The sequence below is a fragment of the Acomys russatus genome, chromosome 7, assembly GCF_903995435.1.
Source record: "Acomys russatus chromosome 7, mAcoRus1.1, whole genome shotgun sequence".
NCBI lineage: Eukaryota > Metazoa > Chordata > Mammalia > Rodentia > Muridae > Acomys > Acomys russatus.
Window position 1 is genome coordinate 67,700,327 of NC_067143.1, and position 134,071 is coordinate 67,834,397.

At 42.0% G+C, this 134,071-nt stretch overlaps 2 protein-coding genes across 4 annotated transcripts; both read right to left on the reverse strand.

The window, feature by feature from the left end:
* Positions 1–4,328: 4,328 nt before the first annotated feature.
* Arl6ip1 (ADP ribosylation factor like GTPase 6 interacting protein 1) lies at positions 4,329–13,703 on the reverse strand. The gene is made up of 6 exons (XM_051149279.1): positions 13,604–13,703; positions 11,506–11,639; positions 10,982–11,101; positions 6,277–6,394; positions 5,397–5,481; positions 4,329–4,625 (listed from the first exon to the last, which is right to left on the reverse strand). The coding sequence occupies exons 1-6, from the start codon at positions 13,637–13,639 to the stop codon at positions 4,507–4,509; spliced, it is 612 nt and encodes a 203-aa protein (XP_051005236.1). The 5' UTR covers positions 13,640–13,703; the 3' UTR covers positions 4,329–4,506.
* Positions 13,704–17,861: 4,158 nt separating this feature from the next.
* On the reverse strand, positions 17,862–120,624 carry Smg1 (SMG1 nonsense mediated mRNA decay associated PI3K related kinase). Of its 3 annotated transcripts, XM_051149281.1 has the most exons (64): positions 120,181–120,623; positions 98,865–98,922; positions 94,568–94,731; positions 93,544–93,699; positions 89,957–90,093; positions 88,807–88,865; positions 87,560–87,773; positions 83,257–83,382; positions 82,798–82,870; positions 81,894–81,991; positions 80,223–80,396; positions 77,653–77,877; positions 76,734–76,835; positions 75,674–75,943; positions 72,948–73,078; positions 72,680–72,841; positions 71,974–72,092; positions 71,204–71,291; positions 71,017–71,118; positions 69,307–69,447; positions 68,649–68,848; positions 68,101–68,297; positions 67,746–67,910; positions 67,081–67,235; positions 65,966–66,108; positions 65,621–65,822; positions 63,860–63,969; positions 62,020–62,167; positions 61,603–61,762; positions 59,128–59,248; positions 55,188–55,436; positions 53,683–53,967; positions 51,946–52,090; positions 51,695–51,833; positions 50,032–50,262; positions 49,774–49,951; positions 49,106–49,267; positions 48,238–48,455; positions 47,870–48,024; positions 45,625–45,847; positions 42,933–43,179; positions 42,360–42,589; positions 40,723–40,971; positions 39,701–39,839; positions 39,506–39,615; positions 39,176–39,394; positions 38,610–38,800; positions 37,429–37,601; positions 37,030–37,309; positions 34,868–35,140; positions 34,456–34,690; positions 32,894–33,120; positions 32,047–32,197; positions 31,767–31,956; positions 31,141–31,610; positions 28,971–29,105; positions 26,522–26,674; positions 26,102–26,281; positions 25,222–25,449; positions 24,312–24,523; positions 24,050–24,156; positions 21,368–21,547; positions 21,180–21,286; positions 17,862–20,024 (listed from the first exon to the last, which is right to left on the reverse strand). In XM_051149281.1, exons 2-64 carry the CDS (start codon positions 98,876–98,878, stop codon positions 19,947–19,949), a joined length of 10,905 nt encoding a protein of 3,634 aa, XP_051005238.1. In that variant the 5' UTR covers positions 98,879–98,922; positions 120,181–120,623; the 3' UTR covers positions 17,862–19,946. The 3 variants fall into 3 exon arrangements, with proteins under 3 accessions (XP_051005238.1, XP_051005237.1, XP_051005239.1); XM_051149280.1 differs by lacking the exon at positions 98,865–98,922 and having other exon boundaries at positions 120,181–120,624; XM_051149282.1 differs by lacking the exons at positions 81,894–81,991; positions 82,798–82,870; positions 83,257–83,382; ... (5 more) ...; positions 98,865–98,922; positions 120,181–120,623 and having other exon boundaries at positions 77,653–77,773; positions 80,223–80,371.
* Between the last annotated feature and the right edge of the window lie 13,447 nt (positions 120,625–134,071).

A 134,071-nucleotide genomic window follows, 5' to 3' on the forward strand; every position in this document is an offset into this window, starting at 1 on the left:
AGCCCTGGATGTCCTGGACTTGCTTTGTAGACCAGGCTGGCCTTGAACTCACATCGATCCACCTGCCTCTGCTTCTGCCTGAGCCACCACAACCGGCTGAATCATAACAATCTTGAGCGACCCTCTCAAGTGGGGATCACTGCTGTGGTCTACGTTGTTTTCTCCTCCCCCACTCCAGACAGTCTTTGGTTATTTACCAGCTCTAACAGGCTGGCCTCGGATTACTGATCCTTCTGCCTCACTTGCCGGGGAACTGAGGTCTCCTACCATGGACTATTAAGCTTCAAGCAACAGAGGCTTAGTAAACTTTGTTCATTGCTGTACCCACAAGGCCTAGAGAAGCACCTGCCTCATAGTAGGCTTTCGATACACAGCTGAAGAATAAATGAATGGGCAAATTGGTTTCCCCATCTCTAAAATAGAGATGATACCACCAACACTTGGAGTTGCTCTGAGAATGAGAGACCACACAGATCCAGCAATGGCATTCAGTGTAGTGCGCGTTGCCTCCTCCGTGCTCCAGTCATCCCTTCTGAAGGGACTGGTGTTCGGCACAAGATACCCCAAGTTTTTTGTTTTGGTTTGGCTTTTTGAGACAGGGTCTCTCTGTGTAGCCTTGCCTGTCCCAGATTCACTTTGTAGACCAGGCTGGCCTTGAACTCACAGTGATCTGCCTTCCTCTGCCTGGGATTAAAGGTGTGTGCCACCACACCTGGCCCAGATACCCCAAGTTTTAATAAAAAATAAATAAATAGTAAGATGGCAGGCAACAGATATTAGGTGGAGAAGTTTATTAAATGAGCATAGGGAGAGAAGGGGAGAGGTGTATCCCAGAGAGAAACAGAGAGACAAAGAGATGGGGGGGGGGAGAGAAGGAGGTAAGAGACAGGTAGGTGGGTTTGTCCTTTTATATAGCCCTGGGTAGGGCCACACCCAAGTGCCAGGGAGGCTGTGACATCACAGGTAGGCAGCCTGGGGCAGAATCCTAACATCCCTCCCTCTTCCAATAATTACAAAAGTGAGGACGTTGGATTGTTTTTCACGTAAAGTAAGTTAAAGCATATAAACGTAGGTAAGGGGAAAAAGAGAGTGAAAAAGCAATATCAACAAAATGTCCAGATTATATAGTGACTGGGAAGGCAAAGCTCTGCCCTGAAAGTTCAGGGTGGAGGGCAGGCTATGTCAGCCACGTCCTGCAGCAGATAGGGACTGAGGAGTGCTGTGGAAGAGCAGCCAGTGCCCTGAACAGGTGAGCCATCTCTAGTCCCAACAGCTCTTACTTTCAAGGGTTTTCCACAGGAGAGACATGAGTGTACTCCTTCTCTGTATGCTGCAGTCCTCCGCCTTTATCTGACCTCTGAGTGCCTAGCATGTGCCAACTCTTGCACCAGGTACTGGGAGTCAAGCAGCAAAGCCAGCAGCTCCAGTCCTCAGGCACTCCCCAGTGCAGCCAGTTAGCTAATCAACAGACAGGTGGCAAGATGGAGTGCTGGGTTGAGGGATGTGGGTTACCTGGGCAGTTGCTACAGCTTTCCTAGAGGAATACTTCCATAAACTTAAATACTCAGAGCTGCGATGTCTCCATTTCACATGGGCCCAATGTCAAAACTTCAGGAATTCAAAGCAAAGCAGGGGTGGGGAGGGGTGGTCGTCAACTTGACCAAGATACTGGTAGGTTTCGTGGTGGGGAGTTGGCTACCTAGTCCCAGAGTCCTGCTGTGTGTCCCTGGTGTGCCACAGCATCTAGATGGCTCTACACTGGTGAGGACCTCCTAGATGAGGGGGTAATTGTGTAGAAATCGCTAAGAAACTCAGGATGGCTGGGCTGGAACAAAGAACCCTGTAGAAACTGACTCACTGGGACTGGAGAGATGGCTTAGAGGTTAAGAGCACTTCCAGAGGACCAGAGTTCAATTCTCAGCAACCACATGATGGCTCACAACCATCTAGAATGAGATCTGGTGCCCTCTTCTGGCCTGCAGGTGCACACTATGTGCATAATAAATAAATCTTAAAAAACAAACAAAACTGACTCATATTTGTGACTTGTTAAAGGCAAACTTGGCATTTAACTACACCTTTAAACCCTTTCAAAAGGTAGGCAGCGTGAAGTGACACAGGATTGTAATCCTACCACTTGAGAGGTGAAGGCATGAAGATCAAGAGTCCAAAGCCAGGCTGAGCTTTACACGAAGCGGTCTAAACCCACCAAAACTCCCACATCCTACAGGGTACGGGAAACCGCCAGGACTCATTCTTTCCTTCTTGGCCCAGCGATTCCGAATGTCTCTGTGTGAGCCTTAGAATAATAGAACCTCAGGAGGGCACTAAGAGCAGTCTTAAAAAGGGCCTTGGCTATGGCCAGAGATAGCAGAGGATGGGATGGCTATGGTTTCAGGCCATATACGACTGACCTGAACAATTACCAACAGGTGCATGGTTAAGGGCCAGTGTTTTTTTTTTTTTTTAGGATTTTACATCTCCTGAACAAAGTCTTCCCACATAGCCACGGCTGGGCTTAAGACATTACAAGCCAACAATTTCAAAGCATCAGATAACCACAATATTTGTGATGACCTTGGCTTGAACCTTCAGATAAGGATCCATATATGCTTAAAGGAATTCTGTTCCTGATGAGATCCCAACTTGAAGTCTAATTTTATTTTTAAATTCTTTGGTTTTTTTTTTTTTTTTTTTTTTTCCAGACAGGGTTTCTGTGTGTATCCCTGGCTGTCCTGGACTCGCTTTGTAGACCAGGCTGGCCTCGAACTCACAGTGATCCACCTGCCTCTACCTCCCAAGTGCTGGGATTAAAGGCGTGGGCCACCAAGCCCAGCTTGAAGCCTAATTTTTGAAAGGCAGACAAAAGTCACCTATTCATCATTACCAACCACCTGTGTTGGGAGAAGCGCATGCTCTTGAGTCTCTACTGTCCTCTGCTGGTCCCTCCTCTCATATATTGGGGTACCCTTCTCTTCAGTGCTTCCCTTTGCAACTAGCATGATGCCTAAGTGTTTCATAAAGAGCACTTTAGAGTGCTGTAATGAGAAGTAGGCGGTCAATAATCAGACCATAAACCTGAACAGTTAACAAAGAAAGGGAGACAAAGAGGTTCCAAGTTTTTTTAATTTTTCCCCTTTTACACAAAAACAAAGTAGAAGAAATAATTAAAACTGCCAAAGTAGTTAATTGGTAGAACATGTATTATTCACACACAGAAAGACATTTCCAGGTAGAAAGGCAGGCTTATTTACAAGAAAACATGTAAAATTAAGGTGGATGCCAATGAACCATCAAACAAACAAACACATGCTACTACAACAGGAGCCACCGCTGACAGTGCTGAGGACAGAGGCAGATACACAAGACTCAGCTTCACAGCATCAGTGCAATGGACCCACAGACTATGTGACAGCTAGTCCATGGGATGAGGACTTGTTCCCATGCCTGTTCCGGCCCTCACGAGGCTCAGTCCTGCAGAGTTCAACTGCTCTAGTCTACCTACCAGAGGGCACGTGATCACAGTAAGCTTCCAGAGCTGCAACTGCTACACACCAGCCACTATCAGCAGCCCGTTTCCAGCTGCAGCCCTGCAATTTTCTGAGAATTGTCAAGGGAAAAGTCAAAACACCAGTGTAGACACTGTCTCCCAAGTGCAAACCTAGAGTGACTGAAATGCAGCCAGTACTACAAAAACAGAAAGAGAATTTCCAGGCTTGTTTTTAAAGGCTTTTTTCCTGGTCTTAACACTTAATAGATGATCTAGTTTTCTACTGAGTGAACAAAGGAGACTTTTATCCCTGGCTGGCTTTGGAGTAAAGTCACAAACGTTTAAGTCAGCTGAAAATCTGGAACAAAGACAGTGCTAAAACTCCCAGATACAAGCTTCTGGAAGCTTGTCGTTCAAAAGCTGTTAAGGATTAACCTGAAGCAGTGCAAAGGGCACGAGAGGTCAGTCTAAGCCTGGCAGACTCCTCATGTGAACGCCGGGCACAGCTTCCTGAAACTGCGATGCTTCATATGAGAGAGGAATGCACACTAGGGTGTGGGATTGGTCTTGTCCTATTCCATGGGTATTCTCCCACAGTGGAAGATCTGGAATGAATCTTAAGTGGTCCCTTCATCAGCAGTGGTAATCTCTGACCTCACCGAGACAGTTTGTTAAGCAGACAGTAGAACCAGCTGCCTGTAGCCACAGACTACAGCCTTGAATACAGCTAAGCAAACATCAACAACTGTCCAAAGTCACAGCTCACTGTACAAAACAGTAACATTCACTACTATAGTATTTTAAAGGAAGCTGTCAAACATAAAAATTCAATAAAACAAGTCATATTGATGGGACTGCACCCAGCTACACCTGGCACTACAGAGCAGGAAGCCTGGCCTGTGTGAGTCTCTATTAACAAGGGCAGAGTGAGGGAAGCAAAGAGCCGCTGTAACACTTAGTGTCCAGACAGCACTGGACAGCTGTCCCGGCGCGGGGCACGCTCCATGGCAGCCGCACTACTCGGTTTTCTTTTCTTTCTGCTTGAGAAGCTTGTTTATCTCCCTTTTGGCCATTGCAATGTACTTCAAAATGACCCCATGCTGGTTCAGTCCGGGAAGCAACAGCACGAAAATCACTTTAAAAAAAAAAAGGAAGAAGGTGAGGAGACAGTATTTAACACTCTGAGGTTATCACAGAGGAAAGCAGGCAGATCTGGAGGAGGCAGCATGATACCCACTGCTCCGTCAGGACTCCGCCCCACAGACTCCAGCGGGGAGCCTTCCCCTGACTGGGCGGCGGCCACTGAGTGCCTGTCTTACTACTCTTCCTTCACTTCCGACAAGGCTTTAATAATCTGAAAACAAGGACCAGTCTTTTTTTTTTCCCGTTAAAAATTTTATTTTATGTGCATACACAAGTGTTTTGCCTAACTGTATGTATGTGTACTAGGTGTGTGTCCAGTGCCTGCAAATGCCGGAAAAGGCTATCAGATTCCCGGAGACTGGTGTGATAGGCCGCTGTGGGCCAGCACTTGCGTGGTTCAATTCCCAGCACTCACATGCTGGCCCTGACTTGAGTCCTTTCGCTAGAGACAGGATCTCATGTAGCCCAGGCTGGTTTTGAATGTGGTGTGTAGCACATAGCTGAGGATGACCTTGAACTTGTGTGCCTTGTGAATCTAGGTCCCAAGTACTGGAATTATAGTTTTATCAAGTACTGGGCATCAAACACAGGGCTTGGTGCACTCAGTACTCTACCGACTGAGCTATGTCCCCAAGTGGGGCTGGAGCTTCCAGTCCTCACCTTGCCACACCTTCACAGGCCCTGTGAAGACTCTGTTTACTGACTACACCACAGCTACACTTCCCTGCTAAGACACATGTGTGTTGTTTCCTCAAAGACTTACCAATCAGGTAGGTGAGAAGCAGGTTGTGGACTTGCTGTCCCACCCAAGCAACCGCAGCAAGAGAAACGATCATGGTCATGAAGTACTGGCAACGAAAAACCAAGAACTTGTCAGCTCTGAGTGACAGAGTAACATGGGCAACCCTGAAGCATCAGCACTCTACACTGTGCGGGCAACCTCCTCCTCACTCTACAGAGGGCAAAGCACCACGCTGCACCACACACACAGCTTCCCTTGTGAGTTTACAGTTTCCTTTTAAAGGAAGGAAAAATAATACCATTTTAATTACTTTTCTTTTATAGAATGTGGATACATTTCCTCTTAGAATTACTGTGTCTATATAAATAAATGCTTTAAGATATAAACCAGGCTACCTTTCCAGTTCCAACTTCCCACCAAATCAAAGACATGAGAACATGTTTTTTTTTTTAATGTGTCTTTTACTTCAGCGGGAGAAAAGAAAAAAGAATTATCTCTACTAGAATAAAAAGAGTTTATATGCAAAATATAAATTTTACCTTTCAATGGTTCAATGCTTTAGTCCACCACATATAACATTCATGAATATAAGGAAGTATTAAACCAAAGGGTAGTTACATATTGAATTTTATTTCTAAAAATGCTGTCACTAGCCGGGTGTGGTGGCAGAGGCAGGCAGATCTCTCTGAGTTCTAGGCCAGCCTGGTCTAAGAGTCCAGGACAGCCATGTTGTTACACAGAGAAACCCTCTCTTGGAAAAAAAAAAAAAAAAAAAAAAAAAAAAAAAAACCCTCAAAAAATCTCAAAAAATGCTGTCACTAGACTGAAATCACAAGGAACTCATTATTTTGCTTCACATTTAAGTAAAAATAAATATATGTACATGTATATGTATATATACCATTTTAGGCTTTTCTTCCTTTAGCGAAAAGAGGCGTTTCCACCAGCCCACAGCTCTGCGTCGAGTTTTTACTAGATTACTGCAGATTTCATGAAATCTTTGCTGTTGTTCAGTGGTCCTAGAAAAGAGATTTCCTTTTTGTTATAAGAAAATGGCTAGGGCGTGGTGGCGCACACCTTTAATCCCAGCACTCGGGAGGCAGAGGCAGGCGGATCGCTGTGAGTTCGAGGCCAGCCTGGTCTACAAAGTGAGTCCAGGATGGTCAAGGCTACACAGAGAAACCCTGTCTCGAAAAAAACCAAAAAAAAAAAAAAAAAAAAAAAAAAAAAAAAAAAAGAAAATGGCTATAGTACAGTTTATTGACTCTTTTGATGTTCCTGAGACAGAACCACTTTCTGGCTAGCCCTGAACTTGTGAGCCTTCTGCCTCAGCACTGCAACGTGCTAAGATTAGAGGCATGGGCCACAATACGCTGTGAGACTCCTGACCCTCCTGCCTCTACTTCACAAGCACGGAGAAGACAGGTGGGTGCCCCAAATGTGGCAGGAATAGCAAAATCAAGCAAATGGTGACCATTATCCTATGTAGGTAAAAAGTGGCTGTAATTCTTAAAAATTGTGTTACTTTTACTTTATGTGCCTGTCTTTGCCTATGCACCTTCTGCCTGCAGTGCCTGGTGTCTGAAGAAGAGAAGCGGGTGTTAGAGCCCCTGGCACTGGACAGCTGTGAGCACCGGGGATCAAACTCAGGGCTTCTAAGAAGGAGCTGGTACCCCAAGTGACACCCTTCACTGAACAGAAATACATGTTACATAAAGCATGCCTGTGTACTTTTTGTTTGTCTCTCTATATGTAGCCTTGGCTGTCCTGGAACCGGCTCTGTAGACTAGGTCAGTGCTGTTATTAAAGGCATGCGCCTGAGTACATATTCTTCTTTATATTTTATTTATGTGTGAGTATATATATAGGTATGTAATGCACGACATGGTACACGTGTGGAGGTCAGAGGACAACCTGTGGGAGTCAGGGCTCTCCTTTCACCATGTGGGCCCCACGTTTCAAACACAAGTGATCAAGTTTTTGTGGCATGCACCTTTAGCAGCTGACCCACCTCAGCAGCCTCTGTGTGCATACTTCTGATAGATTAATGGTGTAGCGCTAAAGCCGCAGTGCATTAACTGTAGTAACAGGAGTGACGTCTTCCATGGGCTCGTGTCCATGGTACAAATTTGGTCTTTCTTTCTTTCTTTCTTTCTCTCTTGTTTTTCGAGACAGGGTTTCTCTGTGTAGCCTTGGCTATACTGGACTCACTTTGTAGCCCAGGCTGGCCTCTAACTCACAGCCATCCGCCCGCCTCTCAGTGCTGCAAGCAGCTGCACTGAGTATCTGGAGGAGAGTAATTTCTATACCACATCAGCAAGACTCAGAAGGATGTTTGCTGCCTGGCAACCTGAGTTCAATGCCCACAACCACATGGAAGGGGAGAAACTGCTACAATTTGTAAAACTCCCCCCCCCCCCGACTTCCACATGTGAAGGGAGACAAGCATGCATGCAGGCGCGCGCACACGCGCGCGCACGCACACACACACACACGCACACACACACACACACACACACACACTTTAAAAAATGAGAGCCCAATCAAAATCCCTTATGAACTCAGTCCCAGTGAGAGAATGCAAGCACCAAAGAAAACAACAGTAAAAAAAAAAAAAAAAACTAGTAGTCCTCTTTAAAAACAAAACAAAACCTTATTTTTCTCATTTCTATTTTTTTTTTTTTTTTTTTGGTTTTTTGAGACAGGGTTTCTCTGTGTAGTCTTGGCTGTCCTGGACTCGCTTTGTAGACCAGGCTGGCCTCGAACTCACAGTGATCCGCCTGCCTCTGCCTCCCGAGTGCTGGGATTAAAGGCGTGCGCCACCACGCCCGGCTTCATTTCTATTTTTTAAAAAAGATTTATTTATTTTATATATGAGTGCTCTGCCTGCATGTACACCTGCATGCCAGAAGAGGGCATCAGATCACATTATAGCTGATTGTGAGCCACCATGTGGTTGCCAGAATTGAACTCAGGACCTCTGGAAGAATGGACAGTGTTCTTAACCTCTAAGCCATCTCTCCAGCCCCCATTTCTAATCTTTGTGGCACTGGTCCAGTACTAAAGGGGACCATGCTGCCCTTGCCCTCCGGTGTTAAGTCTGGCAAAGGGCAGCAACAGTGGGTGGATTTCTCAGATGATCTACGCTGTCCATGGTCAAGGTGAGGCTGTGGCTACAGTGTTCCTTCCTTCTTTCCCTCAGCATCATCCCGGATAACCAAAACATGATTCATGCTATTCACACAAACTACGTGTTTAGCTCTGAAAACGGTCCTCCAGGACTGAGTTAGTAGACTGCTGTCTGGCTAGAGTCAGGGCCCAACAGTATTAACTTTTCATGGCAAGGGAAAAAAAGTTTGAGTAACAAATCCTAACTCTGATTCACTATTCTTTAAAGAAATATGCTTATTTAAACTACAGTTCACAGTCAGGGCTACCCAGAGGAACCCTGTCTCAAAAAAATAAAAACAAAAACGAAAAAAAAAAACTACATTTTAACCTAACTCCCTGCAATTATGTGATTTGGGGGGGGGGGGCGGGTTAGTTTTTTGAGAGAGCATTTCTCTGTGTCACAGTCTTGACTGTCCTGAACTCATTTTGTGGCTGGCCTTGAACTCTGATGCCTCTGCCTCCTCCCAGTGCTGGCATTACAGGTGTGCACCAGCACGCCCAGCTGATTGTTTTTGTTCTTAAAGATCCAGAAGGTACACATGAAATGCTGTCATCTTTACAGATTATGTAACTTGCCATCATTTGGGTACAAGCAGAACAGTAATTAATTGAAAATGTCAGCTTCTGCTCCGTCTGTATGTTCCTGCATTCCCCCGGCTGGAACAGAACTCAGGGCACCATGTGTTCTGGGTGAGTATTCCAAGTCCTGAGCTCTACCTCCAGCTCCTGGCTAATGGTGGAGAAGTCCCACATTCCACAGGAATGCCTCAACAACACCATCTCACTCAGCCTTAAACACAACATCCTTCTTGGTTTGTTCTGGAGATGTGTAGAAGTGCACTGGGTATGGCTGTGACAGGATCTGTCAGTGTAGCCAAGACAGGCCCAGAGCTTGTTTTGTGTATGTAGCCCACTTTGGCCTTAATCTCACAACGTCTGTCACCCAGACATTGGGATTAGAGGTGTGCTACAACACACACAGCACAAAAGAGCGAGCTTAAAAGCCTAATGACATGTACATGTAGAGGGTTGTTTTTGTTTTTTTCAAGACAGGTTTTCTCTGTGTAGCCCAAGCTGTCCTGGAACTTGATCTGTAGACCAGACTGGCCTTGAACTCAAATATCTGGCTGCCTCTGCCTCCCAAATACTGGGATTAAAGGTGTACACAATGGAGGGCAAGAACTGACACCTGGGGCGCCCTTTAACCAGCTTTTAAGTTGCTGTGATGACCTAACACTGTCGTGTTCTGGGAAAGTTGGTGACTGTGTAATGTAATGCATTTAACAAGAGAACCAGCCACTGACCCTGGCATGAGGCTGTCCTCACATGCACACACTCACAAGCAAGGACTGACTCACACCCATCAAAGAGACACATTTAAACCGACTGAGTTCAAGGTCCATTGAGGGGCCTGAGCAGGCAAAGGTACATGCTGCAAAGCTTTTTGACTTGAATCCAATCCCCAAGACCCAATATGGTAAATGAGAACTAACTTTGCAAAGTCTGACCTCTACATACATGTTACGGTGCATGCAACCGCACCCCCAAATAAAGAAACGTAATTTAAAAAAAAAGTGACATGCTACAGCTTACACGATGAGATGTTTTCTATGCTTTAGGGTTTTTGTTTGCTTGTTTCAGTGTGTGCTTTTTATTTGATTTGTTGTTGTTGTTTATTTGTTTTTGGCGGGGGAGGGGTTGCAAAGGTGAGGGGCGACTACAAGTGGATAGGGAGATAAGAGGGCTGGGGCACATGATGTGAAACTCACAGGGAATCAGTAAGAAGTTTTTTAAAAAAAGTTCTATAATTCTTATTTAAAACATCACCTTTAGGGGCTGGAAATATGGCTCAGCAGTTAAAGAACACTCACTGGCTGCTCTTCCAGAGGTCCTGAGTTCAATTCCCAGCAACCACATGGTGTATCACAACCATCTATAATGGGATATGATGCCCTCTTCTTGCATGCAGGCAAAAAATAAAGCATTCATATGCATAAAATAAATAAACCTTTCTTTTTTTTTCTCTGGAGACAGGGTTTTTCTGTGTAGCCTTTGCTTTCCTGGACTCACTTAGTAGACCAGGCTGGCCTCGAACTCACAGCAATCCCTCTGCTTCCCGAGTGCTGGGAATAAAGGTGTGCGCCACCCGTGCCCAGCCCAATAAATCTTTTTTTAAAAACCTACACATTGAAAACAAACTACCTTAAAAAAAATACTCTTACTTTAAGTGCAGAAGTAACACAAATAAACAACAAAAAATCAAGTTTTTGGCCAAACTGAACTACAGGGATAAGTACTGACAATTCTTGATTGGCATTTGAAATCAGGTAAGAAATTCTTCACATAAGAGCAATGACTAACTCTCAGCAGGCACCTGATAGTTAGAAGACAGTCTTCATTCAATCACAGGACACTAATCATACACAGCCACCTACCATTTATTAGAGCCAAAGATCCTTGGTGCTAGAACGGGAACAAGGTAGTCAGCCAGGCACAGAAACATGACAAAACAGGAAACACCAGATAGCACAGATGGATCGAGATAATAGATAATCCTATTAAAAACAGAAAATTAACCAAGGTTAGAAAACCACAGAGGTCACTGCTCCTAGCCAAAGATGTTTACTCGCTAGCCCACAGCTTCTCAAAGACAGTGCTGCTTCCTTCTAATTTCCTCACAAGTGGTATGATGTTGGCACAGCTGTACCAGTTAATGTAAACAGCAACAGTCAAAACTCCGGGGTCCCCAGTATTTATTAGAATATAAAGAAGCGTGTGGAAACACAAAACTGTGTGTCTGGGATTTACTCAACTATCAGGTTCCAACTTTACATAAGAACTACAAATTCTAGCAAGTGGGCAAGCTCTTGAAAGAACAGCATTCCTTCTGGATTATGTACTACAAAGCCTCCCTACATTGTGGACCGACTGAGCACTCAGCAATCGAATCCCCACTTACAGGAACAGCAGGGAAACCACACCCATGATGGCAGGTGGGAACCAGGCTCTTTCCCAGCGAAGGACTTTGTCAGCCATGAGCATCACTTCTCCCCAGCCTTGCAGCTGCTCTTCCAGGCCTGCAGTCTCCACGGCCTACACGTGACCAACAGTTAAGGCAGTTACTTTGCCAATCTCTACGCTTTGGTGGCTCAGAGAGCAAAATCCTTCTACAGCATCAAACACACAACACTGTTATCCTAAGCAATCTGAGTCATGAAAAATTGCAATGCTGGCACCAAACACGAGAAACTGTGGGCAGGAGAGAGCCTACCTTTAATGTCACCTCAGCACTGGGCCATATGTCCATGATGTAACATAATACTCCCCAAGTGTCACAATGTGGGGATAAATATGTCAATATTCATGAAAGTGAGCTTAATGTGGGTTCACAACATCCCCCAATTCACCCCAGTCGTGAGGCAGTGCGCAGAATATTACTAAATTGGACACACTATGTTTGTTCAATTCAGGTGGTTAGCATTGATCTGCTGATTGGTCATTTTATTGATTTAAGCCCTTCTAAATCTATCAGAACCTTTCCCCTAACAGTAAGTACATATAATCTCCAAAATAGCTCTTTGTATAATGGGCTTATTCCAGTGTTGGCAGTCATTATGGAATTAAAGAAAACTATTCAAACTAAGTAATGTGAGGCCCCTAAAGTCCTCCATAATGGTTCCTCAGCATGAATGACTGGATTTCAGTTAAACTTCAAATTTCTCCAAATATTTGACAATTAGTCAAAAGTACACCTTTAGAATGAGCTATTGTGGCCTAAAGCCTCCAGGGACTTTGGTAAAGGAAGAAAGTTAAAACACAGCAGGGCCCTGGATTCCCCTCCCAGGAACCACAAACACGAGAAGCCCAGTGACATTATAAACTCTTCACAAAGAAATATGTAAACGGGTAGAAGAATCCCAGCTAATGTTAATAAAGATGAAATCTGTGACTAAGCACTTCTGATATCACCTCATACTAGAAATCCTAAACATTTCACAAGCTATACTTCAATTAATGCTCTTTAAAACTGGAAAATGTAATTTTACAATCTCTACTTTAGGCTGCAGGGGGAATTTAAGGATACAGGGCATGCACCTCTAAACACTACTCCAAAGTGACAATCTTTCACAATCAAGACCGTCCTGTAGTCACTTAACTTGTGCGCATTTAGGCTCTTAGAGTGCAAAAGCAGGAGTTAAAAGCTGGCTGCTCTTTTCATTTCTGATGTGGCCTGCCTTTCTCCGGCGAATGACAACAGAGAAAATAAAAAGATCTCTCGTTCTTGCCTAGGTGATGCAGTGAAATTTGTAAAACTAGCAGGGCCTGGCGATGCACAACTGTAATGCCTGCACTTGAAGGTGCATGGTAGGCGAATGACAAAAGCAAGGCTAACTACAAAGTGCAGGGCCAGCTTGGCCTCAAAAACAAAAACCTGCAAAGAAGCAAACGTGTCCTCCACTAATCCCACCTCATACAGACCCTTAAAATCCGTGCTAACCATAAGTTGCGTGGAGTCCTGTGAGCCCTTTGCCAGTTCCAAAACAAGTGCCCACTGTCCTCTCCGCTGAACCCATTTTCAGCTTCCTGCGGTGAACTCGCAGCCAGCTCCAACAAATTCTGTCAGCGATAAACTACTTCTCCGTAGCAGCCCTTTGAACCAGCACCCTTGCCAAAGTCTTGCGGGGGGGGGGGGGGGGGCGGAGAACCACGCATACAACAATCTAACCGAACATCGGATTAAGATCAAAGAGGGCGGAGCAGGTCTCCGGCTTGAGCAGGGAGCGCAAAGACAAGGCCCCAGGCGGCCGAGTGCCCCAACCTTCCACCCAGGTTCCTTCTTGCCATGGTCCCCCTCTCACACTTCCTCACGCGCGGCCCAAGCCTTGTCGTGCACGCCTCCCCCGGGGACGCTGGCGGGGGAGGGATCGGCAGCGGGGACCGTCACCGTAGAGATGGGCAGGGAGCCGCAGGATCAGGCCTGGCTGCTCCCCTGGAGTCCAGCGAGGCCAGAAGGCTCAGCCGGAAGCGCTGAGGACAGGCTGACGACCGAAACTCACCAGCAGGTTGCTGCTGCGGTTATCTCCCTCCGCCATCGTTCCGGACGCGCGGTCTCAAACGAGCAGGAAATAAAAGAAGAAGAAGCTGCAGCACTCCTCCGGACACCAGCACGGCGACCCGAGCGCAGGGGAACGCCCCGCAAGCGGCTTATATAGGTTGGCTGCCTTTCCCGACAGCCCTTGCGAAGCTCGCTCCTCATTGGTTAGATCGCACACCGGCTTCTGGGAAGCCAGGCCAACCGACGGCTAGCGCATGACTTGAAATCCAGGTCAAAGGAGAGAGCAAAGCTGCCCAGGGCGGAAGGACTCGGGCCAGTCAGAGAACAGGGGTGTGGCCCACTGGAGGCGGAGCGGCAGGGAAGCGGTTCAACGGTCGTCGCCCTCGCTGGTCGCTCGCCGTAACCGGGGCGGCCTGCTAAGGCGACTGGGAGGCTGGCGGACGCCGAATGAGAGCGAGCGACGCCTGTGCCCGGTGCTGCTGCCTCTCGCTAGCAGTATTGCAAGGCCTTGTTAGAACAGGGAGGACGCACGGGGCTCTTAAAGGGCTTCATTTGTAACCGGTCTTTGGGGGGATCGTTTGTGGAGCGCCTCACTTTGATTGTGATAAATCTATGGGCACTTCGGGTAGCTAGAGGAGTGCGTCAGATGCAGGAATGGATGAGTAATTCAGATGATGGAGCTCTGCAGTCCGATTAATGGGTGTGCGGAGAAGCCATGTTAAATATTGGCTTCAACTACTTTTTATTAAATTTTTTTTTTATCTTTTTGGTTTTCGAGACAGGGTCTCTGTGTTAGCTTTGGCTGCCCTGGACTCACTTTGTAGAACAGGCTGGCCTCGAACTAAGAGCGATCCGCCTGCCTCTGTCTCTTCGGATTAAAGGCGTGCGCCACCAGGCCTGGCCTTGATTAAACTTTTTTTGTTGTTTTTCGAGACAGGATTTCTCTGTGTAGCCTTGGCCATCCTGGACTCACTTTGTCGACCAGGCTGGCCTCGAACTCACAGCGATCCGCCTGCCTCTGCCTCCCGAGGGCTGGGTTTAAAGGCCTGCGCCACCACGCCCGGCTCTGATTAAACATTTTTTTAAACATTTTGTTCTTTAAGTAATTACCAGGTTCTTTAAAGGTAATTAAAGTGCTCCTAAATGTACCTGGACCTTGGTGGTTCTATGAAAGGGGCATACAATTTGTCATAGACCTTGTGGGACGTACAGACAACATAGTTTTGAAGTGCTACTTCCAGGAATAGTGTTGGTGGGGGTGGAGTGGAGTGGGGTTGATACAGAAACTTTACACTCCCCTTCACCTCCTCATTATTGAGGACAAAAGGGCCCATGCTGAGCAGCTAGGGACCCATCTTGCCGGTAGCCAAGGAGTACCCACTTCCCTAAGAGGGCAAAATCTGTCTTTTCTACCTTGGGAATTGGCTATTACTTCAGAAAGCTTCAGTTTAGTCCAAACGCCAGCTGCTGAGGCTGATTCAGAACAAGGAAGCCCAAAGGCAGTTTCTCAAAAATTTTGTTGACTGTTTCCAGCCCCAGGTCCGAATCCCGCTCTCACTAAGCTCGCATATGGCTCAGGATTAAAAAACGGCTACTCTTAACTTTCTGTACCACAAAGTGATACTTTCTGAAACATGCCAGATAATAAAGCCCTAAACACAAATCTTGAACCTTGCTCTGTATCAGAGATCCAGCTATCTTTGCCTTCCCTGGGACTAAAGCCATTGAATCTTATTTTATATGTATGAGTGCTCTGTTTTCATACACACCAGAAGAGGGAATCAGATTTCATTACAGATGGTTGTGAGCTACCATATGATTTGCTGGGAACTGAACTCATGACCTCTGGAGCGGTCCCAAGCGCTAAGCCATCTCCACCCTCAGGGTATTGATTCTATCTAAAAACTTACCCTACTGAGGTAGAACTTTTCACTGATGCTCAAAAAGGAGTAAAATAATTTTGGACAATGAAACTTTTTAATGTGGAGAGATAATAAGGGGGAAGCCACAAAACTCTATCTGTATTTCCAAACAAACTTCCTAAGGTCTACTTCAATAAATTCAGACCTTTATCTTTTAAGACTTGAACCTTTATTTTTGAAAAACAGGTATTTCATACAATCTTTACCATGTTAATGCAAAGTAGGCATGTATTGTTTTCCAAAAGATGCATTATGGACATTTTTAGAAAGCTGGTGTGATTTATTTAACTTTTAATCTTAAATACAAGCACAAAATTATATCCACCAAGAGGCATTACAACTAAAAAAAAAAGCCACTATTTGTACAATGTTACTAGGACAAGGAAGATTCAGTTCAACTCAACTTGCTCTTAAAGGTTAAAAGAAAAAGCCATGAAATGTGATGTCATTGCCCCCCAACATTCCAGGTGGAAACATAAGGGTCTTCTAACTGGAAAAACAAAGCAACACAATAATCTGAAACAGGAGCTGAAACAAACTTTCAGGAAAAGGGAAAACAACCACTGTTAATCAGCCTGTTTTGGAAAAATGAAATTTGTTTCACAACTATATCCAATGCTTTACCATCTTTGACTATCCAGCTGATTTTGAATTTTTAACATTAGCACTAGAAGTTCCTAGTGAGCCCCAATTCTCAAGGTTTCTCTACATGTTGCCTTTTTGAACCCAAACTCACCACCGTTTGCTTTTTGTAAAATAGTGAGGTTGTTTATCCAGGTCCAAAAGCAGACAAAGTGAACTGCCTCCTCTTGAATCGTTGTGATGCTCACTAGCACTTCTTAGGAGGGATCTTCCTATCCTATCCAGTGAACTGAAGATAGTCTCAGTGACTAGTGCATTATTTTTGCCTCCTTGATTTGGGGGTGGGGTGGGGGTTCTAAATTACTGGCATTTTATAAATTCAACAAGACATAAAACAATGTTGGTTTTCATCCTCATCTGAACACATGTGAAACAAAGATGTCTCAGGGTGCTAGATCTAAGGGCTAGGATGTCCATAGCTCAGTAGAGCGCTTGCCTAGCTCATGCAAGGTTCCATCCCCGCACTGCAGGAACTCCAGCTAACAGCACAGCACTGGTGTCTGCTGTGTATAAATAGGAATAGCAGGCTAGTTGTAGGTGTGTTCGTTACTAAGAAAGAATTGGGAGAAAAGAAGAACCAGCTCCTTTGATCTTAGTACTGCACAAGCCCCCAAGTAATTACAAAAAGGTGGAGGGAAATAGGCCAGGAAGACTCTGATTTAAAGTACTGCCTATAATACCCCAGATTAAAAAGGACCTAAGACTGCACACCAACTCTAATATTTGGCTGTACTTGCATTGCCCTGCTTGGCATTTATTAAATGGCTCTTTCCTTAAATTTCACACATTGGAACAACCACATTTAGAACAAAAAACAATGCAGACAACACCAAACCTTAGATGATATTAAAACTACCGAAGCTTAGGTAACAGAGGCAAGTGTTAAGGGCAAAGTGAAGGGAGTTTTTCCTTTGTATTACAAGTTCTCACCCTGAACTTGGTATGTGAGCTCTCAATCAGCTATTTAAGAAAGTAGATCAAAACCTATCAGTTTCACACAGAAATCTCACACCTCAAAAGAATTCACCACCAGTGTCAAAAGAAATCATCTAGCAAACTGTGTAATCAGGCATGACCAGAAACAGAAACAAGACACTTTGGTAAAGAAACAAACAGCTTCCTAAGTACGAGGCTTCGGCTTGTTAGGAAGCCACTTGGGGTTGGAGGGCTACCTAACTAGAGACACTAACTGCAATGCATTTCAGTTTCGAGGGTAACCTGAAACAGAAGAGGTTGCCTGCATGGTTGCTCTGCACCCCCTGGACTCTAAAGAGTGGAGCAAAGGAAGACAGAAAGAGGGAGTAGAGGAGAGTAAGGTGAGAAAGGGTTAGGGAAAAACAGAAAATATCCCTGGTTTTCCACAGGTATTTTGTCACCAAAAAAAAAGTATGACTTCAAAACTACAGCACTCTACATGATTTCATAAGACAGTCCCCCATGGGCCCTGTTTTTCCACTGGAGGCTCCTTATAAAAGTTCAGCTTGCAAGGCTAATTTGCACAGGAAGCCAAACCATACAAATGAGGGTTTTATCTAGAGTGCAGTAAGCAGCAAGCTTTGAAATCCTTGGTTGCTCTTATCTGCCCTATAATCATGCATTACTTTTTCTCTCATGACCAATTTAAAAGAAAAAAAAAAATAGGATACTTCACCAGAGGCACATTTTTATTTTTGGTTTTGGTTTTTTTTTCCTTCTTTTTTTTCTAAGTTGTCTTATTTTTGTTTGGATTAAGATGCCAGGTACTTGTGATGCCTGAAACTCCTAGAGAATAAATGTCACCTATTACCAAAGCAGAAGCCATTCTGACCACTACCACAACCTACCCACAGGGACAAAGAAGTTTCAGCTGGTTTTATCATCGTGACAAAAGTTCTTCCTGGCATGAAGAATGGCTGAAAATGACATATTACGAGAGAACAAAAGTTACCAAGTACAGTTGCCCTCCATGCCTCTAGGGAAGAAAGCAGCATGCAAAACACAGGAACAGCATTAATATTCCAACTAGGGTGTTTTGTAAAAATAAGGCTCAAAATCAAATGCAACGTGCTAGATTCCTTGTCATTGGACACGTGGAAACTGAAAACAGCATCTTCCAACACTCATAATTAAGAAAGTGCTGACTTAACAATGGCATCCATCCTGTAAGGATTAGAATTCAACTCGTAGCTTTTAGAGAAGAGCCCAGAGCCACACGGAGTGCTTCCACAGGGCCCTTGAGGCTTGTGTGTAGAGGCTAGCGAAGATAAGTAGCCACCACATTAGTTGCTAAAATGTAGGGAAATCGGACTTAAAATACTGTGTGCTACTCTGCTGATACTTGATTTTTAGCTCTATTCTAGTCTGGACGTCTGTTGAGGATCAGCAGTGAGTACTGAAAATGCTAAACTGAAGGGTGCCTTGATCGTGACTCACTAGGCTCATCACTCAACAAACAGCAAGCCATGAAAAGATGCAGAAGGCAAACAAGCCCCTCACAGACTGCCCACCGCGCTCAGAGGTGTTGGTGGGCAGCACTAGCAAACCCCCAAATGGCAGGCAAACCTTTAATTTACACCCTGAAACATAAAAGAAAATTACACTTCGTAAATTAAAAGTATCAATGAGAAAACTGAATTAAAAAACATTTCACTCTACCTCCACCAGAACATCACTTTATTGTGAACCTGTCATCAACAATGCAAACTCCAATAGGTTCTCTATCCTGGTTGTTTAAAAGGTAAAAGATTACATCAGATCAGCTACTTTCTATGAAAGAAACTACAGCAATCACAGAAGAAGGAAAATTTGAATGACCTCCAAAAAATGCACACTGTAAGCAGAGGGGAGTGCACATGAAATCAGTGTCTGTTAAGACTCATCACGTTCGGATGCACAGTGACAATTCTGAACTGTACATGATAAGAGTCACAGATATGACTGAAATAACCAGTTACATCTTGTATGTGATGATCACACCTTTAAACAATCCTTTGAATTTTCCATGTTTTCACTGGATTTGGAGAAGCTCCTGTTTCTGTCTCCAAATATGGTAACAGTGTGGAGGAGACAAAAGTTTATGAAGTGTAAGGATTGAAATAAAAGTGTGTTTGACACTGGCTAATCTACCAGAGCAGGTCAATAGGGAGCGGGGAAACAGGTAAGCGATGGGAAGGAGTGGGATTCATGGGTGCTTTTCCCTTCATTTCAGAAGTCATTTCTTCCATTGTAGTGTGTCTGTTACACTGCTCTCCATTTTCTCAGTACACTTCTAAAATTCATACAGCATAGCCTTTTGGTACTTAACTGGTCAACCCAACCAGTACTGTTGCCGAGCGGCAAACGTTTCTTGAGATTCTGAATGCATCACCTCTTCCGTGGCTGTGAATTCTTCGCGGCCCCAGTTCTCTCTGTTTCTGAGCGGGTTTGTTTTCCTGGATTGTTCACACAGGGTCAGGTGGAATGGAGTTCCAAGTCACTCTGTGCTCCGCAGCAGCCCGATTTCTTTCTCAGCTAACCTCCTGACACGTTTGCAGCTGTTCTGTGGCAGAAAGACAATCTCCGTGTGCAGGCAGTGAGCTTGCTTTCTTCACCTTTGACCCTGGCCATGGTGTTGGGCGTATCCCTGAGTGCAGCTGTCCTGCAGGATTCACTTCCTAGTACACCGAGATTTCCTAGGTTTCCTCAGAGTAAGCCCCCAGTTGCATCACCACCGACTGTGATGTGGCTCTGGATGCCTGAGGCTGAGTTGATTCTGGTGGATGTCTGACCTCGCTTAACCAGACTCATCTACTGTGTTGCCATTCACACCCAGGCTGTCCAACCTTCATACAGCTGAGCCAAGTTATCTAGATTAGTTGCTTCCTTAATGACATAGTCAACCTGTGAACATAGGTAGGACAGAATTGAAAAATCACTGAGAACTTGAAAGGTCACAGCTCATATACAAATTGCATGAGTTGTCTTAAGAGTAAATTTCTAGTCAACTGAATCACCCAAAGGAAGAGCAAGCACGCTGGTGGAAAGAAGCAGCACTCTATATGACCATCACAGGCAGGGGGTTTTAGGAAACCCAGAACCCTCAGAACCTTAGGGATCATAAGAAGCCTATCTACCCCTCACCACCATTTGCTCTCAGGGTTATGCCATGAAATGTTCCACTTAGAACAAAGCAATGATGCAAATGGGCAAGAAGTGGCTAGTTTAAGCAAAAAGTATGGCATTCCCTACAACTTTTCTGAGACATCAAACATTTCGCAAAATAAACAGCTGGGAGTCCAATAACTCAGTGGATTGGGGGGGGGGGGGGTGCCATACAGACAAAACTAATAACAGGAGGAAACTCTGGCCAAAAAAAACATACAAACAGTGTACACCTTAGCCAGGCACAGTGGCGTGCACCTGTAATCTCAGCATTTGGGAGACAGAAGCAGGTGGATCACTGTGAGTTCAAGGCCAGCCTGGTGTACAAAGTGAGTCCAGGAGAGCCAGGGCTACACAGAGAAACGGGGCGGGGGTGGGTGGTGGGTGAGGGGTTTATGCCTCCAAAACCTGTCATCCTCCCTTCATCTGAAACTTTCAGAATCTTTAAAGTGAGAATTAAGTTGAGTTTATTGGATGATTAAAGTAGTCATATAGCTTAAATTTCTATGGAAGAGGCTACCTGAAAGGAAAATACTAAGTAGTGAGCCTTTGACAACTGCAAAGCAGTCTTCCTAATAACCTTCTGACTCCTAAATGAAGGGGTAAGGGCTGATTTACCTTTTTATTAACATACATTCTGTGTGGGTGTGGGTCTATGCACACGCATATGAAAGTGAGAGGACAAATTGATTGAGTTGGCAATACTTATTCTACTAGATGAATCTGGAGATTGAACTTAGGTTGTCAGGCTTTGTGGCAAGTGCCCTTACCCACTGAGCCAATCTGCTAGGCCAAGGGCCTATGTATTTCTTGATAAAATAAGAAAATGGATAAATGATATCCTTGAACCTACCAGCAGCATTATTACATAGCTTAAGCTTAAAAAATAGTCACCTGCTCAGCAACTGACATCCTCCTATTTGGATCAACATCTCGGCCCTCTAGCTTGGCTTTCACTCTCTTCCATACACTCACTGCATAGGAGTTTCTCTCTTGCACAGCTATGAAACAACGACACATGTAAGTCAAACCAATCTTTGTGTATTATACAGTTATAAGGCATCCATACTCTAACTGATTACCTTTCCCAGTTTTAGGGTCTCTGACAGCCTTTTTGGGACTACAAGCGATGCTCTTGCCAGTCCCTGGGATGGTGCTTGGTGGAGTATCTGCTGATGTAGCCAGATTTTTCTGAATCAGTTTTTTAGCATTCTGAGACATAACATCAGGCTGAGTCTTCTGGCCAGTGTTACTCCGGACCGCTAAAGAGGGGGGAAAAAAGGTGGCCCAATTTGCACATGAATAGAAATTGGGGGTGAGGAATGGTGGCATATGGCTGGTAACAAGTATTCCACAATACTTATCCTTGAAAACGAACTTGATTTTATAATGTTAAAAGTCCTTATCCCGGGGTGGTGATTCATGCCTTTAATTCTAGTACTTGGGAGGTAGAGGCAAGCAGATCTCTGAATTTGAGGCTAGCCTCGTCTATAGAGCAAGTTCCAGGACAGCCAGAGATACACAGAAAAACCCTGTCTAGAAAAACAAAAAGTCCTTATCCCTTGACTTAACAATTATCTTTCTAAAAAAGCAAGCCTCAAGAGTGGGACTCTCAATATATGAATTTGTACAACATAAGCACCTTCACTATGCAATGATAAAATACAAACATTGATAAGCAATGCTTCAGTTAGGGAATAAAAGGCCAGGTGTACTTGTAATTACAGTGCAGAGAAGCTGTGACAAGTGGATTTTCAAGGCTCATTGGTCAGCCAATCTGTGAGCTCCAGGTGCCAGTGAGAGACCTTGTCTTGTAGGGAACTGGAGAGATGGCTCAGCAGTTAAATGCACAGGCTGCTGTTCCAGAGGACAACAGCTCAATTCCCAGCACTACATGGCAGCTCACAACTATCTGTAACTCCAGCTCCAGAGAATCCAACACTTTCTCCCTGCCTCCCTGGGCACTGCAGGAACAAACATCCGTATATACAAAAATAAATTCTTTAGGGAAAAAAAAAAGGTGAACGACATTCAAGATTGAACGTTGGAATGCACATAGGGGGTGGGGGAGACACAGAGACAGACAGACACTAACCCATCACAAAAAATGTTCCTTAAAAATTCGGGAGATAAGGCTGGGCAGTGGCAGTGCACACATTTAATCCCAGCACTTGAGAGGCAGAGGCAGGCGATCTACCCACATGATGGCTTACAAACACTGGTAAATGGAACTCCAGGATATCTGAGATGCCGTCTTCTGACCTCTGGGGGTACAAGCACCTATACGGTGCACAATGAAGGCAAAACATTCAAACATTACATTTAAATATCTTAAGGGGGGGAGGAGTTTCCTCATCACCTTTCTAAATCAATCATTTCTTCCAGACAAGCTCAATTCCTAGGCAACTCTCTGGTAACTACAGAATGGCTCCCCAGGAATGCCATAGCCTCCACACATAACAGAGACCTAGATCAATCATCACTCAACAGTAGCAGCAAAGCACTGTCTTGAAGTAAATGGTTAATTAACAGAGACCCACAATTGCCCAACACCACAGAAGGAGAAATTGAGCATTCAACACTAACTGCATCACACTCCTGCCTTCAAGACTCAGGAATCTATGATAAATAATCATATAAATATGTAGTTTTCATGCCTTAATTTGGAGTGGAAGACTGCAAAAAGATTTTTCTATTGTTACTCTAACATTCTAAAGGCCCCAACAAAAATAAAATTTTAAATTATAAAATTAAAAGTGTAAAGCTGGGCATGTGGCAGATGTCTTAAAATATAGGGAGCCAGAGGAAGGTGGATAATATCTGTATGTTCAAGGCTATCTTGGTCTACCTAGAGTGTGCAAGGACAGCCAGAGTTATGTAGAGATGTCATCTTAAAACAAACTGACAAATAAATAAATGAATAAATAAGGGAGGGAGGGAGGGAGGGTGGGAGGGAAGGGAATTTGAGATTATTTAGGCCCAACTTATAAGCCTTCTGTTTTGGCTTCCCAAGTACTAGGATTACAGGTATGCACCACCATGCTTGACATTACTTATTCTTTATAAGTGAAATTAATCCATCCATTTTAAATACAAAACAATATTAAATCTCACCCAATTTGCTGATATGGGGGGAGGGGTTGGTTTATTTTAAAGATTTTATTTCATTTTTTTCTCTTCTTCCCTCCCTCCGTGTGTGTGTGTGTGGGGGGGGGGGGTTGCCCAATGAAGGCATCAGATCTCTTGGAGGTGAAGTTAGAAACTGAATTCAGTCTTCTGCAAGACTGGCAAGCACTCTTAACCATCTCCCTGGTTCCTTTGTTTGTTTAATTTTTTGGAGACAGTCTTAACTATTAGCCCAGGCTTACCTTAAACTCACAATCCTCCTGTCTCACTCTCCCCAGTGCAGGCAGTAGCATAGGCATTAGAAGCATGCACCACCATGCCTGGCTCTTTGTTTTTCTGAGATGGGGTTTCTCTGTGTAGCCTTGGCTGTCCCAGAACTTGCTCTGTAGACCAGGCTGGCCTTGAACTCAAGAGATCCCCCTGTGTCTACCTAGGATTAAAGGTGTGCACTGCCACCACCGCCACCACCTAGCTAAGTTAAACTTTTAAAGAGTATTTAAATACAGGTATTTCTATTATCTTGCTAAGTTCTTTTAATAATGCAGTGACTATAAACACAATAAACTTTCACCCATAACTGAACTCCTAAACCTGTGTATATAAACTGTCAACACATCAAGATCCGGCCTCTTTCATACCTGCAGCAAAAGATGGCTGGTAAGGAGCAGATGATGTTGGACTTGAACACTCGTTTGCTGCGTCGGTGACTAAGGGTGATGCAAAACTCACTAAATTATTATAGATACTGAAATACAAAATTTGTGAAATATTTATTTACGGAATGTTTTACCACATAGCTATTTACAAATACATTAGCAAAACTGGAAATAAAAATCACAAGACACACACTTCTCATGCTTTGCTTCTACTTCATGGAAGTCAGCTAGAAAGCATTCTTACCTCTGGCTTTGTGTCTTCAGTTCTTTTAAGGTGGGAGTGATTTCCTGTAACATTTCAACATGTTCTTGACTTCGAACCTGACCCATGGCCTGGACTAATGTGAACAAAACCGTCTGAATGTTGTCTTGCCATGATTTATATTCAGCCAGGAACTGCCTGACACTGCTCTCATAGGGGATATCTTCAGCATCTGCTAGAGCAGCCTCTTCATCCTGTCACCAACGCATAAGCCATTAGGAACAGTCTTGTTTGTTCCAGCAATTCCTCTCAAGGCAGTCTTTTTTTTTTTTTTTTGGGGGGGGGGGGCCATCCTGGACTCACTTTGTAGACCAGGCTTGCCTCAAACTCACAGCGATCCGCCTGCCTCTGCCTCCCGAGTGCTGGGATTAAAGGCGTGCGCCACCACGCCCAGCTGGTAGTCACCTCTTGATTAAGAAGTGCTTATGATCTAACTGTCATTGTGTTTGATCTGCTGACTACAGGTCAGTTTTCTTTTTTTCTTTCTAATAAGGTCTTTGCTTACAGCACCAAATAAAAAGAAATACCAAAACTAATGCCCTAACTAAGTTATAATGAAGTAACTTAGCCTTTTCTGGGAATGGACCTCCTTATTAACCAGACTGAGTAGGGTGCGGTAGTTCACTAACTTTGGAGGCAAGCTATGTATGTTTGGAGATAAGGTGGAGAAGAAAAGACTGAAAACCAAAATACCTGCTCCACAACACTAAGTTAACCAATGTAAGCCTCAGATTCTGTATAAAAATCAGAACGTCTGCTTTAAAAATTAAGTTAATGAAAATACATTTTGATGCAGTTACAAACAAATTACAAAATGTAAATTAAGAAGTGTCACATCTTTCCATAAAGCTTATGTCTTAAGATAGGAAACCACGCCAGTGGGATGCATTACCTTAGCCATGGCTTTCAGGAGATGCTTTACATCTCCAAGCTGCCGGTTGTGACCTGTGAGCACAGTTTTTACGCTGTCTACTAGGCTCTGGATGGTCTCACAGATGGTCTCTATCTGTTGTTCCTTCTCTGTCTGAACAGCCCTTTGGGTGGACATATCTTGGGTCAACTGTTTATGAGCTGACAGAAGCCACTCAGAACTGCCAATAGGATGTTCAAGAGTTGTGTCCTAAACACAATAAGCATTAATTCAGTTAGAATAAGTGAATAAGTTCTACTGCTACCATTAGCAAGAGATACAAACTCCATTGTAGGCCCTGTGTATCAGTTGATGATATTTAGAAGGCATTATACTTAACAATTTCAGGCCTACATCAAGAATTCTCATTTTTCTGCATAATCATACAGAACATAAATGCTTGAAATGTAAAACCAGTAATACAACTGGAATGACAAGTATCTAAAACCAGGTCCTTAAACTTAGCCTAAATTCCTCTCTGAAATGAAGATAGAACTCCCCTAAAACAGTCTAAATAAAACACTCAGGGAGGACACTGAGTGCACTAACTTGGTACGTTCAGGCTGATCTTCGCCTTTCTAGCATCCACCTCAATCCAGTTCATTCCACTCTCACAGCACACGGCACACAATGCTAGGCACTTTCTCCCCTTCAGAACTTACACATAAGCCATAAGCATCTTTTTCATTCAACATATTAGTGAACAGTTAAGTTCCATGGAAGCTAAAAACAAGATTTAATTATCACTGCATCCCTGTAACAATTTGTTACATAGGTACAGCCTTCAATAACATAACTTTAATTTAGGTTTCTGGCCTACTCATTTTAAACACTAGCAGTTAGTTGCTCCCACAAGACTCACCACTCTCTGTAATAAACGAAGCTCTAGCTCAGAAACTGAACTGTTGAACTGTGATGCAAATGAACACATCTGCTGACACCGTTTGATTAGTTCAAATAAGGAAGCATCCAGGCTTAAGGCTTCTGCAGTTCTTGTTCGTAGACTTTCAAAATGAATGATATTGCTGCAGAGAAAAGTGACCTGTGAAGAGAGAACTCACAATGGGGTGGGGAAGACTAATTATGTGAAAAACACCACTGCTACACACTTCTAGAATGTGAATTAGAACTGGTCCCGAGAACATATGACTCTGAGAAAACACACCAAGTAAGGCTATAAGTGCGTATTTTAATTTTTGTCAATATTTACTAGATCTAAGATAGCCAAAAGTACCTAAAGACAAAATTCAAATGGTTTCATGATAGGAACAGGATGTAGTACCTGGTTAGCTCTCTGGCTCTCTTTGAGGACAAGATTCCTTCTTTCAGCTATTGTTGCTTCAAAATCTTGTAGTACTGGTGCCAGTGCAGGGTTTGCACCACCTGCCCACTTCAGCCGCTGCTCAATGCTTGCTTCAAGGGCTGCTAGTTTCTCCTGTAAAAGCCAGCAAGAACCTTGAGCCTTACCACACTCCCCGCTCCGTATCAGTTAAGCATTGCACGAGCAGATTCAGAAGCAGCTGGGTGGGCACGCTTCATTTAGAAAACATCTCTAACACCTTTGTTTTGGAATCCATCTTGATTTTATTTGAGTATGTAAGAGCCAAAGATGTTTGGGTAAGCAAAGATAAGACTTTTTTGTTTTGTTTTGTTTTTCAAGATAGGGTTTTCTATTTGTAGCCTTGGCTGTCTCAGACTCGCTTTGTAAACCAGGCTGTCCTCGAACTCACAGAGATCCACTTTCTTCTGCCTTCCTGAGTGTTTTTCTTTAAGCAGCTTTTTAAAAATTATATACAGACTCAGTATGTTGGTGACACACTTGTAATTCCAGCACTGCGAATGCTGATGAACACATCCAGGTTAGCCTGGGCTACAGGGTAAGACTCTGTCTTCTCTATGCCAAAGGGAGAAAAATAAATAAATAAAAATAAAAACGGGGCTGGAGAGATGGATCAAAGGTTAAATAGCACTGACTGCTCTTCCAAAGGTCCTGAGTTCAATTCCCAGCAACCACATGGTGGCGCACAACCATCTATAATGAGATCTAATGCCCTCTTCTGGTGTGCAGGTAGATATGCAGGCAGAGCACTGTATACATAACAAATAAATCTTTCAAAAAAATAAAAAAATAAAAACATTGATGGAGATGTATGTTGCTTCCATGTTCAACGTTACCACAAGAAAAATAAAGTTTAAAAACAAAGGAAAGAAGCCAGGCATGGTAGCACAGACCTTTAATCTCAGCACTTAGGAGGCAAATGCAGATGGACTTCTGTTTATTTGAAGCCAGCCTTCAAAAGTACAGGGCTACACAGAACACAGAGAAACCCTGTCTCAAAAACTTAAATGGAAGGAAGGAAGGAAGGAAGGAAGGAAGGAAGGAAGGAAGGAAGGAAACATGGTTGGAACATAGCTCAGTTGGCAGACTACAGGGCAACTTCAAAGAACTAAGATCAAAAGTTTCACTTCAAACACTGTATACGCCAAGCAACGGTGGCACACAACTTTAATACCAGCACTCAGGAGGCAGAGGCAGGCGGATTGCTGTGAGTTCGAGGCCAGCCTGATCTACAAATCGAGTCCAGGACAGTCAAGGATACACAGAAACCGTCTCGAAAAAACAAAAGTATGTATATATAATAAATAAATAAATCTTTAAAAAAATTTTTAATTTAAAAATACTGTGTTGGTATTGAAGTTCATAATGGTTTTTTGTTTTTGTTTTTATTTGGTTTTTACTGGAGGGGAGGTGGTTGAGATAGGAATTCTCTGTGTAGTCTTGGCTGTCCTGGACTCGCAGAGATCTGTCTGTCTCTGCCTCCCGAGTGTTGGGATTAAAGGCATGTGCCACCACGCTCAACCATAAAGTATTATTAAATTATATAACCACAAAAGAATGTCACCAAGTACCTGAGTTATGAAGGATACACACAAACCTACAGCTTCAAGACCAATTTCTCTTTTAAAAAATTAAATATTTAGCTTTCAATGCAGAGCAGGAAGCACACAATCAATAATAATTGTTTAGGAACATGTTCTCTAGCCTTGGACATATTTAACAGGTCAGAAGTAAAAAGCAACCAAGCTTTCAGGTAAGTCAGGTAAAACTGTCACTAAAGCAGTGCCTGGCCCTTGGAGAGTGGACAGGCTCTAGGAGGAGGTGAGGAGAGAAAACTGGGGTAAGAATATAAGGTATGAAAGGACTTTCTTCTTTCTTTCCTTCCTTTCTTTTTAAGAGAGGGTTTCTCTGTGTATCCCTGGCTGTCCTGGAACTCGCTCTGTAGACCAGGTTGGCCTCGAACTCACATAGATCCACCTGCTTCTACCTCCCAAATGCTGAGACTAAAGGTCTGAGCTACCACTGCCCAGCAGGACTTTATTTTCAATAAAAACAAACTTTTTAAAAATAAAAATGGGGCTGGAGAGATGGCTCAGAGGTTAAGAGCACTGGTTGTTCTTCCAAAGGTCCTGAGTTCAATTCCCAGCAACCACATGGTGGCTCACAACCATCTATAATGAGATTTGGTGTCCTCTTCTGGCCTGCAGGCACACATGCAGACAGAATAGTGCATAAATAATAAATAAATAGAACTTAAAAATAAAAATGGAAGTGGAAAGGGAAAGGGATTGTATTACATTCCTTTGGTTTAGAAGCCAAACATAGGCACAGATGTCACTAGTCACTTACTTCTATAAACCGAATGTGCCAGTAGGAAGTCAGTCAAACATACCTGAACAGTTCCAATTGAAGTCTCAATCTGACTGAGAGCATGCAGTTTCTTCTTCATGCTGGTCAGAATTGCAGACCGAGGGGGGGTGACTGACATGGCTTGTGGTCTGTTGATAAGGAGGTCTTCATGTTGCCACTGTTGTAAAGAAAAAATGGAATGTAGCACCAACAGGACACAACTTCAGATAAACAAGGGAAGAGCAGTATGAGGTAGGACTGGGAGAAGACAGAAAATTAAGCTGAATTAAAGGGACGATAAGTTGGGGAGAATACAAGAAATACCACACCCAACTGAAAATTTTCCTGACATGGAGGAAAGCGCTGGTAAGCTTCACAGATCACTGGTATGTGGCATTCAAATAGGAATTTTTTTTTTCCCCCAAATAGAAATTCTTAAAGGATCTGTAAAAGTCTTACACTTGGTGTACATGCCCCAGAAAACAACTGACCTTTTCAGGTCTGGTTTAAAAAAAAAAAAAAAAAAGCCTGCAACCCCAGTACTTGTTACACTGAGACAGGAGGCTAACAAGTTCCAGACCAGCTTGATTTAAAACAAAACACCACCACCAACCCCCTTAAACTTGGTGTGTGTGTGTCTGTCTGTCTAGCAAGGAGACTAAACAGAGACACAAAGGTCATTTACGCTACAATTTCTACAGGAGTCAAGGTTTAGTTTAGTGACATGCCTAACATAATGTGTAAGGCCTTGGATTCAATTCATAGTACCAGTAAATGACATTCCAATAGTTATATATTAAACTTAAGAGCTTAAAACTGTAACTAGAATTAAAAATAGAAGGATTTCTGTTAATTTAAATTGTTGGTGTTTGGTGGGGTTTTTTTTTTTTTTTTTCCTTCTTTCTTTTCTTTTTTGGTTTTTTGAGGCAGGGTTTCTCTATGTATCCTTGGCTGTCCTGGACTTACCTTGTAGACCAGGCTGGCCTTGAACTCAGAGATCCGCCTGCCTCTGCCTCCCGAGTGCTGGACTACAGGCATGCGCCAACACACCCAGCTGGTGTTTGGTTTTTCATTAATTATTATTAATATTATTTTAGACAGGGTCTCATGTAGCCCATGCTGATCTCAAGCTTGCTATATAGCCAAAGATGACCTTCATTTCTGATCTCTTGTCTAAGCAAGTGCACACTCAGCGCAGTTCATGCTGGGTACCCTGGGCCTTGTGCGTGTACTGCCAACTGCAAGTGAGCGACAGCCCCAGCCCCAACACTGATGATTTTTTAAAGGAATAAAATCCAAATGGTGTGGCATTTCAAATCATGAAGCATTTACAGAAGTCAAAGCATTACCCAGACACTCCAATCCACAGGCAAAGGGCGAGAAGTGGGACTACTAAAATTCAATTAATGTAATTAGAGTTGAATGCATTACTTTTCCTAACATGAAGAAAACAGTGATAATAAAACTGTCAATAGAAGAAGATACAGTTCCACTGACCAAATAAATAAATAATCACTGTTTATGCAAAACATATTCTACAAACTGACATTCACCAATGCCTTTAACTTTGTTGACAATGCCAGAGCCTACATTTACTAAAGAATACCTAAGAAAGCCATTCCTGAGTTTCCTCAGACTGTTGTCTGACCCTCAAAAGTCATCCTCCATAGGGACACCACCCTCAACCTACAGTCAGGATGTCAGGTTTGGTTGGAATCTAAATCTATCTTATCCCAAAGTCTGTGTTTACATGATAAAACAGGCTTCTTCTTTAAGAAGTTTCCAAAAATAAAGGCAGATTTACTTAGACCCAAAGCTACGCATTGTATGTTTAGAGCATCAGTGAAAACTATTTAGAGATAAATTTAACTATAAAATCAACAATACAGGACACAGACCTGCCTACATCCTGAATAAATACAACTGTTACAAACTATTTTCAAGAACAACACTCACTGTTACTTAATACATAAATATATAAAATGCTTATTATGCAGTCTTGCTGAAAAGTAAAAAAAAAAAACTTTAAACATGAAACAAACTCCATTCCATTAAAAAAAAAAAAAAAAGCAATAAGTAATTGCAAAGAAAACACAAAATTCTTAAAAACATTTACTTTGATTTGACACAGCTGAGACAGTTCACATCTTTTTCTTTATATTGTCATGCATAGACTATATAAGGAAAATCAAATTACACAGCCAACTGCTCACCTGGAACATGGCAATGTGCAACTGCACCCGCTGCAGGCTTGTCTTACAGGAAGAGATGCTGGTTTCCAGCCTGCGCACCAGGTCGTGCTTCTTCCAGGCCGTGTCGTAAGAGCTGGCTAGCACAGTGGCCCTGTTCATGACCAGCTGTGAGAACCTCCCGGCCTGGATGTTGTGCTCCACAGCTTTCTTACACAGATCGTCAACAGAAACTTTGCTTTCAGCACCAAAGTCCTTTGCCTCCACCTGAGCAATGATGTCTACACCCAGAGCACTGATGAAGCTACACAGTGTGAGTCCAAGGGCTTGGTTTGGGAGTCCTATCAAGAGCTGCCTTACAAAGTCGGCTGTAAAGGCCTTGATAGGCTTGGCCATTTGGTCTTCACTGAAGCAAGAGTTTCTAAAGAGGGCTTTCACGTTAACAATCTGTCCAGGTCCATTCACAGAACTCTGATCTTCAAGTGAACTTGATCCTAGAAAAAGGAAAATCTTAAAGTGCGTCCTAAACAATTAAGATCAGATAATACTGCTTATTTGAGTTCACAAACGCACAGCGAAGTTAAGCCTCCTTCCCCATGGTCTCCTCTAGAGTACCATGGGCACAGCCTCAGCCAGCGTGCCAGCATTACCTGACAATGTTTTAGAGAAGGTGCCACAGAGCCTGAAGAACTCCTTAATTGTCTGTAGTCTTTTTAAAAAGAAAATCTCTTCTAGCACCTGACGGTGATTGTCATCATCAAAAAAGTTGACTTGGGTACTTCTGGCTTCTCGAATAATGTCAATCTTCCTCCAGGCAACAGGAATTTCCATCTTGTTTAACTATGCAAATGAAAAGAAATGCTCACTTTCCTCTGTTCACATTAAATGATTACTGCACTATACTTTTCATAAAACAAAGTTAATGTTTACCTTCTCAACTAATAAGCCAAAAGCAGTTTCAACTTGGGCAAACATGCCATCAAATGCTACCAAAAGCATCTGGCCAGCTGACATTTTTGGTGTTTCATCAACTGAACCATTTCTTGGTTGGATTAATTCACCATACTGAGCATGTAGCATTCTAGAGAAAAAGAAAATGCTGTTAAAATCCTCACCTGAAGGAGAATCTGTTTGGGGAATAAAAGTCCAAGACTCAGAGCTGTTGTATAAAGGCTACAGAAATGTGTTAGCATTCTGAGAACCTCTATTAAGAAATCGGTAGTTAGTGCCAATTCCATTAGGAAGTTGACTGATTCCAGCTTAGTTAACAGTAATGTGTAGTAACTACTTATGTGATTTAAATGTTATACAAATGTAAATGACATTTAAAAAATTACTACATAATATATGAAAATTGACATGCATTCTGCATAATAGACGTGTCATAAACTGGACAGAATGCATGTACTAAGGTCAGACTAGAGATACTAAGATCAGAATAGAGATGACCTTACATAGGACTGCAGACGATTTCTAACAAATCTTTAATCATTATGAAGTAAGGACTTTTTTTTTTTTTTAAGTATAAGCATTTATCAGTAATCAGATTTGCCCTAGAAATTAAAATTAAATTTAATTAGGTTAGAGTTCCGAATCTCATTTCCTGGCTACCTCCTAGTTCCCACCACCTTTTCCTTTTTTAAGACTGGATGACTTGAACTGGCCATGTTCTTTTCTTCTTTAGTCTCCAAAGTCCTGGTATTACAGGCACTTGTCACCACTGCTAACCTGTCATCTCTTTCTGCAGAAACGGGACATGGCTGGCTAGCACATTTACCTGGCAACATCAATATAATGAGCATGAGTTTCTTCTTCAAGCCCCATGGCTGTGTTTCGTAAGTAGGCTTGAAGCGCCTCCACCAGAGTCTGCAGAGGAACGCCATCAGTCGTCTGCTCGATGAGACTGTCCAGTTCTTGGAGCATACTTTCTAAGGTGCACTCCCCCTTCATTAAACATCTAAGTGCTTCTGGGAATATTATTTGCCGGAAATTTGAATTTAATTCCTATAAAAAGAAGAATATATATTTTAATGCTTCTCCTAACTTTAAGTAAGTTATACAGTTGATAATGCGGTCTCATAAGTTAAAACCAACTCACAAAGGGCATGGTGGCACACACTTGTAATCTTAACACTCCAAAGGCAGAGCCTGAGAGATTGCTGCAAGTTTGAAGGTTGCCATAAATTTGGGAGTAGCTTGCACTACATGGCAAGTTGCAGACTAGCCAGGGCTACAAAGAGAAACCCTATCTTCCAAAAAGCCCCAAATTAAAAACAAACAAAAAACCCAAATTCTGTTTGGTTGGGCATGGTGGTACATACCTTTCTTTAATCCTAGCCCTTGGGACTAAGAGGCAGAAATTCAAGGCCAGCATAAGCAACATAGCCAGATGCAGGCCAGACAGAACGGTATATCTCAAAAGTAACAACTTATGCAAAACCAAGTCTCAGAGCCATTGTATAAAGTCTACAAAAATGTGTTAGCATTCTGAGAACCCTCTTATTTATTTATTTACTTATTTAGTTAGTTAGTTAGTTTGTTTGTTTGTTTATGAACAGGGTTTCTCTATATAACTGCCCTAGCTGTCCTGGAACTCAGTTTGTAGACCAGGCTGGCCTTGAACTACTGAGATCCTTTTTGTGCTGGGATTAAAAGGTATATGCCATCAGGCCCAGCTTCCAATCCTTACTTTAAATGACTACTTAAACAATATTCTACAGCCAAAATAACCATAAACTTCACCCCAGACTCTGCTTTATGCACACCATGTAGCCATGGCAACATTTTAAATGACTGCTTAAGTAACATTCAAGTATCACATTGCTCTTCAGATTTAAGAACATAAACAAGATAATGTTAATATCTAACCTCGACTTAGAAAACTTGGGCCAATGTCTTCCTAGAGACCCACACCACCTGATGATGTTTTGCCGCAGGGTTGTTTGCTATTGTTTTAAGACTGGGTCTCATAGCTGAAGATGGCCTTGAACTTTTTTTTTTTTAATGTTTTAAATTTTTATTTATTTTATGTATCAGTGCTCCATCTGGATATACACTTGAATGCCAGAAGAGGGCATCAGATTCCAGTATAGATGGTTGTGAGCCACCACGTGGTTGCTGGGGATTTAACTCAGGACCTCTGGAGGAGCAGACAGTGCTCTTATCTGCTGAGCCATCTCTCCAGCCCGACCTTGAACTTTCTTATCTTCCTGCTACTACTTCCTCACATACTGGGATTCCAGGCATGTACCATCACTCTTGCATATGTGGTTCTAGGGATCAAACTCAGGCTTCATGATGCTAAGCAAGCACTCTACCAACTGAACCATGTGTGCTCACCTGCAGGGATGTGTACACTCCATTGGCTAAATGAACAGCTTCAGATGCTTCCACTGGGTTGGGAATGTCCAGGTCCTGTGGTACCAGGTGACACTGCTTCAGTAACTGCACCAGGCAGGTGACATTTCCACTCATACTGCACAGCTCCTCTAGAAACCAGGCTCCGTCTCGGGATGTCAGATCAACCAGCTGCTCCCCAGCACTTGATGCTGCACCTTCCATCATAAGGTTGCGTCTATGTAGACAACGGAAACAGATGATTAAATGCATATAGACTAGAGAAGACCTCAAATCTAAAAGAAAGGGACTCTAACGCAGGCCAAAACTAATAGCATTTTAAATTTGGAATTGCAATAAAACATACAAGGTGGGGACAATACGATGATCTAGTACCAAGTGCACTAGTTCTCACCGTGTAAGAGTGCAAAGGGCAGAAATAATGACACTTGCTAGACTGAGAGATCCCTCTTCTCCATTCTCATGAAGAAAAACTTTAATGCAACGCTCAATTTCTTTCAACTGATCTTCACAAACTGGTACAGTGACGGCTTCTTGTTTCAAGCGTTCTACTTGTCTAATAAGTCTGCTGTTTATGTCTGCTGCATACCGCTGAAGAGTCATTTCAGTGGCAGTGATGAACTGACACACTGTTGGAGGTGGCTGAGGAGCATACTGCATTTCGTATCTATAAAAAATAAAACAGATGTTTGTTTATATTAACATACCCCTACTTGTAAATAAAATTCACACTTCAAAATGAGAAAATTGCACTCTATCCTCAAAAAATAAAGATCATTAATTACATTTCATATAAAGTCTCAAAGAACATAAGCTATTTCATAAGACAGTTTATTGAGTGATACAATCAATGACACATAACTTCCTTAAAACAATCCTACCATGCCAACACCTGTATACACTTATTAAGAGAAACAGCATCTTGTAAGAGAAACCCTGAATCAAGTCACATTAATACCCTCCTCTTCTCTCTGCAGTACTGCAGAAATGGAAGCCGTAGCCTTGCACATGACATATATATATATTGGATTATATCCAAGCCTTTAGTAGTTTGAGTCAGTCTACCTACTGTAACAGGCTGGCTTCAAACTTGCAGTAAGTATCCTCTTACAAACCAAAATATTTGGGGCTGATAGTACAAATCTGAAATTTCAGCTACTTGGAAGGCTGATATAGGACAGACTGTCTCAAAGAAACAAAAACAAGGAGGCTGGAGAGATGGCTCAGAAGTTAAGAGCACTGACTGCTCTTCCAGAGATCCTGAGTTCAATTCCCAGCAACCACATGGTGGCTCACAACCATCTATACTGTAACCTGACGCCCTCTTCTGGCCTGCAGATGTATATGTAGACCACTGTATAAATAATCAATAAATAAATCTTAAAACAACACAACAACAACAAAGGCCCCAAATTCAATTCCTAGCAACCACATGGTGGCTCACGACCCTCTACAGTGAGATCTGGTGCCGTCTTGTGGCGGGCAGAAAACTATAAAAAATAAAGAAATCTTTAAAACACAAACAAACACACACTTCATTCAAATTCCATTTATTAATATTTTTTTTTTAGGAAAAAACAAATACAAATACAAATCCAACTGTGTTGGTTGCTTTTTATCAACTTGTCACAAACCTAGACATACTTGGTTCTTGAAGAACTTCAACTGAGAAAAATGCCTCTATCAGACTGCCTATAATCAAGGCTGCAGGGCATTTTCTTGATAAATGATAAATGGGGGGGGGGGGGGGCAGGGGGGGGCAAGCATAGCCCATGGGCAGATATATGAGTTACATTAAAAAAAAAAAATGTGGAAACCTGGAGTGCTGGCCTTTATAGACGCTATTCTTGGGGCTGCATAGCCCCTTGCTTCATGATAATGGGGACTTCTATTTCTGCCCTGTGAGTACCCATTCCCACTTTAGGGGTCTCTGGGGCAGCGGGCACCTTTGGCCCCTAGTCCTGGGAACTCTGGGCCTAGAACCCTACAGGTCACCCTCCTCCTACCTCGGGGTCTCAGGGTCCTGACTCGGTGGGCCACGGTGATGTGGGGCAGGCCCTTCTTGTTGGAATGGATTGAACATGACATTAATAGTGAAAACCTAACACCACATTTTTAGGGGGTGGGGGCGGGGGGGGGGGGCGCGGGCACTGGGTATGGTGGTCTACCCCTGTAATCCCAGCACTCGGGAGGCGGAGGCAGAAGGATCTCTGTGAGTTCAAGGCTAATGTGTCTAGGACAGGCAAGGCTATACAGAGAAACCCTGTCTAGAAAAACAAAAACAAAAGACAAGTTGAGCAGGCAAGGCAGTAAGCAGTCTTCCTCCATAGTGTCTCCATCAGCTCCTGCCTCCTGGTTCATGCTTTGAGTTCCTACACTCACTTCCTTCATGTTGGACTATAAATGTTAGGATAAAATAAGCCACTTCCTCCCCATGTTGCTTTTGGTTATGGTCTTTATCACAGCAGTAGAAAGGAGCTCTAAGCAAGACAGCAACTCACAATACAACCCAGCTTCCCTGAGTGAAATGAAGAGAATGAGATGCTTTCGACTTACTTCCTATAGAGTTCTTGGCAGCGCTCTACAGTGGTGTTGCAGATAAGCTCTTCCATCCAGGCCTTCCACTGTTCAATCCGATGTTTCTGAAATATGGCTTTTGGATACTGCAGGGCGACAGTTGCATAGTGATGCAGCTGTTCCAGACAGCCACGAAGCACAGAACGCCTCTGCTGCAGGAGGGCGCCGACTTCCCCCTCCAGCTGCTCACACTGGCTGATGAGGTGGGCTTGGCCAGCATTCTGTAGAAAGGCTGTTGCCGGTACATAGCTTGGAGGACCTTGTAGTAAAGACAGTCCCAGTGACACCATTACAACTCAGTAGTCACTGCGAGTAGACTCAAATTTTAGAATCCCATCCTCTCAAACACACTAAGACAGAACCCACATGCTCACATACCAAGGTCCATTTGTGTGCTTATCTCCTGAAGCAAACTTGCAAGCTGGGTGGCTTCCAAGTTACTGAATGCAGCCTGGTACTGTGCTCTCCACTGTTCAAACTCATTCAGCTTCACCTGGACTGCCTCCTCAACAGCTCGCTGCTGGGTCTGTAGCTGAGTATGCTCAGAATATCTACTCGAGAAAGCAAAGCCGAAGATCGTTTTCAGCTCTTTCTTCTATCTAGTAAAGGCGAGGCTTTGTGAGTACTAAGACTAGTTAGCTCCTTTTGAATCTCAAACGTCCTGTTCAAGCGTTCTCTTTTGGTCAGTCCCTGCAATTTCCTCAACTATGCTCGTAACATTTAAAACAAACTCTAACACATCGGCTGACTGTGAGAGTCCCTAAGGAAAACTGCCTCTAGCAATGCTAGGCACTTGCACGTTCAACTATTAGGTGCCTGTTGTGTGAGGTTTGTTTGCTTTGATCACTCTAACTGTATGATTTTTTAAATATTTATTTTTAAATTTTATTTTATCCTATTATAATTATATATGGCTTTTTTTGACAGCAGGATTTCTGTAGACCAGGCTAGCCTCAAACTCCCAAAGATCTACCTGCCTCTGCCTTCCCAAGTGTGTGGATTAAAGGCAAGTGCCACCACGGCTGGCCAAGATTTCACGCGCGTTCGTGCGTGCGTGCGCACGTGCGTGTGAAGTTTATGTGCAGGAGGCTGGGGAAGTGAGGAGAAAACTGGATCCCCTGAAACTGGATTTCACCATGTGGGTGTTCAAAACTAAACTCAGGTCCCAGGTCCTTGGCAAGATCAGCTAGTGCTCTTAACTGTTAAGCTATCTCTCTAGTTCTTGCATGCTTTGACTTTAAACTCAAGAAAGCAGGTGAAGTAAGTGCCACTCCCCAAATGAGTAAGACTCACAACCAGAGAGAGAAACAAATCCCAGGTTTTCTAAATCTAAGTGTTCTAATCACTCACTAGATATAGAGTTGCATCCCATAATTTGTCAAAAAAAAAAAAAAACTATAATAAAGTAGTTGAGTATCTGCACTTTGAAACCATAGCAATTAATAGAATTCATATAAATTTAAGTTGCTGAAAACTAATTAAAGCTGATGGTGTTTACACAAATACAAAAATTCTCCATAACAGCATATAGTGAGAGGCACAAATCAATTATTTTAAACCTGTGTTGCAGAGTACGAGATGGATGGTCCACTCCTTCAGCTCCTTCTAGAAATTCTATTTCCTCTAGCAGTTTGCCTTGCAGTTTTTCAACATCTGTCAGCTGCTCCTGCAGGCTCAGATACTCGTCTAAGCTGCTGTCCAGCTTGGGAAGCACAACCAGCATCTCATCCCGATTCTTAAACCAGTTCACCTGGAAGAGGGCTCGATCAGAACAGCGAAGAAGGGCACATCTAGGTGCCCTGCTTTACCTACCATCCCAACTAAGAAACAAGGTTTGTGGCACTGCCTCCAATGTACAAGGATAAGCAATGTATTTTACCTAGCCATAAAATGAACAGATTCACAGGCCACAGAAAATAAGCCTGAGATCTCTGACTACTGAAAAGGAGGAAAGGCTGTTCAATTATTCAATTAGACACACTGGTGAGTGTGTCTGTGTGGGAGAACAACAGCCTATCAGAGGTGACACCGACTCCTCATACCCAGAGAAGCCCTACACAGTCAACCCTTAGGTACACCTGCTCTGTTAAAAAGCTGATAGTGACACTCCATCCTTGGGCTTCACCTTAATCTCAGCGACTCTGGAAGAAAAGAGGCTACGGGTAATCTCACGCTCCATCTCTCGCTTGCTCTGCTTGCTTTCAGCCTGCTGGCCACCTCCACCATAGACAGCGCCTGCAAACCCAGCCTCACCGCCAGCTGTCCAGTCCACCAAGGGGTCATACACAAAGGCCTCCAAGAGCGTAAGCAGAGTCTCTCGGCCTCGTCGCATAATGTGGAGAACCTATTTTTAGAAGTGTTTCAGTAAAGGCAAGGCAAGTTTCCATATGAACACGCGCTGTGACTCCCTCTCGTGCTTATCACACAGTAACCCAGGGCAAGAGGCCAGGCATACCTGCTCACAGGAAAGCCTGAAAACACCTTCCACTCCAGTCACACCCAGTGCTGTCTCAATGTTTTGTGTCATACGAAAAGGCACTTTCTCAGGAACTCTAAGGCTTTTACCTTAAAAAGACAAATCATTTTATTTTTGCCCTTAACACAAAAAAATATGACCTTCAAATAAATGTAAAAGCCCAATTTTTCTTACCTTTCTCAAAACAAACATTGTAATCTATGTGAACTACTTCTCCAGTTGTCATATCTATGAGCACGTTATCCAGATGTCTGTCTCCAAGGCCAATTATGTAGCCAACCATAGACATGACAGCAGTAGATCTTGCATAGGACTGAAGAGAAGGGAGCAAGTAAACATCACCAGGTAGTCTTCCTCTAAAAAGCACTAGATGACCTAAGGTCAATACAACTCTGTAATCCTAGCCCCTTGCTCTGAAATAAACCAATAACCACAAAGCACTCCTCAAGACTGCAGCCCATGGCTGCTCAGGATCTGCATTGTGAGGGGCACCTTATGTTGAGGGCTAAAGAATATCAAGAATGCTTGCGAGCGACACTGTAGTTGCTAAAGACTTAGTTATAGTTTTAATTATGTGTCTATGTATGTGGATATGTGCCCATTAGAGTCAGTCCAGAGAAGGCCATCAAGAGGCACTAAATCCTCCAGAGCCAGACTAACAGGCAAATGCGAACACCCTGACATGGATGACGGAATCAGACTTGGGTACTCTCAAAGAGCGCCAGTGCCAGCCCCAGGAATGTGGAGGGGGTGGGGCTAGGGTTGGGGTTGTTTTTTGTTTTCCCCTAGAATGGGTTTCACTATTTAGCCCTGGTTGACCTGGAACTCTCTATGTAAGCCAAGCTGGCCTTGAACTCACAGCTATCTGCCTGCCTATGCCTCCTGAGTGCTGGGGTCTGTGCCCAGGCCAAAAGATTAGGTTTTATATTGTTGGTTGTGAGCCTAGCATTTAATGGCTGAGCCATCTCCCCAGCCCAAGACTAGGTTTTAAAATAAAGAACTTCAGTTCTTTCAACATTTACTTTTAAATTTTCATCCATCATCCCCACCACCCTTTAACAACTCGCAAGAGATATTCTAGTACAGGACTCAAAAGGTCTGGAAAGAAAGAGAAAAAAGACCAGAAAGGCTGACAAAAGAGGGTACGATCAAAGCCAGAGTAACATTGGTGACACCAAACCTCAAGTGATGCATACCTGTGTGACTCTCCACCACTCATCAGGAGTGGTACAAGATGACCAGAGCTCTTTGGCCAGGAGGTTTGGGGGTGTGGCCTCCATTAACTCTTCCAACACTGCCTTCATCACGTGGAGGGGCCAATCCCTCCTTGACACATCCAGGCTAAGGCCAACTGTTTTCAAAGCTGGGCCAATTTTACTATAGTAAAGTTCACTGGGACGAGGAACAATGCTGGGATTCTGAGGAGTTTGGTAGGAATCTTGGGCCTTAAAAATTTTTTTAAAGAAAAGATTAGTTTTACTTCAACAACAGAAGTTATAAAGTATTTTTTAAAACTGATTTTTCATAGCATTCTTTACCCTATCTGGCTACGTTTCATATTTAAAAACAAAACAAAATCCAAAGTCAGCTCTTCTGAACTTTTATCTTGTCTTTCTTGTAATTAAGTGCTACCTGTTTGCTTAAAGATTGGTTTCTTGCTAAGTTTTCTTGAGGCTCAACTTAAAATCCAATCTATACTAACACAATTCATTTTTTAAAAATTATTTTTATTTTATGTACATTGGTGCTTTGAGTGCAGGTATGTCTGTGTAAGGATGTCAGATTCGCTGGAACAGGAGTTACAGGCAGCACCATGTGGGTGCTGGGAACTGAACCAGGATCCTCTGGAAGAGCAGTCAGTGCTCCCAACTGCTGAGCCATTTCTCCAGCCCCAACACAATTCATTTTTAAAGGCATAATCCACTAATTCATATTCATCCTTCACCAATAATTCAGTTTGAAATAAACACAGCTATTAAGAAACATGTTCCACAAAGTTTAAATAGGCCCCCAGCTCCTATCTTTAACTTACTCACTGTTCAATAATTAGACTACAAGCCTGTGCTTAATTTTCAAACTTGCCTAGGCTGAAGGTACAGGAGGGCTTAGTATTCTTGGGGCCATGGAATTAGATTCTCAAGCACTACAAAAATAAATACCATAAAAATGAAGACAAGAAAACCACAGTACGTTTGAAGCTCTACCGCTCCTAGTAGCCACCAGCATAAGGTCCCTGGCTAGACCCAGGCCTCCTATTCAGTTCTGCTGCTTCACATAGTAAACTGCCCAGATAAATTCTTAGTCTAAACCAAATTATAAAATTCACGGGCACAAAATAGAATACTGTAGTGATCAAGTAAGTACACATTTAAACTTTGTTCTTATTTAAATGTTGAAAATAATCCAGGTTTAAAGCTTTTCATTATTTACAAATTTAACTTAATATCAAATTTCTGAGCAATTTGCTACTACGTATGACTTTGTTTTGTTTTTTATTTTTCAAGATAGGATCTCTCTGTGTAGCCTTGGTTGTCCTGGAATCACTTTGTAGACCAGGCCGGCCTGGAACTCACAGAGATCCACCTGCCACTGGCACCCAGAGTGCTGGGATTGCAGGAGTGCACCCCCCCTGGTGCACTACGTATGTCTGAAAGCTTTACTGCTCAATAAAGGTTTGCCTCACTGCCACCTGCTAACGGCATCAAGTGTCTGTCTACTCTAACCTACTATAAGCATGCAAACACGCTCAACTTCAGTCACAGAGAATGCCCTGACACACATTTGTCCATAAAAAGTCCAGTAAGAACACAGCTGCACTTCAGTTCTGCCCAACCTTTTGTGCTTGTAAGGCAGCTTCTCGTTGTTGCCATCGCTTATAAAGACCAAACAATGGTGTGGCTCCGTCTACCCACTGGATCAGCCCTGACCTCGTCCCCAGTGGCGTTACAGAATAGTGTCGTGCATGGAAACGAGGTGTTTCCTGCCGGTTAATTGTAGCAAACATAGTATTCACAATAGATAAGAACTGCATGATTCTCTCATCCAGATGCAAGTCTTCTAGTCCTATAAAAACAAATCAAAGTTAGCAGGGTGGGTAACAAGTGGACCTGGGAACTCACCACTTCCTGCAGTTTCAGTCTGCAATGAACACACTTTAACCACATCAGCAAACTGTCTCCAGTGGTATTAGCACTAGTTAGTAAAGCTGAGCTGTCTGCGCTCAGTTGGCCTTCCTATATAAGTTCATTAGCAAGGTGCAGAGGGTGAAATATTATGACATGCAGCTAACCAGCCATTCAAAACTCACACAGGCCTCAAATACAGAATTTTCATGTACAAAAGTATTACCCTAATGTGCATGCACACTCACATTTGTCTTAAAAACACAATTTAGTTTTAACTCTACCTTTGAAAAGGTAAGGATAGCTCTTCCCATCTGATCCAAGAAAGAGGAGCTTCTTGGGCTTGGTTTTAGTTGGTAAGATGGTGATAGTTCCACCCACACTGTGAATTGTTACAGTGTCTCTGGCTGAGACTTCTCCAGGAAGTGCAATTTCAGTGTTAGTCATGGCAGCCAACCAAGGACTGATCTCATCAAGTCTCAAGATGTAGCTTGCACGTTTCTGCGCTCTCTGTTGCAAACTCAGCATTATCTATGTTCATAAGGTGGAAAAACAAGTCTGCATTCTGGTATAGCATTTTCTTCTTCTCACTGTACTTGGTATAAAGGCAAACCCAAACATCCCCATGAATACGTGCTGTCCTAGTCCTTATGTTTAATTTGAGGCTAGAGATGAGGCCACCCTTGAAGCAGAGAATGCTGTGCTCATAGGTTGCATGTGATTACTACTTGTTAAGACATCACCCCCTTTTCAGGCAGATAAAGCAAGACAATCAGAAGAGATGAGAAGAAATTTCCTCAGAGCATCTCTATGGAGCTGTGAGCTATGCCTCAGCAATGCCAGAACAAACCAATCAGTTTTATAATAGTGGGGGAAAAAAAAAAAAAAAAGTAGATGCAGCTGTGGGACACCGCCTGCAATATTACTAAGATCAAGTTATAAATATAGCTCAATCATGAAGCCAACTTATAAGAGGCTGTATAAAACTCAACAGAGGAAAACAGGCAACATTTTAAGAGAAGTAACACTTTAAAGCTGACCACCTGAAATATACAAAACCCATGAGAAGCTCTGCTATAGCCACAGGCTTATCTATCATGCACAGATCTACCCCCAGGGAACACAGTAGCAAACAGCTCTACAGCTCTATCCCTGTTTGTAGCTAATATATATCAAGATCAACAAACTAATATATAATGTCTAAACTTTCAAAGCAATTAATTTTCAGTAAGTTTTGTTTAAAAAATTAGAGACTGGAAAAAATATCCCCTAATCCTGGCACACCCACACAGACCAGTGTTTAACCAAACATGGAAGGTGGATATAAAACCCAGAGATTCGGAATAGCAGAGTGCTCACCTAGCATTCAAGGTCCCTTGGGCTTGATAGCCAATGCCACAAAAACAAGCTACAATCTTTTTATTTTTTTAAGTTTTTTTTTTTTTTTTTTTTTTTAATGTGCATTGGTGTTTTGCCTGCATGTATGTGTGTGTTAGGGTGTCGGATCCCTGGGAACTGGAGCTAAAAACAGTTGTGAGCTATCATGTGGGTGCTGGGAACTGAGTCCAGACCCTTTAGAAGAGCAGCCAGTGCTCTTAACCACCGAGCCACCTCTCCCACCCAAACTACATTTTTTCAGTGACTTATTTCATACACATTTCTTCCAGGTTTTTAGCTTTATTAACAAAAACAAGTAAGAAACTGGGAAGGACCATGGAAGCTTGGCCCTACCTAATAAATAGGCTGGGCATAAGAAACATCATAATTTGTGTTAGCTTTGTTGTCTAGTGCTTCAAGACATTTCATTTTCTTTCTTTTTGTGGTGTGTCTGTGCTTGTTTGTTTGTTTGTTTGAGACAGGGTTTCTCTGTGTAGTCCTAGATCTCCTGGAACTCACTCGGTAGGCTGGGCTGGCCTCAAACTCACAGAGACCCATCCACCTATCTCTGCCTCTTGAGTGCTGAAATTAAAGGTGTGTGCCACTACCACCCTGTGCTCAGGATATTTCATCAAGAGTTTTCTTTTCTTTTCTGGCCTTTGAGACATGGTCTCTCTGTACAACCCTGGTTGTCCCAGAACTTACTATGTAGAGTAGGACAACCTTAAACTCAGAGATCCACCTATCTCTGCCTTCCAGAGTGCTGGGATTAAAGGTGTGCACCATCATACTGAGCAGTTTTCATTTACTGAAACTGTGTGTACTTTTATTCTGTTTAGATTTAGGTTTTTTGTTTGTTTGTTTGTTTTCAACAAAGAAACCAACTAAAACCCAAAGCGTCAGAGAAAAGAAAAATGGAAAAGAAAAAGTATGATACAAAGAGGCTCTTCCAAGATGGTGCCTTTGCTATCAAAGAGAAAGACTAGAGAGAAAATAGAATTAAAGAGAACATGACAAAGATTCTCAAATATATGAATCTATAAATCATTCCAATCAGCAAATTATACTGCTATATTGATTACAAAATAGGTCAAATAAATATTAATCAATTTTATCACTCACAATTTTATCACTTTTTCTTCAGTTTTAGAATATTGGCATTAATCTTACTTGAAATCACGAATTTAAAAAATCTGAACATGACTCCAAATTTCATATTTTTGGAGCATTTCCGATTAGGGATGTTTAATCTGGAAACTATTACAAATGTCTACTTCTCCCTTTAAAAACTACATAGGACCCCCCCCCCCCAAAAAAATCTATCTCCTAACCTTCTATGAGAATACAAAACAGCTAAGGCTAATGACTTATAGTATATGCCTAGTATATCCAGGAATAGTATCTGCCACCCTCCCTGCCTTCTAGTCCCCAAATTCTCAAAATGAAAAAAATAATTTTCTCCACTTTCCTTACCAGCAAATAATCACAAGATAACTTCAGCAGGCTTATAAAACTTTATCTCATGTTCCAAGGTAAGCACACTGCTTTAAGTCTGTATCTCATGGGGATGTTAATAGGACTTTTACAACTATGCTGTACCTCTTTAAATGGAATCCAGCTGCTTCCAGGCTTGGCAGGGTTTGATGGGGTCTTTAGTTTTTCGAGGGCATTGTCGATGGCATCACCATAGTTATCCTGAAACCACTTTTCGTGAGGAGTCTCTGCAGGGGCAGCGGTGATGCTTCGCACATGCTCCAGAGCAAACACAATAGGCTTCATCAGCGCTGTGTGCTTCTCCCGCATGATGGCAATTTTCTCTTCTCTGACCAAAGACATTTTCATTCAAAAAGTTATTTAAGTTTCATATAAACATGAAACAAATTAAATTTATCAAGCATTGAGTAAACAGTATCAAAAAACATGTAAAATACTGACAGATAACTATTACATAACACTACAAAAGAAGTTCAGTAAGAGAGATTTTATTGTGATTCCTTGAATATGCCACCATATAGACTAAACTGATGACTGAACGTGGTGAGAAATGTTTGCAAATCACGTATCTACCAAGGAGCTCTTACCAGAATTTTTAAATTCTACATCTTAATAGCAGAACAGCTTAACTCAACACTCTGCAAAGATACACACTGAGCAATTAAGACACAAAAAGCAGGTACATGTTTTCAGTCATTAGGAAAACACAAATCAAAATTATTAAGATACAACTTAAATCTATGAGGATTATGAACAAAACTCCCAGAAAATTGCCAGCTGTTGGCTGAGGAAATAGCTCTGCAGGTAAAAGAGTCTGCCATGTAAGCATGAATGTCTGAAGAGAACTCTCAAAAGTCATATAATGATCACAACACACGACAGGGAGACAGATGCAAGGTAGACAAAGAATACCCAGAAGCTCATGGGTCAACTAGCCTCATGCACACAGCAAAGGGGGAGGGAGGACAGAGACCGAGATTAAGATTCTGCCTTGAATAAGGTGGAAGATGCGGCCCAACACCCCACGTTGTCCTCTTACGGCTATAGAAAGGCCCTGACACACATGCACCCACACCATTCATCATTCATACATACATACATACATACATACATACATACATACATACATACAATCACAGTGTAGGGGAAAGCCAGAATCCTCGTGTACTGAAAACTGGAAAATAAAGCTGAGCGGTAGTGACACACATCTTTAATTTCTTCACTCAGGGAGGCAGAGGCAGACAGAGCTCTCTGTGAGTTTGAGGCCAGCCTGCTCTACATAGCAACTACAGGACAGCCACGGCTACACAGAGAAACCCTGCCTCGAAACCACCACACTCCCAAAATTGGAAAATAAAATGACACAATCATCATGGAAAAGATTCCTATGCTTAACAAGACAATCTCATTAGTTGGCAAATCCACCGCATAACATAAAGATTATTCCAAGGACTCAACCAGATACTGCACACCAATGTTCAGAGCAGCACTGTTCACACAACTAAAAACCCCAAGCCTCTGCTAACAGATGAATCCAAGAGTAAAACCTGGCTTATGAGGGCTGGCACAATGGCTCAGCTAGTAAGAGTATCTGCTGCTAAATCTGATAACCCAAAGTATGATCTTCAAGACCAACATGGTAAAAGGAAAACCCAACCCGCTCAAGTTTTCTTCTGATCTGCATACGCACAGTGCACACACATACATAAATGATAAAAAATTAATAATCTGGAGCATCTTACACAATGTAGTACTATTCACTAATCATGGAAAGAAACAGATACGTGCTGTATCAGAGTAAACCTTGAAAACCTAAAAAGTTACAAAGAATTAATACTATGACTCCATCGATATGAGACACCGAAAGCAAGAAATTAGATATAATGAGGATGGAAGTTAGGACAGAGTTTATCACAGAGTGTATTACAGAGCCTAACTGGGACTGGAAATGATTCTAGCAGAGGGTACTGGTGATGAGGCCACAGCACTGTGACCACACACTTTCATGCCACTCAATTTACAGTTAAAAATGATTAAGACTGAACTTTGTTGTGCTGATTAAGACACTAAAAAGAAAAAAGTAGGGAGAGCACTGGAAACATGGTTCAATAGTTTAGAGCACCAGCTGCTCTACAAAGGATCCAGATTCCGTTCCCAGCACCCACATGGCAGCTCACAACCATCCTTAACTCCAGTTCCAGGGGGATCCAATGCTCTCTCCTGACTTCTGTGGGCATCGGGCACAGATGTGCTACACATACACACCGGCAGGCAAACACACACACAAAACCAACAAATCTAAAGACAAGAGCAGCAGCCCCGTCTTCCCAGCGGAGGGCTGAAGACGTACTTGCGCAAGGTGTTGTTGTTCTGGACTCTCTTCACCTCGTCCTCCAGCTGCTGGATGCGCCTCAGGACGTACATGTGCTGCTGTAACAGAACTCCCAGCCAGAGCTCATCCCAGAGCACAGTGACCCTACGGAGCTCTGCCACAAGCATCTGGACCTGCAGACACAACACATCCACATGGCTCACAAGGCAGCGTCCACCAGACACAGCTAGTGCTCATTTTTCAGAAAATTCACCAGCACCAACATCAATATAGGTTCTTAAAGTTTTGGTTCTTTGATATGGTTCTAAGAGATATTTGCTTTAAGATTGGGGGGGAGGGGTTGCAATGAATGCTACTTTAAAAAAAACAAATCAGTTTTCTTGTACCTGTAAGACCATCGTTGGGTTGGCAGAGGACAGCTTATCTACAATTTTGCTGTAGCAATCCTGCATCATGGCCTGGTCTTCATTTAAACCACTTTTAGGTTCATCTCTGCTGCTGTCTTGAGAAGCAGGAGGACTTCCTCCTTCACAGTCAGAAACCAGCAGTTCTTCTCCTTGAATATTTCCAAGTAAAGTTGGGATTGCAGAGGAAAACTTATTTCCTACAGTGGAATGCAACAGGGATATATGCACATCCTGGGTATGAGGTGACAATCTATTTCACAGTCCTGTCCATGAAGCTAAAGACGATGGTGTTCTGCACTTTTACAGGCTGACCTTTTCAAGTATGTTTATAAATACTGTAAACTAAGGAGAAAAGCTGGGGGAAGATGGCAATCAAACAAGAAGCCTCCCCAGAGTGTAGAGCACGGTCTAACGGCACCTTAAACAGCTCTATGCTGAGTTCCTGGGGTATTTTAAGGGGTAACAACAACATGCAAAACACTTATTGTAGACTCATGGTAGCTATCTCTTCGGTAAGTCAGCGCCATTACTAATAAACAAACAAACAAACAAACTACACACTCTTAACTTGAGAATACATCACCCAAAAAGAGACTTAAAAAATTACTGGTAGCCAGGCCGAGTGGCACACGCCTGTAATCCCAGCACTCAGGGTAGCAGAGGTAGGTGATCTCTGTAGGTTGGAGGTCAGCCTAGTCTACAAAGTGACCAGAAGAGTCCAAAACAGCCAAAGCTACACAGACAAATCCTGTCTCAAAAACACAAACAAACAAACAAAGCCACCAAGGGTGGCACAGTTAAGACTCTGTCTCAAGTAAATAAACAAATGTATCTTAATGCTGCATACCTGAAGCCTGGGATTCACTGCTAAGCGATATGGTTCCTACTATTGCAGGGTACAGTATGAGGTGTGGGGAATCTTGGGCCACACGACAAAGAAGGTTACAAATACTTTGGCGTACATACACTTCAGGGTGGTTTAGGCGTGAGAAAAGCTGTGGAATAATTCCTTCAGGAAGAGAAAATGAATTTATTAAAACCTATTAATTTTGGAAATGCAGAAGGATAAAGCTTAATTATGTCAGCATTAGCACAGATCTTAAGGGCACTAAAGTTATCGCTGTGGTAACAAAGGTCCGTAAGAAAATCATTCTTGTTTTGCAAGTCTGCTTAGGGTAGAACTGTCAATGCAGTCCAGAGCAATTCAAACATTGAATGATTATGTCCAGCATATGCCACAAAGAAGAGAGATGAAATTACTGTGACAAAGGGTTATACTAAATCCTATATTTATTTCACACACACCCTCTCCCCCAAACTGATGTTTGATAATGAAAAGCTTATTCCTTCTAGCCTCTCAGTTCTTTACAAGACAGAAGAGGTTTTCCTGAGAGACCAAAGAGTCCAAGTTGTCCTACACACCCGCACAGCTACTCTCTAACATTTTCAAATAAAGAACCTAAACAAACTATTTCTATCCCACTCAGAAACATAGAGGAAATGTGAGGCCATTACCTCTCCATGGAGCAGTAGGTGTTGTCTCCAAGCCATGTTCCAGATACTGCCGGAGCTCACCAGCATGCTTCACCAGCAACCTCAGCAGCCGCAGGGTAGCCATCACAATCACATCATCAGTGCTCTGCTCTGCTCTGTGACTTAGATGGAGCCTGGGGTCATCTTCATCTAACAGAATCTAAGGGAACAATTAAGGGGATAAGAAACCCATTTCTGCTACTGCTTGCTGTCTACAGGACAGAAGACTGTGCCACCTACCTGACCAGCATTGAGCTTAAGGAAAGTAAAATATGCACTGCAAGACAGTTTATACAGGCTGAAGATTCTGTCTACAACTTTCCTCCACACTTTAATGACACCTTCAGTTGCATTTTCATCGAGTTCAGAAAGCCATGGGCAGCTTGAGATTAACTGCCGCCAGATAACATCAACCATGTCATCTTCCTCATTATCTTCACTTTCTGTTATCTGAAGTGTTATATCTTCATCCTAAAGAAAAGGAGGACACAGTGAAGGAAGGAAGTTACATGATCTATCACATGTAAACATTTTTTCTCATTATGATACACTAAATAATTCCAAATACCAAATCCGCTAGAAAGCTTCTCTTTACAATCTGCTTAATGCAGCCAATTAGGCAAAAACTAAAGACTACTAGGTTTTTCGGGGTTTTTTTTTTGTATTTTAAACACTTCTAGGCGACACAGTAATATTCTGTATGTAGAAAAATAATCTGTTCAAAGGGTATGAAAAACAGAACAGAACATGAACAACAAACACGACTCTGTTTACAGGATTGTAAATATGTCTAACAACAACAGAGACTCATGGATATAATTTTTAGAACAGAACTCAGTCAACATAATTTATCCTTGCAAATAAAACCCACACCTTTGAATACTGCATCTACAACAGCTACAGAACTAAAAGACTTAAAGGAAGAAGGAGCACGGTGACGCTCACCCAGTCCACTGGGTCCCACATTAGCTAATTTACCATAAGCACCAGGGCTGAGAGGGCAGGAGCTCTTGCCTACTAGCATATCCAAACCCCGAGCTTCTTCCAATTCCCATCTCACCCTGCCAAGTCATTTAGTGAATCTTAAACGCACATGCATAAACCTTGTGAAGAAGAATCTGGGGCATGGGGGAGGTATCCCCATGAAAAAGCTCTCAGGTAGTCTTTTATTTATTTTTTAAATACTCATTATATTATATACAGTGCTCTGGCTGCATGTACACCTGCAGGCCAGAAGAGGGCATCAGATCACATTATAGATGGTTGTGAGCCACCATGTACATTGTTGCTGGGAATTGAACTCAGGACCTCTGGAGGAGAAGTCAGTGCTCTTAACCTCTGCGCTACCTCTCCACCCCCTCAGGTAGTCTTGTAAAGAGCCTTACATTTCCTGCGTTTCCAGCTCTGGGGATTAAACCTACAGCCTCACTCACATACATTAATAGTGTACTTTTATCCATGACTACACCAGCAGCCAAGAACCTAACTTCAGTGTTCTGCCTGCATATAACACCTGCAGGCCAGAAAAGGGCACAAGATCTCATTATAGATGGTTGTGAGACACCATGTGGTTGCTGGAAATTGAACTCAGGACCTCTGGAAGAGCCCCGAACCTAACTTCAGATTAAAGGTTAATTAAAAGAAATTTAGTTTACACAAAATGAACTTCACCTGTTTTCAATAGGACCCTGAAGAAATCACTTGATTTCTCAAGAAATTATCATCTTAGGAAAAAGACAACTGCATGTCATCTTAAAACTCAAGAGATTTTATTTGCAACACAAACAGCCTAAACCTCATTCACTATTTATTTAATAAAGTAGCCAATTTCCTCAAAAAACCATAAATTGCAACAGGAATCTTGACAATATTCCCCCAATACCACTGTGTCCCATTTCCTTGCCTGAATTCCTGCTGGCCGACATACTGCTTGTCCAAGAATACCATATATTCTCTCTTTCTCTTCTTCAGTTATAGTATCTGGAAGCAGATTTTGAACTTCAGATTTTTCTCTAGGCAACAGACGAACACCTTCTCCCTGACTATAAAAATAAACAAGTCATCAAGTATTTCAGATACCAAAATTCTCCCAAAGACATTTTACATCTCCACTTGGCAGTGTGTTATATCAAGTGCACATTGAAACATACATACCTGGCATTGTCAACCACCTTTCTGCCCCACCTATAAGCCCAACTAGCCAATGCTGCCCACGATTTGGCTACTTCAGGTGCCTGCACTGAAGAAAGATGGTACAACTGTCCCAAAATGAAGTCAGGTTCTCCAACACCAATATGCACTGTCATGATAGAGAAAATAACAAAAGAGCTCAGTGTTACATTCAGAAACATCTAACAGTGTTCCCACTGACCTGTTAAGTCTTTATTATTTGTAAGTAAGCAGTAAGTCCAACATTATCACAGTACGTAATTTGTTATGGCCCAAATTTGGTTACTTTTGGGGAATGTGACTGTATTTAAAAGCTCCCATAAGCTTATGTTAGCATGTGTGGACACGTTTATGCCTTTAATGACACTATCTTCAGCAATAGCTTGGGGTGCTGTAGGAAATCTGGCTTAATGGAAGTATTTTAAACCCCAAGTTTCAGCACAACAAAATGGAGGTCTTTTCTCCTGTGTTAATTAAAAGATTGGTTTTCTTCCAAACTGATTAGGATGTAAAGTCAGTATAAGAATGTCTGCATAGCATCCATGAAGCATGGAGTCTATGCCTAGCAGAACACACAGACACAGTGCCACTTCCCCTCAACTCAGCATTAGCCTAGAGTATGAGGGCAGCTAGGGTCTATAGGAAGGAAAATTCTGTCTTACAGAAATATTGAACAGGTGTGGGGGCATACTCCTTTAGTCCCAGAAGTTAGGCATCAGAGGTGGGAGGATCTATGTGAGTTCCAGGCCAATCTGATCTACATAACAAGTTCCAGGCTATGTAGATCTACAGAGGAAGACTCTGTCTCAAAAAAACGGGGAAAACAAAGGAACCAGAAAGTGGGTATGTAGCTTAGCATTAGAACACTTGCCTAGCATGCCCAAAATCCTGGATTCAAACTCTAGCACCCAGCCCTCCTCAAATAATTAATAAATAAATAAATAAAATAAGAAAAACAATAAATTGTATTTAGTTGAATCAACCATCCATTTCTTTTCTTTTAAGGTTTATTTATATACTATGTATACAGTCTTCTGTCTGCATGTATGCCGGCAAGCCAGAAGAGGGGGATCGGATCTCATTACAGATGATTGTGAGCCACCATCTGTTGGGAACTGAACTTAGGACCTCTGGAAGAGCAGCCAGTGCTCTTAATCTCTGAGCCATCTCTCCAGCACCAACCACCCATTTCTTGACCTTTGCTACCTTTGCTAGTGTTGGATAGGGCCAAGAAACGTCAGTGTTGCTGGCTGGTGATGGCCCACACCTTTAATCCCAGCACTTGGAAGGCAGAGGCAGGTGGATCTCTGAGTTTGAGGCCAGCCTAGTCTACAAAGTGAGTCTAGGACAGCCAAGGCCACCCACAGAAATCCCGTCTCAAAAAACAACAAACAACCCCGCCCCTATAAAAAAGAAAAAGCAGCTTCAGTCTTTCTATGCTTTCTGTGCGCCAATACCCAAGTGTAACACAAGCTATTGCTACATGTCTGCTGCTCCTGACATTTACCCTTTCAGGAATCAGGACAAAAATGGCACTCTAAGTCAGGAAAGCAACCTGCACCTAAAGAAGATTTGGATACACAACATTAGGTATGAGTGTTACTACCGAGCAACAGGTTTTTGTAGTTCTTCTTGTGGCCTATGATAGCTGGCTTAACCCTGATTTTATACTTGTAAAATGAGCATTTTTTAAAGCTAACTAATGAAAGGATGAAGCCATACCTGTAGATTCGCTCTCAATCCGAGGGTGTTCTTCTCCCACAGTGCTAGCAGATGGTAGCTCTATTAGAGTGAGTATGTTCCTAGACAAAGTAGAAAGGCCTGGGAGGTTCTGCTGCTGCTGAGCTCTATACACCTGTCTCAGCTGTCCTGAAATCTCTTTCCATTCAGCCTGGACCCATTTAGCCAGGGTCAGAATTGACTTAGCCACAGCATATTCAGCTTTTGCAGACTTGCAAAAAGATATGGCACAAGAACTCAACATTTCCATTGCGTGTGTTGATTGGCCTATAGAAAAAAACACATGTACACACAAAACCACTAATTTACTCTTAATAGTAATTTCAAGACAAAGTAATTATGTTTCATTTTGCTGTTTTCAAAAACATAAATTCAAGTCAGGCAGTAGGGACACACATGTTTAATCCCAACACTCAGGAGGCAGAGGCAAGTGATCTCTCTGAGTTCAATGTCAGCCTGGTCTACAGAGCTAGTTTCAGGAGAGCCAAGGCTACGCAAAGAAACCCTGTCTTGAAAAATGAAAAAATAAATAAATTCAGGGACTAGAGAGATGGGCTCAGAGGTTAAGAGTACCCACTTACTCTTGCAGAAGACCAAGGTTCAGTTACCAGGACTTAGATCAGGCAGCTTACAACTTCCAGCACCTCTAGTACCATAGGATCCAACACCCTCTTCTGGCCTTTGTGGGCATGAGGCATATATGCAGTACATATATGTACATGCAGGCACTCACACATAAAATAACAAAAACTAAGACATAATAAAATAGAATACTATAAAGCCAGGCAGGCATGGTGACACATGTCTTTAATCTCAACACTCAGGAGGCAGAAGTCAGCCTGGTTGATATAGTGAGTTTCAGGCCAGCTAGGCAAGTTAGACCTTGTCATAATAACGACAACAAAAAGTCAGGACTGGGAAAATGGACCAGTGAGCTAAATGCTTGTCATGGAAGCACTGAGGACCACAGTTTGAATCCTCATAAATGCTAGGTGGACATGACAGACTGCCTGTAACCTCAGCACTCCTCAGAGGGGATATAGGGAATACACAGAACAAGTTGGCTAATGATACTATCCTAACCAAGTTAGCTTTGGGTCCAAGTGAAGAACCCTATGTCAATAATGTGAAATGGACAGCATTCAAGGACTCCCACAGTCAACCTCTGGCCTACACACACACACTCACACACACATGAACTTGCACTCACATGCATGTTCCTACACATACAAACAAGTAGGCACACCACATTACCAAAAAGGAAAAAAAAAGTAAGTTAAGGAATAATCAATGATTTTTGAAAACATATCTTACTGAAGGATACTGTACTAAGCTCACATCTGTTTCAAAGTAATATTAAATATCAATTATAAAACAACCGACACTCCAAGAACAATGTTCTACAAAAGCTGGAAATATTTCTTTTCCTAAAATACTTCTTTACACCACACACAGAGGCATGCATACAGTTTTATGTTTTTACTAACCTGCTGTATATAATAACTTGGTTTTTTCAATATCAAGCTCAGGTCCCCACTTTTCATCCACAGGACCTTGAGTGGACAGTTTTTTAAAATGTTGGACTAAGTCCTGGGCAGTGGTTGTCTTTCCCAGCTGAACCTCGCTGCACTGTGCTAGCAGTCTTGTTGCCAGTGACACATTCCCCCGTTTTCTAGCAAATTTTGCCGCCGTCAGACCTAATTCCATGAGATGGCTTCTAATTGGAACTGTTTGTTCTGGAAAGAAGAAAATGTCTCATTAGTTCCCAACTCACCTAATTCCAGACTGTGTTTCCTAAGCATACTCTTCCTTACCACCTCCCAAACAAAGGGAACTAACCCTCAAACTCCAAAAACTAGCACAGTGCTTGGCATATAACAATGTTTAAGCAAAGAAACACATAACCAAGTAGAGCAAAGTGAAAATCATTCTCCACAAAAAATTAAGCTTGTAATATCTGAATTGTTAGTAAAGACCCTGTCTCAGAGGCTAGAGAGGTGGCCGTCAGTTTAGAGCACTTGCTACTACTCTGGTTGGGATCGGTTCCTTCCCAGCATGATGGCTCACCACTTCCTGTTACCCTCTTCTGGCCTCTAATGAATGCATGTGGTGCACACACACAAATGCAGGCAAACACTCATATGCATAAAATAAAAATAAATATTTTAAAAATGGTAAACACAGTACATTAAATAGGGAGGGGAGGGAGGAGAGCCTAGGTCAAACAGTAGGAAAGAGAATAAATAAAGGTCAAAGCAGTCAAAGACCCCTTCTCTAGACAATTCTCTTCCACTGCCCCCTGGACAAGGCATCTGTCCTGTGGCTTCAAGGCCGTACCAATGCCAATGATTCTAAACTTCTACCCAAGAATGCAGCTGGGTCTTACCTGCCAAAAGGACAGCTATACTCCTAAGTGCCTGCGATCATATGGTAAGTGAATTCTCTATCATTCTTTAAAACTGTTCCCGGCTCCTGTTTGCTTTTTCCCAAAGGAAGGACCACCACCCGAGCAGGTGCTTGGCAGTTACATTAGAGTTTACCTTCAATTTTAACAGATAATTCGCTTCCCCTCCCCCCTTACTGCCATATCCCTAAAGTACTTTACTTAGCAGCAGGAAACTGGCTCCTCTGCCTCATCCTTAGCCTCTTGTAATCTAATAAACAACCTGCAACTAAAGTGACCAGCACAAGTGAACATGGAACTTTACTTTTCTGGAAAACCCGCTGATACTTTCCCACTGCCCATCCAAATGAGGAGTTCCCACTGATGCCTTGCATTGACCTCCGGCCTCAATCTCATCCAAATGCACCTCTTTCTCAGGCAAATTGGGTCCCCTAAGAATTTGTTTATGCTGCCTCTAACTTTCACATCCAACCTCCTAATGCAGTCACCTCACCTACCCTCTCATTTCTACCCTCAAATTTCAGCTTAAATGTGACGTCTTCCTAAAGTCTTCTACTAGTACCTAGAGTCAAATCAGCATCCCTGTTACTTAATTCCCACTTAACACAGTGCTGTGATGCTCACTCACTGCTCGGCTCCCCCTGCTGGACTCTAAGGCCTCCTTGGCTCTAACAATGAAGACAACAGCCCTATCTTGCTTGCCATATTTGCTAACATTAATCAGTGTGTAGCACAAACTACCTGTTCTAGGCTTTGTCTAATAGAAAACAGATTGGAAATGGATTTGCACATCTCATATTCTTTTCAATGTAAGCAGTGTTTCATATAGGAAGGGAGAGAGTTTGTGGTGCTTTGCAGCCCTGTTTGTCACTAATCCTATGGTAAGGCTTTTATATATTTCACCTCAAAAATGGGGCAATTCTCACATAAATTAAAAGAATAGAACCTCAGAAAAGCTTCAACCTAAGGGCCTTCAATTTACAGATGTTGACCACCCACTGTTCTAAACCCAATGAGAGGTTAGCTTACTCACGTGCCAATTATTGACTGATAGTGCAAGGCCCATCTGGGAAGTAGGATTACATGACATTAAACACTTAAAAGATTTACTCAGTAACCTTAGTCACCATGTAATCAACTAAAACTATAAAATTAATTCAGGCGAGTATTCTTTTATAGCAGTAAAATCACCTAAACAAGACATTTTTCCTTTAAAAAATGAGATATAGAATTTGCATAAATAGTATTTGCATAAACAGCCATTCATTCGAGGCATATAAGAATCTTTAACATTGTAGTACACGTTATCTACCAAAGAATTTGTACAAAGAACACATAAACAAGTCTCATCACTTCATTAAAAATGGGCAAAAGATGTCCGGCATGGTAATATACATACACATTTAATCTGAGCACTGGATCTCTGAATTTAAGGGCAACTTGGTCTACTTCTGAGTTCAAGGACAACCAGAACTACATAATGAGACTCCATCATAGATGGATGCATGGGTGGATAGACAGATGGACGAACGAACAAATGAAAAAAGTAGTCAATAGGCCAGGCATGGTGGCCATAACTATAATACCAACATTCAGGAGGGAAAGGCAGACAGTTATCTGTGAGTTCAAGGCCAGCCTAGCCTGCACACCAAGTGCCAGGGCTACAGAGAGAGACCTTGTCCCTTCTCCCCAATAAAAAAAAAGAAAACTAGGCACAAAAAAAAAAAAAAAAAATTTTATTGTTCTGTTTTTCAAGACAGGGTTTCTGTGTTTCGAAATCCTGTCTCAACACCCCCCCCCCCAATGTCACTGTATTGTAGTACTGAACATGAACGTAATGATAGTTCATCCTGTCAAGTTAACAGGATTTGAACCACCACAGAAACAGACCTCTGAGTCCATCTGTGAGGGTGTTTCCAGAAAGGTTTAACTTTTGAAATAAGAAGACTCACCCTAAATATGGTACGGGCACTATTCTACAGGCTGTGGTCCCAGGCTGAATAAAAAGAAAGCAAGCTGAACACTGGCACTTACTAATTTCTCTCTCTCCCTCCCCCGCACCCCCCCTGTTTCCTGGTGGCAGAGGTGACCAACAACCTCATTCTTTCCCTACTATGATGGACTGTACCTCAAACTTTGAGCCAACATAAGCCCTTCTTTCCTTAAGTTTATAGTCAGGTTTTGGTTATAGCAACATGAAAATAAATACAAATGTTTATAACAGCTTCATATTTAGCTACCCAACTAGAAAAACAGAGAACTCCTACCAAAGAACAGAGAAATAAACAAATGATGGCACATCCGTATAGAATATACTACTACTAAACAATAAAAACAGGCCACGTTACCGACAAGTTCACATGGGATCACCTTAAAACTATCATGTAAGCAGCTGGGCAGTGGTGGCGCACACCTTTAATCTCAGCACTTGGGAGGCAGGAGTAGGTGAATCTCAGAGTTTGAGGCCAGCCTGGTCTACAGAGCAAGTTTCAGGGTAGCCAGAGCTACAGAGAAACCCTGTCATGAAAAAACAAAAACAAACAAAAATAACCCTCATGCACATACGTATACAAGATGTACATAAATAAGCTAAATATGGTAGCATGTAGCGTAATTCCATTTATGTGAAAACATCAGCAAAGATGATAGAAAGTCATCAACTTCACGGGGCAACGGTAAGAAAATGAACAGAGAAACATAGGACTTTCTGGGTACACAGAAGAAGATGGGAGAAAACTCACCCATGAAATGTTAATTTACATCACAGTAAAGCTAATTTTAAGATAAGGAAAATGGGGTGGAGAGGTAGCATATGCCTTTAATCTCAGTACTTGAGAGGCAGAGGTTGGTGGATCTCAGTAAGCCCAAGGCCAGTGCAGTCTACAGAGTAAGTTCCATGACAGCCATGGTTATGTAAAGAATAGGCTAGCAGGGGAGAGGAGGGGGAGGGGAGGGGAGGGGAGGGGAGGGGAGGGGGGGGGGGGGGAGGGGGGGGGATGGAGGGGAGGGGAGGGCTGGGTTACCTTTAATTTTCTCTAACAGCTGATTCTGGTACATAGTGTACCTCAATGCCTGCATCCACGGCCGCACATCATGCTGTTTACATGAACGAAGGGCATCACTGAAGAGTGGGATAAGACAGTCCTGGCAGGGAGATAAAGACTGTAAAATAGTCTCTCCTAATGAACTCAGAATAGAGTACAGCCTTTAGACAGATCTATGCCAACTTCTGTACAACCTTTTACCACGTGTCTCACCACCTGAGGTGGCATCAATGAGAACAACCCCCCACAGGCTCATGACTTGACTACTCATTCCCCAGCTGTTAGAATGTTTGGTGTGGTTTTGTTGGAGGAGCAGAGTCAATGGGGCAGTCTACTGCTCCAACAGACAGTCACAGTGCCTCTTGCTCTCTCTCTGCCTCCATCTTAAAGATCGAAACATAAAACTCTCAGCTGTCATGTTTTGGTCTGCTGTCCAGAACTATAACCTTCTGAAACTATAAACCCAAATCAAACACTTTTTTCTATAGGCTGCCTTGGTCGCGCTTTGAAATCAAAGCATTAAAAAAGAAACTAAGACATACCCAAACAGAAAACCTTTGTCTTATTAAATAAATTCAGAATGCTGGGTAGTGGTGGCACACGCCTTTAATCCTAGCACTCAGGATGCAGGGGCAGGTGGATTTCTTTGAGTTCAAGGCCAGCCTGTCTGTTAAAGAGCAGGACAGCCAAGGATACACATAGAAACCCTATCTCAAAAAACCAGAAACAAACAGACAAATAAATAGTATCAAGTACAATTTGTCAGTATATCTATAAATAAAGTACATTTGTAAAAATGAGTATTTACTATAAACAAAAATTGCAGAAAAGCATTGAACTACTCTATAATTTTCAAAGATTACAAAGGTACTCTTTTCTGTTGTTGTTGTTATTATTATTATTATTACTATTACTATTATTACTATTACTATTATTATTACTATTAGTATTATTATTATCATTATTATTTATTATTATTATTATTATTATTATTATTATTATTATTATTATTATTATTATTATTATTATTATTTTGGCTTTTCAAGACAGGGTTTCTTCTCTGTGTAGCCTTAGCTGCCCTGGACTTGATTTTTCGACCCAGGCTGGCCTCGAACTCAGAGACCCACCTGCCTCTGTCACCCAACTGCTGGGATAAAAGGCATGCACCACCACTGCCCAGTTCTCTTTCAGGGTATCTGAGTCAAATCCAAATTTTACCTAAAAGAAAATCCAAAAAGCTAAAGCTTTCATCTGCCCCATATTACCGCAAATGAAAATCTGTCTAGAGGCTAGAGAGATGGTTTGTGGTTAGGAGTACTGACTACTTTTGCAGAGGACCCAGATTCAATTCCCAGCACTCACATGGCAGCTCACAACTGTCTTTAACACCTGTTCTAGGGGATCCAACACTCTGACACAGGCAAAACATTAATGTACATTAAAAATAAGTTATTTAAAAACAAACAAACAAACAAACAAATCAGCCTTGTCCACAAAGTGAGTCCAGGACAGTCGAGGCTACACAGAAACCCTGTCTTTGGCAGGTGGGAGGAGAGCAAAAATCTTAATTAAAATTTTAAAAATGGGCTGGAGAGATGGCTCAGAGGTTAAGAGTGCCATCTGCAAGCCGGGCGTGGTGGCGCATGCCTTTAATCCCAGCACTCGGGAGGCAGAGGCAGGCGGATCGCTGAGAGTTCGAGGCCAGCCTGGTCTACAAAGTGAGTCCAGGATGGCCAAGGCTACACAGAGAAACACTGTCTCGAAAAAACCAAAAAAAAAAAAAAAAAAAAGAGTGCCATCTGCTCTTCCATCCATCTAGAATGAGATCTGGTGCTCTCTTCTGGCATGCAGGTGTACATGCAAGCAGAACAGTGTCTAAATAATGAATCTTTAAAAAAAAAAAAAAAAAAAAAAAGCCAGGCATGGTGGCACACACCTTTAATCCCAGCACTGAGGAGGCAGAGGCAGGTGGATCTCCATGAGTTTGAGGCCAGCCTGGACTATAGAGCAAGTTCCAGGCCGGCCAAGGCTACACAGAGAAGCCCTGTCTTGAAAAACCAATAATAAATAAAATCTGTCTAGAAGTGTATTTTAGATTTCTGAGTTCATCAGCTCAGTCAATTACAAATTGTACTTTAAAAACTGAGAAAATGAGGTCTTTGATCTATATTACCACTTTAATACTCATAGAAAATGCTTACAAAAATACACTTCAGGGATGGAGAGACGGCTCAGTGGTAAGAGCACGTGTTGCTCTTTCAGAGGACCCAGGTTCAATTCCCAGCACCCACATGATAGCTCACACTCATCTACAACTCCAGTCCCAGGGGATACAATGCCTTCTTCCAGCTTCTAAGAGCATCAAATATGTAAGTAATTGACGGACATATATGCATGCAAAACACCGATACACATAAACTAAAAATTAAACAACGACAACAAAAATCTACACACCTCTGTTGAAAGTCTATTAGAAACTGTGTTTTCAAGAGCAGATGAGCAGTACAGCTGCAGGGTACTCAGTACTGGCAAGGACTGCGACACTGTGAGCGTAGACAGTCTTAGTGGTCCAATAGCTATGCGTGAGGTTTGCTTCAAGTACTTTACCACATTTCTGGAAGAACATATTTGCTGTCAATTAATTAACAAGACTCTCCAGCTTGTCATCACTAATATCAAATGGCTAAGGCACTGCCATTTGGCATTTAAAAAAAAAAAAAAAAAAATCAGAGGCCACAGTAAGGAAAGTAGCCTGCTCTATAGTAGACTTATAAGCATGGTGAGATATTTGCTTTTAGGGGTTTCTACACATCTGTACTTTCAATCTCAACAGCCCTCACAGCCACCTGCCAATGTATACTAGTGACTCACTCGGTTAAGGATTGCCATTTCTGATCTTGTTCCACATGGTTTACAGCAGTTGCCAAGAAGACCGAGCTTCTTAACAGTTGGACTTCAATGGATTTCTGAAGCTCCCGTGGGTCTGGGCTTAGCATGTTAGGAAGCAGCTTTTTCATATCTAAAGTTAGACACATTGTATTAAGTTAATTTTTTCTTATGTACAAAAGTATTAACATTCTGATAATACTTCATATATGAATACCTCATTTCATTATTAAGTTCAGGTAGCTAGGCATAAAGCATTTCATATGGCTGTATAAACAGCATTATTTAACATAAAATTATACCTCATGCCTCTAAGAATCATCTGCCCTTAAAGATGCAAACACTAGCAAGCAACCTATTTCTCCCATTCCTTTTCATAATTTGTTCGAAAGCAGAATAAAACTTGATTCTAAAAAGGATGCAACCATTTCAGTGAGTTTTTCCTCACTTTGGTTCATGAAATTTAAGCTAACTTTCTTATTTAGTGGTGTGCACCTATGTGTGTATGAAACCTACAAGTCCGCTCCATTATTGTTCTCCACTCTGTTTGGAGTCTTTCACTGGCCAGCCTACTCTCCCTTCCTAGCACTGGGGTTATGAAGCACATATCACACACATGGCTTTTTGACATAGATGTTACAGACTCAACTCAGCTCCTCATGCTTGTGTGGCAAGCACTTTAGTGACTGGGCTAGCTCCTCAATCCCAAGCTTACTGGTACAAATTTAACTAAGTAGCTAAATTCATTTATACCAGACAAAACCAAAATAATTCTAAGACAAATAAAATATAATTATTATAGACATGAAATTAAGTTCAGAGCTGAGTGCACACCAACAGTTAAACCACTAATTTAGCACCTTATATAAGAAACCAAAACCAGGCTGGGTGTGGTGGCACATGCCTTTAATCCCAGCACTTGGGAGGCAGAGGCAGGTGGATTGCTGTGAGTTCGAGGGCAGCCTGGTCTACATAGTGAGTATAGGACAGCCAAGGCTACACAGGGAAACCCTGCCCCAAAAAAATAAATAAATAAAAATTAAAACTAAAAAAAAAAAAAAAAAAAAAAAAAAAAAAAAAAAAAAAAAAAAAAAAAAAACCTTAAAGAAAGAAAGAAAGAAAAAAGAAAGAAAGAAAGAAAGAAAGAAAGAAAGAAAGAAAGAAAGAAATCGAAACCACCAGGTAAGGTGAGCTCGTCTTTAATGCCAGAAAGCAGAGGTAGGAGGATCTCATGAATTCAGGCAGAATTCATATTTGTTTCCTAAAGAACATAAACACAAAATAAATTTCAGAAAAGTCGTTTTAAAGCAAATGATTTGTCCCTCTTTTTTAAAATTGCATGATTTTTCTAAAATGTAACCAAAGGTTAATCACATGGAAACAATAGTACATCTTGACTTACAAAAGCCAAGAGGAAAAGCCTTTATGTCAAATACACATCAAAAATGGTCCTGGTTGGTTTTTACAGCTGTCAAAGTACTACTCTCCAAGGGGCAAGCCTCAATCTGCACAGCTGACCCCTGAATGCTACAACAGTGTACCGTGTGCTCATCAAGATGGAAACTGTGCAGCCCAAACACTGCTTTATGGTTTCTCAAACTAAAGGCATAAGTTAATCTAAAAGTACCAACACCAACATCACCTTCTCATAATTTAGTCTTAACTGAGCCATTTTTCATTTGCTTCATCAACTACTAATAGCATAACCCACATAGTCTAGGACACCCAAGAAATGTACAGAAACTTACAGCTTTCCTAGGAAAATACAAGCTATCCAAATTTTTAAGAAATTTGTTATGAAAAAAAGAAAACTGTTTTCAAATACCTATTTTTTCTTTTGACCCTCCAGCAAGCAGATTAATATTTTCTCCTGGTAATAATTCCAATTGCTCAGTGCATTCAACAAACTCTCCAGACTCGAAGCTGCTTAGTGACCTGTAATTAAAATACCCATTAGCTTGTGGTAGACCTTACCAGCCTTGTGTAACCACTGTGGGGGTGCAGGAGAACAAGCACTAGAAAGGAGCAGCCATCTAAAGAAAGGGCTTTTGGAAGCAAAGCACCATTTCATCGTGATGTGGCTCTCATCTCAGCAACACTACAACTGGAGTGACAAACAGGAAGGTCCTGGCCATGACAACCAGTTGAGCTTGTTCCCCCCAGTGTCGTCGTCTTCTTTTTTGTGTGCTGCAGTGAGTGATGCAGGGGCCTGTGAATACATCGGCAGCATGCTCTCGACAGCATTCCTTCAACACTTGCTCTCTGCAAGCCACGGAATCGCACCTGCCCTTTTTCCTGTTAGTCTCCTATCCTCTAAGTTTTGTACCTTAGTGCCGACTCTTGCACTGAGACACCCCTTAACCCTTTCTTTTGTTTGTTTATTTTACTTTTTACTGAAACTCATTTACCATCCCTGAAATTTTTCAACTTTCTATGTCCTATCTGCAGGCATTTCCTATGGCCCTGGTGCTCCAATGCCAAAATGAGAGGCCTCACTCATACTAGCTCCACACTGCTCTCTGTCCCCATCTCTACTATAGTTACTCTCCACCCAGAAGGAAAATGCATGCTCTCAGCTTCTCTTTTCTATCTTTCTTAGACAAGCACTCAGTTGGTTTGGAACTCACTTATATAACTAAAGGAGAAAGTCCTGGCCCCACCTCTCAAGCACTGAGGTCATTGCCTACACCACCCGTCTAGCTCTCAGCTCTCAGCTGCCTTTTTCACTGGGTCCCTTCTCTGACCACTGGATCTGAAAGCAGCAATGAAAATGCCGTCAGCTGGCCTACCCAATTCCTGCTCCACCTGTCCTACAAGCAGTTGTTTCTCAGGTGAGAGTCAAGCAATGGTTGTTGAACTGTTCCTGTCTAGTGCCCATAACTGTGGTGCATCGCACTACAGGACCTCGGGTTTTCTGGTGGCAGTTTCCTTATGTCCCCATTGTGCTCTGTAGTTCCACACTTTCAGCTGCCCCGCCCCCAACTTCCAAAACAAAAAAGCCCAACAACTTAGATTTTGATTTCTTCTGCCCTTAGTCTTATCTACTATAGCTATCGTAAACTGTCTATGCCTAACTCTGTTTTCCTTGTGACACAGAAAAGGTAAGTCTACTCAATCCTTTGTCAAGGCCTTTTCTCTTACTTCTTGACTCTCCATTTTGAAGAGCTAGAAGCTATACTATGTACTGATAAATATTATATACAGCTTTACTATATACTGATGCTCCCATAGATTATGTTTTCAATTACCAGGAAGGCAAGAACAGAGAACCAAACTCTGATGAGCTTTGCCCTACCAGCCATGTGTCTGGGATGCACTAAATTCTCATTTTTGAGATGCATAATTAAAGAGGAATGAATAACCTAATTTACAGGTGCTAATTAACTCCATTGTTAAATTTTCTTAGAATATTCAACAGTACTTCAGAAATACAGCTGTCCTGTGTGACCCTCTCTAAAGCACTGTCTCTTCCCACTAGGCGGATTCCTTCCTTGCCCCACTGTTGGCTTCCTGTTATAAATATAACCAATTTTAGTATCTCACCACAGAGGAAGACTATTGACAGGGCAAAGGGTGCTATACTTACTTGATATAGTTGAAATCAGCTTTCAGACTGAGTGAGGTGCTGCCAGTGTTCTTCTTCAGGTCGTGGACCGCGTTCTGCCACTCCTGCACAGCAGACCAGTCAGCAATAGAGATGTAGCATTCACAGGCCTTATTTCCTAGGTAGTTGATAACTTCAGGGGAAGAGTCAGTTGGTTTGGACAGCACAGTTTTTCTGGATTCACCTAAGTAAAAAAAGTTTTTAAAGAAGACAAAACTGAAAACTGTAAAGATTTCATAGAACATAGACTCCTGGAAACATACAGTAAGTTTAGCTGCACAAATTAACTGCAGCTTTAGCATTTTTAATTTAAATACAAATGCTCACCATTTAGAGAGTGTTTGGGGCTGGCACTGTTACGTCCAGCATTGGCCAATGTAAGAACAGACTTGTCAAAGCTGGAGATGCAGCAATCAACACCGGTCATTGCACATAGGTGCTCCTGGTACTCCACAGAGGCCTTTTCAAACCTTAAATGCAAATTAAAGCAGTCTTTTTTTTTTTTTTTTTAAAGTACTCAAATGTATCTCATTTCTAAAAGAATTAATGATGAGAGAATGAATTAATCAATCAATCGCACCTGGACAATCAGTCAGTTATCTGGAAGGGGAAATAGATTTCTGCTTCACACCAAGACAGTATAGAACAATTAGTGAAAACAACCTAACAACTTTGATGTCCAGCAATAAAGTATGTCAAACTATCATATACTCACAAATAAGTAGTGGTGTCCATTAAGAAATACCAGATTGTGGAATTAATTAATTATTAGGGTTTTTTGTTTGTTTGCTTGTTTGTTTTTGACACAGGGGTCCTCTGTGTAGCCTTAGCTGGCCTCACAACTAAGATCCGCCACCATGCCCAGCATAGATTGTAAAGTATGTAACACGGCAAAATATTTTTTAGAACATTGCTGAGCAGAAAAACCATGCAGCTCTGTACACAGACTGCTGTTTCTATAGCAGAGGAAGAAACTTCCACATAAGAAAATGGAGCTTTAGGCACACCAAAACCTGCAGACACCAGGTTATTCATCTTTCCAAATTAAAGTGGTTATTTCTCTCTCCAAAGTCTTAAAAACTACTTCAACTTCACCCAGACCAGAATTAATCTACACATGCAATTCACAGAATTGTGAGTAAACACTCCAGCAACACACAGTATTACACTAGAGTCTAATCTGGAAGGTTTTCAATTTAAAAAAATGTTTAAAACCAATTATGAAACTGAAAACCCTGGTTTTCTAGTATGATTTCTCAAAAGTTCCAACTTATGAGATGCTCCTGCATGGACACTATCAAAAAACAAATGCAAGATGCCTCCTACCCAAGTGACTGCAGTAGGTGGCAATGACCAACGTGGACAAAGCCATTTTTACTAATATACAATATAGGACTTGAACATAAAAAATAACATCACCTATTTCTTTCCTTCTAACTTACCTTCCTTCGGCCTGCTGGGCCACTGAATTAATCCAGAGAAGGTTTTTACCAACAGCTGAAGATGACCAGACTGCAATTCCCTGTATTGCTTCAGGACAATGGAGCTCACACAGTGCTTCAACCACCATCATGATAGTTACTTCCAATTCATTTCCCTGGAAACGGCAGACAGAAAGATTAACCACAGGCTTCAATACCACTGAAATTCAGATCGCTACTGGACAGCTACTGGTCAATATATATAAATAAAACAGTCACATTATTTAGCTTAGCTTAAAAATCATCACAAAACATTTATCTTACCAAGTTGTTTTAGATTTTATTTATTTTTACTGAACCTAATTAAATTAAGAACTTTGCCACACATTACAGGACTGTGTTCCACAGACAAATTTCTTATAATTATTCCTAAGCCCCACTATTTAGGAACAGGAAGTTCTTATTTTTAACAAGTTCTATATAGAAAACATAAACGACACGGATTAGTCATAGGGGGAAAATGGGAAAGTAAAATTAGTAATGGAGAAGTCATTAGTTTTGTAAGATACTGGATGAAAAGCCTTGCAAAAGACCTAACGCTCATTTATGTACAGACTGAATTCTATCAGAAAAAAAATTCAAATTTCTACAATCAGTTAAAATGCATTCAAAATGTACCACTTTACCTGAGATAGACTATTTGCTTTCATTTCAGTCAGTAAGTCAAAGCCATGTCTCACTGTCACTGCAGGCTGACCTGCCAGCAATCCAACCCTCATGATGGAAAGGCGGATCCGAGTGAGCCAGTCTTGGCAAGTCTGTCGATTTGTATAGAAAAAAGTCCTAATGACCTTTAAAAAAAAAGAAAGAAAGAAAGAAAGAAAAAAGAAAAAAAGAACTCAGGACCAGTTTAAATTATGGTGAAGATGTCTTTAACACATACAAAGTAAACACAGTTGGTTACTATGGCTGCAGCCCTATACCTCCCACCAGGTGCCACAATGAAATCTATTGCAAAGCACCACTCCATCGGACACCAACCTTGGGCGGTGATGTCAGAGCGTTCGCACATCCCTCATAGGCATTATACATTAATTTCTCCAGGTTCTCTAGATACTGAAGCAGAAGAACAAGCCTAAGCTGATTGCTCCCGTGGCCCTCGTCATTATCTGCAGTGGTCCACTGGCTAACATCCTGGTCAGGGTTTAGTGTGTGGGCTGCAAGACTTCTAATGATACCTGAAGCAAAGACAGCAATAATAATCTCTGAATCACAGAAAAACTCTTAATAAAATCAACTTATAATACATCCTGTTTATATATTCATCAATTTAAAAAAAACAAAGATTAAATATCTTCATTTTCTGAGGAAAATGTTTGTCCATATAATTCCCTAAGCTTTTGAACAAAAAGAGATACTCACATAAAAAAAGAAATTATTTAACAAAACTTATTCTAAAACATCTACAAAAATACTTAGAAAACACTATAGAAGGAAAACTACTCTGAAATCTCTATTATAGGAAAGCCTTGGTTTCTGAAGTTTAAGACCTACATCACAAAGTTTGAAGAATGCCAAACATTGGTTACCTTCAATTGTCTGGAACGTGTCCTGGGCTCTGCCCAGGGGGGTTCGCAGCTTTGACAGAACAGTGAACTGCGCAGCTTCCCAAATAGCCCACTGCCAAAGGACAGCATCTGTCTTGAGGAGATTGCGGGGAATTGTGGACTGGTCACGCTTATCCAGCCTCTGGCAGCTATAGAACAATCTTTCTAACCAATTGTCCTTCCTAGGAAAAGTAGTTTCATATGTAACAGACAATGACAACTTCATCTTAATAATCAAAACAAATGCAAGGGAATGGGAGTTGGGACCAATTTTTCACAGCAAAGGAAGAGACTGCATCACAAGAACAAGCTGAGATATGCAGCTCATAACAGTTTGGCTGCCAGGTTATATTTCATTCACCACAACTGAGCATCTTGACAATATCATCACCTCCAACCCTCCCTTACAAAGTTCGTGTCAATCCGATCAGTCAGGTGTCAATCATCAGCGAATGTCTCTGCCCAGTTCTGATGTACAAATGTATCTATCTACAAAGCTGATGAAACCCACAACGAGCTACCAAAGAACATTACTTTCTTTCAAACATGACACCTTGGGTGAATGTTTTCTCAACTCTGAGTGCAATTCTCAAGAGAGTCTCAAAAGTACCTTTCTCTAATGAAAGTTAAAGAGCCTTACCCTATTCGGTGAGAGTTTCCATACAAAATGAAACTGATGACATCAGAAAAGTCCTGAGGGTGGAACGTGTTACTTGGTGCTTTACTCATGTGGCTTCTCAATGCCAGAGAAATCTCCTGAATCTCTGTGTGATTGTTATTGCTGTTAACAGAAAGCAGTCGTCATGCGCAGTGTTTTAGAAGGTTCTATAAATGGGGCACTGTAACTTCAGCGGAAGCAAAAAACAAAACCAAGATTTAAAAAAAATGGACAGAGGACACAAGACGTGGTGGTCCAGCCTTTAATTCCAGTATTCAGGAAGCAGAGGCAGGCAGATCCTTGAGTTCAAGGCCACTCTGGTCAATATAGTGAATTCTAGACATACCTAAGGCTATGTAATTACAACCAATCTTTAAAGAAAAAAAGCAAGCAAGGGGTAAGGGTAGATCATAATTTCAATTTTATAATCTTTAAAAATTCTCAAATTGTTGGTGCAGGAAGGTCATGAGATGGCTCGATGTTAAGAGTACTCGCTGATCTTGGTACTCTTCCAGAGGACATGAATTCAGCTCCCAGTACCCACACAGGGGTTCACCAACTGCCCCTAACGTCAGCTCCCAAGAATCCAACTACAGGGGGGACACACACACAAATCTACACATGTGCATACATATACAGGAATGCACGCACCTACAGAAAGTAAAAATAAAATCCTTCTTGAAAAGACTAGTGCACACCTGTAATTCCAGAACCTAGGAGGCAAGAAGATCTTGAGTTCAAGAACAGCCTGGACCTTGCTAAGAAAGGTCTTGCCAAGCAAGACCTTGCTAAGAAAAGAAAAGAAAAGGAAAGGAAAAAACAAAACAAAACAAAACAAAACAAAAAACAAAAACAAAACAAAACAAAAACAAAAACAAAAACAAAAACAAAAAAAAAAAGAAAGAAAGGAGCGAGGAGGAGAGAGGGCATGCACTAAGAATGTAGCTCTGTCAGTGTACCGTTTGCCCAGCACACACACACAAATCCCTCTGAATGCTCACAGCTGCACACCTGTGACTCCCCCGCCCCCAGCACTCTGGAGGAAGACAAGAGGGTTAACAGTTTAGGGATCTCCTTGGCTATATAAGAAGTTAGAGGCTAGTCAGGGATAGCTGAAACCTTGTCTCAAAAAACAAAACAATGCTCCAAAATCAATTTAATCAAAAGCCATAAAAGTTTGGGTATCTGAACTACTGGAATTAGAGAGAAGACTTGGTTATTAAGAGCGCCTCTTGGTCTGCAGAAGACCCGGGTTTGGTTTCTAGTACCTAAAAGGCAGCTCAAAACCATGTATAACTCAAGTTCCAGGGGATCCAACCCCTTTGTCCTGACCTCAGAGGGCACAAGGCATGTACATGGGGGCACAGAAATGTACACACAGGAAAAACACTCAGACACAAAACAAAAATAAACAAATCCTTTGAAAAAGAAAAAATATCTAAACTACTATGAAAAGCATTTTTGGAACAACATGAATTATTCTACATTAATTATTGTAAGACGATAAAGATCACAAAAATTTAATAGAAAGGTTTTCTTCTTCCAAGTCTCAAGATTTATCCTCTGACACCTCTTTGATCACAGCAAGTACTAGGTAACATGTAAAACTAATGCAGTAAACATGGAGATTTATCATTTTCTATGGCAGACAATTACAAGACGGTAAAGCACACTGAGCCAAAACAGTTATACCTTAGTACAACATCTAAAGGGATTGACTTCAACAGTTTTCCAAAGGCCTGTCGAATGCGAGTTCCACTATGGACCAGCTGAACACGGCAGACGTCAACACACCTATGAAAAATGTTAGATAAAGAAGGTATGGTAGCATTGCTATGCCACTGCACCCAGACTCAAGGATGCGGCCTCTAGTCCATACCTCTGTAGCAGATCATCTGGCAAGGAAGAGGACAGAGCATGGAGACTGCTGCATGCTTGCATGCAGATATTCACATCTTCAACAAGAGCTATTATTTTAAAAAAAAAGGGGGGGGGTTACTTTCAGTAATACTGCCCCTCCCAATAAAGTGTATGCCATCTAACATACTGTTCTGAACCCACTCGTTCACTCACTCATCAAACAGGAAGCATCTACTATGAAAGCACTATTATTATGCCCTACTCTTACCTGAAATCCTCACTGACAGTAAGTAGTAACACCTAAGAAATTAATATTCAACAAAATTTAAGTTAACCACTTCCATATAAACCTTATTTTAAGGAAAAAAAAATTCACCTTCATGGAATAAACTAAACTTATACAGATGAAAACCAGACAATTCAATTGTTTTCAAATACTAAATAAAAAATATTCAAGACTACTATTCATGGCACTAAAATAAGGACTACGAAGCTTCACATCAAGAAGAGTGTAGACAGTGCTGGAGGGTAGTTAAGAGCCCCAGCTGGTCTTCCAGAGGACCCAGGTTCAATTCCCAGCACCCACATGGCAGCTCACAAGTGTATGTAGCTCAGAGATTCCAACACACTCACACAGACATATACAGGCAAAACGCCAATGCACATAAAATGAAAATAAATCATTTTATAAAATTTAAAGAAGAATGTTGACGTAGCTACCTTCTCCGACTACCCAACATTCTTTTTTTTTTTTTAAGGTTAATAAAAATTAAAGCATAAATCTCTTACTGTTGGCTAAAAGACCATTGGAAAATTTGTGAAAAGATGGAAGGGAGAATAAAGGCGCGTATGTTTCAGACTTCTTCATTAATACAGCCACTTCCAAAGCCCATGTCATTAACAGTTTCCTAAAAATAAAATACAGAGTTGATTTTACATTAAAAAACACACAAACAAACAAACAAAAAAACCCCAAACTCTTCTTCTATCAATTTCTTTTGATTTTTCTTTTTCTGACAGGTTAAAAAAAAAAAAAAAAAAAAGGGTAGCCCGGGAAAGGCTGCTCAGTAGTTCAGTGCATCCTGCCCTTGCAAAGGACTGACGTTCAGTTTCCAGCACCCACACCAGCCAGTCACAACAATCTGCTATTCCAGCTCCATGGGAGTGCAATACCACAAGCCTCCAAGAGCACTGCAATCATATGCACACACACATACACAAAATTATACAAAATTAAAAGTAAAATAAATCTGTAGGTAAAATGCTAAGTGTAGAGACATTTATTTCTCCATCATGGTATTGTTTCCAAAAAGCTACAGGATGCCACCGGAAAAGCTCCCCCAAAGTAGGGCCCAGCATGGAACACAGAAATCAGATAACAGAATCAAAACAGGTGCTCTGCAATGAAGCTGTAATCTACATGTATTAGTCTCAAAAAACAAAGAACTAATAAACTTAGGAACTTAGTGTTATTTTCTAAAATTAACTTAGGTACCTTGTGTCCTGGTTAAGATTATCTTTTTTTAGCAATATTCCCAAAAGATTTAATATAATTGAGAAGTGTTTCTTTGTGGCTGTGGTCACAGTGCTAATCACGGCGCCATCAAATAAGGAGGGGGATGAAGAGCTCAGACTGCTGGATATGAAGTGATCGTGCCTGGAAGACAAAGTGCAGACATCTTTCAGCTGTCATCACAAGAAACCAACAAACTCAACAAACAAAGCATTTCCCGCTGTTGTCTTCTGAGAGCTGAGCACAGTACCTGGTACAATGGGAATACAGGGTGTAGAGCACCGCATACTGAATGGCAGGGAAGTGAACAGCCAGGTCACTATGCACAATCATCAGATTCTTACTCAGCAGTGCAAACACAGTTGGAGACAGTGCCCACATCTGCCAAAGTAAAAACAAAGTGTATTTATGGCTCCCCCAAGACACACACCAGCATACACAATCTACCTTCAGAATCAAGGGTTGTTGGACACTGAAAACCTAAAGTGATAGACTAAAGCTTGGAAATTATCTAGTACACAAAGTTGAGGTCTCCAAACTGTTTCTCAAGTTACACTTTGCAGCCTGGGTGGCATCTCTGTTTAATGTAGCAACTGTTGTGAAGCATCAGCCATGACAAGCAGTAGCTGGCTGTCTCTCATATAGCTTTCTTTACAAAAGGAGTACAGAGTGCTGACGTTCACATCATGCTGGATCATCACATCACCTAACAGTGTAAGGCAGGAATTGCATGGTATGTGGGATATACCTCCATTAAGCTATTTAAAACACAAGCACGAGGGCTGGAGAGATAGCTCAGTTATTAAGAGCACTGTCTGCTCTTCCAGAGGTCCTGAGTTCAATTCCCAGCAACACGGTGGCTCATAACCATCTATGATGCGATCTGGTGCCCTCTTCTGGCCTGCAGGTGTGTGTACAAGCAAATTGAGCTCGTAAATCAATCTTTTTTAAAAATGCAAGCAAGAAACAGGTGTGCAACTAAATTTGGGGAAAAGGGTGAGTTTGATGATGTCTGGTTTAGGCAAAGAACTTTTGATACGGTAACTTGCATTTTATCAAATGGCAAGGTATCCTGTTCAATGACAAAGCCATCAAAATTGCCTCTCTGAGCCTTGTCCATCCATCTCTCTTCCTCTAAGAAGCAATGCTCCATCTGACTATCTGCCTCAACCACTGAATCCTTCCCTGTGACAAATCACAGAACGTAAATCTTTTCCAATCTATATAGAACATGAATTCCTCAAAAATAAAACTCAGGTATAAAAGAAAGGGAGTTTCCTACAGACTTCCTAAGTGCGGTGGAGCAGTAGAGAGGAAGGCACCTCGGGACAGGGTGAGTGCTCTGAGCATACAAGCTGGAGACAGCAAACACAAGCAGTAAGACGTCTTCCTTCTTCCAGAACTTTATCACTTAATACAGAACGTTACTTTCTATTAAAATTGTTTTCAACTGTTTGTGATCCAATAAAAGAAAGAAATATATAAACTAGGTGCAGTAATTATAAAATCAAAATCAGGTAGCATAATTCCAGTACTTGGGAGGCAAAGGCAGAAGTCAGCAGATCTCTTAACACCAGCCAGAGCTACACAGCTAAGTCAAAATTATAAAATAAAATAAAGAGAAAGAAACATAAATAAATAAAAGCAATGCCACTTCCAATTTCTTATTATATCTTTTTTGTGTTGGGGTTGAATTCAGGGCAAGAAACTCTGCCACTTAGTTAGACACCCAGCCTTCTCCTTCCCTAACACTGGTGTGTCTCTGTACATGTAGATGATGTCATGACTGTATTTTCACACGCGTTTATAATGTATTTTGATTATATCCATCTCATGCCCTTGCATGCCCACTTAGCCTTCTCAAACTCTCTACTTCAACTGTGGGTATTTTTGGAAACCCAACAAATGCATTCATATTGCTTACAGAAACTTAGGCAAGCACCTTTCCAGAGTCTACATGCACAAAGTCTCTCTCCCCACCAACTGTTAGTTCTGTATGAATACCTAGGGAGACAGAGTCTCATTGTGTGGAATATATCTAGTTACAGGCTGGTCTAGAATTTGCACCCCTCCTGCCTCCATCATCTGGGTGCTAAGACTATAAGCATATATTACTACATCTGGCTGAAATTTTTTTCTCTGTTGTTGTTGTTGTTGTTGTTGTTGTGTGTGCGCGTGTCTGTCTGTGTGTTGGATCTGGAGATACAAGTTGCTTAGCAGCCTAACAAGCGTGCTGGGAACCACACCTGAGTCCTCTTCAAGAGCAGTACTTACTCTCATTACTTGAACCATTATCTCTCTCCAGCCCCTTTTTCTTAAGTTAGAAAAAGTGATCTTTCTTCTTCCAAAATAATAAAAACTAAAAAAAGAGCCCAAGCTGAGAAGATGAAGCAGTAGGCAAAGTGCTTGCCATGCAAGCGTGAGGACCTGAGTTCAGACCTCTCGCACTCACTAATGTAGGTATGCACCTGTAATTCCAGCACTCAAAAGACAAGAGACAGATCCTTGGAGCTCAGTGGACAAACTAACTAACTAGTTCAATCAGTGGTCTCCAGGTTCAATGAGAGACCCTATTTCAAAAAATAATAGCTACTGAAGAAGGTACTAAATGTTGAACTTTGTCCCATCACCCCCGACTGCTACCATATACCCACACAAATAAATATATGAGGTTATGACCGGGCATGGTGATAATGCCTATCATCTGAGCACCTAAGGTCAGCCTGGTCTATATAAACTTTATTACAAAGGAGAGGAAAGACAAGAAAATGAGGTAGAGAAGGATGGCAAGGACCTAACCAGGCATAGTCTTTGTGGCCAGGAGTGGTGGTGCATCCAGTGGTCCCAGGACTCAGGGTGCTGCGCAAGAGCACAGTGAGCTCAAGGCCCACCTGGACCATACAGCAGAACCCGGCATCAAAAGAAGAAACAACACAAAATGAACACATGACTAAGTCTTTAGAAGTAAAGACTCACCCCAATTAATGAATTTTTGGCATTTCCAATTGTAGTCAGGGCACTGAGATCAAATATAACTACAAAGTTGGCATTGTCGATGTTGAATACATGATTCTGAAAAGCCTCGTGCTTAATCTCAGAACAGGCATCAGGGAGCTGGAGACTGTGCAGCAGATTGTTTAGTGCACAAGTCATTTCTCCCAAAATTAATTTATAAGCAGTCTCCAGAACAGGAATATTCTTCAAGCTGAGCACTGCCTGATAAACAGCATGAGCCACAGCAACAACCTACAAAAGGAAGATTTCAGAGAACTGGTTAAAAAACACAACCTGCAGCATGCTAGAGAGATGACTCTGCAAGATTTATACACTCAGCAACACCCAAAAGTTTCGTTTTAGAAGACCAACTTTAGCAGTGGTGGCACACACCTTTAATCCCAGCACTCGGGAGGCAGAGGCAGAGGCTGGTAAATCTTTGAGGGTTCCAGGACATCCAGGGCTATCACACAGAGAAACCCGGGGGGGGGGGGGGGGGGATATATGTCCACACCAACTTTAAAGAACCTGTATATTACTGAGCTTTTCACAAAACCCTGGATTTATTACAAATAAAAATCTGCTAAAAGCTGTTAGTGTGAGATTTCCCAGGGGGCATTGCAAGGTTTTTTTATGTTTCCTTTTAAAGTCAGTAACAATACACATATACAAACAGCAGCTCAACCTTGATTTCCTACCAAGGTCAATGGTCAATTTTGCGTGTCAGCTGATTATTAACTACTAATTTTTATTTTTAATATATGCAATGCTTCTGAATTTATAACACTAGAAATAAATCTGCTTCTTCGCCTTTGTAAAAATTTAGAAAAATCCATTTAATAAAAGTAAATTATGGCTATTTTGAAAGGGTCATTAGGTACCTCATTCACAAAAGTGCTTAGTTTGATAATAAGTATTAACCAAAATATTCATTGCAATCACTTTATATTCAACATTAACTATCATTTCACACTCACATAGCAACGAAAGGCCAACTTTTCAATGTCAGAAGTAACCAACTTGTTATCAATGTATTACTTACCTCTTTTTCTTTATGATATCGTAAAAATAGTAGTTTAGATGATGGTATAAAAAGCTTTTCTACAAATGATGATGGGAGTTTTGTATTTATCTGCTCAACAATCTAAAAGAACAAAATTTTAAAATAAGCTTACTTAAGTTACAGAAAGACACAAAGAACCTTAAATGTGCATTATTAAGTGAAAAACATGTCAATGTAAAAGGATCAGGACACCCAAAGCTACACAGAAAAACCCTATCTGCAAAATCCAAGTAACAAACAAACAAACCATCATGAGGGTTCGGTTTTGTTTTATTTTGGGAGAGGGAGTTGGTTTTTTGAAACAGGGTTTCTCTGTGTAGTCCAGGCTGCCCTGGAACTCAGAGCTCTGCCTGCCTCTGCCTCCTGAGTGCTGGGATAAAAGGCGTGCACCACCACGCCCAGCAGTTCTTTCAAACTGTAAGACTGGATGAAGTGGCTGTAGGAGGCAGTAGACAGCCTGCATGAACGAGCCAGGAACTGACGACTAGGTAGAAGGACTCGTTCACTACTCCAGTATGTTCTAAAGGAAGCGGTTATATGCAGCTTAGAAAACAAAGGAAAAGAAATTAAAGAATTGTAAGGTTTTTTCTAAGAAATAAAATATAAGTAGGTTTCTGAAAATAGTCAAAGGCAAAGGGGGACATGTTATCAACACAAAATCAGGTAAGTTATAGACTAAAGTGAGCTACTAAACACTAAAGTCAAATTGGTAACTAGGAAAAAAGCATGCTGGAGAAGAAAAATGAGAATTATTAACGGACTCTTACAAAAAAAAATAAAAGCAATCCCTTGTTTAAAAACACAAAGTAAAGCTCTATAATTTCTTCCACATCAACTTAAACTTACAGACATATATAAACAACAATTTAAAAAACAACAAAAGGAGTAATTCACATACCAATGTGAGCAAATTCAAGACTGAGATGATATAATCGGTACCACAAGTCTGGCAACTCTCCAGTTGGTCTAATCCATATGTAATGACCATGTCACAATGTATAGTCATGCTAGGATCCAAGCTGCCGAGCAAAACACCAACACACTCATTAGCAGCTGTCAACACAGCCTCAGAAAAAAACACTTGGTTTGCAGCCGTCACGCATCTCATTACTCTGTATAGAACCTGTAAATGGGGAAAACAAGCACCTTTTTAAACACTCACAAGCTTCTCTATGCCACTATTTGCTATTTAATGCAGCGTCAACTGGAAAATACTTGTTAACATTCTTGTTGTTTCAGGGTATTTTTTTTCTTTTTGACTGAGGTGGGGGCAAAAAAGGATGATCCAGGCTGGTTTTACAGTTGTGAACCTCCGCACAGACCACAGTCGATTCTCCCATTCTTGGTAGCTTATATGGGCATCTTTAATGCAATTAAAAAAAAATCTTGCTGGGCAGTGGTGATGCATGCCTTTGATTCTAGCACTTGGGAGGCAAAGGCAGGAAGATCTCTGTAAATTAGAGCCCAGCCTGGTTTACAGATGAAGTTCCAGGACAACCAAGGCTACACAGAGAAACCCTCTCCCAAAAAAGAAACAGGAAAAAATATTCTTGGGTAAAAAATATTCCAAATTACTATCATGACAAATAGAATTTGTCACACTTGAGTTCACTTGTACTCGTAGAATTACAAATGGCTGTGTAAAAAATATGTTGTCTTTATCATTATGATACACCACAACTTAGCACATTTAGGAATGTTCTGCTCACATTTGCTTAAACACAAATCTTGGACTTTTTATAAACAATCTTTTCAAAGTAAATATTAAAATTGCTTTAAACTAATATTAAAGTTTGCGTATCAATGACCATGGTAACCAAGTATTCTACCACTGAACTGTGGAAATTCTCTAGGTAAAAACTCCTGGTGTGCACAATCCTATTAAGGATCATAAAAACCAGACAATTACCAACTTAGCAGAAATCACTAAATTGTAACAATATTTATGTACTCAATTTCTACTATAAGAAACTTTTTTTAATGTTCATGCTACAAAGTATCAAAGATCTGTAACAATTCAATACCAGGTGGGTTTACTTTAAAACCTGTATACATGTTACATTAATGCTATTCAAAAAAGTCACAACCAAAGGCCTTCTTCATAACACACAGAAAATACAACTACTCTGAAAGTGCTTATGTTCCTTTCCTTTTGTTTTTCATTTGCTTTAACCGCCTTTCATACAACTCCATTACTCTTCAAGCAACAACCTTTTAAGTAATAGAAAGGGAATAAAGTAAGCCCTTCTGGAGGTTTCATAGCAGTATGAGGGTTAACTGCATGTACAACCTGATACTTCTGGTCCAAGACACAGCTGCATTACCAAGAGTTACACAGTACCCCCTTTATCTAGCACTGTGTCTAAAGTCATGCACCTAAAACAGCAGCACTGTGCCTGAGCAGCAGCACGCTTCAGTCATCTAGACGTTCTTTCCTGGCTGCCACTCATGAATCTCCGTCCTCACTCCAGAGCAGTGCTCAGGGCTCACTTCTCTTTGCTAAACTGCACTTGCTGCACACTGACCACTGAAGTGCTGTAATCTGGCCAAATCTCATACCTGGCTTCAGGCTGACATTTTAAAACAATATCTCTTTACATCAAAGAATATATAAGCATGTGACTCCTGAGAAAATGACAGGTTTGTTTTCATTGCATTAGTGGGGATAGCATTCAGGGCTTCATGCAAGGCAAAGGCTCCACCACAAACTACACATTCAACCCAAAGAAGTGACTTCTGACCCTTCCTCTCTAGCAGTTGGTTGCTGTTATATTACTCATTGTCGTTATTATTATTATTTATTACTACCACTATTACTCTGTTGAAAACTAAAGGGAGTCTCAGTTTTTTTGTTTGGTTGGTTGTTTTTCAAGACAGGGTTTCTCCACATAATTCTGGTTGTTCTGAAACTCACTCTACAGACAAGCTGGCCTCAAACTCACAGAAATCCACCTGCCTCTGCCACCCATTGCTGGGATTAAAAGCATGAACCACCATGTCCAGCAAAGACACTAAATTTTCAAAGAAAAAATAAAACTATTTTAGAAATTTTTAAAATTGTATTAAAAATAGTTAAGTGATTGCTGAGGAAAAAGCTCAGTGCTTTATGGGGTACAGGTGGGAACAGAGCCTGTGCAAGGCACTAGGTTCAAGCCCCAAGACCGCAAAATGAATGAGTAAATGAACAAACGAACCAATGAACACACACACAAACAGACGTGGGTCTGTGAAGGACCTCTTTAGAGAAGTTTCAAGGGTATGTAAGAATTCAGGGTGGCCCTTTCTTGGTGGGGTGAGAGTTTGGGAATGGTGGCTGCTAAGCAGGCTTCCCTACTATTCTGAGTAAAATAATAACCAGACACAAACACATTTAACATGTTGAACAACAACAACAAAAAGGTTAATATAGTTCATTCAATGGGTACAGGAGACCCCCACAATATAACCTGGGTTTTAAAAGACACTCACATCTGTGACATATGCTTCAGTAATTGGTGGACCCCGAATTGGGCTGAAGCGTTCCCCAATGCTCCTCACAACAGTACTGAACACACGGAGAAGTGCTGCCAGCTTTGGTAATGACACTGATGGAGGAGGAACATCTTCATCCACTGACTCCCCGGAGGCCACATGGCTGAGGTCCTAGATGTGAGTGAATATACAACACTCTTATTGCAGTAGAATCGTGTGAGGTTGCTTTGGCTCTTTGCTATAAGTGAGTAATCATAAACCAAGCCCAAGCCCTTGAACATACTAGGAAAGCACTCTATAGTGAGCTATATTCCAGCCCTTATTTCTTTATAATCTCCTGCCCCACACCCCCAACACTTTATTGCCAAGACTTCTGGGCTCAATCGATCCTCTTATCGCAGCCTCTGGAATAGTTGAGACTTATCCTATGAGTTCCCAATTCTCCCCCAAAGTCACCTAACTGGCAGATTGTTTTCTTTTTTCCCTTTTAAAACAGGCTCTCACTAAGTAGCATTGGTTGGTCTAGAACTTAATATGTAGACCAGGATGGACCCCAACACACAGAGATCCAACTGTCTCCCAGGTGCTGGGATTAAAAACATGTACAACCACACGTAGCCCTAGAAAAGATTATTACCAATTAAGAGAAATTTTAGTTGTAAAGACCTCCAAAGGGGTTAGAAATTTTAAGACCTACTCTATAAACTTATAATCTAGTTCAAAGTGTAAGATATATATATGTATATATACACACCCAAAGAGAATGATTAATTGAGATTGGATATTAGAACCAACATATTTCTACAGATAATTAAGTATCAAATAAAAAAGAGAAGAGCTAGTTAGAGTGGCATACACCTTTAATCCCAGCATTTGGGAGGCAAAGGGATCTCTGTGACATAGCCAGCTAAGGCTACACAGAGACCCTATTAATAATGCCAAAGGGTCTCTGCCTATGAAAATGGATAGCTTTTGAAAGACTAAACATCTGTATAGGTGAGTGGGAATGGGAGGGTGTAAAACAACCCGCACTCCCTGCATTCTATTTGTTCGCAAAAACACATGTGTAATATTCTGCTCCTTTTTCCTGAAGAAAACAAACACTCCAGTGAAGAAAGTGGTAGAATAATGAACTCATAGTGACTATAAGTAGCAAAGAACTAAAACAAATTCAGTATTTGGGATAGTCTTGAACACCAAATAGAAATCATGGTACTCCCATAGGAGAAAGCAAAGGCTTAGCCACAACAGGCAGGCCAGGAGCAAGGGCAAAAGCTGCAGGAAGCACCCTGAAAATGTCACATCCACACAGCAGCACCCGTGAAGTGAAGCCATGGCGTGTCCTGGATGGCATTACATGGAGACTGGGAATTCTGGAGGGCAGCATCTTTAGGGGCAGGGTTTTATTTCTGATAAACTATGGGATTTGCCTTCAAGAAAACTATCTGTTATCAAGAACATTCCTACTTTACATAGTATCAATCGATAATTTTTGACTCTTTCTGTTAACTTAAAAATAGCAAGTAAGAATAATAAGATGAATAAACCAAACCTCATTGATCACATAATTATCAGTCTTACTTATTTTGAAATAAATCTACTTCTGTTTAAAAATCTCTAAATATTCTTTTTAACCCTTTAAGAAGAACTTGGCTTCCTACAACTTACCTCAGCATATGCTTCCATGTCTTCTAGAAACTGACCAAGAAGAGTGGTAGAAAATGCAAGGTCAGCTACCCAAAATGGCTCCAAACTCTGCAACCACCCTTGACATCATGGAAGAAATTTTGAGGGGAAAAGAAGAAAGGTGGAGGATAATAAAATTAAAAGTGAACCTGCTTTCAAGCTACCTGCTCTTAAAACATGCCCTATATCACAACATTAGGACTGCCACTAAAAGCCTCTTTTAATTTTACAGAAATTAACATCCTTCAGTAACCAGTATGTAAGTCTTGCGTAATTTTTAAGCTAACATCTACAATGTCATGTGTGTGCGCGTGTGTGGCACCGTGTATTATCAGCCCAGCTGTCCACCCCAGGGTCAGGACAGGTCACCACAGGTGCACATCCATCCTCACTGACACAGCAGCATGACACCATCCATCCTCACTGACACTCACAGCAGCATGACGCCATCCATCCTCACTGACACACACTCTTCTCAAAAGTTACTACACCCAAGATTCAGTGAGGGAAATGGAAACATATGAAAATGGTGTGCGTGAATGAGTTGTTCAGTTATCATTTGTTCTCTATAATACATGACAATCTCCCAAATATTTTTGGCTCATTTAAAATGACTAGAAAAGCAACAATAAAAACAAATGACCAGATCTTCTATTCTAGGTCTCAGCGTTTTCTAGTCTCTTAACTTTCTCTTTTCTAAACATGCTACAGATGACTTGAGACACAGCCCTTAAATTTTCACAGGCGCAACTCTGTAGTCAGAGCTACCAAGTGATACTCACTTCTAATAGCTAAGGTTATCTCCCTGAAGCAACCCTTTCTTCTAAATCAGATCAACACGTCTTTGCACAGTATGTACAGGACTGACATAAGTTAAAAGACTTACCAGACACCTGCTGTGTGAGGGAGGGTTTCTGGGTATGATCTATGTGCCATCCAACTAATATATCAACTGTATCCTTGAGAGACAAGAAGACAGGAGGCCAGTCATTTTATGGTCTCACTGCTATTTCATCAGTAAAATCACATCACATTAAAAGCCCCTAAAAAAGATGTTCAATCTACCGGACATGGGTAGACTGAATTAGAGGCAGAATAAAAGAACTGTAGTCATGACACTGAGGAAATATTTCTCTTCTATACTGAAGGTACTAATGTCAGCAAAAATGCAGTTGTTACATTTTATGAAAGTAACATTATCATCATTGCCGTCACTATCAGCACTGTTGTGATACATACTGCACCAATCAACTCCTTTCGTCCACAACACCACTTATTGTTTTCTATCTGATGTCCCACTTCTTCCCACAATCACCACAGCAGAGAAAGGGAATGAGAAACTCACTCTAAAATTAGTGCTGAAAATATGAGGGTAGCATCGAGCCACCAAAAGAATGCACTTAACACATTTGCAAAGTAATTCTGGTGTATCCACATTTTCAAGAATAGACTGTAGGCTGGTCATCACAAGCTGAAAAACAAAGTTAAGATAATAAACATTTGACTAAGTAGGAAGAAAATAAAAAGATTAACTTGACAACTGATTATGATGACAAAGAAAATAAAATTTTTCCAATAATATATAAAACGTAAAACTAGAGCCAGGCGGTGGTGGCACACACCTTTAATCCCAGCACTTGGGAGGCAGAGGCAGGCGGATCTCTGTGAGTTCGAGGCCAGCCTGGTCTACAAAGCAAGTCCAGGACAACCAAGGCTACCCAGAGAAACCCTGTCTCAAAAAAGCAAAACAAACAAAACAAAAAGCTAGAGTACAAAATTCTACCACTTCTATATAAATGTTTCAAGTTTAGTATTTTCAAAAGAAAATAAATCCTATTGCTTTAATATTTTTTTTAAAAAGTAAAAGTTCAGTCAGTGTGTTAGGATGAAAACCAATATTGCTCTCTATTTTAATAGCTATTTAACTATTTGTTTCCTATCAAGTAACTTTAATGCTAAGTAACACCTCTATAGTTATTCATAAATAACTCTGTGGCTGCAACTGAATTTAAAATACAAAAGTAAGATGTACCCAGACATGGAGCCATGTGCCGTTAATCTCAGGAGGAAGATGGTTCTCAAAACTCAAGGCTAGTTTGGCCTACATAGAAAGCCCCATGCCAACCAGGGACACATAATCCTACCCACCAATACACCCCTAAAAAGCTAAGATGTGCCTGGGAAACTGATTTCTTTAACACATCTCAGTTACATTCAAGATGTAAGATAAAGCTAGGAGCTGTAGCACAAGCCTAGAAACCCAGCACTTGAGAGGCCGAGGAAGAATAAGCACATCAGAAAAGCCTGGGCTACAAACACAAGTGTTTTTGGTGTTTACTCAAAACACCAAAGAATAAATCCTTACACAGAAACGTTCTTTTTAACATGTAACATGCATGTTCATTTTTTAAAAAGACTTATTTATTATTATGTACACAGTGCTCTACCTGCATGTACACCTGCAGGCCAGAAGAGGGCATCAGATCACATTATAGAAGGTTATGAGCCACCATGTGGTTGCTGGGAATTGAATTCATGACCTGTGGAAGAGCAGTCAGTGCTCTTAACCTCTGAGCCATCTCTCCAGCCCCCGCATGCTCATGTTTTTAATGTGTGTGTAATGAAAGAATGTAATGCCGGGCTGGAGAGATGGCTCAGCAGCTAAGAACACTTCTTGTTTGGAAGAGTACCCAGGTTGAGTTCTCAGCACCCACAGAACAACTCACAAAAGTCTGTAACTCCTGTTCCAGGGGATCTGATGACTTTTTGTATGCTGTGCAGGCACTACACAAACACATGGTTGCACACACAACACTCATAAACATAATATAAATGAATCTTCTTAAAAGGTAAAGACAAAATTTTAAAATCACCATTGTTTAGTAGCCAATGTTATAATCTAAATGTTAAAATCACTGAATGAAACATTACCAATACACCAGGACATCCAAAGATTAAGACATCAGATCCAGACGGCTGATTTGAAAGGAAAAGTTAAGCTTCATAATAAGATCTGGTGATCATCCCCCAAACCAGGGTTCACTCTTCATGTCCAATAGACAAAGAACCTGCTGCCAGGTGTCTGAAATACAGTTCTGAGAATGAACCAATGGAGCATTCATGCTCAAAAATGTCTAAACTGACTTTACTCAGGAAGGTACAGCAGAAGGAAGAAAGGAAATACAATAAAATTAGCAGTGCGTAAAGTTTTGAGACAGGGTCCGTCTGTACAGCTGTGGCTGCCCCAGGCTTGTTTTGTGGACCAGGCTGCCCCTGCCTCTACTGGGATCAAAGGTATATGCCACCACACCTAGCATAGAACCCTTCTTAAAAAGGACAGCACCAAAGGCAATGAGAGACACCACAGATATAAATATTCAGAAATTTGAACATAGATTATGTATGAAATAAAATGTCTTTCCTTGGGTATATAATAGTGCTGCTATGCAAGTGTATTACTTATTTTTTGGTGATACATACTAAAATTTTAACAGGGTAAATTGTCGTATTATTTAATTTACCTTCAAATACTTCCACAAAAACTGTGGCAGCCAGGCCTTTAATCCCAGGACTCAGGAAGCAGAGGCAGGTAGATTGCTGTGAGTTCAAAACCAGCCTGGTCTACAAAGCGAGTCCAGGACAGCCAAGGCTACACAAAGAAACCCTGTCTTGAACCCATGCCCCCACACCCAAAAAAAGTGTAAGTAAAAACAAAACAACTGTAAGGAACAGACCCTGTCTCGAAAAATTAAGGTAGAGATCAATAAAAGAAAACACCAAGGGCTGGAGAGACGGCTCAGACGTTAAGAGCACTGACTGCTCTTCCAGAAGTCCCGAGTTCAATTCCCAGCAACCACATGGTGGCTCACAACCTTCTACAATGTGATCTGATGCGCTCTTCTGGCCTGCAGGTGCACATGCAGGCAGAGCACGGTATACATAATGAAGAAGAGGAGGAGGAAGGAAGAAGAAAAACACCAAAAATTGACCTCTGGACTCCAAACACATGCATACCACACATAACATCACCTACCAAAACATTTTTAACAACCTACTAGTGAGATTTAGTCGTGCACCCTTGTAATCCCAGCATTTAGGGAACAGAAGCAGGAGCAGCATCATGAGTGCAGGCCAGCCTGGGCTACAGAGTGAGAACCGTCTTAAAATGCAGAATCAACTGTTAGTGAAGTGTGATTAAGCAGGGGAATGAAGGTGTGCCTCAGCATTACTAATGTACATGAGGACTGGGGCACAATCCTCAGCAACTCCTAACTCCCCACCACAAAAAATAAATACATAAATAAATAAATAAGAAATTAGTATTTAAGCCAGGCAGAGGTGGCACACGGCTCAAATCCAGTACTCAGAAGGCGGAGGCCAGCCTGTTCTACAGAGCAAGTTCCAGGGCGGTGAGGGCTATGCAGAGAAACCCTGCCTCAGAAGAACAAAACAGAAAAGTATTTATTCAATTGATCTATATATCTCCCTGTGGATTTGGACGCTTTCACACTATAGTTAGGAAAAAAAAAAAAACTTGCGTAAAATTAGACCAGTCTGCTATGTTGTTTAGTTACAAGTAATTATTAGAAACCTTCCCAATAATTTCTTTTTGGGGGGAGGGGAAGGAGGGAGGGCTTCAAGACAGGGTTTCTCTGTAGCCTGTCCTAGACTTGCTTTGTAGACCGGCTTGTCTTGAACTCACAGAGATCCACTTGCCTTTGCCTCCTGATTGCTGAGTGCTGGGATTAAAGGTGTGCACTACCATGCCTGGGTGTGTGTACGTGTACACATACATACATTTTTTTTTAATTACTCAAAATGAAACAGTTCTTAAGTTGTAAGAAGGCAAACTAAGCCAGACATAGAGGCACAGCCCTCTAGTCCCAGACACTGTAAAGAGAGAGGCAGGAGTAGGCACATTAAGACTTTACCTCTCAAAATAACAAACAAACAAACAAAAGGACACCCGCTATTCCAGGAACCAAGTAAAAAAATTTCCCCCCCAAACATTTCCTCAACAAAAATGTTACATGTATGTTGCTCAGATCAAACTGACAAGTCAGATACAGCCTAGAGCCCTGGCACTTGGGGTTAAGGCAGAAAGGTGAGGCATTGGAAAACAATTTGCACTACACAGTAAGACCTTATCTCAAAAAACCCAACAAAACCAAAACCCTAAACTGGCAGTAAGATTTTCCACATATCCAGACACTCAGATGTGAAGTGGAATTAAACAGAAACTGGTATTCTCTCATAAATTAGTGTTTGCATTATTTTGATTAATAATTTTTGTCATTATCAAACCTAAACTTAGGGAAGTGAGAAGGGGAGGAGGTTTTTTGTTTTTTGTTTTTAATTTAGAAATTAACTGTGATGTTAGCTTTCATCTCTCCAAAGCTGGGAGGGGCCCTGTGACCCAACTCCCTCAGTGGAGTTCCTAATTTTAAATTTGCAAGTCACACTAGTATTACGCAACTTCAAAAGGAAGCTTCTAAAAAATAAACAGATTAAAAATGCTTAAAATTACTTTAAACCTAGCTTTACTCAAATTCAAAGGGTGCTTTCATCTGTACAGTGCTGTGCTCAACAGCAGGCAGCTAGGTCCTGTCCTCCACCTCACTCCATCTGTTATGGTACCTGGCTCTCACCTGCATCACCGAGGAAAAGGCTTTCTTCTCCCCAACAGTCTCCAGCGCTTTGTAGGTGGCACACAGGTAGAGGAGCTTCACTTCATCTTTGGCAGATGAGCTAAATTTGCTAAAAATCCACTTGAAGATCTTCTCAGCCTCGTAGCTCAGAGAAGCACAGAGAAGGCCAAGACAGCAAGCTCCCTCTTGCCTCAACTCCTGAAGCAACTTGCTACTGTATTTATTTTAATGAAAACCAGACAAAATACAAAGGCATTAGTCTCCAATGATGAAAGTATAACACATCTTACAAAAACTGTCTCCCATGTATTAAAAAATGGGGCTGGAGAGATGGCTTAAAGGTTAGGAGCATTGCCTGCTCTTTCAGAGGTCCTGAGTTCAATTCCCAGCAACCACATGGTGGCTCACAACCATCTATGAGATCTGGTGTCCTCTTGTGGTGTGCAGGTGAACATGCAAGCAAAACACTGTATACTTAATAAGTAATCTTAAAAAATAATAATAATAATAAAAAATTCCTAAATGGCCTTCCAAAGCCGCTCCTACGTCTGTGCTCTCTCTCGCTACAATATTTATAAGTCCCTTCAGAAGACATTATATCTCTTCTATACTGCACTGCATTTCTTTGAAACACCCAACAAGTAAGGACTCCAAAGTAGGAAATATCCAGTAGCTCAACCACAGAAACTTAAAGGGATGGCAGCTAAAACTAAGTATAACATTAAGTAATTACATAAAAATAAAACATCAGCATTTAATCCCAGCACTCGGGAAGCAGAGGCAGGCAGATCGCTGTGAGTTCAAGGCCAACCTGGTCTATAAAGCAAGTCCAGGGCTACACAGAGAAACACTGTCTTGAAAAACCAAAATATAAATAAATAGTAAAGCATCAGTGACCCAAGTTGAGTGTACTTCAATGCTGCAATTCTTTGAAATAACTGCACATCTTTGAGAAACTTAATAATTTGAAAAATGTAATTCCCTTTTCCCTCTACTCTGTAAGCAGTTTTAAAACTCTAGCACAGTAACTTTCATTTATGAAAGTATCAGCTCATGTCTTTCCACAAGCCAATGCTTACAAAGAAGGGTCTCTTTCAAGTAGATCCCATTTGTATGCAACAATAATTAACAAATGAATAACAGGTTTATGAAGACTTAGTGATGGAGCCAGGGCACACCGTGCTTATTTCCACAGTTTCTACAGCTACCTTCTAAGTCACCTAATGTGGCCATTGTTAGTTACTTACCTTTCATTCAGCACATCATGAACAGCAGCCAAGATGTTATCCAACTGCTTAGCTAGCACCTTAAAAAAATTACAGACACTTCAGATTCCTACATGAAAACAGCATGGTGAACTTTTTAAATTCATCAATTCAGATTATGATTATACAGCATCTCAGTTTACTTGTTATTGCCAGTTCGCAATCGCGCGAGGACGGCATGTCTCCCCGCTTCAGGCTACGAAAGAGTAACAGTATGAAGCGTCGCAGTCAGTACTGAACACATTCAAGCTCGTTTTAATAGAAAAACCCTGAAGAGCATTTCCATGGAATGATAAAGTAATACAGTGATATGCCAATGACAGAATCGAGGAGTGACAGCATGAGCTTTACTGTACATCCTTCTACTTGCTCAATACTCAAACTTCTCATAATAGAACTTGAGAGGAGGCGCTTGCCTTCTGCATTCTGTACCATTCTTAGTAATTTTCTCCTGTATCAAGCTCTTAACATCAGGAAAATTACTTAAGAGTACAGAGTACTTTCTAACTGCTTCTGAAGATTGCCTTCAAAGGAAGAGCTTTCCCATTATTTTCCATTATTTGTGTGTATTGTGTGTTGTGTGGGGTGTGTGTGTGTGTGTGTGTGTGTGTGTGTGTGTGTGTATACACTCATGCAGAAGTGTTCTTGGAGGCCAAAGGCGTCCCATCACCTGGAACTGGGGTTACAGGCAACTGTGAGCTGCCCAACAGGAATGCTGAAAAACAAACCCAAGACCTCTGCAAGAGCAGTAAACACCGTTACCCTGAGAGCCCCTCTCCAGGCCCAGCTTTCCCGTTTCTTAGCCCTGGTCACTAGATATCAAGTACACCATGCTTCTAAGTAATGTATGAAAAATAGAAACGCTGTACTGTCAAAGGAAACTCTACAAGCTAAAAAGTATGTTTTTTAAAAACCAACTTTATAAAAAGGGTGATTCCAACAATAGCCATCACATATAATGGCACCTTAGGGGCATAGCATTTAAGGGTGCCCTGAAAAGTCAAGTGCAGAGTAAGAAAATACTTTTTTCCTAGAAGCAAACCTTTCCCTGCTAAGACCTCTGAACACAGAACCAAGTTGTGTGCTGTGGGAATGCTGACAGCCCTCAGCACCTGTGAGCACGTTTACTCACCACTTTATTTTCTGGCTGCTGAATAAACTCCTTCAGCTGTTTTACAGTAGCCAGTCTTCGGTCTCTGTCATCTTCCCGGGTGATCCTCCGAAGAAGATTCGACAGTCGAGACTCATCTGAGTACGACATCGATCGCTCTGTGAATGTAAACATTTTGTGACCACCTAGTACTCTATAAATATGAAGTGTATAGTTCACCCACTCTAAAGTCCATCAAAACCCACAGTGTGCCGATCTCTCTTCTGTTCACTTCATCTTGTAGCCTGCAGAGACCCCCAAACATTCTTACCCAAGATAACATGAACGAAAAACCCACAGCAAGCTGAACATCTCATGAGGAAGACCAGCTAAGAAAGAAGCAAAAATCAAAAAGCAAGCAAACATACAAACAAAAACCAAAGAAGCCGGGCGTAGTGGCCCATGCCTTTAATCCCAGCACTCTAGGCAGAGGCAAGTGGATCGCTCTGAGTTCAGTTTCAGGGCAGCGTAGTCAACAAAGCGAGTCCAGGACAGCCAAGTCTACACAAAGAAACCCTACCTCGAAAAACAAAAGAAAAGAAGAAAAAAGGAAGGAAGAAAGAAAAGCTTAGAGACAACTTTTTTCAGGTCCACTCTAAGCCATTTTTAGGACCAGGAATAAAGAAGGGCATGGTAGGCAGATAACTGAAGTTCTCGCTACTAAGTATTCTGAGTCCACAAGCTTTGAGAATAAGAAAAAATAGGGATGTCATCTCAAGAAAAACAAAAATGTAAGAATCAAAATACAAAACAAAACAAAAGACAAAAACAGGAATTGGCAATGACTACAAGCCAGGGACAGTGTCATTATAGGCAGAAAGGGCCATGTTTCTATTTCTAATCAAGAGAGGCCCCTACAGGAAAACTCTTCCCACTATCATGTCTCTGGCACAGTTTGGGCAGACTGCAAGAACACTGTCAAGTTGACCAACATCTCATTACCATTTACTTGTATTGTAAGCACCATGGTATGACTATAAAAAGCAGTCCCAGAACTTTTGTTTTCCAGTTGCAAGAAAATCACACACACACACACACACACACACACACACACACACACACACACACCAACAGCGCTGGACATGTCTGACATTTTAAAACTGAGGACTATAATTTTTTACTTTTATTTCATGTATAGAAGTATTGTGCCTACATGTATGTAAGTACACTGTGTGCATCCTTAGCAAGCACAAGTCCAAAAAAGGTGCCAGACACTCTCAAACTGGAACTAAAGGTGGTTGTGGACCACCAAGTGGGTGCTGGGAATCCTGGGTCTTCTGCAGAAATAACAAGTGATCTTAACCATTTAGCCATCTCTCCAGACCCCAGAACTAGAAGTCTAAAGAAAGTTATTTTAGCTAGCCACACCTGACAGTAACTTTCAAATCTCAGCAAGTCTCAAAATGAACATTTTTAAGAAACAACTGTGTCTAGAGGAAAAAACAGGATTTTTAAACAAACCCCTATGTTAATGAGGATGTACAAGGAAATACCATTATGTCACCTGTGCTATAATTCTCCAACTATGAACAAATCTCACTACTCTAAGTCTATGAAGAAGTAACTACACAAAATGCACTTTAGAGTCAATCACCTCCTGCCTTCTGTAAGTCTTCATATTCAAACACTTTGAGGCAACAGCAGAACCTTTAACGTTGCCATTCAATCTCTGAAATTTTATCTAAAAGAAATCAGTTTGAGCAAGGCACGGTGGCACACGCCTTTAATCCCAGGACTTAGAAGGCAGGTGGATCTCTGTGAGTTCGAGGCTAGCGTCGTCTACACAGTGAGTCCAGGACAGCCAGGGCTAAACAAAGAAATCCTGTCTCAAAAAGAGAGGGAGGGAGGAAGGGAGGGAGAGAGGGAGGGAGAGAGGGAGGGAGGGAAGGAGGGAGGAGTCTGTGTATGATTTCTTTGTTTTATTTTATGTGTATTTTGCCTGCATGAGCATACATGTGCATTATGTAAGTTCTTGGTACCCAGAGGTCAGAAAGGGCATCAGAGCCCCTGGAGGTTATGGATGGTTGTGTATAGTGGAAATTTTAGTGTCTTTAAGAATTCAGTTATGGCCAGGCACGGTGGCACACGGCTGTAATCCCAGCACTTGGGAGGCAGAGGCAGGTGGATATCTGTGAGTTCGAGGCCAGCCTGCTCTATAAAGTGAGTCCAGGACAGCCAAGGCTACCCAGAGAGACCCTGTCTCGAAAAGCCAAAACAAAGAAAACAAAAACAAAAACAAAACTCAGTTATGTTATATAAACATGCTTTTGCTTTAATCCCAGGTGTGGGATATGGGGCTGGTTCAGATTGTCCACAGTAGCAGACTATTTGCCTCTTGGAGGTTCTGAAAGGGTATGATCTTTGCCAGCAGCAGACAGTTTAATTCTGGGGACTCTGAGAAAAGAATAAAGGTGCGGTGGGAGCTCCGAGAAAGAAGGCGGCTGGGGTTTTCGGAGATAAAGACTGAACTTGCTCCCAGGAACCCAACAATCCTAGCCAGCAGGAAGCAGCTTGAGAGAACTATGACCCTTGCCTCTCTAGTCTTCCTCTCTTACCTAGTACTGGGAGGTTAAAGGAATTGGGGTGGAGAAGGGAGGCAGAGATATAGGTAATCCTAATAAAATAAAATAGATTTTTAAAAGCTCCTAAAGTTGTGAACCACCAGGTGGGTACTGGGAATCAAACTCAGGTATAAGAGCAAAAATTGTTCCTATTGTACCACCTCTAACCCAAGAAAATCAGTTTTGTGTGTGTTTCTTCTAAGTTAAATGCATTTTTTAAAGGTGGTATGTTTGTAACCACGCAAAACATTCACCAAGGTATACATAAAACTATACTGTTCAAAAAGCAATTGTATAAAACAAACTATTTATATCAAAGCCCTCAACTTTGTAAGAAGCTTTACCAACAAAAGTTTACTTCTCTTTAATGAAATAAATATACTTTATGTTTAAATTTTGAGACAGGGTCTCTCATCATATAGCTCTGGCTGTCCTGAAATTCACTATGTAAACCAGGCTGGCCTTGAGCTCAGCGTTCTGCTTGTCTCTACCTCCCAATTGCAGAAATTAAAGGGATGAACCACTATGTCTGGCTGGAATACACATTATCTTTAATATTCTGAATGTTGAAAGCTCTTTATTTACAGTGGAAAAATCTGCAACAGAAAGTAAGGTATAGGTACATATTTAACTTTTTTAAAGGGTCCATTCTGTATATAGGACTTACCATGTATGTCCACTACCCACTCAGAAACCCTTTAAGATCTTACCCAGAACCTGGTTATGGTGGCACAAAACTTTAATCCCAGCACTTCGGAGGCAGAGGCAGGTGGATCTCTTCGAGTTCAAAGCCAGCCTGGTCTACAAAGTGAGTTCTAGGATAGCCAGGGCTATCACAAAGAAAAACCCTGTCTCAAAAAGCAAAACAAAAGGTCTTACCCAGACTTGTAACCTTTCTTATAAGCTGGCAGTTCACAGAACTAGTGTACGCGGCTGCTGCCATGCTCTGCAGCTCAAGGTAGTGCTCGTGGCTATTATCACGTGTCAACCCCGGTTTCCGAGTCTTACCCTGTGATTTCCTCATGTCTTTGGTGGCTAACGCACGACTGCCATGCTGAACACTGGTAAACTCAGGGCTGGTCACATTGTTAACCCTCAGCTCTTGCCCCAACGACTTCCGACCATAAGTATTTTCCCCAGATCCTCCATTGACACTGTAGCCACCTGAAAACAGCAATGTTTACATTATCTTAACAAGGCCCTTGTTTCATCCCCTCAATTAACAGTTCAGAATCTTACTCATCTGCAGGCTAACTCCCTCCTCTGATCTACCTGACTCCAAACCAATTTGATTCTTCACTGGAAGGTAAATAGAGAAATCCCTGACCGGCAAGACCATCACCCTGGAGGTGGAGCCCAGTGACACCATCGAGAACGTGAAGGCCAAGATCCAGGATAAAGAGGGCATCCCTCCTGACCAGCAGAGGCTGATCTTCGCTGGCAAGCAGCTGGAAGATGGCCGCACCCTTTCTGACTACAACATCCAGAAAGAGTCGACCCTGCACCTGGTCCTCCGTCTGAGGGGTGGCTATTAATTCTTAAGTCTGCATTCCCTGTGGGCAGTGATGGCATCACTCTACACTCTAGCCATTTGCCCCAATTTAAGTTTAGAAAGTACAAGTTTCAGTAATAGCTGAGCCTCTGTTAAAAATGTTAATAAAGGTTTTGTTGCATGGTAAGCAAAAAAAAAAAAGTTAAATTCAGGCAGATGTTACACTCTGCTTAAGTACATCTTGGATGAATAAAAAAGAGACAGTAGCCTGGAGGAACCTCAGAAGTTACAACTTTTTAAGTGGACAAGCATTTATAAACTATATGCGTTTTTTAAAAACTTGGATAAAATGGGCAAACTTTTGAAGTTTGCAAAAGTAATGCCGTATGTGGTACCTATCTTCTCAATGCATTAGATGAATACAGGGACGGCAGGGGGGAGTAGAGATAGGGAGACAGTGCAAGACAGGTAACTGGCAGGAGGGGTAAGAAAAGAGGGTCTAAAACAAAAGCATGCTCCAGAAATAAAAAGCCTACATACCCTTTTCGTCATTCTGTATGTCAGCATGGCCTCTGCTATCATCGTGCCTTTGCCGAGACACCACAGCTGAATTTGAAGGTTGCGGTCCATAAGAGGAAGAAACACCCCTATCTCTGGATGAGGAGTATTTTAAAGTATCTGAGTCGGCTGATGCACTATCAGTTCTAAAGGAAGAAAAAGAAATGTTAGTATTAGAGCTTTAAGCAAACATTTCAATGCCAAAGCTATACAGAGCATCTCTTCCCCCTAACCTTTATGTTCAGCCACAACTCTAAGCATTGCACTATCTAGTAAGTCCTTCAGCTGGAAAGAGACTGCCACAGATGAGACGCTTGCCGCTCATGCTCGCCTGCTGAAGTGCCACCTGGATTACAGTGACCAACTCACGTTAATTTGTTCATTTACTTAATTTACTTTTTTTTTTTTTAAGAGAAGGAGTATGAGAGAAGAAGACAATGCACATGCATGCATATGTTGGAGACTACGAGGATGAAGTCAAGCTCTGGTGTCACTCCTCAGAAACTGTTCGCCTTTGCTTCCCTCGAAGTCTCTAGCTTGGACCTGAGACACATCAACCTCAGGTTCATCAATCTGGCTAGGGAGGTCCACAAATCTGCCTATCTCTGCTTTCCCTGAGCTGTGATTCCAAACACAACTATCACAGCAGCCTTTTCTGTAGGTGCTTGGAATCCCAATCAGGCCCTCATGCTTGTACAACAATCACTTTGTGAACGCAGCCCCCTACCCAGCGCTACCACTTTACTGTTTTGTGTGCTATTTATTGTCTCCTGTCTCAGGAAAACTTAAACAACTGATCATTCTGACCTAAGGATTTGCTCCCATGATGTGATTCTAAAAAGTAATTGTTCCTACACTCTCTTTCCAGAAAAGCTTAACTGGCCAGACTTTCTGGTTATAAACAAAAAATATTATCAGCATGTCAAAGAGACTGTGTTCCCACATTCCTTGTTAAGTTAGTGAGTGCCTTGTAGCAATGTCTACTAAACCCTCAACCAAATCTTCAATTATCTGGTAGGAGACGCCAAAGTCTCAGAATTCCAGTTATGCTGAATCTAATGGCTGGGGTCAATGTAATATTGGCAGAATAATACCAGACACTTGGATATTAATAAACAAGTGAAGCCCCAGACAAAACTCAGCATCTTTATCCACCTATCCGCTCCTATTAGCTCTATGCCTCAGTTTCCTCATCAATGAAATAAAGAAGCAAGGCAAGCTACAAGATTTACATGAGTCTTATTCTTCTAGGTATCAATTATCATCTGTCAAGATGGAAGAAATTCAAATATTCTACTTCAGCATATGAAAAATTCAAATAAGTAAATGCTTTTTTAATCTTTCTGAGAAAAGGAAATTCATTTTAAAAATAGTAGTAGTAGTAGTAGCAGCAGCAGCAGCAGCAATTTCTCTATTACAAAGGTCTTCTGGGCTGGTGATAAGACCTACAGTCTCAGCTACTCAGAAGCTGATAAAGCAAAAATCACAAGTTCAGTGCCAACCCTGGGCACTTTAGTGACACCTTGCCTCATTTAAAAAAAAAAAAAAAAAGTCTGATGATTGGGGTGGTGGCACACACCTTTAATCCCAGCACTTGGGAGGCAAGAAGGATCTCTGGGTTCAAAGCCAGCCTGGTCTACAGAGCAAGTTTCAGACAGCCATGGCTACACAGAGAAACACTGTCCCAGAGGGGGAAAAAAAAAAAAAAAAAGAAAGAAAAAAGAAAAAAAAAAAAAAGAGGGAAGGAAGGAAAGAAAGAAAGAAAGAAAAGTGGGAAGAGAAAAGAAATAAATTACTATTGTTTGGAGCTGGAGATACAGCTCAGTGGTTAAGAGTCTTGGCTGCTCTGGGATTCAATTCTCAGCACTCACATGGCAGCTCACAACTATCTGTAACTCCAGTTCCAGAATTATCTGGCACCCTCACACAGATAGATACATGTAGGTAAAGCATTAATGCGCATAAAAGTAAATAAATCTTTAAAAAAAAAAATCTGGCCAGGCAGTGGTGGCACACTAATCCCAGCACTTGGGAGGCAGAGGCACTGTGGCTCTGAATTAGAGGTCAACCTTGTCTACAGAGTGAGTTCCAGGGCAACCAAAGCTACACAGAGAAACACTGTCTCAAAAACCAAAAAAATAAACAACAACAACAAAAATCTGATTGGCAGGTGGGGAACAAGGGGCAGTTTAGAGCTCCTTGCCTACTCCAAATGATGGAGGTTCTAGGTTTAGTACTCAGTGCAGAACAAATAAAACAAAAACTTAAAATTCATGATCATGTTTTGGAAAAGCTTAGGGCACTGACAAAAACAAAATAAGCCTGTGTTCCTCACTTATATGAGAAAAGACAGCAGGATTTAGCATACATGCTCTTGCCCCCTCCAGCTGGACACCTTCGTCTGGATTTACTGTAGTTTCTGCTGACGCAGAATGAAGAACAGGTCCAATTAAGCTTGAACCCCTAACCAGAAAGTCTGAGTCATTGTCACAACCTAGCAAGCTAACACTGCTACAAGTGAACTGTCTTTTTCAAATATGCAGTTTATGCACATACAAACGCTAATTTTTCTAAATGCAGAGAAATAAAAGCCATGAAATTCTGTAGGAAGAGGGGGAATGTATGCAGCATAAAAATTTATTAATGAAAAATAATCCTTTATATCTCTAAGAAGAGAATGTTAAATGTGCACCTATAATCAACTAATGTTCTATTACTTTCTCAAAAAATACTGAAGACAAAAAGGACAGCTTATGAGCTTCCTGGCAGAGTTTCAGGGAGGGGAGGGGAAGGTATGAGGGTGAGTTTTCACCTAATTCAACCTGGAAAAATATAACTAGTAAATGCACAAACCAGATAAGCACATGACTAATTCTGATATACAAAACTCGTCTACCAATACTTAGACATGCTGGCATTTCCTATTCTCAGTATGCTCACACGTTACCCATAGCACCCTAACTACTCACTTTCTGGTGAAAAAGCAGTTTGTGCATGTTAAAAACATCTGGGCTGCTGGTGGCGCACACCTTTAAACCCAGCACTAGGGAAGCAGAGGCAGGTGGATCTCTGTGAGTTTGAGGCCAGCCTGGTCTACAAAGAAAGTCTAGGACAGCCAAGGCTACACAGAGAAACCCTCTCAAAAAACAAAACAAACAACATCTGGGCTAAGCCTCCAGCCCTAGCACTATAAGGGCACACAGACCCTTGGTTTCCAAGAGTTTGTTTTCTCTTGTATAAAATGCAGATTAATGTCTAATCTAACATACAAGGCTCTTATGAGACTCATATACAGAATTCTTAACAAATACATAGCTTGTAGGGCACATTATGAATTATTATAGACCTAATTCAAAATAAATTTAAGTTTTCCAAGCTAAAAGTGTGTGTGTGTGTGTGTGTGTGTGTGTTGTGTGTGCGCGCGCGCACATGCAGTTCATGAACATATAAACGAAACAGTTCTTACACTAACTGTAAAGCAGCTTGTTCTTCAATGAAGAAATTAAGCAGTTTATTGCTACTACACATTTCTAACTAACTAGGTTCATTGATTTCACATTATGCTTACAAAACCTAGAGTGATTTCCCATTTCATCAGAAACAAAGGTTTTTAATTCCTAAGAGTTATGAACACAGATTTTTTTTTTCATCATAAAATTTGCAAAATTTTGACAATACAACAGCTCACTAAGCCAGAACCACTCTATCAGAACAGCACCTAATGTCCTCCTGGTCAGGACACTGCTTTTCTAATGAGTTTCTAATGTAAACTCATATTTCAAGCTAGCATCGAGTACATGTATTTTGAAGCAAAATGCACAAAATGGCTAAGGATTTATATGAAGCAGCTACTCTTAGATCACCTAAACTGTTTATGTCTCAGAAACTACGTTAGGCTGTTAGCACCAACAAGACAAAACCACCCAGTCCGAAAAATAAACAACTGTTAAGAACAGAAATAAGCACTTAAAATTTAGCAAAGCACAAAACAAGCAAAAAACAAAAAACAGATTTAGCCTCCAGGAGGCAGAAATCAGTATTAAGCAAGCTCGTTAGAAGGGCTGAAAAGACTACCTATCAGAATTAGTGTTTCAGATTAGTGGAAAAATATATTAGAATAAGAATCCTAACAAGGATCCAAAAATATTTCCACGGTCCCTTTAATACTCTAAAAATGTGGAGAGGAAAAGAAGAAACAGACAAATTTTCCCAAAATGATCCAACTGAAGTTAAGCTTGATGTACATGCCACATGAGAGGTAAGTTTCTAAAGCTCATACCTCAAAAATCGCATACTGTGTAATATGGAGCCTTTGTGGTGTTTTGCATCAAGTCAATCTGTAAGACAGCAGTTACAGTATTAGTGAAGACAGAGGGTTAAAACATTTGTTCAAACATGAAGCAAATCTGGCTCACTCATGGGTTAGGTGTGTTTTCATTAACTACGGCCACTATAGGTTCAAATACTGAAGCAAAAATCCTGATGAAAAGCCACTCTGCCTTGGATTCTTTAAGTGGCAGTCAAAAAAAAAAAAAAAAAAAAAAAAAAAAAAAAAAAAAAGTGAGTCCGTAAGAGAATTTAAATATTAACTGTAACATATAACTGTAACACAGTCACTTCAGATGACTCAGATCTTCAGCCCTCACACATCTGCACAGGTAGAGACAGTATCTCCTCAATAGTCTTTGGTCCAGCATTACATAGAGCAACTCCATTCCCCCCAAAAGCTGCCTCTAGTAAGTGTGAAGTCAGGAAATTCCTATGAGGAAGCATTTCCATAAAGGACCCTAAAATGACTTGATGCAAACACCACACCTAGTGGTGCCACTGGAATAATAAGCATCATCACTTTAAGCTATTTTTAACCTGGGCTGAAGAGATTTCACATCAATAGCTAAGCCTAACTTGTAATGGGTATATAAACCAGGACATGAGAGCAACGAGGTAGGAATACATCATCTCTGCAACAAGGGTACTCAAAAAGCAGCTGCAGGAGATGCTGGGAGCTCATACCACTTTAAAATGGTGTATCTTTTAAACTGAAATCCAGGACTATGGCCATAATATCGCTGTCCTAGGTAAGGTTTCGTTCTATTGCTGTGATACAACATCATGACCAAAATCAACCCAGGGAAAGAAGGGGGTAATTGAGCTTACAGCTCTCAGGTTACACTCCCATCACTGAGAGAAGTCAAGGTAAGAAGTTAAGGCAGGAAGCTGGAGGCAGAACAGAAGCAGAAACCATGGAGGAAGCTGTTCCCATGGCTTCCTCAGCCTGCTTGCTCATACAGCTCTGACCGCCTACCCTCAGGCCAATCAGATGCTACCATTTCCTCAATTAAGGTTCCCTCTTCCCAAATGACTAGCTAGTGTTAAGTTGACCAAACACCAATCAGGAGGACAGTTTCTTACTCACCTGGATTCAAACATGTTTTCATGGAGAAGAAAGAACAAAAAGTCTGTGGCTTTAAGAACATCGTTTTTACATTAGAAATATGATCATAAGAATGAGTCTAGCTAGGATTGAAAGATTTGAGAGGCTCAGACACTTTCAATTTTATTTGTATTCTATGTATATGAATGCTTAGCTTGCATGTGTGCATGTATAACCCATGCATACCTGGTGCTTGCAGAAGCCAGAAGGAGTGTGGGAGCCCCTGGTACTAGAGTCACTCACAGTAACTCAGTTACGGTGACTATCTGGGTCCTCTGCAAGAATAACCAGTGCTCTGCATTACCCAGCCCTTTCTGCAACCCCTTGGAGACTTACTATATAAAACTTCTTGAAAAGAAAACTATGTACAAGTCAGGAGGTAGCCTATAATCCCAGCACGCAGGAGACAGAGGCAGAAGCTCTGAGTTCAAGGCCAGGCCGGTCTACAGAGTAAATTCCAGTACAGTCAGAGCTACACAAAAGAGCCCTGCCTCAAAAACAAAACAAAAAACAAAAAACAAAAAATAAAAAATAAATGTGTTAAACTAAGCAAAATGCCATTTCATTTCAAAATTATAAATGGATTTGCATAAATTTTGCCATATTAAAAATGCAGTTAATACAATTTCTTGGTAAATTTTCCTTAGTATCTCAAAGTACTTGGTGATTATAATACCAAGTTTTAATTACTTATTTATAAGTCTGTTACCTGTTTTTATTGTAACTCAATCTCTAGTAACTCTAGGCTGATGAAAAACAAAAATATATTTAACGTGAATCTACAAAGATTTTTACCTTACCCAAAAGAAGTTCTAGCTGTTAGCCATGGACTCTAAAAGGTAATCTCTCAAACCTAGGAAAAGGCACGCCCAGGAATGCACTTTCCATTCAACTGGGGGGACTCTACGCCAACCCACAAAGTGGGACAGTGTGACTTATGGCAGAACTTTTGAATTACATAAATCAAACTCCAGAGGGCTGGAAACTAAGATAGCTTACACAGGCAATTAGCTACAGAGTCTCATAAAAACTGACACAACAGCTGGAGCAAGCTTCACAGTTAAATACTGTTAAACATAGATACCAAAAGGAAGTCGTACTATCTGTGATTCTACAAAAAAAGGACAATTGCCAGCTCTATACCTTGCACTTTCCAGGACTCTGCTCTTCCTATCCTTTGCCAAGGTTAATATGAACATTTCCATGGCAATAAACTGATATATAAGAACTTCACTTGCAACTAGCTAGCATCAGGAGTAAGCATCAGGAGGGACTATACTGCCTCAGTGGTTAAGAGCGCTGGCTGCCAGGTCCGAAGTTCAATTCCAAGCAAGTACATGTGGCTCACAACCATCTATCATGTGTATAATGCCCTCTTCTGGCAGGCAAGTGTACACGCACATTCATACATTAATTAATAAATTTTTTTTTTTAAACTACTGAATATATTCTCACTCAAAAATTTACAAAATTCTTTTAAAAACTGTGTTCATAGCTAGGCACACCTTTAATCCCAGCACTAGGGGAGGCAGAGGCAGGCAGATCTCTGTGAATTTGAGGCCAGCCTGGTCTACAAAGCAAATCCAGGACGGTCACAGCTACACAGAGAAATTCTTTCTTGAAAAACAAAAAAGAAAAAGTAGTTAAAACAATTTCATGGTAAAGTATAATTTTAATACCATCTTTACCAAATGTAGTGTGAATTCCGAAGCACTTCAAATATCCTGTTAGTTGACCTCTAACCTGATTAAACAGAAGGTATAAACAAAGGCAAATCACTAAGAGGAAATTATTTTAGGCTATAAACCTTTGCTTCATGTGCATAACTGTCTTCAGAGACCAGGCTAGTGAGCACCCCCCTCCCACTGGTCCACATTCCTTTGCTGTAATCTATAACAAGATCTTCAATGCTGCACAGGTTTAAAGACTGCACATTCACTCAAACTAGCACCATAAGCTCCTACGAAGAGTAGCAATCCTAATCAAAAGCTCCAATCTGAAATGCCTCATATGATCATGTTTAAAATGCTTTGTCCTGGCTGGTAGCCCTATTGTGGGAGATTATAGGGCCTTTAAACAGCAGTTCTCACCCCGTGAATCTCAACACTTTTGAGAGTCAAACGTTCTTTCACAAGGGTGAACTAATGCCATTAGGACACACAGACAGGGTTGTGACATTATAACTCATAACAGTAGAAAAATTACCTGTGAGGTAGCAACAAACATAATTTATGGTTAGGGGGTCACCACAACATGAAGAACTGTATTAAAGGACTGCAGCATTAGGAAGGTGGAGAACCACAACTCTTTTAGAAAGTGGGACCTCGCTATGATCAACAGGTCACTGAAGGCAGGTCCTTAGGATTGTATTACATCCTTCCTGTCACACGCTCTACTATGGCCACTATGCCTACCCTGCTATGATGGACTAAGACATTCTGAAAACACTGGCCAAAATAAATCCTCCTTCCCTTGAGCGGCTTGTCTAATATTTTTATCACTGCAGCAAGTAAGGTAACATCTACCATCTCATTTCATCTTCACCACAACCCTATTCATTGCATTATATGGGTGGGGTAACTAAGGTCCCCTAACTGACCTAAAGGTCACAGGCCTTTACTAATGACTACAAATTTTCTCCCCATTAATCCAAACTCATCTGTGTATGCATATATAGCCTTTCCTCATCTTCATTAGACAACAAGGAAAGCTCCTCCACAGAGAATTCAACTAGACCATAAGTTTCCCCTGTCTCCCAAACACCTTTACCTTCCCACTGTCACCACACCACCTGTGAGAGCACTTGAACAACACAACACTCCTGTACAAATGAGTGAACTCCTTTCCTTCTAAAAACATAGTCAGGGCTGGGCATGGTGGCACACACCTTTAATCCCAGCACTCGGGAGGCAGAGGCAGGTGGACCGTTGTGCCTTCAAGGCCAGCCTGGTCTACAAAGCCAGTCTAGGACAGCCACAGCTACACAGAGAAACCCTGTGGGGGTTCCACCTAATCAGGACCACACATGGAATCCTGAGTCTTAGGAGGTGAAGGCAAGAGGATGAAAATTGAGGACATCCTATTGGGACTCTAGGTGAGAGAAGTATGAGAGAATGGGGAAATAGAAGGATCCAGAGGGTCCTACTCAAACTATGGCACCAGCCAAGGACAATACGTGCAGTAAACTTCAAACCCCTACCCAGATCTAGGCAGCGGACAGGACATTCTCCACAATTGAGTGGAGAATGGGGACTGACTTTCACACGAACTCTGGTGCCCTATATTTGACTATCCCCTGATGGGGAGGCCTGGTGGCATTCAGAGAAAGAATAAGCAGGCTACCAAGAAGAGACTTGATACCCTATGAGCATATACAGGGGGAGGAGGTCTCCCTCAGTCACAGTCATAGGGGAGGGGAGTAAGGGGAAAATGGGAGGGAGGGAGGAATGGGAGGATACAGGGGATGGGATAACAATTGAGATATGAGTAAATTGATAAATATATTTTTAAAAGAGGATGAGAATTGAAGGACAGCTTCACCTACAAAGGACCTAGAAGACCAGACTGTGCCACATGAGACCCTTTCTTGCACATCCCATCTCAATCTAACTGTCCAGATTCTTGACAGCCAGCTCCCTTAAAACGCCATCTTAATCTATCTCCACTGAAGCCTTCACCCAACCCAACTATTTCCACCAGGTAAGAGCTGCCTTTCACTGTACTCTTCACTGTATTTTTTTTTCTCTCTCTCTCTTTCCTCTATCTCCTCTCCACCCCTCCTCCTTCCTCTCTCCCTCTCTGTTTTGTTTGGTTGGTTTTTCTCACCCACGCCCATGCTGGTTTTTCCAGACAAGACTTCTCTATGTAGCCTTAGCTGTCCTTGACTTATTCTGTAGATCAGGCTGGCCTGGAACTCACAGAGATCAACCTGTCTCTGCCTCCTGGGTGCTGTGATTAAAGATACGCGCCGCCACCACGCGAGGTTTTTTTCTAAAGACTGGGTCTCTCAGCAGCCCATGCTGTCCTGGAACTCACTATGTAGACCAAGCTGGCCTCGAACACAGAGCTACACCTGTGTCGGCCTTCTGAGTGCTGAGATTAAAGCAGCTGCAAGGGATTATTGATCACATGGTCTGTGGCAGCCAGGTCTTTAATAGAAGGAAGAATATGGTACTTAAGATTGATAGGTTTTTATTAATCTTCAAAAACACCTTGCTCATACTTTGAAATTCTTTTACACGCTGGCTTTTTACCCCATGTCTACTATAATTTATACACACTGCTTAAACAGCCCATTCACTAAAATACTAACTACTGGATTGAGATTGCTGATGTTCTGGGGCAATGACAATTCTGCCCTTAATTGGAGGAATGAAACTGATTTTCTGGAGCCAACAGTTTCTGAAACAGTACTTTGCTGAATTCATTTTGATGTCCATAACCTTTCAAAAAATGAAATTGGATTCTTGGAAGGTAGTACTAATATTTATGTTGTTATTCATCATATGGCTAGGACCTTGCCTCTTTTCTGACTAGATCGTTGGTATCACAAAATTAATATTTAGTTGAAAAGAAAGCAATCTAGAATTTGTTGTAAAAAGATCAGTTGCACTTCTTGCATACCTTTACTGTTCTTAGAGCACCTGAGGAGAAATGAAAATGGAGTAGGTGCTTAGTGGAAGCAGGCCCATGGTGCTTGAGACAGAGTGCTTATTCAGAAGCCAGGTTTAAAAGGAGCCACAGATTACTAAAAATGAGTATGTCATCGTTTGGAATAATTGCAGCATTATAGTGTACAGTATTGTGTTCTATTTTGGAAATACTAAAGTTATAAATGCACTTAGGGTTAATAATAAGGTATGTGTAGTAATCATCTCATTGGCTGTAAAAACAAGTTTTTATTTAAAAAACTTCATTTGTCATGTGCATGAAGTCAAGAGACTATAATTTTGTGGAATTGATTCTTCCCTTCTCCTTTTTACGGGGGTCTTGGGATAAAACTCAGGTCATCAGGTTTACATGGTGAGTGCCTTTACCTGTTGAGACATCTTGTCAGTCCTAAACCCAAGTTTTCTTAAAAACAAAACAAAACGGTATTTAATAGTTACTATAATGCGTGTTATCTTTATTTCATTGTAAGCTGTTGACACAAAAATCGCACTATTCCTGCTTTTAGAAAGGTAGGGTGTGTGTGTGTGTATGATACAGCTATAAATATTTGATACATTTTCATTGTCTTTTAAAGGATGCATGATGTTAAAACCTAAATTTCTTCTAAGTAATGACATGTGGCATTTATAGTATTGCTTACATAGTTATAAAATACGGTGGGGTGGGGGAGGTTGCACTGTAGTAGTTTTTCTAGTCTGAGTCCTTGAAGCCAGAAACCAGTTTCATAATGGCAAATAAGGAATTTCAGCATAGATTTGGACTTGTCTGCTTTCCCTTCATGTCTTATCATTCACTCTTGAAGAGCTTGCTCCCAAGTGCTGAGTATGGTAGCACATGCCTTTAGTTCCAATACTCAGGCACAGGGATGCTCCATCTATGATTTCAAGGCCAGCCTGCTCTACCTAGGGAGTGCTAGCCCAGCAAGGGTTACGTAGTGAGAACCTGTCTCAAAACAATAAAGAAAACAAAGAAGTGGTTACTAGTTGAAATGATAAGCCATGGAAAATATTCTAATTTTTGTAAGTTTGGATACATTGGAGGGCAGGGGCATGGAGTAAATTGATACTGGGTAGGTTTATAGATAGTTTATAGTTTGCTTAACTTTCATCATATGGTTAGAAACTAATTCTTTTTGAGAACGTTGTTGAATCTTTCCTCCCTTAGTCTAGTGCTTGCGTTTGTGTCCACTGTTTTTAGTAAAGAAGGAGGAGTTATGTCTTCTAAATAGTGATAAGCTTGATTGAAATAGCATATCATTGGAAGGCTGTGTATGTACTAGTAGGCATATTTTGCTAGAATTTAAGCTGTATAGATGTATTCAAGTTAGCAAATAGCCTATTGTAAGGAGATTTTTTAGAGATTTTTCTTCTTGTTGTAAAGGGAAATTTTAAAAGTTACTTATTTTAAACTAAATGGGACGAAATGTGTTTAGTATAAAATACAACAAAAATGAAGTTTGTAGATTTTGTAGGTTTGAAATGGCTTACTAGATAGTTTATTTTCTAGCTTCCTTAAGTTTAAGCATGTCAGTATTTCTGCTGCCTGCTGAGTACAGCTAGTCCCCCATTCCTGGCTCGGATTGGTGCTGCTTCTTGGGTTTTAGTAAGTTCTGTGCAAACCCTCTTCAGTTAATGAATATTCCTGTGGTAGAATAGTGTCATTATTTTATGTCGTTTCCATCATAATTGATTTATAACATATGCCTTCTGAGATTTAAGTTAGACCTTTTTTTTTTTATTTAAAAAAAAAAAGTTTTAAAAGTGTTTGTTTTGCCGGGTGTGGTGTTGACGCCTTTAATCCCAGCACTAGGGAGGCAGAGGCAGGTGGATCTCTGAGTTCAAGGCCAGCCTGGTCTACAAAAGGAGTCCAGAACAGCCAAGGTACACAGAGAAACCCTGTCTTGGGGGAAAGTGCTTGTTTTGCTTGTGTGTTTTGCATGTGTACGAGGATTAGTGGGAGCTGTGTGTTTCCTTTCACCAACTGTCTTGGGAGGAGGCGGTTGAAATTCATCAGTCTTTTTTTTTTTTTTTTTTTTTTTAATTATTTTTTGTGTATGGGTATTTTGCCTGCATGTGTGTACCATATCTGGTGTTCTCAGAAGCAAAAAGAGGCGTGAATCCCCTGCAACTGGAGTTATAAATGGTATGAGCTACCTTGCAGGGTGGTGGTGATGGTGGTGCTGGAAATTGAAGCCAAGTCCTCTGAAGAGCTGCCAGTGCTCTTATTTGCTGAGCCATCTCTCCAGCCCTAGTTCACCATCAGTCTTGACATCAGGCATCCTTACCAGCCCCCATTACTTGTTTTTTTTTTTTTTTTTTTTTTTGCAGTGGCCAGAAAACAATTTACTACTCAAGAATATTTAAGGAGTTGTGTCCTGTGGGTGTTACTAGAGAGGTTGGATCATTCTATTTAAAAATTCACTTACTGTCTTTGTATTATTTTTATTGGCAAAGTTAGAAAATCAAGGTGTTCTAGATGCTTCTCCAAGGTGTATTTTTATGCATAAACTAAAACTACCTTAGATATTTCTGGCAATCTTCCTTTGTAGAGAGCCACTGGTATGGCTTCTAATCATAATAAATGCCTTTTCTTCTTTGTCCTAACGTTTAAACATGTTGCAAGTTAAAGTGTATCAGGTAGTTGCTTAGAAAGGTAGGTGCCTCTAACTTGTGGTATACTTGTCTGTCATGGTCACTCTTAATTTGATAAGACTTCCTTTCCTCCATACCTCCTCATTTTTGGAGTTATGTATTTTATATGTATAGTGTTGCTTTCATGTCTCTGTGTATCATGTGCATGCCTGGTCCCTGAGAATGTCAGAAGGTGTCAGATCCCCTGACACTGGAGTTAAGGATAGTTGCAAGCTACAATGTGGGTACTAGAACTTGAACCTTCTTTGGAAGAACAGCAAGCACTCTTCACAGATGAGCCATCTCTCCAGCCCAAGAGGGTCTTTTTTTTTTTTCCTTCTTTCTTTTTTTGAAGTGTACATGTCCCAAATCTTCAGCTGTGCCATCCTGAACATGCTTCATCTCATCCTAAAGTGACATGTCCAAATTACACATTTAACTGTTTTAATGTGAAAATGATTTTGTGGCACCACATTTTTTTCTTCTTTTGTCTCACTTAAAAATTAGCATCTTTTACAGAGCATTTATTTTTGCACTTTTTAAGACAGAAAGTTACTGTGTAGCTCAGGCTGTCCTTAAACTTACTGTTTAACCACCCAGTCTGGTGCTGCTTAAATTTTTAATTTTGCATTGCCCATCAGTGGTTCATTAATGAGAATTTAGTGCGACTATTCAGTTATCAAAATAGGAAATAGACTATTAAAAACTTACTATGTAATTATTATAGAAGTTATTTATTTTAAATAAGGTGCCTCATGGACTATCAGAAATTTCTCAGATATTGACAACAGGAAGGTTGCTGTTATGCCAGAGGGTTGTAACTGTTTATTGTTGGTTTTGATGGCAGCTGCCTGTTACTGGTTCAAGTTTTTCTGAGTGCTTTGGCCACATGGAGCTTTCAGCTCCAGCTCTTCCTATGGACTATTTCTAAGGGGGTCAGCAACTTGTTCATTGGGACTGTAGTCACATTAAGCCAGTGCTATAGCTCTGCTTTTTCTTGTAAAATGGCTAAACAGGTGGGCAGTATAAGCTATGGCGTGCTGAATTATTAAAAACAAATCTTTCTTTTCAACTAAATATTAATTTTGTGATACCAACGATCTAGTCAGAAAAGAGGCAAGGTCCTAGCCATATGATGAATAACAACATAAATATTAGTACTACCTTCCAAGAATCCAATTTCATTTTTTGAAAGGTTATGGACATCAAAATGAATTCAGCAAAGTACTGTTTCAGAAACTGTTGGCTCCAGAAAATCAGTTTCATTCCTCCAATTAAGGGCAGAATTGTCATTGCCCCAGAACATCAGCAATCTCAATCCAGTAGTTAGTATTTTAGTGAATGGGCTGTTTAAGCAGTGTGTATAAATTATAGTAGACATGGGGTAAAAAGCCAGCGTGTAAAAGAATTTCAAAGTATGAGCAAGGTGTTTTTGAAGATTAATAAAAACCTATCAATCTTAAGTACCATATTCTTCCTTCTATTAAAGACCTGGCTACCACAGACCATGTGATCAATAATCCCTTGCAGCTGCTCTATCGGCTGTATAATTTGCTGCCTCAGGCTAACTGGTCTTCTATAAGAGAAATAAGTCCCCTCCAAACGCTTCCTAAGGCTTATGAACTGAGGAGCTTTGTAAAAACAGGAACAAACTTGTCAACTCCAAGTCCTGCCTTTACCAATCTATGACCCATGACCAAAGTGAACATGAAAAAACACCAAATACACACTGACAGTGCACAGTGGGGTTTTTCTTCTTTTCTGCCATGGTTCCCTCACCAGTGCACACTGACATTGCAATAGGTGCACAAGGCATACAGAGATGCTCTAACCCAGGATTTCTCAACTTTCTTAATGCTGTGACCCTTTAATACAGTTCCTCCTGTTGAGAGGACCCCAACCATAAAATTTATAGCTGCGGTCACGTAAGAAGTGTAACGTAAACACTGGATATGCAGTATATCTGATATGACCCCTGGGAAAGAGCTGTTCAACCCCAAAGGGGTTGTGACCCACAGATTAAGAACCACTGCACTAACGTACAGCCAGCAAGATAGCTCATTGGGTAAAGGCACTTAATACCACATCTGACCATCTCTGACTGACACAAATGAGGTGAGGCACCTGTGTGTGTACGTGCAATTAAAAATGTTATTTTAAAAAGTCGATTTGGGGGATTGGAAAAATGGCTCAGCAGTTAAGAGCACTGACTGCTCCTCCAGAGAACCCGGGTTCAATTCCCAGCACCCACATGGCAGCTCACAACTGTCTGTAACTCCAAGATCTGACACCTTCACACAGACATACATGCAGTCAAAACAGTAATGTACATAAAAATAAAAGTAACTGACGCTTTTCCAGAAGACCTGGGTTCAATTCCCAGCACCCACATGGCAGCTCACAACTGTCTCTAACTCTAAGCTCTTGACAGCCTCACAGAGACATACATGCAGACAAAACACCAATGCACATAAAATAAATATTTTTTTTAAAGTCAATGCATGCTCTCACCATATGTTGCTGCTGGTGCTGAGGGTAGAAGTGGGGAGGTAGGGGAATCCAACTGAAAAGTCTGCCTCCAGTTGAGAATGGTGGTTACAGAGATATAGGCATCCATCAAAAAAAAAATTAATAATAATAATAATAATAATAATAATAATAATAATAATCACTAGCTTAAGAATGAACCATAATGAAGTTCATTCAATAAACAGAAGAGGGAACAGAACTTTTTCCCCCCTTTTTTGAGATAGGGTTTCTGTGTAGCCTTGGCTGTCTTTGTAGACCAGGCTGGCCTCGAACTCACAGCAATCCACCTGCCTCTGCCTCCTTAGTGCTGGGATGAAAGGCATGTGCCACCACCGCCCAACTAGAACTAACTTTCTAAAGCCAAACAGTTTTGAGTAAGCAATGCTCTAAGAGCTGGTTACAATCTAAACACAAAACAGAAAAAAATATAGTGAGCTGGGATATTTTGTGTAAGAAACTACAAATTTTTAATAAATTCTGCTTTTAGGTCTATATACACTGTAAAGTCTATTTTATTTTGTAGTTTTAAAAATACAAGCTCTTGAGCTGGGCGTGGTGGCACACGCCTTTAATCCCAGCACTCAGGAGGCAGAGGCAGGCGGATCGCTGTGAGTTCGAGGCCAGCCTGGTCTACAAAGTGAGTCCAGGACAGCCAAGGCTACACAGAGAAACCCTGCCTCGAAAAACCAAAAAACAAGCTCTTAAAAAAATTGCCAATTTCAGATAACCAAAATAATGACAATATGAAAAGAACTAAAACATACAGTTTGTGTGACACCATCAAGGGCAGTTCAGTAACAGGAACTCCTCAGATCTGTTTCTGATAATTAGGATAGGAAAGGCAGGAAAACCTAGTGCTGTGAGAATTCAGTGTTCCTAAAAAGACACGAAGGTCACATCTGTTTTATAGGTGATACACATCATGTTTACTAAGGTGACCTAAGTGTGGGCAAGCAGAAAGGCTCCCCTGAGTGGTCACCTAGTGGTCACACTAGACAACAAATGAAGGGTCTCTGCTAGCCCAAGTTCCTTCATATTTGAACAGTTTTTTCTGAGCTTCAGTCATGCGCTATCAACAGATACAGAATACATGATTTACATAGGCCCTCAGTAGCCTCTTGTCTAGACCTTCCCAACTGTGCTTACAGATACACACCCTTCGTGAACCTACAGATTGAATCTTCTTAAATGAAGGCAGTTTGCTGCTGGCAAGCTTCAATAGATCCTCAAACCATTCCAAGTACACTTCAACTACAACCAAAGCCAACAATGCGGTTCCAGTGCAGCTCTTCAGCTTCTCCCTCACCATTTGCTGATCTTCACAAGCTTCCTGCTTCTAAATAAACTGAGAGTATTGATCAGGGACAGCTTGCACTTCACAGTAGCCTTTCTGTTTGGTTTCATATTTTCTCCAAGCTTACCAAGAAAAGTGTATAGACCCACTTCATCACCCCACTGACTTCTGCTCAGTTGTATATCCTTCCCTCCTCTCTGTCCCCAAATCTGAAACACCACTAATGAAATACAGAAATAAGTACACCAACACTCTAACACTCAATATGCTTTATCATTTTTTTTCTTACTTAAAGAACGGTTCAGGGGCTAGAGAGATGGTTCAGTGGTTAAGACCACTGACTTCTCCTCCAGAGGTTCTGAGTTAAATTCTCAGCAACCACATGGTGGCTCACAACCATCGATCTATAATGAGATCTGCTGCCGTCTTCTGTAAAACACTCATATGCACTAAAAAAAGAAAATCTTTAAAAAGCAAAAGAACAGGGCTGGAGAGATGGCTCAGAGGTTAAGGGCGCCACTTGCTCTTCCCGAGGTCCTGAGTTCAATTCCCAGCAACCACATGGTGGCTCACAACCACCTATAGTGAGATCTGGTGCCCTCTTCTGGCCTGCAGGGGTACATGCAGGCAAAACAATGTATACATAATAAATATTAAAAAAAAAAAAAAAAAAAAAAAAAAAAAAAGGCAAAAGAACAGTTCAGTACTTTCCATGATCAAACACACATAGATAAGGCCATACAGTCTGTCAGTATGCAAGTCAAAAATATCCCTAAATATTTACTGGTGAGGATATTTCACACAGTTAAAAACTATATCATAGTCTCTTAAAATTTAAAATAGGGGTTGGAGAGATGGTTCAGCAGTGAAGTATAACTTGCAGAGGATTCAGGATCAATTTTTAGCACCTACAGACCATCTGAATTCCAGTCCCATGGGATCCAATGCCTCTTCTGGCCTCTGAAGACCTTGCATGCACATGTTTCACAGACATGCAAAACACCACACACATTCTTTAAATAACAATTTTAAAATTAATTTTAAAAGTTTAAATACTGATGTTCAGTCACACTCCAATTTAAAAAGGAATGAAGGACCAACAAGACGCTCAGTAACTTGCTGTCGTCAACAATCCTGATGCCTGGAGTTCTACCCCAGAACCCAAACACATGCCACCAAGTTGTCCTTTGACCTTCACATGAACACCGTGAGGTGGGTTGGTCTCTGTCTCTGTGTCTGCCTGCCTGCGTGCCTCTCTCTCTCTCTCTCTCTCTCTCTCTCTCTCTCTCTCTCTCTCTCTCTCTGTGTGTGTGTGTGTCTCTCTCTCTCTCTCTCTCTCTCTCACACACACACACACACACACACACACACGAATTTTTTTTAAGGAATTAAGAAGGGTAAAGATATACTTGCCAAATGTTTTTATAAAGGTTTTATTTGATAACAGAAATATTAACTTCCATTGAAAAACCACTCATACAGTGAGCTAACCCAGAAGCAGAAAGACTCAAATGGTATATACTCACTTATAACTGGACACTAGCCCAAGGGGTAGGTCTCATGAAAGTCTTCACTTACCAGGAAAGTGGGATAGAGGTGAGAACATCCTATTGGGACTCTAGGTGAGAAAAATATAGGAGACAGGGAAATAGATGGATCCAGAGGGTCCTAGAAACCTACAAGAAGAACACTATGATGGGTGGATCTGGGCCCAGGGCTTCTGCTCGATCTAAGGCACCAACCAAGGACAATATGTGCAGTCATCATCAAACCCCTATCCAGATCTAGCCAAGGGACAGGACATTCTCCACAGTTGAGACTAGGGACTGACTTTCACACGAACTCTGGTGCCCCATATTTGGCCATTTCCCCTTGATGGGGAGGCCCGATGGCCCTCAGAGGAAGGATATCAGACTACCAAGAAGAGACTTGATACACTAGCATCATATTCAGGGAGAGGAGGTGCCCCTCAGTCACAGTCATAGGGAAGGGGAAGGGGGTAAAAGTGGGAGGGAGGGAGGAATGGGAGGATGCATGGGATGGGATAGCAAATGAGATGTAATAGGAATTATTTTATTTTTCAATTAAAAATGTGTTTAAATAAAAAAAAAAGGAAAAAAGAAAAATCACTCATACAATTAGTTGAAAACTCTCTCCCAGCACTGGGGAGGCACAGGCAAGCAGATCTCTGTGAGTTCAAGGCCACCTGGTCTACAAAGAGAGTTCCAGAACAGCCAGGACTATTACACAAAATAATCTTGTCTCAAAAACAAACCAAAAAAAAAAAGAAAGAAAAGAAAAAGAAAAAGAAAAGAAACCTCAATGCTCTTAGGAATTTGTAATACAGAACTGGTAGAATGGTGATAAGTGGAGTTTGGTGGCCTGGAGCTTTGTTCCCTGACACTTGGGAGGCTGGTATTATACATCTATGGGCACCAGCTTTACCACAAAAAGCAGAACAAATAACTCTGGCCTCAAAAGCCTGTTGAGGTGGCACACACCTTTAATCCCAGCACTCAGGTGTTGCAGGATAATTTGATCCCATTGTGAACTCCAGACTGTGAAATACTGTTCCTTGTTTGGTGTGGTTGAGCCCTAACACACACCTTTAATCCAAGAACTTTTTTTGTTTATTGTAAACACATGATTAAAGTGTGGCTCAGGCAGCCCTAGAATACACCTTTAATCAAGGAGCTTTCTGTACACAGGATTTAATAGTTTACCCTGAGTCAATAGGCAAGAACCCAGCTGACAGGAATTACAGGACTTTACGTTGAAGCGTCTTGAGGACAACATAGATAAGAAGAAACAGGCTTTTGAGCTTTGAGTTACTAAGCTCTGGCTTTAGTTGTTTGGCTTTTCCTTCTGGGCTGTCAGCTGAGGGAGTGAGCTTTTTTATTTTTCCTCTGGGACATGAGCTGAGTAGGAAGGTCAGCTGTGCACTTTCTCTGCCTCTTTGAGCTAGCAAGTTTGCTCCCCAGCATCTGGCTCCTGAGTCTTCATTGGTAAAAATCGGATTTTCATTCTTTATAACAAGAGTCAGGAGGCAGACAATCTATACAGGGATTTTTCAGGCCAGCCAGGGCAACACAGAGAGACCCTGCCCACCTGTGTAATCCTAGCACTCCAAAAATTGATTTGAGCAAGGAGCATTAGGAGCGGTGGCACTAGCTTTTAATCTCGACACTGAGGGAGGCAGTGTCTGCAAAGAGTTCCAGGTCAGCCAGAGCTGTTACAAAGAAAAACCTTTAACAAAACAAAACAAAACAAAACAAAACAAAACAAAAAAAAAACGCTGTGTGGTGGACGTCTTTAATCCCAGCACTGGGGAGGTAGAGGCAGGTGGATCTCTGTCAGTTTCCGGGCCAGCCTGGTCTACAAAGAGAGTTCCAGGGCTGTTACACAGAGAAACAAAACCCTGTCTCAAAAAACAAAAATGCAAAACAAAACAAAATAAAAGATCAGCCTGGGCTACTGTAGTGAGATCCTTACCTCCAAACTAAAAACCTAACTTTTTCTTGTTTGTTTGAGACAAAATTTCCTTATGTAGCCCTGGTTGTCCTGGAACTCACAGAGTGTGCTGGGATTAAAAAGTATGCATCACCACTATTCAACTACCCAACTTTTCATACCAGACATAAACATCTAACTTTAATTTTACAACACTGTATCTTTTGATCTTTCACATGGAGTTTTATACTCCTGAGAACTTTGATTTGTCTACAGCCTACTAAAAATGGTAACTAGTTTCATACTGTTTCACTCATTTAGAAGCCTAGATATAGAAGAGCCCTGGGACACACACCAGTAATACCAGCTAGGCTGGAGATGGCTCAGTGGTAAAGAGCGCCATCCTGAGTTCAATTCCCAGACACTCAAGGTTGAGGAGGAAGACCTGAAGCTTCAAGAGCAGCTTGGGCTACAGAGTAAAACTATGCCTCAAAAAAAAAAAAAAAAAGTCTGGACCAATAAAACTTCACGCATGACTTTTATAGGGAGGGAGAGGCAGGGGGAATCTCTGTGAGTTCAAGGCCAGCCTGGTCTACAAAGTGAGTCCAGGACAGCCAAGGACACACAGAGAAACCCTGTCTCGAAAATAACATAATCATCATCATCATCTTTTTTGGTTTTGGTTTTTCGTGGGTGGCCTGGAACTCACAGCAATCCACCTGCTTCTGCCTCCTGAAGGCTGGGATTAAACAAACTCTTAAGACTCCCAAGTATAGAAGTCAGATTGTTGAATGCATTCTTTTTTCTCTTGAATATTTATTGTAGAGTGTGTGTGTTTACAAAGTTGTGAGTTGCCCAGAGTACTGAGAACTGATCTTATTTAGACCCTCTGGAAGAACAGGAAGAAGCATTCTTAACCACTGAGCCATTTCTCCAGCCTACTTCTTTTAAATGAGTTAACCTATGTTTAACTCCTCTATCAAATACGAATATTAAACTATACAATAACTAACCACGCATTTAACTTTAGTCAGCCTGAGCTATATAAAATCCTATGTCAAGAAAAATTTTAAACTTTTTTACATTATTTATTTATTTATTTAGTGTGTGTGTGTGTGTGTGTGTTTGTCCGTGTGTCTGTGTAGGAGCAAGTGTGCCTCAATGCTATGTGGAGGTCACCTACAGGAATGTGGAGGTAACCTACAAAAGTTGGTTCTCTCCTTCCACCATGTAGTTTCTGGAGATCAAACTCAGAACATAGGCCTAGTGCTAAGTGCTTTTTATTCACTGACCCATCTCTCTAGGCCCTCAAAAAATTTTTGTTTGTTTGTTTGAGACAAGGTCACAGTATGTAGCCTTGGCTGGCCATGAACTCACAGAGACCCGCCTGTTTCTGCTTCTGGAATGTTAGGAATAAAGGAACGCACCACTACACTTAGCTCAAAAAACTTTTGAAGCATTCTGATCTCTATCTTTGGATACAAGTAGGTATTTTCCATTTAGGCAAAACTCAGAAGACGGCATACTTTGGCTAGTAGAAATGATAGGTCTCTTTTCAGACAAAAATGGTAAAAAGCTACAATTCCTGTTCTTCTGTATGGAAAAATTAAATCCAGAAAAATCCCAAATTCTTCCCAACTTTTCATCTGAGATGTTGTTCACAGGTTACAACTAAATAATAAAAGTAACCTAACCCCACTCATTTTTCTTTGCAAGACAGAATCTAGCTATACAGCCTAAAATGTACAATCCTCCTGCCTCTGCCTCCTAAGTACTGAGATAATAGGTATGTGACACCACAGCCCCACAGAGCCCTAGGCCAAGCATTCTCAAATGTTGAGTACAGTGAATAAGACTACAGCCCCAGGCAGTGGTGGTGCACGCCCTTAATCCCAGCACACAGGAGGCAAAAGCAGGCAGATCTCCAAGTTTGAGGCCAACCTGGTCTACAGAGTGAGTTCCAGGACAGCCAGGGCTACACAGAGAGAAGGGGTGGGGGTGGGGGTGCCAGAGAATGACACCAAGATTACAAGGCCAGTGCTCCGTAAACACTGTTAAAACTATTTCTAGTGGACTTGGTAAGCTTACCTCTATTGCCTTACCCCAGTAGTCTATTATTCAGCAAACAGAGGCACTTCCTGTGGATATGTGTGAGGGATTCCTTCTACTATGGCTGACAGGACAACTGGCAAATTAATACTAAAAAGAAGCTGACAAGTATTGCCTTTTTTCCATTGTTTTGAGGCAGGGTCTTGTGTAGCCCAGGCTGGCCTGGAACTCACTACGTAGCTGAAGATGATCTTCAATTTCTGATCTAACTGCTGGAATTACTGGTATATACTACCACACCCTGGTTATGTGCCTGGGGATCAAATTCAGGGCTGCTTCATGCATTCCCAACCCAAGAATTACATTCTCAATTGCCTGAACCCTCCTCACATGCCCCTCCATAAAAATCAGAGGAAGGGGGAAAAAAGTACAGAAAAGGAAAATAATTGTTTTTAATAAAAATTATTTAAATAAAAATAGACCTGGCGGGTGGCGCACACCTTTAATCCCTGTACTTGGGAGGCAGAGGCAGGTGGATCTCTGTGGATTCCAAGCCAGCACAGCCTACACAGTGAGTCCAGTACAGCCAAGGCTACAAAGAGAAACCCTGTCTTGATAAACCAAAAAAGGCCTGGCAATAACACACTTATAATGCCAGCACCTAGGAACTGGAAACAAGATCAGGAGCTCAAGGTCATCCTCAACTACGGAAGACCTTTTCTCAAAAGAATAAAGAAAAAGAGGGCTTGAAGAGAGAACTTAGCAGCTAAGAGCATTTGCTGATCTTGCAAAGGACCAGAGTTTGGTTCCCAGCACCCAAATGACTCATAACCACCATTAACTTCAGTCCAGAGAATCTAACCCCCTCATCTGACTTCTCCTGGGTCCCACCTACACATGATATACATACATATACTGCAGGCACATATAAATACACATATAATAAGTAATTTTTAAAGATTTAAGGGCCTGGTGGCTCACGCCTTTAATCTGAGCACCTGGGAGGCAGAGGCAGGTGGATCGCTGTGAGTTTGAGGCCAGCCTGGTCTACAAAGCGAGTCCAGGACAGCCAAGGATACACAGAGAAACCCTGTGTGTGTGGGGGGGGGGGGGGGAGCGCTTTCCAAGTAAAGGCACTTGCTACCAAGCCTAACAACCTGAGTTAAACTGGTGGAATCTACATGGTAGAAAATAAAAAGACTCTTATGAATGGGCCTCTTACCTTCACTCACTCATCACTCATTGCTCTGTGGCAGAGAAATGACCACACAAATAACCAATTTTTAAAAATATTTGAAGCCGGGCGTGGTGGTGCACACCTTTAGTCCCAGCACTTAGGAGGCAAAGGCAGGCAGGCAGAGGCCAGCCTGGTCTACAAAGCAACTCCAGGACAGTCAAGGATACACAGAGAGACCTGTCTTGAAAAAAGAATACTAATATACATACACACACACACACACATATATATATACATGTAATATGTATATGTATATATATATATATATATATATATATATAATGAACTATACACTCTTTTGCACTTGGAAATGTTTAGAAAAAGTAAGTATCTTCCACTTGGCCATGTTGGAAGAAAATCTCCATTCTGTCATTAGCCACAGTGTCATTTTTCTCAGTAGTGGGAAGAGAAGATCTCAAATTTTACTATGAAAATTATGACCTAAAAACATGAGTTTTTTTCCCCACTAATCAATTGTGGCCACCTTACAAATAAACCAAGTTTTACTATAAGGTATGTGTATATTCCTGCTTCCTCTAGAAGGCAAGGAATTTCAGCATGGTAAACTGTTATTCTATGAAGCCAAGCATGTATCTTATAGTACTCCCTAACCAGGAATTCGATCAGAGCTCATAGAAAGTTTTCATCCTTTCCCTACACTCTCACTCAGCCAAGAAATAAAAGCAGCTGAAACATGGGCAACGTTTATTAACAACCTATGTACATATGCCCTAACTATATAAGGCATTCTGCTTAGTATCTGTCAAGCTAAGAAGTCAGGTGAACCAAGCTTGTGGCTGTAACTTTTCCATTTATTTCTTTAGAACTAGAAGCCATTTAAAAAAAAAAAAAAAAGCTGTATTTGGGGAAAGCATTTTAGTCTTCTAAAGAATTATTAAATTCCCCCCCCCGTTGTGTGTGTGTGTGTGTGTGTGTGTGTGTGTGTGTGTGTGTGTACAGGATCTGGAACTCAGATCAGGCTTGCCTCTGCCTCCCAAGTGCTGGAATTAAAAGCATGCACCTCCATGCCCCGCTGTAGAATACATCTTTAAATAAGTAAGAGCTCTATCAAAAGTTAAATTCAAATTCACTTATCACCTAATATATTAGCTGCTTAAAATCAAATTTCACACATTTCAATAAAAGTGAAAGCAGTAAAGCATGGCAGCATGTTTTAACACACTGCACAAGCCTGCACGCATGCTTGTGACTTTGCAAACACTTTTTATGCCTACTTCGTATCTCAATTCCTGACTCAGGCACTCATCTTTGAAATCATTTAGTCACAAATATCAGTTCTCAACAGACACAATGTTTAGGAATGCACACTAAACAAAATAAATGTACCCCTATTAGCCAAAGAGCATGTCAATTTCCCTACCAACTCTTAAAATGTTATATTCTAACCTCTCGTAAAATCCACCACGTCCAAACCATTCTAAAATTAGGACTATCTACTAGAAAGCAATACCAACCCCTAAAAACTGTGTGCTTCCCATTCACACGGCCAAATATCTTAAAAAGTGTGCTCCAGAGACTGCATGAACTTCCACTGAAATACAGGCTTATACACTTAGAAGTTCTAGTCCCTGTTTTAAAGCTCAAGTAGTCTCTGAATACTTGAGAGAGACCAGAGCCTAGCTTAAACACAACCAGTCCTTAATCAGAAAGACCTGGCTGGAAACAACTTGTTTTGCATTAACGCTCCTATTATTTTCAAATCCAAGCAGATCCCAGCTCCTCCAAGCGAAAGGAAAATTCTCTACTCCGGAGAATCCAAATTCACTTCCGATGAGTCCAGGTAAATTGCTGTTCACGAAGAGAAAACAAAAAAACAAAACCCAGTGCCAGATGGGTCAGTTCCACTTACAGTCTCACAATCTCATCTTTTGGTCTACCAACGTCCTGCCTAAAGTCCGAGGAAGGCCTCGGATTAAGCTCGGGGGTTTAAAATACAGGAATTAACACGTGGAAGTTCAGAGGGACAAGAGTTTTAAGGTGGTCGTTTTGCGTGAGGGCTGGATGAGGAGGAGCCAAGGAAGTTCATGGGTAACAGGGAGGGAGGGTTCCCGGACCTCAAATCTCAACTCGGAGGTGGACCGCAGCGGAACGTCCTCCGGCCGAGGCGGGCGAGACGGGCACACAAGGCCTCGGCTGCCCGCGGCTTGCCTGCCAGGCCAGGCCCGGAGGACACCCAGGAAGCCGCACCCGGCTTCAGGGGCGGCGGGCTAGGCCGCGCCTCCCGGTGCCGCGGGCCTAGGCCTCGGCGGGCTCCAGGAGAGGCTCGACGCGGGCACCCACCTGGGTTGCCAGTCATTCCAGCTCCGCGGGTACTTGGTGCCGCCGCCGCCGCCGCCGCTGCTCAGCCGAGACCCCGGGGCTCTGCGGCTCATTACCTTCCCCGACACGACATGGCCAAGCGCCGCCGCCCGAAGAAGCGCGAGTCGCCGCCTGAACCGGCCGCTGCCGACACTGCGATCTGGCCCGGGGCTGAGGAGGAGGAGGAAGAGGAGGAAGCCGCGGAGGGGGCGGCGGAGGGCGGGGGAGGCGGACGGCCGTTCCGGGTTCCGCCGGAGTCCGCAACGCAGGAGCAGGAGGCGGGAGCGGCGCGGCGCGGCGAGGGGGAGGCGGAGGCAGGCGAGGCGACGTCCCTTCCAGGGCAGCGCGCGGCCCGCGACGCTGGGGGGCCCAGGAGGACGAGGACAGCGAGGAGGCGGTGGCGGCGGCTCCTCCTCACGCTCTCACAGCCACGGCTTCCCCGCCTCCCGGCTCCGCCCGCCGCGCCGCCGCTGCCGCACGGCATGCTGGGAGCGAGGGGCGGTGCCGGCGCACTCCGGAGCCCGGAGAGAGGGGCGGGGCACAGAGTGAGGGGCGGGGCTATTGGTCACAGAATACGGCTGGGGCGGGGCTTATGACTGGTGGGGGGGGTCACCCAGGAGGGGCGGGGCCTGAGCGCCCCGAGCCTGGGTTCGGGCGGGACTTGAGTTGAGGCGGGGTCTTCGTCTGCTGAACCCGGAGAGGGGAGGGGCGAAGGACAGAAGGCGGGACCTGCTCGAGAGGCGCCAGAGCTCCGGGAGCTTAGGCGTCAGGGCGAGGCCGGCGTTCACGTAGGCGAAGGGGGTGGGGCTTTGGGGGGGAAGTGGGGGGGACGCAAGCGGACCTCCCTGGGCGTCCTGGGTTGCTGCTCTATCTGTGGATAGTGGAGAGGGCTGTGGCTCCGCCGCGGGGCATCATGGGAGAGGAGGGATCTCCACCCAGTGTCCGCACACGCCCTCCTACACACTCCGGGAACTGGCAGTCAGGTGTGAACAGGCGTCCAATGGGCGACCGGAGGGGTTGACGTGCCCTTGTGCACCGCGCGCTGGTGTGGACGTACCCTTGGCGCTCGGATGCGCCCACCTGCCGGTCATCCTCCCGGAGAAAAAGTGAGACTAGTGAAATCGAGGACGAGGAAGCGAAATCGACACCTTTTCAGGCCCCCACCTGAAAGGTCGTGCTGTTCTGATACCTTCTTCCTTTTTCCAAAAGTGGAAACCCCTGCTTCCTGCCGCATGAGCTGTGCTTTGTAATCCTCTGGTTCCTTCCAGCAGAAAGAGGCTCATTACCCACACACAGGCTAAAATGTTAACTTTATGTTAACGCCATATACTTCCCTGTGTGCGTATCTACAAACATGGAGTCCAGAGGACAACCTCAAGGGTTACTTTTATGCCTCCATCTACCTAGTATTTTGAGATAGGGTCTCTCATTGGCTGACTAGGAGTCCCAGGGATCTGCCTGTCTGCCTCATCAACTCTGGTATTACAACCGGTGACACCATATCTGGCTTTTTCAGGTGGGTTCTTGCTTGCAAGGCAAGCACTTGAACGACTGAGCCATCTCCCCAGCTGCAGGCCCATCTTAAAAAAGTAGTCAAGATGCTCATCAAGCAAGTATTTAAACCTTTATCACATAAAGCTTTGGGCCATTGTTTTGCATTACAAGAAATATACACTACTTATGTAACTCAAAACTGTACCAAGGAAATGGCTCAGAAGGTAGAATGCACAAAGTCGAAGCACGCAGGAAGCACTGGGTTCTACCCCCCAGCACCCCATAAACGCAGCATGATGACCTGTCTGTAACCACAGCACACAAGAAATGGAAACCGAAAGTTGTTCAGGATCATCTTTGGCTGCATAGTTCCAAACCAACCTGGGCTACATGAGACCCTGCCCACCTTGCCACCTCCCCACCCCCCAAAAAATTACTAAAGTTACTTCCGTTCCATCTCCCCGCCTTGTGATCCTCAAGCATGCCCACAAACCTCTCACTAAAGGAGGATCCTGCAATTCCAAAGGACAAATGCATGAATTTTCTTCCTCTCTCTGCCAGCCATGACGCCTACCATTATTACAGGAAGGGCAAGTCTACTGAAAAGTATGATCTTTCACTCAACACAGAAATCCCCACGAGGAACTGGCTAGACCAAAGCCTGGTCACCACACTACTGCAGTAGTAGTAAAAACAATAACAACAATAATAATAAATTTATTTGCAGCCAAAATGTTCGTTGTTATCATCATCATCATTATTATTATTATTTAGTGGAGCTGAGAAAGTAGAGCATTTTAGTCACCTACCCTGTTTGAGGCCCTCTGTTCAATTCCCCAGCACTATAAAATAATAATGATCATTACTTCAATAAGATTGTTTCGAGGCTACAATTGCTCTGGGCACCATCAAAAATGCCAGTTTACTTCTCACTGAAGAGAGGATACAAGGGACGGTCTATCAGGTACTTAAATAAAAAGTACAGCTAGGCTCCAATTCCAGGCCAGCCAGGACTACATAATGAATGAATATATAAGTGGTTTAAAAAAAAGATGGCAGGCAGAAATTATATCCTGTTGCTCAATTCTTATTTATCTGTTTCGAGTTGGGGTGTGTGTGTGTGTGTGTGTGTGTGTGTGTGTGTGTGTGTGTGTGTTCACAGGTGCTTTTCCATAGAAATAATTAACCCTCATAAACAGTGCTAGCAAAAGGTGAGGCTAGGATATGTGAGAGAGTATCACTTGGTAGACCCTTCCTAAAAAACACTTTAAACAGTTTGCAGCCAAAATGGTCAATGTCCTTTCCCCCAATAAATGTCATTGTGGGAACCTACAGTGAAGACACTTGCTGGGCTGGCACTCATTTCAAAAGCCTGGAGACATGAGTTCAGTTCCCAGGATCTGCATGGGTAGAAGGAGATGCTTCACTCCCATAAGCTGTCCTCTGACCTCCACACAGTGTGTGTGTATGTGTGTGTGTGTGTGTTTTAAAAGGGAAGGGGCACTGGAGAGATGGCTCATCAGTCAAGAGCACTAGCTGCCCTTCCAGAGGACCCAGGTTCAATTTCCAGCACCTGCATGGCAGATCACAACTGTCCATAATTCCAATTCTAGGGGATTCAACACCCTCATAAAGACATACATGCAGGCAAAACACCAATGCATATGAAACAAAAATAATTATAAAAATAAAAAGAAAGCCAAGTGTGGTGGTACATGCCTTTAATCCCAGTACTCAGAGGCCAAAGCAGGTGGATCTCTGTGAGTTCAAGGCCAACCTGGTCTACAAAAAAAGTCTAGGACAGGGCTGTTACACAGAGAAACCTTGTCTCAAAAAAAAAAAAAAAAAAAAGCCAGGTATGGTGGCACATGCCTTTAATCCCAGCACTCAGAAGGCAGAGGTAGACAGATCTTTGTGAGTTCGAGGCCAATCTGGTCTACAAAGAGAGTTCCAGGACAGCCAAGGCTACACAGAGAAACTCTGTCTCAAAAAACAAAAAATAAAATAAAAAATTGAATCTTGAAAAAAGAACATTTCAGGCTTTCATCACTAAATTGCCCAAGCTGGCCTCAACTTACATTGCAGTTCAGGCAGGCCTTGCTGGAAATTGTGGTCCTACCATGGCTCCCTCCTAAGGAGCTGGGATTTTAAAGGGACCTATGCCACCACACTACACAGCCTCTACAATGCAACCTGCTTCTCCTTCCGCCTGGAGTGACCCTCCTGTACTCAATGCCCACGAGGAATGGAGCCAGCAGTCAGGTGACTACAATGCTTAGGGGGCAAAACATAACTGGGGAGGGCCTTGCACAAGCCCAGGAGTGGAGCCATCCTTCAACTTGAAGCTCTAAACATCGCATGTGCCTTACCCTGGCCCTTGCCCTGTCTTAGAAGGCCCGTGTTATCTTTTCAGGGAGGAGTTTTATTCTAACCTCTGTGCCCATAAAAAAAGCTAAGCAGTGCTTCCTTGCTAGGTCTTGTTACCGTCTGCAAGTGTTAGGTTTCCTTGCACCTGTATCATCTGCTAGCCCCTGAGGATCTTGCTTTGTGAAAGCCAAGGCCACATGTCCCAGGCCTAGCCCGTCTGTCTCTGGCACCCAGAACAATATCTGGTTTTCTTTTGTTTTTTGAGACAGGGTTTCTCTTGTGTAGCCTTGCCTGTCCTGGACTCGCTTTGTAGACCAGGCTGGCCTTGAACTCACATCGATCCCCCTGCCTCTGCCTCCCAAGTGCTGGGATTAAGGGAGTGTGCCACCTCCGCCTGGCCAATATCTGGTTTTCAGTAAACCCTCAAGAAATGGAGAGAGAGGCCAGGATTGGTAATGCACACCTTTAATCCCAGAACTCAGGAGGTAGAGGCAGGCAGATCTCTGTGAGTTTGAGGCCAGCCTGGACTCCAGGACAGTGAGTCCAGGACAGCCAGGGCTGTTAACACAGAAAAACACTGTCTTGAAAAATCAAAAAAAGAAAAGAAAGAAATGGGGAGAGGGGTGGAAATTATCTACCATGTGGATCAAGATGGTCACAATATTCATTTGGTGGGCACGTCTCACAGCTCAGAGAGTCAAAGCGCTTGCCCTGTAAGCTAGATGACAGGATTTGATTCCTGGAACCCACATTTAGCACATAAAGGTTGATGGAGAAAACCAGCTCCACAAAGTTTCCCTCTGACAATCATGGGCATCATTTCTTTCTCCCATCCTCCCACTGTGTATGCAAGTACACACACACACACACACACACACACACACACACACACACACACCATTTATACTCAAAATAATTATAATAAACAGATATGTGGAGCAAAGTCAGGTGATATGTGCCTCTAATCCAAAGAGGTTCAAGCAAGAGAAATGCAGGTTGGAGGCTAGCTGAGTGCATGTTGGAGGCTAGCCTCAGCTACACAGGTTCCTCCAGCCCAGCTTGAACTACTTAAGTAATCTCAAAAGAAAAGAAAGAAAATACAAATCTCAAATTGACTTTTTTGTTTGTTGTTGTTGATGATGATCTTTGGGTTTTGGTTTTGCTTGCTGCCTGCTTAAGACAGTGTCATGCTATGTGTCCCTGCCCTGAAAGTCTCTTTGTAGAGCAAGGTGGCTTTGAACATGCAGTGATCCTTTGCTTCTGCTTAAGTGTTGGGCCTACAGCCATTAGCCATTTATTACACCAGCTTTTATTTTTCCAAATGTGTGGAGCTGAGCATGAACCCTGAGCCCTGTGCATTCTAAACATGTGCTTTGTGCTGTGCTGTATCTCCAGCCCTCAGTTTGGAGTGTGCTCCCCACCCCCTCCCTCTCTGTCTCTCCATGAAGCCCACGCAGGCCTGGTCTCAATTTCTCTATGTACCAAGAATGGATAACCTTGAATTCTTGAGCCACTACCTCCCAAATGCTGTGATTTGCACTATCGTTCCTGGCTCAGTGTGATTTGTTTTGTGAAAGAATCTATTATGTAGCTCTGGCTGTCCTGGAACCCACTACATCAGAGAGCAGGCTGACCTCGAACTCACAGAAATCAAGGTGTCTCTGCATCTTGAGTGTTGGGATTAATCAGTATGATTTCTTTCTTTCTTTTTTTGTTTTTGTTTCTGTTTTTCTAGACAAGGTTTCTCTGTGTAGCCTTGACTGTCCTGGACTCATTTTGTAGACCAGGCTGGCCTTGAACTCACAGCACTCTGCCTGCCTCTCTGCCTCCCAAGTGCTGGGATTAAAGGACTGCGCCACCACCACCTGGCTTGGTATGATTTCTTAATAGCAAATATGACTCCCTGTTTACCTAATATTGAAGAGCTGAGGTTGGGTATGTTATGCACGCCTTGTTTTCCCATTGCCTCTTGCTAGTCAGAAGCAGAATAAAAGGCTGGTAGGGTTCGGGGTAAAGATGATTGCCACAAAGCCTCATGACCTCACAGAGGTCCGATTCCTAGGACCTACAGGACAGAAGGAGAGAATTAACGAACTCTTCTATAGGAACGAGCAGTCATTTGATGAAGAGTATGAGTTGACTGAACAAAGATTGGGTGCTCTGGGGTGGGGCAGTAAGCCACACAGACCTACTGAATGAACTTTGGCCAAGGTGTTGAGTCTTGGCTCTAATAATAGTCACTGGCAGGTGCTAATATCTATTGAGCACTTACTATGCCTTCCCCTGAGCCAAATGAACAATACTGTGGGGGTCGTCTAAAGCACACTACAAGGTGGGTGCCGATGAGGCATTGCCAACGAAGACTGTGCTGCCAGAAGAAACCTGTTTGTTCAAGGTCACCCAGCCAGAGCAGACAGGGCTAGGCAGAGAACCGCAGAAACAAGGACAGCACATTTGGCCCCAACCTCACATTTGTCGGAGGCCTCAGGTTTAAACCTCTGATGGCGCCAAATGAGCTTATACACTGAGCCCTCAATAACCAGAACAAGAAGGAGGTCTGGATTTTAAAGTTGCACCCCACCGCTGGCCCATACACCTGTAAGGGACATGTATCCACATCTCGTAATAAATTTGATCACTGCCTGGTGAATTGATAAATACATTGTGTTATAGTTTCTCCTTAAGTTAAAGCTATCCCATGGACAAACAAGAACTTAAAATACAGCACAGGGGCTGAGACTGTAACTCAGAAGTAGAGAACTTGCCTTTCATGTATGAAACCGTGGGTTCCAGCCCTAGCTCATGCACACATGTGCATGCGTGCCCCCACACACACGCATATACACATGCACAGTCATTTTCACAGGTATATGTGACATAAACACATGCTTTGTGAGGTCTAGCACAAGTTCTATGCTACTTGCTCTCTCTTTGTTTGGTTTTTTGTTTTGGATTTTGTTTTTTGAGGCAGAAAGAATCAAAAGAGTGTCTTTATTTTTTTCTTTTAAAGACTTTATTTTGGGGGGCATATAAATTTATATTACATGTAAATAAAATTTTATTTATAAATTTAATATAATATTAAATAATTAATATATATACAATAAATAAATAATATAAATATAAATTTAAAAATTAGAAAATACAACAAGAAGAACCATGAAACAATCAGGGATCATATGAATGTTACATTCATAGTGTTTTGGCTAATTGTGTTTGACATCCTTGTAGAAAACATCTTTCCTATCTTGATGATTCTAAAATTCTGAACGAGAATCAATATCTATCATGTTTCATCTCTGTCAACTTACAACATCTATCTAGAACTAAAGACATCTTAACCCCTAAACAGCTAAGGTCAATTGTAAGACTACCTGGTCTTCCACCCCATCAGAGTCTTAAGAAGGAATGAAACTTAGTTACTTGAGTGAACCAGAAGTGCATGTTAGCAGCTTCCAAAATGAGGAAAGAAAAAAAAAAAAATTAAAGAGAGTTTGCCACCTGAACAGTCACCCCAAACTCCCTATAACGTTGGAACATCATCTTCAGCCTTCTGGCCCAATATATCTGACAGACATATTTGTGAGGCAGAAACTACTGAGGACTTGCTTACCCTGTCTTGGCAGAGTTTGGCCATAGACTCTGCCTGTGTCCAAGCTTGCACATTTTAGGTAGAATTCTGTCTGTGGCAGAAACAAGGAGGTTTGGCCCAGTGGCTGTTTTGCTACCTTTGAAGCCATCTCCATAAGGAGGGTCTTTGATGCTCACCATCTTCTTGAGGTAGGCTGGGTATGGCCAGGACTTAACCTGTCTTGTCATCAAAGAATCTTTAAAATATTAAAAGCATCTTTGAATGCCATATTCTGTAGGTCTCTGAGGCTTTGAAGACCTTATCTAAGTATTTTACCTTATCTATCTATAGGATAATATGTATCTGTTAAACCTAGGATGTACATTCCTGTGATAAAAATAGACTAGTAGTGGACATGGCTTTTTTTAGTTTTTTAAAATTACATTTATTATATTGTGCATGTGTCAGGGGCACATGTGTGAAGGCTAGGGAACGGCTTTCTGGAGTTGGTTCTCACCTTCTGACATGTGGGACCTAGGAATGGAATTAAGGCCATTGGGCTTGGCAGCAGTCACTTTTACCTGGTAGACCAGACTGGGCTAGGACTTGAAGATCTGCCTGCCTCTGCCTCCCAAGGGCTGGGATTAAAGGCGTGTGTCACCACTGCACGGCCCATTCATTCCTTTTTTTTATTTTTTAATGCTTTTCTAGACAGGGATTCTCGGTGGAACAGCCCTGGCTGTTCTAGACTTGCTATGTAGACCAGGCTGGCCTTGAACTCACAGAGATCGACCTCCCTCTTCCTCCCAGTGCTAGGAGTAAAGGCATGTGCCACCATGCCGGGCTCATTTATTCTTTCTTAAATCTATCTATTGACAAGAGGGTATGGAATCCAGGACCTCACACATACTAAGATTCTAACACTAAGCTAAAAACCAACCCCTTATTTTTACGTTTATTTTTATTTTACCTACATTGTTTTCCCAATGTTAGGACAGTTGGAACCTTAAAAACAAAGTTCCCAGATCTTTCCTTGAGTCTTGAAAAGCCCTGAAGTCAGGACTGGACCACAAACCATCCCTAACTCCATTATCCACCGTGACTTTCCCGGAGCTCTTCCAAATGCCTGACCAGGAAAAGTAAAGCCAGCAGTTAGCATAACATGTGAACAAAACATAAAGTGCTCCCTTTTGCTTTTTAAACCCTACACTTGGCCGCAGATTAACCCCAAGCACACACAAGAACTGAGAAGGTTCATTCTCAAACAGGAGACTCGTGCCTAAGGGTGATGACTTTAATTTTTACTTTTGAGTGTGATTTTAAAACATAATATGTAACAAATCCATGCCATAGAAATGTGCAGGAGTGTGTGTGTGTGTGTGTGTATGTGTGTGTGTGTGTATGTGTGTGTGTGTGAGAGAGAGAGAGAGAGAGAGAGAGAGGAGTGGGGGTGATAAAGCACAGCAGCTTTCTTGTTCTGTTCCAAGCTAGGAGGCTTTTGTCACAGGTCAGGCTGCCTCAGTAAGGGCTATTTTTATAGTGAGTTTTCAAGTTGGTGCAGGAGGAATTTGGCCGCGAAACCTCATGACACATTTGAAACCTCCTCCCAGGCTGCCTCAGCATGCAGTGCAGGCCAAGTTCCAGTGAATCAGGGCACAAGACGTGCTGCAGCTGGTCACCTTTGTGCTCTCGGAACAAATAAATAACAGGAGGACACTCACCAGCTCACGTGACATTGGGTGCGACTTGTAAAGTGAGGAACACAAGCTGCGGAAGAGTCGAGATTTCCCCTGGCTGCCCTTAGCTACCTGATGATACTCTTCCTCTGTGTCCTTCCTTCCTACACAGCCCAGGCTGGCCTTGAATTTGGCCCTCTCTCATCTCAGCCTCCCAAGTGCTGCCCTTACCAGCAGCCACCACTGTATCTACTACAGACTTAATGAAATGAGCTCCTGTCTTCTCACCATTAAACCAGAGAGAGATATGTAAATGAGATGCAGATTACATATCTAAATTCTTCTGGCAACTCCTATTTACTGTTCATATAGCTGTCACTTAATGCTTTAAAAAAAGTACCCCATGCGTTCCTCTTTCCCTAGCTTGTCTGCAGGGGTGCTCAGTTTCGTCCCAGCTTTATAATCCGAGGCTGTACGTGTGTGCACGCACCCTTAAGCAATTTTTGTTTCTGATGAGGGTGTGGGGAGAGGTAAGAGGACAACTTTTCTCTTTCCACATGTGGGTCCCTGGGCCTGAGCTCAGGTTGTTGGGCCTGTCTTCAGGAGCCTTGTCCTCACCAGCCCTCGTAAGCAGCTCTGCTAAGGTCAGAGTGGACGGCACAGGGCAGAAGAGAGAGAGTGTAGGCGGAGACGTTAAAAGGTAAAAGTAGAGGAGAGTGTGGTACACACTGGTTAACATTACCTGGGCTAACTGCTGATGGTGAGGTTCTGTGGGCTTCATGCAATTGATCGTCTGCTGGATCCTCAGTCACTTGGCTTTTTTTTTTGTTTGTTTGTTTGTTTTTTGAGACAGGGTCTCTCTGTGTTAGCCTTGGCTGTCCTGGATTTGCTTTGCAGAACAGGCTAACCTCGAACTCACAGTGATTGGCCTGCCTCTGCCTCCCGAGTGCTGGGATTACAGGTGTGCGCCACCATACCCGGCTCAGTTGCTTTTTTTATTCCCACTATCCTACTGACCTAGCAGAGACTCCCCCGGGTGACAGCTAGACTTAACTCCCATAACTTCCCCTATCACTTATTCTTTTATTTATTTTATTTCTTTAAGTTGAGCCAGGCATAATTTCTGGTGCCTTTAATGCCAACACTATGGAAACCAAAGCAGGTGAATGTCTGTAAATCCAAGGCCAGCCTGGTCTACAGATCCAGTTTCAGGACAGCCAAGGCTACCGAGTGAAACCCTGGCTCAACAAACAAACAAATAAATCTACTTAAAAACGGAGACAGAGTCTCGTGTAGCCCAGGTTGGCCACAAGTGGCTAGATAGCTAAGCATGACCTTGAACTTTGAGTTTCTCTGCTTCCATCTCCTGGGTGCTAGGATTGCACACGTGAACCTCCATGCCTGCTTTTATTGAGTGCAGGAGACCAAACCCAACTCCTGATGCTCCCTAGGCAAGGACTCTTCCAACTGACCTACATCCACATTATTTATTGTAACTAACAATCAATCTATTGTCGGAGCAGCCTGTGTTTTAGAGAGAGAGAGAGAGAGAGAGAGAGAGAGAGAGAGAGAGAGAGAGAGATGTCAGAGCAGAACTCTTTATCAAGCTTACTGAGTCAGGGAGGGGAAAATATATCAGGCTTCTTCCTGTATTGGCAGTGCTAAGTCAGGCTCTCTAATGCCATAACTAAAATGATTGCTAGGTCCCAGGCCAAGGAGTCAAAGGAAAGCTTGTTCTGCAAAGTCTTTTGTGTGAAATGACTTGAAGGTCATGCTGCTGAGCATGGCGTTTGGACTATACCCAGCGCGCTGCCTCTCAGGGGATGTTCCCTGCAGGGTCCTGGAAGCGTTCTGCAGAAAAGCGCGGTTTGCGGTGGCTTTTAGATGGGAGAGCAGCAGATGGCCGGGTATTACATCACCTCGGGGAAGAGAAGCAAGAACATGAAAATAATAGAATCATAGAGGAAGAAGGGTCCAGCCTCTGAGGACAGCAAGCACTGAGGAAGCATTTGCTCCCAGAAAACATCAGAACAGGAGATAGGCTAGTGAGAGGCTGATCCTCTGCTACCTGCTCTGAAAGCAGGCACTACCTTTTGTGGTATTTTATTAAAATGACAAGGGCCACCCACCTACTACAAATTTATTATATTTATTTCTCACTGGAGTTAAATATTACCAAATTCCCATTTTTTACTAGGAAGAAATTGCCCTCAGAAACTTAAGTAACGTGGTCCAGTCACACAGCTAGTAAGTGATAGAATTTTAAGATATCTGGTACCTCCTACAGGGCATTTAAATAAATCATGATAATTCTTTTTCTATTGGGAGGTGAAGCTTGGCCAAATGCTAAGTATCTGTCCTATTATTGACTGTAAAGAGAGAAATGGTTTGGGATACAGAGCATTTAGCTGTAATATCAGCAAGGCAAATAGATGCACAGCTGTGTCTCTCTAGTCTTAGTATAGGTGCTGACTTTGACAGCACCTATCTGTGTCTGTGCTTATACAGGTAGGGAAAGGCTAAAAGGGCAGCATTATGACTGGTGATTACATATGTCAACTTTACTAGGCCACAGGAGACCCAGATAGATGGGAAGACAGGTTTCTAGACATATCTGCCAAGTGGTTAAGGATGAGATTAACATGTGAATAGTAGGCTGAGTAAAGCTGACTGCCCTTCCTAACCTGGATGGTATAGTTATTAGCCCTGAAAACAAGGCCTAGAGAGGTATGTCTCAGTCATGGAATGAATACCGCTCCTGCTGTGGGCCCAAGTTTGATTCCCAGCAGCCATATTGGGTGGCTCACAACCATCTGTAACACCATCTCCTAGGGAATCTGATGCCTCTTTATGGTGTCCATGAGCACCTACACTCACATAACCACACCAATAAAACAAATTGGGCTGGAGAGATGGCTCACCAGTTAAGAGCACTGGCTGCTCTTCCAGAGGTCCTGAATTCAATTCTCAGCAACGGCATGGTGGTTCACAACCGTCTATAGTGATATCTGGTGCCTTCTTCTGGCATGTAAATGTGCATGCGGATAGAACATTGATATACATAAAATAAGTAAATAAATAAAAATGTAAAATAGGGGCTGGGCGTGGTGGCGTATGCCTTTAATCCCAGCACTAGGGAGGCAGAGGCAGGTGGATCGCTGTGAGGTCGAGGCCAGCCTGGTCCACAAAATGAGTCTAGGACAGCCAAGGCTACACAGAGAAACCCTGTCTCGGAAAATCAAAAAAAAAAAAAATAATAATAATAAAATAAATCCTTTTTTAAAGATTTGACTACAATAACAATCTATAAGAGGCAACCCACTCTCCTGACTGCTTGAGCTGGGACACTTGGACTGATATGGTTTGGATCTAAAATGTCCCCTACCCAGTATTTTGCCTATGTGTATGTCTATGAACCAATGCATGTCAGGTGCCCCTGAGGAGGCCAGAAGAGAGCACTGAATCCCCTAGAACTGGAATTACAGATAGTTGTAAGCTGCCATGTGATTGCTGAAAACTAACCCTGGATCCTCTGGAAGAGCAAGCCAGTCTCCTTAACCACTGAGTCATCTTGCCAGCCACTGGGCCTCACTTCTTTTGTTTTGTTTTTTAGTTAGTTTTTGTTTTTAGAAACAAGATTTCTCTGTGTAGTCTCAGCTGTCCTGTAACTTGCTCTGTAGACCAGGCTGGCCTCGAACTCACAGAGATCCACCTGCCGCTTCCTCCCGAGGGCTGGGATTTAAAGCATGCATTACCATCCCCCTCGCTACTACCTCCTCCTCCTCCTTTTCCTCCTCCTCCTCCTCTTCTTCTTCTTACTGTTAGTATTCGACAGGGTTTCTCTGTGTAGCCCTGGCTGTCCTGGACTTACTTTGTAGACCAGGCTGGCCTCGAACTCACAGAGATCCGCCTGCCTCTGCCTCCCAAGTGCTGGGATTAAAGGCGTGCGCCACCACCGCCTAGCTATCCTCACTTCTTAAAGGTTCCATAGCCTCCCAAACAATGCCACCAGCTAGGGAACAAGTACTCAAAACTTGAGTGTATAAAGCGGAGGTTTTGACACCAGACGTATAAAGTGAGGTCACCAGTACTTCAAAGCATGGTTGAAGAGAAGTGTGTGTTTGTTTGTTTTTTTGTTTGTTTGAGACAGGGTTTCTCTGTGTAGCCTTGTCTGTCCTAGACTCATTTTGTAGACCAGGCTGGGCTCAAACTCACAAAGATCTGTCTGCCTCTTCCTCCCAGAGTGCTAGGATTACAGGCATGCACCACCATGCCCAGTTGAAGAAAAGGCTTTTTATTGTAAATATTAGAGAATACAGCCAGAGCCATCTAGAAGAGTCCAGAGCAGGAAGAGAAAGTAGTAGACTAAATATGACCAGCAGACTGAACCAGGCTGTGCCGGGAAGAGGGGGGCGGGGCATATAGAGTGCAGGCAAAGGAGATGGGGAAGGAGGGAGGGGGGAGGGCGGGGTTAATCAGGAATGAGAGTGGGGGAGGGAGACTCAAGAGTTGGAGAAAATTAGGGTAGGGGACTAGGTGAGACGATGGGAGCAAAGCCTCAACACTGAGGGACCCTGGAGGCCACTGTGTGCTCTGGCACTGCTTCTCAAGCTGCCTTATGTTGCCACCCTTTAGTACCATAAAATTATTTCATGGCTACTTCATAACTGCAATTTTGCTACTGTTATGAATTGTAATGTAAACATCTGATATGCCCAACGGGGTCTTAACCTGCAGGTTGAGGACCACTATGCTATGGCGTGCT

Coding starts and splice junctions, on each gene's coding strand:
- Arl6ip1 (XM_051149279.1), bottom strand. CDS start 13,639: ATGGCGGAGGGAGATAACCGCAGCAGCAACCTGCTG. Junction 11,640..13,603: donor ACCGCAGCAGCAACCTGCTG/GTGAGTTTCGGT, acceptor GGTCACGTGTAG/GCCGTGGAGACTGCAGGCCT. Junction 5,482..6,276: donor AGGAAGAAAAGCCTAAAATG/GTATATATACAT, acceptor TTTCGTTGCCAG/TACTTCATGACCATGATCGT.
- Smg1 (XM_051149280.1), bottom strand. CDS start 120,272: ATGAGCCGCAGAGCCCCGGGGTCTCGGCTGAGCAGCGGCGGCGGCGGC. Junction 71,119..71,203: donor CCAGATGATCTGCTACAGAG/GTATGGACTAGA, acceptor CATTTTTCATAG/GTGTGTTGACGTCTGCCGTG. Junction 31,957..32,046: donor TTGGCTTATTAGTTGAGAAG/GTAAACATTAAC, acceptor TCATTTGCATAG/TTAAACAAGATGGAAATTCC.